At 34.0% G+C, this 114568-nt stretch overlaps 11 protein-coding genes and 1 long non-coding RNA gene across 17 annotated transcripts; 4 read left to right on the top strand and 8 right to left on the bottom strand.

Moving 5' to 3' along the window:
• Nucleotides 1-14590: 14590 nt before the first annotated feature.
• On the bottom strand, nt 14591-17050 carry LOC110706734 (desiccation-related protein PCC3-06-like). Of its 2 annotated transcripts, none has more exons than XM_021884690.1 (2): nt 16418-17050; nt 14591-15480 (listed from the first exon to the last, which is right to left on the bottom strand). In XM_021884690.1, the coding sequence occupies exons 1-2, from the start codon at nt 16547-16549 to the stop codon at nt 14797-14799; spliced, it is 816 nt and encodes a 271-aa protein (XP_021740382.1). In that variant the 5' UTR covers nt 16550-17050; the 3' UTR covers nt 14591-14796. The 2 variants fall into 2 exon arrangements, with proteins under 2 accessions (XP_021740382.1, XP_021740381.1); XM_021884689.1 differs by having other exon boundaries at nt 14591-15483; nt 16418-16901.
• Nucleotides 17051-18854: 1804 nt separating this feature from the next.
• LOC110706733 (late embryogenesis abundant protein D-29-like) lies at nt 18855-20188 on the bottom strand. The gene is made up of 2 exons (XM_021884688.1): nt 19955-20188; nt 18855-19431 (listed from the first exon to the last, which is right to left on the bottom strand). Exons 1-2 carry the CDS (start codon nt 20087-20089, stop codon nt 19051-19053), a joined length of 516 nt encoding a protein of 171 aa, XP_021740380.1. The 5' UTR covers nt 20090-20188; the 3' UTR covers nt 18855-19050.
• Nucleotides 20189-33687: 13499 nt separating this feature from the next.
• LOC110706929 (putative B3 domain-containing protein Os03g0621600) lies at nt 33688-35707 on the top strand. Its single transcript, XM_021884927.1, has 4 exons — nt 33688-33962; nt 34692-34810; nt 34902-35376; nt 35469-35707. Exons 2-4 carry the CDS (start codon nt 34694-34696, stop codon nt 35666-35668), a joined length of 792 nt encoding a protein of 263 aa, XP_021740619.1. The 5' UTR covers nt 33688-33962; nt 34692-34693; the 3' UTR covers nt 35669-35707.
• Nucleotides 35708-38810: 3103 nt separating this feature from the next.
• On the bottom strand, nt 38811-39934 carry LOC110706732. The gene is made up of 3 exons (XR_002508390.1): nt 39793-39934; nt 38943-39709; nt 38811-38865 (listed from the first exon to the last, which is right to left on the bottom strand). It is a non-coding gene; the product is annotated as an uncharacterized LOC110706732 (long non-coding RNA).
• Nucleotides 39935-51490: 11556 nt separating this feature from the next.
• On the top strand, nt 51491-54563 carry LOC110706928 (transcription initiation factor IIA subunit 2). Of its 2 annotated transcripts, none has more exons than XM_021884925.1 (4): nt 51491-51593; nt 52028-52170; nt 52294-52344; nt 54228-54563. In XM_021884925.1, the coding sequence occupies exons 1-4, from the start codon at nt 51503-51505 to the stop codon at nt 54366-54368; spliced, it is 426 nt and encodes a 141-aa protein (XP_021740617.1). In that variant the 5' UTR covers nt 51491-51502; the 3' UTR covers nt 54369-54563. The 2 variants fall into 2 exon arrangements, with proteins under 2 accessions (XP_021740617.1, XP_021740618.1); XM_021884926.1 differs by lacking the exon at nt 51491-51593 and adding an exon at nt 51622-51758.
• A 307-nt stretch (nt 54564-54870) lies between these two features.
• Nucleotides 54871-56195, bottom strand: LOC110706927 (egg cell-secreted protein 1.4-like). The gene has a single exon (XM_021884923.1). The coding sequence runs from the start codon at nt 55912-55914 to the stop codon at nt 55483-55485; it is 432 nt and encodes a 143-aa protein (XP_021740615.1). The 5' UTR covers nt 55915-56195; the 3' UTR covers nt 54871-55482.
• Nucleotides 56196-66974: 10779 nt separating this feature from the next.
• LOC110706926 (30S ribosomal protein S5, chloroplastic-like) lies at nt 66975-70115 on the top strand. The gene is made up of 3 exons (XM_021884922.1): nt 66975-67560; nt 68114-68316; nt 69629-70115. The coding sequence occupies exons 1-3, from the start codon at nt 67084-67086 to the stop codon at nt 69876-69878; spliced, it is 930 nt and encodes a 309-aa protein (XP_021740614.1). The 5' UTR covers nt 66975-67083; the 3' UTR covers nt 69879-70115.
• An 8416-nt stretch (nt 70116-78531) lies between these two features.
• LOC110706777 (23.6 kDa heat shock protein, mitochondrial-like) lies at nt 78532-80049 on the bottom strand. The gene is made up of 2 exons (XM_021884728.1): nt 79878-80049; nt 78532-78983 (listed from the first exon to the last, which is right to left on the bottom strand). The coding sequence occupies exons 1-2, from the start codon at nt 80047-80049 to the stop codon at nt 78532-78534; spliced, it is 624 nt and encodes a 207-aa protein (XP_021740420.1).
• A 1537-nt stretch (nt 80050-81586) lies between these two features.
• LOC110706776 (ADP,ATP carrier protein 1, mitochondrial-like) lies at nt 81587-82732 on the bottom strand. The gene is made up of 3 exons (XM_021884727.1): nt 82698-82732; nt 82012-82243; nt 81587-81889 (listed from the first exon to the last, which is right to left on the bottom strand). The coding sequence occupies exons 1-3, from the start codon at nt 82730-82732 to the stop codon at nt 81587-81589; spliced, it is 570 nt and encodes a 189-aa protein (XP_021740419.1).
• Nucleotides 82733-84215: 1483 nt separating this feature from the next.
• On the bottom strand, nt 84216-88165 carry LOC110706731 (ADP,ATP carrier protein 1, mitochondrial-like). Its single transcript, XM_021884687.1, has 4 exons — nt 87959-88165; nt 85639-86112; nt 84976-85353; nt 84216-84829 (listed from the first exon to the last, which is right to left on the bottom strand). The coding sequence occupies exons 1-4, from the start codon at nt 87980-87982 to the stop codon at nt 84545-84547; spliced, it is 1161 nt and encodes a 386-aa protein (XP_021740379.1). The 5' UTR covers nt 87983-88165; the 3' UTR covers nt 84216-84544.
• Nucleotides 88166-93012: 4847 nt separating this feature from the next.
• LOC110706924 (transcriptional corepressor LEUNIG_HOMOLOG-like) lies at nt 93013-106763 on the bottom strand. Of its 4 annotated transcripts, none has more exons than XR_002508408.1 (18): nt 106062-106763; nt 105798-105868; nt 105595-105692; nt 104706-104821; nt 104382-104623; nt 104157-104199; nt 104004-104076; nt 103027-103076; nt 102119-102340; nt 101432-101573; nt 100871-100980; nt 100619-100768; nt 99642-99797; nt 98362-98478; nt 98031-98231; nt 96551-97311; nt 93825-94642; nt 93013-93422 (listed from the first exon to the last, which is right to left on the bottom strand). XR_002508408.1 is itself a non-coding variant. In XM_021884921.1 (16 exons), exons 2-16 carry the CDS (start codon nt 105833-105835, stop codon nt 97165-97167), a joined length of 1905 nt encoding a protein of 634 aa, XP_021740613.1. In that variant the 5' UTR covers nt 105836-105868; nt 106062-106763; the 3' UTR covers nt 95220-97164. The 4 variants fall into 4 exon arrangements, 1 of the variants encoding a protein (XP_021740613.1); XR_002508410.1 differs by having other exon boundaries at nt 104706-104815; XR_002508409.1 differs by lacking the exon at nt 106062-106763 and having other exon boundaries at nt 105798-106045.
• A 3032-nt stretch (nt 106764-109795) lies between these two features.
• LOC110706775 (zinc finger MYM-type protein 1-like) lies at nt 109796-111616 on the top strand. Its single transcript, XM_021884726.1, has 3 exons — nt 109796-109907; nt 110022-111462; nt 111559-111616. Exons 1-3 carry the CDS (start codon nt 109796-109798, stop codon nt 111614-111616), a joined length of 1611 nt encoding a protein of 536 aa, XP_021740418.1.
• The last annotated feature ends 2952 nt before the right edge of the window (nt 111617-114568 follow it).

The following is a 114568-nucleotide window of genomic DNA, read 5'->3' as shown; positions in this document are numbered from 1 at the left end:
AAGTATTTTACCAAACTAAAATTATTTTTACTGATTTAAACTTATTTTTACTGATTCTCTAATGTTTTTTTTAAATAAATTAAATAACAATGGATTTTGTATGCGGCTAGCCATACCATCTGATCAGACAAAGTAACCCCTATAAAACTGACTGGGTAATCCCTGTAATACTAAGTGAGTAACCTCTAACACTGACTAAGTAACCCCTATCTATAACACTGATTGAGTAACCACTATAACACTAACCAAGTATCCCCAATAGCACTAACGAAGTAACTTTTGTAATATTTGGTGACACGATTTGGCCAACTACCTATAAAAGTTTGTGATTAAATATATTATAAATGAATCTTATTTTAAAGAACTTTTTAAAACGAATTTGATGATGGAAATAGAAATGAGTTATAGGATATTTATTAAAAGTTATGATTAAATTTGTATATATGAAATATTAAAATTCTATCGATAATAAAACTCTATATAACAATTTTATCTACAAAAATCTATCTAAATTAAAAATCGCTTACTTAGCATAATATGTGTCACAATAATACCTATTTGTCGCCTACGTGGCTCGACACTTGGCGAAAAACTGGAATGTCAAGTGTCGCTGTCTTGTGGCCTGGCTGCGAGACCGGCTTTATTTATTAGTGATATGATATTAGATTTTTTTTAATCTAACATTTAAAAAAATATAAATACTGATAATAATAATAATTATTGTTGTTATAATTATAATTATAATAATAACACTCGTACAAAACATGCCCACAAATAAGTACACTCTCTAAATGGGTATCTAGGGTAATGTCCGGAGCATATACTAGTGTGTGTGTGTATATGTGTGTGTGTATATATATATATATATTAGTAAATGAATTTTGAAATCCCACTTGTTAATGCTTACATACTCCACACTACCATGCAATGCAAGTCAAGGATATAAGAAGAGACTATAATTGTCATTCAATTATATTAATTTATATCTTTCTAGTTATTTTATTAGGAGATATTCTAATTCATAATTCTAAATATTGCCCTAAATTTATATGGAGTACCCTCTATCGTCCATAAATTATTATGAATTTATGATGTTAAAACATTTTATTTTTCAAAAAAGTTATGTTGAAGAACACCCTATAGTGTTTTATTAAGTCATTTGTTTTTTAAATGAATTATTTGGTCAGTTTTGACACTCCTCAATAATTTATTAATTAAAGAAGAAAATGGTCGAAGTTGTATAATAACAAGTGTGAAAGTCAAAGTTCTTATTATGGAATAATAATAATAATAATAATTATTATTATTATTATTATTATTATTATTATTATTATTAATATTTAATGCTTGTAGTAAATAAGACAATTAATAAAACTACAAAGAACAAATAATGTAAAAAAAATTATATAACAACCATATTATTTTCTCTAGAAAGATGTATATACATTAAGTAATTTTACATTGATGTTTGACTGTGCAAACAAATCCATACCCAAAATGTTTATCTAAATAGTTCACATAATATTTACTAATATATAAACCTTTATAAGGACATTATAAAACATAATTTTATATTTATTTAATTGTCCGACAATATTGTCACAATAATCCCATCATCATTCTTCCTCCTTGATATACAACATGTGGTTCATCATCCTATCACCATGTACCTATATTTATAAAACAAACAACTAAATTACATTAGAGACTAAAATCATTTATTCATATCACTCTACATTAAAAAAATTAAAAAAAAATTAGTTTAATTTCTTATTAGATAAAACTGCTAAAGAAGGTAATAATTCATATTTGTCATAATACAATAATATGTTGATACTAAGCAAGCCTATATATAATTAATCTAAATATCAAAAAATTAAATTAAGCCACAAACCAAATATAACACTTAAATTTAGAAACACCCATAAATATTAATCTAAGAAAATAGATGAGCAAATGAAACAAAATCCCCAAGAGAAAAATAATCTAAAAACATAATTGAAAGAAATAGAATAATTGAATGATTTGATAAGGACTTGAAAAGAACTATAGCATGACCAACGCTAGTTATAAAATCTTCAATACAACAAGGCATTAGTTAAATATTCATTGATTTGTCATAGCTAATTATAAACAAAATTAGCATGTCAATAATTATAAACAAAAATTAAGTAAATTTGTAATAGACACATTAATACTTCATATACGAAAATATTAAAGAAATAAAATTCACATAACAAAAACATACAAAAAGATGATAATTGAAAGTATTTGAAGCTTGATGTTGGAACTTGAAGAGAGAGAGACAAGATAGATATAGACAGAGAAAGAGAGTAGAGGATAAACATCAAGAGTATGTACATGGTAAGAATTTATTTCAGAAAATAATGATGTCCCGCCAAATAACAATTTCAAATTTTCAGAAAAAATGGGAGCGGGAAATAAAGCACGTTTTTGCATTTTCACATTTTAACACCTAATGCAACGGTCATTTTTAGATCGTTGCAGTAGCCTAAATTTCCGTTGCATTTGATTGGCTGATGCAACGGTTATGTTAGGACCGTTGCAATAGCCTTATTCGTTGCATTGAACCATTGCCTTAGATATTACCGTTGCATCAGACCGTTACATTAGCTTTAACCGTTGCTTTTGCTCGTTTATTTTGTAGTGTCTCTATCTCAACGTCGTGCTCCGCTCATTCAATTCGAGGGTTTTTACTGGGGATATTTTCGGTGATCACACAGTGACACGTACTGGTATTGTGGGTATAAAATATCGGCATAATGTTGATCAGGTTACCCTTGTTGATGTTTGCGATCGGTCTGGGATTTCAGCAAGAAAGGAGGTTGACATTAGGTTGTTTAGAGGGAACGACGGGGCCCTCAGACCTGTAGATCAGATGTGTTACTTTATTCATAGGATCGTGGTTGCGATTATGTGCTGACTTGACAGAGTCTTCTCCTTTGACACAATTTGGACTATCTGACTTTGTTCTTGGACGGAGTGTATCTGATGCGGCTCATCGAAAGTGGGTCAAGTATATGAATCTAGTGATTTAGAAATTGAATATGCTTTCCTTCCCTTCTCCTTTTCTTCACTTGGGAAATTAGAGAAGGAGGTTATTGCATTGCTGAAGTGGGTTTAGAAATTCTCGACGACACAGGATATTGGGGCATGTACTGCTGATCATATTTTTACTGTGATAGGCTTTGCTATAGCTAGAAGAGTGGGGCCTAGATTGTATCTCGGCTTCCCATTAATTTTCTCTAAGTTGTATGACTTTGTCTATTTTTTATTTATAATAATAATAATAATAATATAATAATAATAATAATAATATAATAATAATAATAATAATAATAATATAATAATAATAATAATAATAATAATAATAATATAATAATAATAATAATAATAATAATAATATAATAATAATAATAATAATAATAATAATAATAATAATAATAATAATAATTGTTCTCCCATGCTCATAATATCGGGGCTCGTGCAGCAGCCCACATATTTGTTAGAATTAGTTTTGCTATAGCTAAATGAGTAAGGGCTCAGATTGTTTCTCATAGCCACTAATTTTTTGTAAATCTTTTGAGTTTTTTATAATAATAATAATAATAATAATAATAATAATAATAATATTATTATTATTATTATTATTATTATTATTATTATTATTATTATTATTATCATCATCATCATCATCATCTCAAAAACAGACAAAGTCATACAACCTACAATAAATTAGTGGGAAGCCGAGATACAATATGGGCCCCCACTCCTCTAGCTATAGCAAAGCCTTATTATTATTATTATTATTATTATTATTATTATTATTATTATTATTATTATTATTATTATTATTATTATTATTATTATTGTTGTTGTTGTTGTTGTTGTTGTTATTATTGTTATTATTGTTATTATTGTTATTATTATTATTATTATTATTATTATTATTATTATTATTATTATCTCAAAAACAGACAAAGTCATACAACCTACAATAAATTAGTAGGAAGCCGAGATATAATCTGGGCCCCCACTCCTCTAGCTATAGCAAAGCCTACCCTAGTGAAGATATGAGCTGCAGCACGAGCCCCAATGTCTTGTGTCGTCGAGAACCTCTGAACCTGCTTCAGCAACGCAACAACCTCCTTCTCTAACTCCCCAAGCGAAAAAAAGGAGAAGGGAATGAAACCATATCCAATCAGCTGGCAACTAGCTGCATACTTGACCCGCTTCTAATGAGTCGCATCAGCCACAACCCGTCCAGAAACAAAGTCAGATAGTCCCGTTTGAGTCAAAGGAGAAGACCCTGTTAAGTCCACACACATCGCGACCACGATCTCAGGAATAAAGTAACACATCAGCAGGTCTGAGGGCCCCGTCACCCGAATTTTCCAACAAAATCGCTTTATTGAAACTCATTCCCTCCAAACAACCCTATGTCAACCTCCTTTCTTGCTGAAATCCCAGATCTGTAGCAGATATCAACAAAGGTATCCCGTACAACATTTTGCCGATGTTTTATACCCACAATACCAGCACACGACACCGCGTGATCACCGAAAAGATCCCAGTAAAAACTCGAGAACAAGCAGAGCACGGCGTCGAGACATAGACAATTGGAACACCCATCCGGTAGCGCAACACACATCGGTAAGTCTTTGCGTTCATTGTCTGCCCCAACCCCGAAATAGGAACCGCCCGAAGCCAAGCAAAGGTGTGATCTCCCTGTTGCGATTTCCACAATGCTGATTGGCGAGGAAATAAAGAGATGGTGGATTCTGCAGAATCGGTAACCTTTGTGAAATATATATTTGCCAATTTCTTCATGAGTTTAGGGGCAGCGACCTCACTAGGATTACTCAAAATGTCAGACTCCACCGTTCTATTGAACAGGCTCAACGCATCCTCAAAGGCTCGACCAAGGCCAACAACGCCAGCACGCCGTAGAAGCTTTGTTTGCAACCCAACAGACTGCAACCGCGAAGCAAGAAAAGCATAATGACGAACATCACCTGCGGAATAAATACCAAGCCCATCATACGCAAAAGGTAAGGTGGCAAGCCGCTACTGCCACTCGCCAAACCCAGGCCCTGAAGCAGCAACGATACGCTCCAAAGAAGATCGAAGAGCCTCGTCGAATGTGCGCTGAGCCGCCTCAAAAGTATTAGGTGAACAAGTACGCAAAGCAAAGTAGAGTTTAGAAACTCCGGTACAAGCCCTAAGCAACAACAGCTCGCACTGTGGATCATCAAATTTAGCAACCCTATACATAAGAGCAATGGTCTTGGTAACCCTTTGCATCACAAGCTCACCTCCAAACCCAGAATCAGAACTAGCCGGACCACCAAGCAACTTAACACCATGCAAGGGTCGAGCAATATTAGGTGGAAAGACACCCAGTAGTGGGTGTTGCTCTAGAACTAAAAGACCATTGCATTAGGTCTATTGTAACGGTCCGTATGATTTCTAAAGAACCGTTGCATTAGGCCCTGATGCAACGGTCCATGGTTGATGGCATAGGACCGTTGCATTAGGTTAAATGAACCGTTGCATTAAAACTAATGCAACGATCCTTTAGCCGTTGCAATAGATCTATAGCAATGGTTTTGGCCTATTGTAACGGTTTTTAGGGGTTGCATTTGCTCGTTTATGTAGTAGTGAGAACAATGGAACACACAGCCGGTATGTAGCACAACACACATCGGTAAGTCTTTGCGTTCATTGTCTGACCCAACCCCGAAATACGGACTGCCTGAAGCCGAGCCAAGGTGTGATCGCCCTGCTATGACTTCCACAAAGCTGATTGTCGATGAGATAAAGAAAATGAAAGAAAAAGTGGACTCTACAAAAGCAGTAACCTTTATGAAATACATAACCGTCAATTTCTTCATGAGTTTAGGGCAGCGACCTCATTATTATTATTATTTTAATGAACTATAAAGATAATCAATAACATAATATAATACTAACACAGACAACGGGAATGACACGTGTCACTTCCTGGTACGGTTTTTTCCCTCCAAAACTCCCCCTCCCTTTTTAGGAAAAATCTTTTATTTTTGAAATATTTGTATAATACAACTATAATAGTATATTATTCCTAATCTTATATATTATCTTTAAAATAATTGTATTCCTTTTTATTTCGTGTTTTATTAACTTAAAATAGTTACACAAGATTTTGAGACCTTTTAATTAAGGGAGAATAAGCTATAATTTAGAAGGTTGAAATAAAGTGGAGAGTATAAACTTCCGGAGCCAAAAATACAATATTAACATTTAAATTACCATTATATAGTTGTACAACAGTGGGGTTCAATGGAGAAGGAAAAAAAAAAAAAAAAGACAATTCTATTCATGGTGTTGATTAGAAATCTTATGAAATAATAATAATTTTTTTTGGTGTTCCACCCGATTCACCCTTTGGGCTAATCCGGATTCGGGGCTCAGTTCTGAGTGGTTAGGTTCCAGCCCCCTCCCAATTGTTGTTGCGGGGGATCGAACACGCAATCCTCCATACTAAGTGCAGCCTCAATCACCACTATGCCAACAACCAATTGGTAGGTTTCTGTAATAATTTTTACCAACTTATAAGTTTTTTCCCTCATAAAATCTATTAACTATTATTAAAAGAGGCCATGCTTACATTGATCATTTTGGACCCCCTATGTCAAGCTATCATTAAAAAAATTTCCGCCAATATAATATATGGTGTTAGCTTTATACATTGTAGAGGTTTGGTTTTTTTTTTTTTTTTTTTTTTTTTTTTTTTTAACTAAACTAATTCATTAATATAAAGTCATACGACATCAACATTGATAGTTTTATTGGGAATAACATGCATCATTAATGTAATATGATGTATACTATTTTTAAATCTTTTCAACACAACTAATCAAAAATAATTTTTTTTTTCTCAATTGTAGTTTTAAAAGAAATTTGCCTTAATATTTCATCTTTCTTATATGCATTGCATTTGTTTAATCTACATGAGTTGCCTTATTTTTATATTATATCACAAATTAATTATGAAAAAAAAAATTATTACTATTATGCATTGCACGGACACTAATCTAGTTTGACTATTATTTTTGAGTCAATATAAATTATGGTTTTGGATTGAAAAATAAAAAGTCATGTTGTTTGATAAGTGACTCCGGCATAATTGAAGGGTGACAAAGTATAATAATCACAACCCAAATAGAGGGGTGAACGTAAAGCATAGTCCTCATAGGTATCGGTCAATAGTTCATTATGTATGTGAGCATTATTCGTTAGTCAAGCTTTGTTTTCCATTCTTGATCATTGAGTGCAAATCTTAACTTGCTACAAATTGTAGATGCTGACTACACTTGGCGTGGTTAATTGTTCTCCGTACTATTTTTAGCCACTAAGCTTAGAATTCAAGCTAACCCCACTTTATCCATTTTAGTCCTAAAATAAATACAGAATTTGATGTATATGCACGTTTGGATGTAGTTCCTTTCATTTAAAAAATTTTCAAACTATATTATTGATTAAAAGAGATATTCAGATAAGTCTAATTAATATGCATGTCATGTCAAAGATAATAAGGTTAATAATTTCACGTCCCTATAATCTAATATCATATCATATCACACTATATATCACTAATAAATAAAGCTGGTCTCGTAGCCAGACCACGAGACAGCGACACTTGGCATTCCAGTTTTTCGCCAAGTGTCAAACCACGTAGGCGACAAATAGATTTTATTGTGACACATATAATGCTAAGTAAGTGAATTTTGGATAGAATTATTCAAGATAAATGTATAGAATTTTATTATTGATATACTTCTAAAGTTTTAATATTTCATATATACAAAATTAATCATAATTTTTAATAAATATCCTATAACTTGATTCTATTTCCATCTCAAAATTCATTTAAAAAAGTTATTTAAAATAAGATCCATTTACAATATACATATATAATTTATTTAAAAAATATGGAGCAATATAAAATCAATAAAAATAAGTGTTAACCAATAAAAATAATTTTAGTTTAGTAGAAAATAATTTAAGTTCATAAAAATAATATCAAGTTAATAATAATATGAGTAGATATCTATTTACAAACAAAACTACAAAAAGTACAATATTACATAAATAAGCGATATGTTATCATATGCCTATTTTTTTTTTTTTTTAAAAAAAAAGGGATTATATGACCATATTTAACATTCAAGCCAAAAATTTTATTCTAAAATTTTATCAACAATATGGGCATCGCCCAGGCACGAAGCTAGTCACTAATAAATATAGCCGGTCTCGCAGCCAGGCCACGAAACAACGACACTTGACATTCCAGTTTTTCGTCAAGTGTCGAGCTACTTAGGCGATAAATAGATATTACTGTGATTAGATTAGATGTCACGTTAGATTAAATTGGATAGATTTGTTTAGGATAAAAAAAGTATACATAAAATAATTTATAATTCTGTTGAAAAAAAATTATCTTTTTATAGACAAAAGAATTTTACTTATAACAAAACACCACATATTACAATTAATATGAATATCCAATTAACAATAGGATTTTACTCCTATATGAATAACCACGTAATTATAATTATAAATATGGCTATGTATCATTAATTTTTTATAGACTACCTTTGATTTACCATCAAACCTTTTGAATCATGTATTCTTCATATTCGGTTGTAATATTTTTTTTCACTTAAAAAACATTTTAATAATTTTTTTTTTCTTTAAAAGGTGCGTTCTATTCACCTGATTTTTACTTATCTGATCTTATCTGAATTTATTAGCCCTTATTAGAACTGATTTTGGTTATAAATTGAACTTGGGTAGCCCTGATTAAGGGTGCGTTCTATTCACCTGATTTTTACTTATCTGAACTTATTAGCCCTTATTAGAACTTATTTTAGTTATAAATTGAACCCGGGTAGCCTTGATTAAGGGTGCGTTCTATTCACCTAATTTTTACACATCTGAACTTATCTAAACTTATTAGCCCTTATTAGAATTTATTTTAGTTATAAATTGAACTTGGGTAGCCCTGATTAACCCTTATCACAACTTATCTGAACTTATTTTTCCTGAAATAAGTGAAAATTAGGTGAACATAACAGGGCCTAACCCTTATCACAACTTATCTGAACTTATTTTCCCTGAATTTATCTTATCTGAACTTATTAACCTTTAACTGAACTTATTTTTCGAGAAATAAGTGAAAATAAGGTGAACAGAACAGGGCCTAAGGGTGCGTTCTACTCACCTGATTTTTACTTATCTGAACTTATTATTTGAATTTATCTGAACTTATTAGCCCTTATTAGAACTTATTTTAGTTATAAATTGAATTTATGTAGTCCTGATTAACCCTTATCACAACTTATCTAAACTTATCTTATCTGAACTTATTTTTTCTGAAATAAGTGAAAATAAGGTGAACAAAACAGAGCCTAAATTTAATGCTACAATTATTATTATTATTATTATTATTATTATTATTATTATTATTATTATTATTATTATTATTATTATTATTATTATTATTATTATTATTATTATTATTATTATTATTATTATTATTATTAAACATGTCAAAAATAAGTACACTCTCTAAAATGGATATCCGGGGCAACGCCCGGGGGCACCTACTATTTCCATCATAGTACATAGGCGATAAATAGGTATTATTGTGACACGTATAAGTAAGCGACTTTTGGATATATTTTTTAAGATAAAAATGTTGTATAGAGGTTTATTATCGATATACTTCTAATATTTTATATATACAAAATTAATCATAAGTTTTAATAAATATCCTATAACTCGATTTTATTTCCATCATAAAAATTCATTTCAAAATGTTCTTTAATATAAGATCCATTTATAAAATATTTAATTTAGTTACAAAAATGATAGAGATTCAGTAAGAATAAGTTTTAATCAGTAAAAATAATTTTGTTTTGGTAAGAATACTTTCAGTTCAGTAAAAATAATTTAAATTCAATAACAATAATTTCAAGTCAATAATAACATAGATATCTAAACAAAAAGTACAAACAATACACTATTTTATAAATAAGCGATAGGATATCGTAGGTCTAGAAATATCGTGCATTATCAAAAAGGATTACATGACCGTATTAATGAAAATTCAAGCAAAAAAGTTTATCGTAAAATTTATCAACAATTCGGGCATCGCCCGGGCACAAAACTAGTGTATATATATATATAAAGAGGAGTTTTTTCCCGAGATTTTAGAGTGCCGCGTAGGATTTTAATTTTCAAAAAATTATTAGAGCGCCACATAGAATTAGTATTTTTAAAACGCTACAATAGGATTATGCCACGTAAGATTAGTTTTTTTAAAGCGCTACATAGGATTTTAATAAATAAAAAAAAGCACCACGTAGGATTAATATTTTAAAATACTACAATATGATTATGCCACGTAAACAAGTTTTTTTAAAACGCTACGTAAGATTATAATAATAAATTAAAAAATTATGAGCGACACATAAAATTATTATTTTTAAAAAATTTATCATGAATAAAATGAAATAAATTATTTGGGTGATTAATGGAACCATTATGATAAAATTTTACAAATATATTAAATAAAGGAGAGTTTTTCAAGATATTTTAGAGCATCACATAGAAAAATATTATATTTTGGCCAATGAAAAAAAAATTGCAATTTATTTTAGATCTAAAATTTATATTAATTATAATAATAAAATCAGCACATTTTTCGTGTGGCTAGTCATATCGTGCGTCCGGCTGAGATATACCAAAACACTGACCGGGTAACCCCTTACTGTCAGAGTAACCCCTGATCGATCAAGTAATCCTTGACCAACCGAGTAACACCTGACCAGGTAATCCTGACCACACGATGTGACCAGCCACATATGAAACTTTGTGAAATAAAATAAAAAAATTCAAGTATTAAGCAAACGAATATCACAAAGTTTAGGAGATAAATATATATTTAGTAGAATATTTTATTTGAAAATATACAAACAAACCGTGAATCGCACGGGTTTCACCTAGTATCATATATCATATCACTAATAAATAAAGTCGGTCTCGCAGCCAGGCCACGAGACAACGACACTTGACATTCCAGTTTTTCGCCAAGTGTCGCGCCACGTAGCAGATAAATAAGTATTATTGCGACACATATGAGCTAAGTAAGCGATTTTTGGATAGATTTTTAAGATAAAATTATTGTATAGAGTTTTAGTATCGATAGAATTCTAATATCTCATATATACAAAATTAATCATAACTTTTAATAAATATTCTATAACCCAATTATATTTCCATCATCAAATTCGTTTTAAAAAGTTCTTTAAAATAAGATACATTTGTAATATATTTAATCACAAACTTTTATACGTAGCTGGTCAAACTGTGTCACCAACTATTACAAGAGTTATTTCGTTAGTGCTATAGGGGTTACTTGGTCACTGTTATAGTGGTTACTTAATCAGTGTTATAGATAGGGGTTACTTAGTCAGTGTTAGAAGTTGCTTAGTTAGTTTCACAGGGGTTATAGGGGTTACTTTGTTCGGCCAGATGGTGTGGCTAGCCGCATACAAAATGCATTGTTATTTTATTTATTTAAAATAATATTAGAGAATCAGTAAAAATAAGTTTTAATTAGTAAACAACTTTAGTTTGGTAAAAATACTTTTAGTTAAGTGAAAATAATTTAACTTTAGTAAAAATAATTTCAAGTCAATAATACCATAGATTTCTATTTACAAACAAAACTACAAAAAGTAAAGTCCATATGATATTGTATGTCTAAATATCTTACATTATCAGAACGAATTATTTGACCATATTTAACATTTAAGTAAAAATGTTATCTTAAAATTTTATCAACTATCTAGGTATCGCCTGGGCACAAAACTTTTAATAAATATCCTATAAATCGGTTCTATTTATATTATAAAATTCATTTTGAAAAGTTCTTTAAAATAAGATCCATTTATAATATATTTAAAAAAAAATTAGAGAATTAGTAAAAAATAATTTTTAATTAATAAAAATAATTTTAATTTGGTAAAAATACTTTCACTTTAGTAAAAATAATATTAATTTAAATTTAATAAAAATAATTTACAATAACATAAATATCTATTTACAAACAAAACTACAAAAAGTACACTATTATATAAATAAGCGATATGATATCGTAAGTTTAAATATAATGCATTATCAAAAGGAATGATAAGATCGTATTTATTTAAGCCAAAAAGTTTATTCTAAAATTTTATCAACAATCTAGGCATTGCCCGGGCACAAAACTAGTCATATCACTAATAAATAAAACCGGTCTCGCAGCCAGGCTACGAGACAGCGACACTTGGCATTTCAGTTTTTCGCCAAGTGTCGTGCCACGTAGGAGATAAATAGTATTATTTAATCGATTTTTGGATAGATTTTTTAAGATAAAATTGTTGTATAGAGTTTTATTATTGATAGAATTCTAATATTCATGTATACAAAATTAATCATAACTTTTAATAAATATCCTATAACTCGAATCTATTTTCATCATCAAATTCGTTTTAAAAAGTTATTTAAAATAAGATCCATTTATAATATATTTAAAATAATAGAGAATTAGTAAAAATAAGTTTTAATCGGTAAAAATACTTTTAAATTTAAGTATGATATCGCATGTCTAAATATCTTTCAATATCAAAAGTGATTATAATGACCGTATTTAACATTCAAGCCAAAAAGTTTATCCAAAATTCAATAAACAACCTGGGGATCGCGCGGGGCACAAAAGTAGTATATATATTAAATGGAGTTTTTTCCCGAGTTTTTAGAGAGCCACATAGGATAGAAAGCCAATCAAATAAGAGATAAAATTGTTTTAAAAAAAATACAAACAAACCGTGCATCGCATGGGTTTTATCTAGTTATAAGTATAATACGAATTAAAAAGAGTTTTTCTCAAAAAAAAAAAAAAAAAAAATCTCAATGTACAATCGTGAATTGGTTTCTTGATAAGAAAGATTGGACACAAATTCTTGATTATTTTAAATTTTTATTTTGTTTATTTGTAAAGGGAGTCACAAAGAGAAAATAATGTATACAAAATATTATATCTTAGGATTATCATACACTACATCTACACAGGTCAACTTTTAGTATTCTCAAACTTCAAATAAACTACACCATTCATTTTTAATTTGTAGGGGGTAGGTTCAACCGTTTTACAAATATTGAAGTCAATGAATTGGATATCAATTTATTTAGACTTTTGTCAACGTAATATGCACAAGGGATTATGGGCCCATAAAGTCATAGGTCAACCGTCAATCATAAAGAGTTATAATCAACTGTTGACTTTTGGACTTATATCAACACACCTTATATAGTTTTAGGATGTGAATTATACCCCCCAGTAATTAGAGGCCGGCCTAGCGCCAGCCGCTAAACTACCTAAGGGCTCAAAGCTCTGAAAATAATGAAATTAGATTAAACGCAGTATTTCATTGTACATAATACGCAATACTTTCTATATTCGGTATTAAATGACATACTTTATTTTTTCATCTGTTTTTGTATAATTGACACACTCTTAAAAATAACAAAGTATTTTTCGTCTCCCTCTATTTTTTTAATACTACACTTTGACCAACCCTATAAAGCAAAGTCACTATGTTGTCTATGCATATATATTTGATGGACAAAGGCAGAAAGTACTACTCCACATAAAGCTTAGAAATCAGAACCAGTTTAGTCCATAAAAGAGATACAAAAAAAATGCTACTTGTAAGTATACATACTTAGTTTAAAAAACACTGCTAGATATAGCAGGGCAGCAGTAGTATTATCAAGGTCAATCATCTTATTACAATGAAATAAAACATATTTAGAAGATGAGTTTTTTTCATGTTAACAAAACATAATCTCGATGTATTAATTTTCTTCTTAAGGAAGACTATACACTACTAATATGGTCACGTGTAATAATTACTATACCATTCGTTATATTTTTTAAGGGGTTGGTTCAACGGTTTCACAAGTTAGAAGTCAATGAAATTCAATTTGCCCTTATGTCAACGTAACACATCCATAAGGATTAAGCCATTACGGACCATAGAGTCATAGACTCATAGGTCATTAGGTCAAGCATAAAAAAGTCAACTGCTAAACTGTTTGACAAATGTCAACACACTCTATATAAGATATGAAATTACATTTTATTTTCCTTGCCATATTCAGTCCAATACACCCCTAATAGTTAAAGCCCTTTGGCCTTTCTACCTTAGGGATAAAATTAAAGCCTAAAAATCAAAATATAATCTATCGATCATATTGCATTAATTGTTTATTAGTTTAGCTCAGGCACCCTGCAATGAGATCAAGGAAGGAGAAAACTTCTAAACACAAGGCTCACCCTCCCTTATTCAGCCATTTTAAGCCAAAATTATTGTAGCCATTGTACAATTATAAATTATCTTTTCCGATCATTTATCCAATATCAATCTATATTATTCATCAATTTAAAACATAATTATATTGTATAGTATTAAAGCAATAAAGAAAATTGTAATGGGACATATTTTAATACAAGCTAAGGTACAAAATACATTGATCAAAGGTCCCAAATTATTGATCATATCCAAAGTTATACTTGGACCAATGTCACATAGCATGGGCCATTTTTTTCCCTATCTAGACAAGTGCAACACAAAGCACAAAAGCATTTTAGATCAACACAAGCCATCAACACATACAATTAATTTAAGGACGATCACCACGTATTTTTTCGTCACGCCAAACATCCTCGGGACGCTTAGGCAAATGATCATCCAAATATTCATCCACCCTTTTGCTCTCCTCATCTTTCCCTACCACCGTCTCCTTAACCTTTTGTGTAGCATCCTTCGCTGTCTCCCACGCCCCCTTCGCCGTCTCCTTAACCTTCTCATTCACATTATGGACCGCCTCTCCCACCTTCCCGGCCCCTTCCTTCGCCTTATCGGCTGTCCAACCCGCCGTATCCTCGGTCATTTCTTTTGCATCTTGCATTGCCTCCTTGGTCTTGTGTTTTGCATGTTGCATAGTGTCTCCGACTCTATTGGCTCCTTCCTTTGCCTTGTCGGCAGTCCAGTCTGCCGTATCCTTGGTCCTTTCTTTTGCATTGTACATTGTGTCGCTTGCACGATTCTTGCCTTCTTCGGCCTTTTGTTTTGCTGCCTCCGCGCCCTGTTTTGCTCTGTCCTTGGCTTCCTGCCATGCTTCGCCGGCTTGTCGGCTACTCTCCTTGGCCTTCTCTTTCACATCGTTGGCAGTGTCATTTGCTTTTTGCTTCATTTCGGAGTATTTCCTCTCTACCTCCTTGGCTTCTTCGTCGCTCTCGTAAACTTGTCGCGCTTGCCTGATTCTGTCAGCAGATTTTTCGTCTTCATTATCTCGAGCATATTGCTTCTAAAGCACAAATTATAACAAATTAATTAAGTTGTCATATACCATCAAAAATAGTAATGAACATTTCAGCTTAAAAATAATCTACACGTATCACACAAGAATAATTATTCATGAGATTTTATGTACCCTTCTTATTTTAAGGAGGGATATATTTTGACTTTTTTCACTATTATATTCACATAAAAATTTTGACTTGATTGATTTTCTAATTTTTTTTTAAAGAAACTAAATTTTATTGTATAAAACATTATTGGATTTGATATAATATATACTTCATAATGTCAATTTTTCTGAAATTTTAATAACATATTTAGATAAATAAATGGTCAAAGTAGTGTCTCGAAAAAAATCTCCGCGTTTTTGAGAAGTGCTAAATTCATTTCCCATCCTAACCTTTCTAAATTCATTTCCCATCCTAACCTTTCTAGCTATGAATATTAGGGAGTAGTACATGCTAAGCTCGATCGATCTTAACTTCTTAAGTTTTGACAAATAGCTTGTAAGTAACTCCGGACGTCAAAACCTTACCAACTAAATTAGCTAACATCATTAAATATGACTAATTCACATCAACCTTAATATGATAATTACATACTTTCTCCGTTTCTATTTAGTTGACGCGTTCAATTTAAACACATATTAAGTAGATGAGAGAGAATGATAAAGCAAGCGAGGTACACTAAAAAAACAAGGTATAAAACTTGCTTAAAAAGAAACGTGTCAACTAAAAATAAACTTTTTAAAAAAGAATACTTGTCAACTTAAAAAAATAGAGGTAAGTATTTGAAACTACAACAAAAAATCTCGTGATAACACCACATCACCCATGATAATTAGCGGTGGTAAGGCGTTACCACCGCACGCATAAGAAATTCATACACAAAAAACATTATACAACAAGTGCATATTAAATAAAAATGCATGAATTACATACCTCGTTAAATCTAGAGGCAGAAGTGAAGCAAACCCGTGAAACTTTACGAGGGTAAAGATTAGCAACTTGTGTAGGTAAACCAACTTTCGTAACCTTCAAAAAGGTGTTCTTCACTATAAACATAGACGCCATTACAAAAACTAAAGCTAATTAATATTTGATTTTTCTTCCAACAAAAAAATAAGATAAGATTTCAACTTATTTTTTTCGATCGGTGTAACACTAATTGTAAATAATTGGTTGAAGAAATTGAAGATGATGTTATGTTAACTATAAAGGGTTTGAGGTTGTAAGAGGAAAGAAAAGGTGGCAAGTTATTCGTATGCCACGTAAAGCTGGAATTTGGCACGTGTTGGATTGTTGAGGTTAGGGAGCTTAAGCAGTCAACACATATGAACGAAATGGTTTATTTTATTTTTGCATGGTTTTAATTTCTTTTTCTTGAGGTTGGAGCCTGTTGAATCTCTAGGCCCAACAATGTAGGTTAGAAGATAAGGATGGTTTGGCCCAACAAGAAAATACAATTGTGTTGTACTCTCCCTCCGTATTTTATTACAACCTCCATTTTTCTTTTACGGCTGTATTTTTACTTGTCTTATTTTATATTATGGAAACTTTTAACTATGTTTTACTATTTTTCTTCTCACTAATAGTCCCCTCGTATAATATTTTAATTTTTTTTTCATACTCTCTCTCCTTCCACTTATACTCCATAGAGTTCGAAGAAATGGAGCAAGTATTAAAATACGAAGGGAGTACATGAAAATAAATACTACTTGTATATTAATTCGCGAATATGAAAATATAAAGGTAGACAGTTGGGCTTGGTACCTGACTAACAATGTAGATAGTATGACTCATATGTGTTTGATTAATAATATTTCATCGTCGACATATGAAAATTAATACGGAGTACTAATACGACGTATAAAACAATATCAAATTTACTAATATTTAGTCATAACTTAAGTTGATTATTTATGAGAAATGACTTTGATTGTATAAATTAAGTAATTGATTGTACTCCCTCGATTCCTAAATAATTGACACAGTCAAACTTAGCACATATGCCAATGCGCTAGTTTGAGTTTGATCTAGAATATATATGATTAAATATTAGTAAATATTTTTAAAAATATTGATATTATGAAACTTATATTAATACTTATTTAACAATTCAACATATTTCACGATAAAATTTGTTTTTTAAATGTTACTAAAAAAAACTATAGTCAAAGCTAGTATATGAAAAGCGAAAAAAGTCAAACGAGTCAATTATTTTGGAATGAAGAGAGTATTAATTGATTGATTGTATAGACATAAAACAGATAATGTAATTTATTTATTTATTTTCACTAAATTCAAGTAATTGATTTTTATCTAATTTAATTCTTTGTTGATTGATTAATTTTTCTTGTATTTGCTGATTGATTAATCTTTTCTTTCTCTTTGCTGATTGATTAATCTTTCCTTTTTATTTGTTGATTGATTAATCTTTTCTTTTTTATTTGCTAATCGATTAATCTTTCCTTTTTATTTGCTGATGATTAATCTTCCTTTTTTATTTGTTAATTTATTAATCTTTCCTTTTTATTTGTTGATTGATTAATCTTTCCTTTTTTATTTGCTAATTGATTAATCTTTCCTTTTTATTTGTTGATTGATTAATCTTTCTTTTTATTGTTGATTGATTAATCTTTCCTTTTTATTGTTGATTGATTAATCTTTCCTTTTTTATTTGTTGATTGATTAATTTTCCTTTTTATTTGTTGATTGATTAATTTTTCATTTTTATTTGTTGATTGATTAATCTTTCCTTTTTTTATTTGCTAATTGATTAATATTTCCTTTTAATTTGCCGATTGATTAATATTTCCTTTTTTTTGTTTCCTTTATTTTAATTATCTTTTCCAATTTTAAAGGAAAAGGAGTGTTGTACGTTGCCATTTTAGGTGGACATCACAACCTGCCCCCTTCACTTATATAATAGAGATAATCCTAGTCGTACACTTGTATAGTCTCTTAAATTTTTGTCAAAAAAAAAAGTCTCTTAAATTTGGGTTACCAATGTGTTTGGGAAGATATACCTTTAGATAGATGATCACTTCATCTAACCCTTAAAGATTGCTTAGCTTCACATCACCTTTTCTAATTTCTAAGACGTGTCTTAAATCATATATTTATCCATTTTTATATGCATATGAACTTTAAAAAGTTAATTGCTAATAAAAATATGTGCTGAAACGAATTAAACTTATTTAACAATGCCCCTCATATTATTTTATGGAATATTTCTTATGGATTGATGGAAATTCATGGTTAAGTTGTCCCTGAATACAAAATACAATGGAGCAATCTTTTTAAACTAAACTAACGTAGTAATAATAATATATTCATAAACAAGATTTTTTTATTCCCAGTACCCTGCCTTACTAAGTAGTGTGGTGCAAAAGTGTTTAAAGAGTCCAAATCTTTGACAATATTCTATCATACATAATTGAGTAGTGAAAATTTTTGGATTAACATCCTACATTGAAATCGAATTCCTTCTTGTCAAAAGAGTCTTCTTATTGTTGCTTTAGAACAATTAAGATCTTCCCTAGCTAGAAGTATTACATGTAACGTAGTATAGTTTAATTTTTGTCTAATGCATCTTGCAAAGCTTCCTTGGTCTTTGCTTCCGCATCTTTGAGGTTGTCTCCGACTTGCTCAAACCCTTCCTTGGCCTTATCGGCTATCCATTCCGCCGATTCGTCGTTCTTTGCTTTAGCTTCTTTCAAGGTGTCTCCGATGCTATCGGCCCCTTCTTTCGCCTTGTCGGATGCCCATTCTGCCGCACCCTCGGTCTTTTCCTTAACGTCGGCCACTCCTTTACTTGCCCAATCCTTGGCTTCTTCGGCATTTTGCTTGGTGCCCTCTATCACGTTGTCGATGGTTTCTTTGGCTTGTTGCTTTATTTCTGTGTACTTCTTGATCTCTTCGTCTCCCCCAGCACATGCTCTAGGAAATTGGTTCTAAAAGCACAAAATGTAGTGTTAGTTTACATGTCTCTAGAAAGATAGTGTGCATATTTTAAGCTCAAAAATAAAAAATGAATGTCATTAGCACAATAAGAACTTAGCTCGACTTTTATCTAGTATTCTAGTCCCAATTTAGCCTAACATTCAAAATCAACAAAATTGAAAGCAAGAACCACACTGAAAAAAAAAATAATAATAAATCATTCAAAATCAAAAACTAGAAATACAAGTAACCTATTATTGTGATGGGTTGTTGTCCTTGTTGATATACATACTTTATTTCAAGTAATACTGTAACACTTATCTACACATATTTTTAGTAATAAATTTTAAAAGTCAAAAAATGGTTTATTAAAAAACGAAGTATACAAAATTGACTTTTAGTCCAGTAACATATGAGTGTCCAAGACTTTCTAATAGTTTCATGGTAAAATTGTTTGTCTATCCAATTTGTAATTAAGTAATATAATACATATACAATACTTCTTATAAGTATTGGTAAATAAACATGAATTACCGTGTTAAATCGAGAGACGGAAGGGAAGCAAACTCGTGAAACTTTGTTAGGGCACAGACTAGAAACTTGAGGAGGTAAACCCACACTTGAGACCTTAGAAAAGCTGTTATTCAACACAAACATAGACGAAGCCATTGTTATAATTTAGCTTCACTATATTTTCTATGTATAAACTAAGATTTTAATTCAAATAATTTTACAAGAGAGGTAAATAATTGGTTGGTAAAGTTGACGATCGAAGGTGTTGGCTATAAATAATAGAGGATTTGTAGTTGCACGTAGTCACGTAGAAATAAGTTGCAATAGGCAAGTCGGCAAGCCAATTGCGTGCCACAGAAATTGGGTTAGTGCCACGTGTTAGATAGTTGAGGCTGAGGGCCTGAGCATTAGACAAATGTGATTATGTGAATGGTTGATTTTTATTTACTCTAATTATTTATTTTTGTATTGTTTTCTTTCTTTTATCTTGAGGTTGGATGGAGGCCATGGAGCCTATAGAGTGGCTGCAACGTTGTGTAATATCTCTAGCCCATCATGTGTCGATTAATAAGGTTAAGCTCAAGATAATGAGAAATACATCCTCTATTTTTGTTATTTTCTATTTGGGATTTTTTTTTGAAAAACTAAGAAAAATATCAATTAACAATAAAAACGGGTAACCCTTGGTGTGTCGTCTTGCTTGTAAAAAGCTTGTATTTATGAATTAATTTAAGTTTTAAGTGACTAAATTTAATATTATCTGAATTCACTCGCAGATTCGCTAAACTCAGACATGCCTACTTGCTTGTTTTTGCCCTAAGACAATATCAAAAATATGTTTGTGTGTAAAAACGATGCCCAATTAACTTTCTAGTAGGGTTAGGTTAAGATGACCAACTTTTGAATTAATAACAAAGTAGAGGTGATCATGGGTGTATCTTAGAGATGACTGTGAATGAACTCACTCGTTATGTGTTAAGTTGAAATTTTTAAAAGGACGGCCTAGACATGGCCTAATTAAGCCCACATGACACTATCTGATCATACTTGCATACCTAAGCTAAGCCTTACTATATGGTTTGTCCTATCCTGCAGTGGCATGTCTTGTTGTGCTTATTTATATTGTGTAGTTTGTCCTATCCTGCAATGTTATGTCTTGTTGTGTTTACTTATTCAATAATAAACACGTGTTTAATAGCCCATTAAGTATTGAAGTGTGTCGTACATTATCTACCCTAATTTGTGCCATGTAATGTTATTTTTAAATTGTGGAAGTCTTCAAAATGGGGGTAAGAATTATTTGAGCTTGAAGATATATTTTAATCCCAAATATTTTAGCCGATGCCATAAATCTCATTAATCTTGTTAATTAGTATTATGACTTGTTAGTAAATGCTAAAAATTGTGAGATAGAACCTTAGATTTCTTATCATTAGAACAAATGCAAGTGTGGTACACTACCAAATTATATGAATTTGGCTTACAAGAACTGGACGTTGTTACATAACTGGAGGCACCGCATGGGCGTGTGGTGAGTGAAGAGGCAAAATATCTATTGTATAGCTCCAAAAGTAGTCCTTAACCTATATCTATAGTTCTATACCCTTCCTTTTTAATTTTGGAATCATATCAAGGTCCTCATTTCAATATCTATTTGTTCTTCATACAATTCTTGTGGGTACAATAATAGTGATGAGATACTTTATTTTTTTCGTCTCTAGTACATTGTCTGATTTTTATATTACTCCGTCCCTACAAGAAAATCCATTATTATTATTATTATTATTATTATTATTATTATTATTATTATTATCTCTTTATATTTACTATCTTATATTATAAATGATGTGTTTGGAAGATAGCTTATTGGGCAAATTAGCTTATTTGATTAATATTAGATTATTATTGAGTACTAAATAAGCTCATTTAGAGTATTTGATGGAGAATTGTCGAGCTGATCATTCAAAGAGCTTATACCACTAGATAAACTTTTTTCAAAAATCATCTTTTAGGAGCTATTTTATTAGCTTACTTAATATTTTATGGTCAAATTACACTTATACCTCCATTTAATCTAAAGCCCTATCTCAAATACCTACCCCACAATTAGCTTGTTATTAATCATTTCGCATACTCAAATAACTTTAAGCAATCAACTACTCCCTCTGTCCCTTATTTACAAGTCTATTTTCCATTTTTCACGGGAATTAAGGAACTTAGAGATTCCTTAAAACCCATAATTGGGAAGTACAAATAAATATGTTAAAGAGAGATAGAGAGAAAGAAAAGGTAGTTGGTAATTATTGAAGAGGTGGAGAGAAAAAAAGCGTTGGTAAATGATGTCAAAAGTACAAAAAAAAAATGATGACAACTCGTTGAAAGAGAGAATATTGTCAAAAAGTACATTCTTTAAATAGAAATATGCTGCTCGAAATGAAATATAGGCTTATAACTAAGGGACGAAGGGAGTATTTATTAAACACTTTTAAATACAATCAGTTAGTCGAAACAATTAATACAATCATCTAGTCAAAATAAACCAATACAATCAACTACAACTTTTAGCTTTTCACCAAACACGGCCAAACTATATACCAACTTATAATTTTCTTGTTTAAAGTTAATCACCTCATTTGGACACACCTTATTTGGAAAATGACCCACTATTAAAAAAAAGGAAAAAAAAAATTAATTCTCACCTATATATTTACCCAAATTACATATTTCAATTCTCTCTCCATAGTTCCACTAACTTCACTTAGGCCCCTAATAACGGTTCATCTTATATCCACCTAATTAGAAAAATTAATTTTACATAAATTTAGATATAATAAATTTAGGGAAAAGAATGTCATATTAATTTGAAAAGATTAATAAGGGTTAACAAAGTTCAATTTACAACTAAAATAAACTCTACTAAAGTGTAATAAGTTTAAATTAGTTATAGTAAGTTCATATTAGTTTTAATAAGATCTGACAAGCTCAAGTAGGTAAATATATGTGAAAACGTGCCGTTGAACTAATTTTTCATTATTACTCTTTGAAAATAACATTTAAATTTGCATTGGTAAACTATACTTTATGTTATTTAAATTAATCTTTTATTTGATCCCTCTATATATTATTTCTTAATATATGTTTGTCCACTTCATACATTGCGACGTTTTGCTTAAAATGGAGGGATTAATAAATTGAATGACTAAAATAAATTAATTTTAGGCTTTTTTTTGTAGAGTGGATTTGGTGGAGGGAATTGAAGAAGAAGAAATTACTCTACTCATGTTCTCATATTTGGTTTGAAAAATGGTATCAAAGTTGATACAAAAGGAAGAGAAGTTATAAGAAAATCTCTCTATAAAACTTTTTTTCTTCCACTAATTGGTCTCCCCCTAAACTCCCAGGGCGACTTGTAGAGGAATTTGAATAATAAGGAAAATTAAAAATTGTCAATCAAAAGCATCTCTTCCCGTTGAAATTCATTGTAAACCCACTTGTGAATGTCTCACATTAGAGATTGAGGAGAGATAATTCCACTTTATAAGGTATAAGAGTTACTCCTACTATAACCTATTGGTTTTAGTATGGAATCTCCTTAGCCTTGTTTTTGGACAAAACTCTTCTCCTCCTTGTTTGGGTTGCCCAGTCCCATTTCATATTATCTCAAAATTTAACATGGTATCAGAAATCGGGTTGCGGGTCTTTTCTAAATTGGGTATTTAATCGCTACTAGATAATGATTTACCTCGACAGGATGTCCATCCCCTAAGAGGATTATTGATCTGGCCTTTTTAGTTAGCTAAGGTCACTCACATGTAGGGATGAGCAAAAAATCAAGGTACACTAAATCAGAACCGGGACCTATTAGGAACCGCAAGTTCTTGAACCGGAACCGGTACAAGACGATTCGATTTCGGGTAGTAAAATAGAGAACATGTTGCATCAGGTTTTAGTTTAGGTTCTCAATTTGTTGGAACCAGAACCTGTAAGATACCTTATAATCTAGTAAAAGTATCACTTAAGCGCAAATCATACATCAATTCAAGCCAAATTTTTAATCAATAAAAATAAAAACAATAGTTATAAATATATGTATTAAATTTGCTAAACAAGTATTTTTTGTTTAATTTGTTGTATTTGCAAGTTGTAAAAGCTGTAAATTTATAACTGTAGACACCTGATTGTGTCTCCCCAAAAACCAAACTCAGTGATGAGTATCTTTCACGTCTTTGATTATCGAGTTAGGTGAAGAGTTGAAGAGTCTCGTGATTTCTCTTTAGCCTTGACCATTTCTAACCTTTCCAAAAATGTTTTAGACTAAAATCATTCATTTTGTGTCTTTAAACCCAAAATCATTCATTTTGTGTCTTCCAAAATCATTCATTTCGTGTCCTTTTTATAAAAATGTCCAAACCAGTTTAATTTGGTCCATAATACTGATCCAATTATTGTTTATTTGGATGGGGTTTGAAAAGATTTTTCTAACGATATATTATAAGCCCAAATCTGACTTAAAACGAAGGAGTTATGACCAAAATACTAAACCAATCCCAAATCGGACCTAGGTCCACCTTACCTACGACCCAATGTTCATGTGGAGAGTCCACATACCTTAATCCCAAACCTAAACCAATTATGATTCATTAGGAACTTCTATAAATCTCTAGAAGGTTTTAATCTATCTTTTTCGAAAGATAAAGATCAAAGAGTTTGAAATTGAATAATACAGTACAACTCCTCTTTTTGAAAATCCTTGTTCTATTTGAATTTAAAGATGCTCAGATATGATTTTCTTGCCTCATAATTTTTATCCAGATATTAAATGGTTGGATAGCCTTTGAAATTATTTTTCCAATGATATATCATAGTCCTAATTCTGAGCTATAACGAAAAAGATATGAATGAAATATCAAACTCTATCTAAAATTGACACTGTTCCACTATTTCAATCATATCTTTTATTCTATCAACCTGATTCTAATTGGATTGGAAAGTAAGCTTCTAGATATTTTAACGATATATTATTTATCTTATTCCGATTTCTAGATCAAAAGTTATGATAAAAACAAAAACCGCAAAATTGCAGGATCATCGCGCTGCAACAAGCTTGTCGCGCCGTGGCAAGGTTGTCATGCCGCGATGGAACCTGTTTTACTTTGATTTGATTTTTGACTATTTTCTAATCATTTGACCCTCTTCTTTCCTTATTAATAGAGGTCGTTTTACCCCGTTTTCAATTATTAACAAGCTTGATCACCAACAATCATCATCTAATTCCTTCTCTAATACTTTCTCTTTGATGATTCTTTTCTTACTTTAACCTAAACACGTCCTAATACATCCTTGAAATATACTTTTCCCAATCATACACCATACCTCCTTCACGATCTTTGAATACCCCTAGCCAATCTCGAAATTGCTTTAACGTGTGTATTGTTTTGATAGAAAGAGGTACGAGACATTAAAGTGAGTAATTTGATCTCCCTAATATATATTCCTTTGATATAGAGATCATGTTAAGGATATTATTGTTAGAATGTTTTTATTATTTCTAATATCATGTTGCTTTATAGTATCATGTTAGGGCTAAAGCTTTGATCTTCTTTGTTAGTGACATGCTAAGACTTGTTATTAGTCAGTTTAGTATCATGCTTATAATCTTGCTATTAATGATAATTTGATGATATTATTATAATGATGATTGTTGTGTCAATTTATTATACATTGCTTGATGATTTATTGTTATTGCTTGATCACGCCCCTTCTTGCAGGTTTAAAGGGAATCTGTACTTGAAATCATGCCTAATAAGGTAATTAATAATATGATTTTAGGCTAAATATGATTTTAATTCAAGTGATCACCAATAGTAGATTTAATTGTGCATTAATAATCAACCAACGTAGATTAAAAGGATTAACTTGATGTATGTATGTTGATCGGAAAGCGCACATGAATATCATAAGAATTGAGTAGAGGCCGATTTAGGGCGGGTTCAATGTCTTTTAGGTTGGATTCGTACCATCATCCCTAAATATACAGTCATGGTTCCGGACCACTATGGAGTCAGCGATCTCTGTGATCGTGAATGGGATGTAACCTTCACACCCGTGAATGGTTTACATGTTCCTAAAACTTGTTGGCGACTCTTTTATCTCTAGCTTCCTTCCCTTTGGATGCCACCATGCTTAAAAGCATGATCATAGTGGGGCTCAAGGTTGAGTTTGAAAAAGTCTCTACATCAACCTTTCAAAAAAAAATTATATAATTTTGCAAAAAATTACGAAATAAATTAAAAGACAGGGTACCCTAAGTAGGAATCGGAACCTGAAGGTTCTGGTTCTGGTCCTATTATCCATGAACCTGTTCAACAGGTTCTGATTTCGATTCTTATTGTGAGGAACCTATTGCAACATGTTCCAATTCCGGTTTCAAAAATTATAACAGGGTACCCTGTTATGCTCACCCCTACTTACAAGTGAGGGGGAGTGTTAAAAAACCAATGTAAACCCACTTGTGAGTATGTCACATTGGAGAAAGAGGAGAGATAGTTCCACTTTATAAGGTATAGGAGTTACTTCTATTATAGCCAATTAGTTTTAGTATAGAATCTCTTTAACCTTTTTTTGTGGACTAAACTCTTCTCCTTCTTCTTTGGGTTGCCCGATGATGAGGTAAGCTTTCATTGCCATTTGGTTCGGGTTTAGTATCGGAATAAAGGGGTACTTAATTTTATTTTTAAATTCATTTAATTTAACTTTTCTATCCCACATTTATTTTAATCTTGAGCCCAATTCATTTGTTTTAATCTTTTTTTTTATGTTCCAAATTAATTTCTAAAAATTATCTAAGTCACGAGGTAATTTGAGTTTGAAACAAACTTCTAAAGGTTTAAACGCGTTCAAAAACCGTATTAAAATAGATAATTTTTTATAACCAAGACATGCAAAAGACTAATTTTAATAAAACTCGAATACTGAAATTTGGCGCGTGGCGATGATTTTGTCACGTGGCGCCAGATTATGTCGCGCAATGATGTTCTTGTCGCCACACGATGATTGTTGAGCTGGCGTGATAGAATGTCTGATTTAGACTGTATGATTTTTTTTATCTTTTTTCCGTTTATTTTATTATAAATACTGTGGCCTATTGTGGGTTACGAACATCATTTTTTGCTCGCATATTCTCTCAATGTCTCATACATAATCTTTCACAATTCCTCCTTCAAATGCTCCTCGACATCAATACTTCACCCGAAGCTCTACGACGGTCCACGGCGTGAAAGATTGATTATAAACCCTAAGGGTTTCAATCTAAACTTAATTTAATTTTTTTTCTTTGATTTAATTTAGTTTATTTCGATTTATATATTTTTATTGAAGTTTACTAACCATTTATTCATGATATAGTTGCAAGGTTTCGCAATCGGAATAAATAGATTTAGGTATTCATTTCATTTAATTAATTCTACGATATTTATTCTTGCTAGTATCATTTTAGGATCGTTATTTTTTATAATTAGTATCATATTTAGGCGTTATATTAATCTTTTATCATGCCTAGGATTTTATTAATAATTATTTAGTATCATGTTTAGGGCTTTTAATTCGTTTCCCTAATTATTATCAAGTTGCTTCCAATATTTCTATGCATGCTTATTTAAATTATTCTATTTGTTTTGATCACCAATATTTCATGTTTAATATGGAATATGTAATTGAAAATCACGACTAATAAGATAGTTTGGACAACCGGTTTAGGTTCCCATTAATCTTGTTGCTTAATTCAAGTGATCTGATCACAATTATTAGATTTATGTGTGCATTAAATATTCAACCAACTTAGATTAATTAGTTTGGAGCGAATTGAATCTTGTTTGTATGTCTCTTGGGTTGCAATTAATGCATGTCGCTCTAAGAATCGAGTAGAGGCCAATACGGACGGAATTGGGTTCATGATTCAATCCGTACCCATCATCCCCGAATATCCAGTTATGGTTCGGGACCACTATGGAGTTAGTAATCTCATGGATTATGAATGGGTTATAACCTTCATGGATCAAATCGTTGTTGCCTTCGGTTTTGTCCCTTTTCGTGGTTGCCTTAATAATCCATGAATGGTATACAAGTTCCTTAAAAACTTGTTGGCGACTCCCTACTTTTTTTGTCCCTATCATTATTTGTTAAATCCAACTTCCTATGATTGTCAAGCTGTAGGCGTCATTTGAAGCGCGCCTACGTAAAGCATGTTGTGAATATGCTTGACACTCATAGGAAGTGGGAATTGACATATACGATTAGGGAAAACAATTAGGGACAAACAAATTAGGGAGTCGCCAACAAGTATTTAAGGAACTTGTAAACCGTTCACAGATCATTAAAAGGCAACCACAAAAAGGGACAACGATAGGCAACAACGAATGACCCGTGAAGGTTACACCCCATTCATAATCCATGAGATTACTAACTCCATATGGTTCGGAACCACGAAAAGAGGATCGGGGATGATGGTACGAAGTGAGTCATGGAGTCACATTCGCCCGTATTGGCCTCTACTCGATTCTTATTGTGAAAATTAATCCTACAATCTCAAAGGCACACAAACAAAGATTCAATTTGCTACAAACTAATATTAGGCTAAATTGGTTGAATGTTAATGCACCATATAATTCTAAAATATTGTTAAACAACAAGATTAAAAAGGAACCTAAACCGGTCGTCCAAATTATCTTATTAGGAGTTATATTCAATTACATATTCCCTTTAAACATGCAATGTGGTGATCATTACAATAATAAAATAACATTAACATTGGAAGCAATTTAACCATAATAACGTTAGTCAAATCAAAGCATAATAATCCGAATCATGATACTAGCAATATAAAATAAAATAAGTAATTAAATTAGTTAATTACTCACGTTCCGCGCTCTTCTTTAAATTGCTACATCATGAATAAATTGTTAGTAACTTCAAAGAATAATAAATCAAAATTGAAATTAAATTAAATAAAAGTAGAGTTGATTTAGTCCAAACCCTCAATCGGTTCTACCTTTCACGCCTTGGCTTAAGTATGGAACTTTAATTTGGGTGTTGTATGGACTCCGGGGAGTGCTTAGGGGATTTATTATTGAAGAATAGGCAAGGCTAGTGTTTAGGCTAAAGCATAAGAGAGAATGATTTGGTGTATAAGAAGGAATGAGAGAATTGTTTGGTTCCGCGAAACTCAGAAATCAACCTCGTATTTATACAGAAAATATGAGGGGTGAAGCACGGAACCCTAGAATTAAAGCTCCGCGAAAAAATTAAAGCTAAAAATTGCCGTGTCACGGCGCAAATTGTCGTGACACGGTACAGTTTGCCATGACGCGACGCAATTTGCCGTGACGCGGCAAAACTTGTCGTGACACGACATTTTTGCTGTGGCGCGGCAAATCAGTTTTCCTGAATTCGGTCTAAATTCATTTTATCTCTTTCTTAAGCATTAAGCACGTGATAATTAGGCACCGTTTTAGCTATTCCGGACTTATTTTAGGCTTAGGGTTTTATTATTTACTAATCAGGCTTAATTAATAAATAAAACGAAATGAATTAAAAATGGTTTGGGCTGAAATGTGAGTTGGACTGAGTTTGAATAAATTCTTTGGACTGATTTGTAGATTGAATATATTTGACTGAATATGGGTTTTAAGCACTCCCGAGGTTAAATACTCGACCCGACCAATAATTGCGGTGAAAGGTTGTTCATCATCGGGTTTGGTTTTGGGGAGACATGTTTAGGTGTCTACACAAGCATATTCACGTATGCTCCACGTAGGCGCACTTCGTGCGGCGCTTACATAAGGTAACCTGGTAGTGTAGGTTACTTGCCGAAAAAGTAGATTTAGGCAGGTCATAGAACCCAATTTGCCACTGTTGAAACTTGATCGAGAACCCAATTTGCAACAAAGCCCAAAGTTCAGTACCCAAATTTTATGTTAACTCCAAAAAAACGATGCCAAATAAGCCCGATGTAATTTCATATATAAATAGTGCAAAGGTTATACAAATTTTTACCTACACCTATGTGTAGGCAAAACTCCCTACACCCCTCACACCAATCAAAACGACACGTATTGCACTACTGCACCCCTATTTCTTGCTTCACGATAAATCAATGATATCTTTCACCCATATCTTGTTTAATTTGAAAACTAACATTTTTTCTTGAGCAGCTAGAATTTAATTTATTATTCATCATATACTATTGCAAGTTGATTCAATGATTTGAGTTATGTAAAAATTATTGTATAAAATAAAGAGTGTGAAGAGATTTCCATGGTATCGATTATAATAAAGCAATTGATGATCCTTTGTTTCAAAAAACAAAAAAGCAATTGATGATCCTAACTCACAAGCAATCAGCTCAATAAACAAATTGCAAGCCTAATCAAAGCAATTACAAACAAATTGCAATGTTGTTGTGGTAGCGGTGGTGGCGAGATGATGGTGGTTGTTGTGGTAGCGGCGGCAGTGAGACAACAGTGGTCGTGGTGGCAGTGGGGGCAATGACACAACATTGGTTATTGCGGCTTAATTAGTTGAGTGGGTTAGAGGGGGAAAATGCAAAGGATTAAGAAGCAGAGAAAATAATAAAGAAGCTCAAATCACCATTGATGAAGTTTGTGGTTTTACCAAGGAGAATAATTTTTTTTATAAATGAGCATATAACAATTAGTTAATGAACATTAAATTATTTTAAAATGGAACATTTAATTATGGGGTATTATAGATGAAAATGCATAGAATTTATATTTTTGTACTTACTATATGTTGAAAAAAAGAAAGGGTAGTGACAAATGATTTTGGAAAAAAAATGGATTTAGTACATTTCAAAAAAATAGATTAATAAAAACAAATATACAACAACAACAACAACAACAACAAAGCCTTAGTTTTCAGCTAACATAAATCGTTATAAAGAATCGTACTATATAACGAAATTAAATAAAAAAAATAAATAAAACATCTTAATTTTCAATCCACCACACAATAATCCTGTCAAAACAAATTCTATTGCATATAATTGGATTGTTGTTTGAATCATGAAAATGAATATATGTAGCTTTACAAATGTACATATTTGACTTTTGAAATGAACATGTATTTGTTGTTTGAATTATGAAAAATTAACAGATATAATTAATACAAAAATGAAAATATATGAGGCCACAGTTCGAGCTCCACCAAGCATGCTTGTTGGTTATGAGCATATTAATGTGATTTATCATGTATGAATAATATATCTATTACAATGAAATGATCATTTTTTATATTAAAATTAAAATGAACGTTTATCAATATGAATATGTACATAAATAAAAGTATGGATATTGCTATGTTCATTATTACATAATAGAATAAAATTTAATAAAAATAACTATTTCATTATGATATAATGGGTGCTTTAGTATAAAAATGAACTTTTAAGTATATGTATATGTTCATTTTAAAATTTATGCATTTACTTGTTAAAAATGAAATGATCATGAATAAGAATGAAAATGAGCATTTATCAATACGTAAATGAACATTTATATATAAAAAAATTTGATTTATCTTTTGAAATTAATAAGCATATAACATGTATACTATGTAAAGAGGGGGGCTTTTGATATATGTTAATTATCATTTTACATATTCAATGGGTAAGATGTGTGATAATTAATAATATACATATATTTTTTTTTCTATAAAGGCTTTTGGTAAAAGCACTATTGTAGACACCTAATTGTGTCTCCCCAAAAACCAAACCTAGTGATGAGTATCTATCACGTCTTTAATTAACGAGTTCGGTAAAGAGTTGAAGAGTCTCGTGAAATTTCCTTAAGCCTTGACCATATTTCTAACCTTATCTAAAATGTTTTAATCCAAAATCATTCATTTTGTGTCTTTAAACCCAAAATCATTTATTTTGTGTCCTTAAAATCATTCATTTCGTGTCGAATCATAAAAACGTCCAAACCTGATTATTTTGGTCCATAATCTCGTTCCAATTATTGTTTAATTAGATGGGATTTGAAAAGTGCTTGTCAACGATATTTATATGCTCAAATCAGACTTAAAACGAATAAGTTATAGCCAAAATACTATACACTAGGCGAAAAACCCCAATCCCCACCGGTTCAAACCACACATTCCCCACCAATTTTGAACCGGTCTTGATTTGGGGGGTGCTAAATCCCCAAATATTTCCCACCGGTTCAAAACCGGCGGCAAAAATAACTTTTCGCACCGGTTTGGAGTGAACCGATGGCAAAAACATGTGATTTAGCTTATAGCTGGAGAACTTTTCCTACCGGTTTTCAAGTGAACCGGTGGCAAAACTATAACATTTCCCACCGGTTTTCACATTGAACCGGTACCAAAAGTCAGTGCGCCAGTTTTCAAAATTGTTTTGGGCACCGGTTCATTGGAAAAACCGATGGGAAAAACCTGTTTTTTTAAAAAAAAAAATTATTCATAATTAAAAATAATTAAAAACTTGCACATCCTGTATTAATTCTGCCATTAATATATATTATAATAACAGTAATAATAATAATAATTATTACCCGTATTATTATTATTATTATTATTATTATTATTATTATAATATTATTATTATTAAAAATACTAAAAATATAATAATTTTTACATTGGAATAATAACAACAATACATAAATATTAATTAATAACCATAAATGCGATACAATGAAATGTCATATAGCTTTTACAACTCATTAATTAAAAGGTGTTAAATTTACAAACTATACAAATAATTAATGTATAAGTTAACAAGTTCAAATTAAATTATATGTGATGAAAGACGCTAACATGTCTCAAACTTCATTCAGCTCTTTGCTCGTCAATGGACCTCCTTTCTGTACCTTGAAAAACTTGGTTAAACAAAAATGATGTTAGCTAGAATTAATTACTTAGGTTATTTATGTAAAAATACATTTACAATTTAAGTTAGGCAAAAATTTAATACATAGGCCAATATGACTACTACTTCACCTATTTTCTACATTTATTGCCAAATCAACTCATTCTTACTCGTAACATGTCAATATTACTTATTTATAGGCGGCTAAGGCTTGAAACTACATTAAAAGAACAATTCAATGGTTTTAAGACGCATTTTCAACCAAAATGGCCCGAATAAGGCCTATATCAATACTTGTATCCCTATTTTCTACACTTCTTATTAAATCAACTCATTCTTTCTTTTAACATGTCATTATTACCTATTGAGAGGCAGCTAAGGCTTGAAATCACTTTAAAAGAGCAATTGAATGGTTTTAGGACGCAATTTCATTAAAAATGGTCGAAATAAGGCCTATATCACTACTTGTATGCCCAATTTCTACATTTTTAATCAAATTAGCTCATTCTTCCTCATAACATGTCATTATTACCTAGTTAGAGGCATCTAAGGCTTGAAACCACATTAAAAGAGCAAGTCTAGTGTTTTAAGACGCATTTTCAACCTAAATGGCCCGAATAAGGCCTATATCACTACTTGTAGGGGTGTACAAAAATTGGACCGGACCTGAAACCGGACCTGAACCGACCTGATCCGGACCGGACCTGAAACCGGACCTGAACCGACCTGATCCGGACCGGACCTGACCCGGACCTGTTGATTCAGGTCCGGTCCCGGTCCTTAAAAATCAAGGTTCCCGGTTCCGGTCCGGACCCGGTCTAAACCCGGGGTTTTCAGGTCCGGACCTGAAACCCGGAAAAATTGTATTTTAAAAAAAAAAAAAAAAAAAAATTTCAAAAATCAAAATAACGCTGTTGCTTGAGTGACGCTTCAGTTCTCTTTCATTTCATTCTAACCCTAACAAACAGGCTGTCTCCCCCTCTCCCTCACGCTCACTGTCTCCAGTCTCAGCCTAACGCGGCAACGCCCACCGCCGACACCTCCTGCCTTCCTCACTCTCTCAGGCGAAGCCCAGGCGCCCACCGACCACCGCATGAGACAGCTACTGCGCGATTTTCCATTTCTCCGGTAAGTTATTTTTTTTTAATGTAAATCTAAATTATCTAATTATGTTTGGGTATTTCGTATTCGAAATAATGAATTAAGTGTTAGAATTTATATGTTTATTCATGTTTCAATTGCTTATAATTATTATTTGATGTTTGCATGTTGAATTTCTTTTTTTTACTTCAATGTTTTCGAATTTATGTTTTTCTTTTTTGGTTTATTTTCGAATTTCTTTCGAATTTATGTTTTTTTTTTGGTTTTTTTTAGTTTAAAGTTTAGGGTTTTAGGGTTTAATGTTTAGAATTGATAACAAGTATGGTTTATCTTCGAATTTATGTTTTTTTTTTTGGTTTTTTTTAGTTTAAAGTTTAGGGTTTTAGGGTTTAATAAAATCAGAAGAGCAGAGAAAGTAGTGATTAGATTGTAAACATCTAGTAGTCTAGTGTTTATCTAGTACTTTGCATTGACCTTTGGCATGGCTTCAAATTGAATAGTTGATTTTATGCATTCGGATGCATAAATTCTATGTTATTAGTCATTATATAAGCGTTGTTGCATAAACTTATCATTGCAGAAAAATGCACTGGTTGAGAAATAGCAGATCTATAAATATTGGTCTGAATTCCTTACAATTTAGCACCAATTCTTCAGGAGTTTGAGTAAATTCTGACATATAATATGGGAACATGAATAATGTCTGAATTTCTATGTTATTTCTATGTTCGGTGTCACCTAAATTTATCACTGCAGTTATGGGGAAGAAATGCGAAGGCTGTAAAATTGCGGAGAATTATAATTATTGGTCTGAACTTCCTGCAACAAAACACCAATTCTTCAAGGTCATGTATGGCGATTTTGAGCACCAAATGGTAGGAAAATATGTTATGAAAGCAACTGCACTTATATTATTAATATATATTAGCTCACTTGATTGAATTTTTTGGTGAACATTTCTTGCAGAATATTCCTCAGAAGTTCATGGAGTGTTTCAAGGAGAAACTCTCCCCGTGGTGTACACTTATAGCGCCAAGTAAACACAAATGGAAAATCAGACTCTCGAGTACATATGATGAAAGGCCATTGGTGTTTACAGATGGATGGAAACAGTTTGTTCGTGACAATGGAGTGGAAACAAATGACTTCTTAGTGTTCCGTTTTGTTGGAGACTCCTCGTTTGAGGTGTCAGTGTTTGACAAGAGTGGTTGCGAGAAAGAGGGTTGTCACTTTTCCATTAATTCCAATTCAATCTCAAGAAGATTCTCTTGTACAAGTAATCTCCACATCAACCATGGTAGTGTGGCTAAAGAAGAAATTGAGATTTGTGACTCATCATCAGAGGATTATTCTTTGTGGAAGGAAGACGAAGAAGAGACTGAGGATGTAAGTCATGTAATAACGGAAGAAAAGAGGGAGAGAAGAGGAAGCTCAAGTGAAGGTAATACAAACTAGTCATTCCTCATTAGAGTTTGTCTATAATTTGAATTCATATATGTATTACTGTATTATAATTTGATGGCCATGATGCAGGAAAATTTCCTCAAAGCCAAAAGTACTTCATATCGAATAGGCGGGATCTTAAACCTGGAGAAAAGAAAAGGGCTTCCAAGATGGCAGAGTGTTATAGGCGCAGCATGAAGGATAATAAGAGAGTGTTTCCTGTGTTTCAGATAGCCAAAAGTACTTCATATCGAATTTATGTTTTTTTTTTTGGTATTTTTGGTGTTTGAGAATTGGGACTTTATACTTTTATAGACTTTATGTAGTTTTGTACTTTTGTGATTAATAATTTTGGTTTGTATGTAATTATTTAATTATGCAACAGGTCTAAAAATCACAAAACAGGTCCATACGCAGGTCCATATGCAGGTCCAACAAGTTTTTTATTAAAAAAAATAAAAAAAAACGAAAAAATCACAAAACAGGTCCATTCAGGTCCAAACCTGGACCGGACCTGATTTTTCAGGTCTAGCCCGGAACCGGACCTGTTAATTCAGGTCCGGTCCCCGGTCCTCATAATTACCCAATTCAGGTCCCCGGTCCAAACAGGTCCGGTCCAGGTCCGGTCCGGTTTTGGACCGGTGTACACCCCTAACTACTTGTATGCCTATTTTCTACACTTCTTATCAAATCAACTCATTATTTCTTTTAACATGTCAATATTACCTATTTAGAGGTAGCTAAGGCTTGAAATCACATTAAAATATCATTTGAATGGTTTTTGGACGCAATTTCATTCAAAATGGCCGAAATAAGGCCTATATCACTACTTGTATGCCCAATTTCTACATTTTTAATCAAACTAGCTCATTCTTCCTCATAACATGTCATTATTACCTATTTAGAGGCAGCTAAGGCTTGAAACCACATTAAAAGAGCAAGTCTAGTGTTTTAAGACGCATTTTCAACCTAAATGGCCCGAATAAGGCCTATATCACTACTTGTATGCGTATTTTCTACACTTCTTATCAAATCAACTCATTCTTTCTTTTAATATGTCAATATTACCTAGTGAGAGACATCTAAGGCTTAAAATCACATTAAAAGAGCATTTGAATGGTTTTTGGACGCAATTTCATTCAAAATGGCCGAAATAAGGCCTATATCACTACTTGTATGCCCAATTTCTACATTTTTAATCAAATTAGCTCATTCTTCCTCATAACATGTCATTATTACCTAGTTAGAGGTAGATAAAGCTTGAAATCACATTAAAAGAGCAAGTCAAGTGTTTTAAGACGCATTTTCAACCTAAATGGCCCGAATAAGGCCTATATCACTACTTGTATGCCTATTTTCTACACTTCTTATCAAATCAACTCATTCTTTCTTTTAACATGTCATTATTACCTAGTGAGAGGCAGCTAAGGCTTGAAATCACATTAAAAGAGCAAGTCAAGTGTTTTAAAACGCATTTTCAACCTAAATGGCCCGAATAAGGCCTCTATCACTACTTGTATGCCTATTTTCTACACTTCTTATCAAATCAACTCATTCTTTCTCTTAACATGTCATTATTACCTAGTTACAGGCGGCTAAGGTTTGAAATCATATTAAAAGAACAATTCAAGGGTTTTAAGACGCAATTCAAGGGTTTACTTTTATCAAAACACACCACAAAAGCAAATTAACTAAGTCAATGGCATACCTCATCAAGTTGTTGTAAGTCTGTACAATGACTCAGTATGTCCAACATGAATCTCATCACGTATAGTCCGCAATCAACTCCGTTATCTTGTTGTGCGCACTAGCATAGGAACACAGTAAATGAATCAAACATGCATAACAAATTAGCAACATCTTACGCATTGTTTATTATAAAAATCACAAAATCATGTAGCATTACCATCGTTGATTTCCATGTAGGACCTTGAGGAGCTCGGCAATTTATCTTCTTCATAGCACTATAGAAAAGTAAGTTCAAACTTGATTAGTATGACTAATATAATAAATGAGTTAAGTAAGGATAATCAACACTAGATAGCTATATTTACTTTCTCAGTATAGACTTCACGATGAGCTTTTTCGGATGAGGCAATCGAGCTGAATCAAAAAGGAAGAGGTGTTACTGGGAACACAAATCACCAGCAGGGTCCAATGTGCACTACAGAAATGGACAATACACAAACAAGTCAATAATTAGTCGTGTACAACATATAATTAGGGGAAACAAATGAATTTGACATGGTCAAACGTACTCCTCAAAACATGGGGCGAATATGAACTTTTCACCCGCACGCAATGATTCCTTGATACCCCGTTCAACATAGTACAACACGTCAGGGTAGTTGCCTAAGATTCTAGTAGTGGAGATTTGCTCGGGGCATAACCACCCTACTTGACACGGAGAATCAATCTCAAGTAAGTGCTCCTGTAGTGCTCTGCATGCATGGTAACAAAATATTAATGGGAAATTAAATGACAAGCAATCACCACTAATCTGAATAACATAATAGTGTCTGGCATTAAATTACCTCATGAATGTTTGAACGAGGGAGATGTTAAGCATTGAACCACTTAGAAATTCTTTCACATCTTCTTTGCTTAGCCATGCAACTGCATCCTCATCAAAGTGGAACATTGCCTTAGGTAGTGGAACTTGAATGGGAGTGTCACTAGACAACATACTAACACGGTTGTGTAGAAATGTTAAATCTTTAGACAGCGTTTGAAGGACCGTGTCAGCAACAAGTGGAGTAGCTTGCAAAGCTGAACCTCTCGAAGAGTTCTTCTTCGACCCTTTTTCACTCTCCGACCTTTGTTCACTCCTCTTCTTTGGCACCGGTTGATCAACGCTTATTGGTTGTTCCACCCTCCTCTTTGAAGTTTGTCTTTTTTGCGAAATCTAATACAACAAATCACGCAATTGGTTAGAAAAGACAAATCCATCTAACTCTTGTGAAGACAACAGGGCAAAAGTAAAGAACGAACCCAAAATCTTAATTACCTGGTTCATCAACCTTACCCAAGCACATGGCCACTGCACAAAGCTACCTTTTGCCGCCCAAAGTGTTGTTATCTCATCCTCCTCTATGGGCACCGGTATTAGGATGTCCTCGAACCCGGTAATAACAGAATTGATCCCAACCGAGTAATGTTGTGGCCTAAGCGGTCGCAAATGGACCGTACCTTGTTCGGCCGGTTGTGCACTACCATATGCAACCACATGCAAAGCTCCAAATTCGTCCGGGTGTAGAAGTGAACAACGGGTCTCTTCCTACACCAATTTGAAAGATCAGTTATTAGAACCAAACATATCACAAGGGGTCGTTTCCTACACAATTGATAATGTGCCCATATTCACTAATATTGATAATGTGCCCATAATCACTAAAATAGAACTAAACAAAATCACCAGTAAATCTAGAAAATGATGAGGTGCTGGATTATCGAGCTCCCTCGAGTCCGCATGTGTAGGCGTACCACCCTGCAACAAGAAATTAATGACTGCCACCTTAGATCCTACATAACTCAATGTGCCAAAACTAAAAGTTTTGAAAGTACCTCATTTGCATCATCGTCTCCATGTATATCATCTTCCCCTTGTCCTTTTGGGTGACTACATGAGTCGACGGGTGTATTCGAGGGGAAAGGCAAGCTCGGTAGGTTCATTTGCTTCGCCCAAGCGTTAAATTCACTTACGAGCTCGTTGCGGACTTGTTCCTTAATCGATGCCACCGTGGAAACCAAGTCATGAGGTGAGTTCACACTTGCTCGGGGTCTTCCTGATTTGTTATACTCTGGACCTATCACCTTTTCCCACCCTAGCAATGACCCTCCTGCACCTACTACCCGTCCTGGATGGTAGGGCTTTCCCAAAGCCAAGGTGAAAGGGTCTACACTTGGGACGAGCTTGCCTTCAACCAGTTCTTCGGTGTGTTCAATCTGTAGCAAAAAAAAAAACAGAAATAATAGCCGACCACCAACACATACAAGATAGCTAAACGCAACAAAACAAAAACCAATAGCATAGAGTTCTCAAGTTCGTAGTTGCTTACGAGCTTATCAGCCATTTCTTTGGTTTCCGGAGCCTTGATGGCCCATTTTCCGGTCTCCTCGTCACGCGCATGCAGTGAACAGAAGAAATCACCAGCACGACTCACCAGCGTAGTGATCGTGGAAGAAGAGGGTCCTTTGGACGACCCTAGTAGCGAAGTGGGGTATACTCATTCGTTGACCCACGTTTCCCTCCATTCACCAAATGTCTTACACCCCATACGTTGGGTGTATTGCTTCATCTTTGCATTTTTGGAATTTTGCTCCCTCAGTTCCTACGTAATTAGAATTGTTTGTATTATTACTTCAAAAAGAGATAATATATTATACAATTGTAATCAAATTTACTTAAACTTACAATTGCTTCCTTTGTACTTTGTTGAATAACAAAAGCTTCCCAATCATCCTTCGATATGTTTGGCCATTTTTGCCATGGGAGTAGCTCTTCATTGATGACTTCATCATCATTGCCTTTCTTCTTCTTTGGTTTTTTCACAACAGTCTTTGTGATCCAACCACGAACTAATTCGCTCTTGAAGCCTCTGAATATTTCCGCTATCAAAGATTCAAACACCCTTCGCTTGGCGGCATCATTAGAAATATTAAACAGACTCTGCAAACACAAATAAAGTCGATTATTAGTTTCCCCTTTTACATAACATTAAAGTAAAGGTATTTATAATTGTATAAATATGCAAATAAAACACTTGCCCTTGTATCATTCCAAAATGTGTCAATCAAGCCTGGAGATACTTCCCGCATACGAAGTGTAATCGGGATTTTACGCGCACAAATGCCAACGTGAATAGCATATGGACGACAGAATTTGCCTACAGGTTTGCCCTCCTTGTCGTACTCCAGGACCATGGGACCGGCGGGTTTCTTGAAACTTGTCGTCGGACCCCTCACCTTTTTCTTAGCCGGTGCCCTCACCCCTCCTCCACTTTGTCCTTGGCTGTGATTGTGGGAAGTAGCGTTCTCACCAACCGTCTCAGAAACTGCATTTTCAATAGGAGGCGCTTGTTCAGCCTCCATTTCAAATTCATCCAGCCTACACTCCAACTCATCCTGAGCCTGATCTTCTGCCTCACCCAAATCAGGCTCCTTGTTCACATCATACAACTCATCACCATCCTCAGAGAAATCATCATCATCATCCTCTACATCCTCGACACAAATACAGTCCTGATCGTCCGCCATGAGATGTAATCACCTGCCATAACAATCATAACACGTTAGTAGTTGTATTATAAATACATTTGTAAGGTACAGTTATAAAATCAAATATAAATTGCCTAATTATAATACTTATGACAATTAATTAATTCATTTTTGGCTAACCTGTCATTTGATAATACTTTCAACACCTAAAATTGCAAAATTGCTGAAAAATAGTACCTCATTCTAATATTCCTTCGTTGTGGTCTAATCGCACATAATTGGTTTGGTCGTCTACGTCATTTGGTACAACAGGTCTAGGAACAGTGACAGGTGCCGAGTCATCAAACGCATCATATTCTTCCTCATCCTCGACTTCTCCAATGCCTAGGATTCTTCTTTTGCCGGATAGCACAATAGACCATTTCATATCTACTGGGTCAGTTACGTAAAACACTTTCTTAGCTTAAGATGTAAGGATGAATGGTTTCGCACTATCATTTAGGTGGCTAAGATCTACAAGAGTAAAGTCATCATATTTGACGTTACGCCTGATATTATCAACCCATTTACACCGGAAAAGAGCAATCGTGAAGCTACAATAATCAAGCTCCCATATTTCTTGAATTCGACCATAGTATGATAACTCTGCATCAACGGGTGATTTATCCTTAGCACTTGCAAACTCCCTTGACGATGCCACAAGCGTTACACCACTGTTTTGGGTCGAGGAATATTTCAAATCCTGACGCTCAGTCCAAAAAGTGTACCCATGTATGTCATATCCCTCAAATGAGCGAACATCATCCCTAGGACCATAAGCAAGCCACCTTACTGTATCAGTGACACTCTCATCCATTCTACCCATCACTTGATCACGAAACCAACTCACAAACCTCTTATTATGCAACTGCATCAATGCCCTTTCACCTTTCGATGGAAATTCATCACGCAAACTAGCCATGTGCTCATCTAAGTATGGGTGAACATCTGCAACATGGTGCAACACATATAGGTGTGCTTGTAAAAACTTATCTCGGTCAGGTGACATTTGTTTCGACCCGATTGTGCCATGACCATCAAGTCTCCCTTCATGTCGAGAAGTAGGAAGACCAATAGGTTCAGCAACAGCTATATAGTCGGCCACAAAATTAGCAATATCCTCACCCACGATCCCTTGAAACATACTTCCTTCCGGGTGAGCCTGATTTCTTACCTTGTTTTGCAATGTACCCAAGTGTCTTTCAAAAGGATAGCACTACCTCATGAACACTGGACCACACAACTTAATTTCACGCACCAAATGAAGAATAAGATGCACCATTATGTCAAAGAATGAGGGTGGGAAGTACATCTCAAATTTACACAAAGTCACAACCACATCCGCCTGCAAAGCATCAAGTGCACAAGGATCAAGCACTTTGCTGCATATTGTATTGAAAAAAGAACAGAGGCTTGTAATAGCTTCCCTCACGTGCTTCGGTAAAATACCACGTATTGCAATTGGTAGGAATACTTGCATAAGAACATGACAATCATGGGATTTCATACTTGTCAGCTTCAATTCTCCGTTTAAGGATACAAATCTTTTCATGTTAGATCCATACCCTGATGGAACCTTAATGTTGTACAGACATGCACAAAACATCCGTTTTTCTACCCTTGACAATGTGTAGCAAGCCGGAGGTAAATAAGCCTTGGCATCCTTTGCTTTTCCATCATAATTCTTCTTCAACGCATCTGTGGACTTTCCTTTTCCCTTGCTCTTCCCCTTTCCTTGTTTCAAACTCGTTTCATCTCTCTTTTCCTGTTCCTTTCCCTTTCTAACCTTTTCCTGAGCCCATAATTCTGGACGAACCCCCATCTTTTCCAAATTTAATCGTGCACCCTTTCCATCCTTTGTTTTGCTTTAAATATTCATCAGTGTTCCCACAAGAGAATCACACACATTCTTCTCTATATGCATTACATCAAGACAGTGCCTAACATCATGTTCTTTCCAGTACGGAAGCTTCCAAAAGATTGATTCTTTTTTAAAGAGAGCAGTTGAGTCCGCAGCTTTTTCTGTTTCCCAAATACTGTTCGTATACCCTTAACTCGATCATAAACCTCCTCACCAGTCAATGTCCTAGGCGCAGTCCCCTCTTCCGTTTTCCCATCGAAAGCCTTTTTCTGCCTCTTCGAGTCCGCAGATACACCTCTTTGTGACAATTGTCAAGGTGTATGCTTGGAGTGTCATCAATACAAATGGGGCATGCTTTTTTTCCTTTGTTCTTGTACCCAGACAAGTTTCCATATGCAGGAAAATCATTAACGGTCCACATAAGAGCTGCACGCAAGGTGAACATCTCATTCTTATGAGCATCAAACACGGAAACCCCTTCGTCCCACATCTTTCTCAAATCGTCAACAAGTGGTGCAAGATAAACATCTATGTCGTTTCCAGGTTGCCTTGGCCCAGTTATTAGTAGTGAAAGCATTACATACTTACGTTTCATGCACAACCAAGGAGGCAAATTGTAGATCACTAAAAGACCATCCATGTGTTGTGCTGGGTACTAAGAGTGCCAAATGGATTCATCCCGTCCGTGCACAACCCAAGCCTTAAATTTCTGACTTCATCACCAAATTCACCAAACTTCATATCAATGTTCTTCCATTGCATGGAGTCGGCTGGATGCTTCAGCATTCTGTTTTTCTTTCTTCCCTCTGCATGCCACCTCAAGTTTTTTGCGTCTTTTGGTGTTGAGAAAAGACGCTTAAACCTTGGAATGATGGGAAGATACCACAACACCTTCGCAGGAGGTCCCTTCGTACCAGCATTGCAACTCATGCGCTTGTAGCGCGACTTCTTGCATCGTGGACACTCCTCTAATTGTTCATATTCATTTCGATAAAAAATACAATCATTAGGACATGCATGTATCTTCTTATACTCCAAACCAAATGGACACATGAGCTTCTTTGCATAATAGTATGACTTAGGAATTTCATTCCCGTCAGGCAACATCTCACTTAACACGGTCAACAAAGACGTAAAACTGTTGTCCGTCCACCCATGCTTCGACTTAATGTTAAACAGTGTTAGCACAGCTGATAGTTTGAAGTATTTTTTGCACCTAGGATACAAAAGGCTTTTTAGAAGCCTCCAATAACGACTCAAACACGTCACCTTCAACACCACGCATCATTTCATTCACCCCTTCATCCTCCACCTCATCCACCTGATCATCATCAAATCCATCCTCATCACCATTATCAGCAATAAATTCATCATTCTTGTATTCCTCGTCCACACGAATATCATTGCTTCTATCATCATGCACATCATTCCCAATAACATCCCCACTGTACTCTCCTTCTTCACCGTGCCAAATCCACACATGGTATTTAAGCTTAAACCCACGACAAACTACATGATCTCTAATGATATCAACACTATTAACCACCTTCACATTATTACAATCAACACAAGGACAATAGAGGCAATCGAAACCCATTCTGCGCTGATAAGATGAAGCCCTCTCACAAAACTCTTGAACCCCATCAAAGAATTTCAATGTATCACGTCTATCATACATCCAGCCATGATCCTTCTCCATTAAGTAAATTGCCTCTAAACATGGCAACATATTATGAATAATGTATAATTGCTACATCTGTTATATATGTAAATCAAATTTAAACACACACCATGCATATAACATTCATATAGATACAATAATGCATATATGCTTCCAAAGGGTCCTTATCACTCCAACCTAACCCATCCTTGAACGTTTACTCTCACTAGTGAATGTATGTTGACTTTCCAATTTTAAGGAAAATCCGGCAGCAATTCCCCCCAGTTCTCCAAGTACACGATGTAGGTAATAACTTACCCACATATGTACCTAGAGAACATGGTGATCGAGGAAATGCTAAGCCAATATGTTCCTTAAAATAGAAAAAAGAAGACATACATTCACCACCTAAGTGAGAGTAAATGTTCAAGAACAGTCCCAACCGGGGACTATTCAAGACTTTCTCCTAATGAGAAAGCCTTGAACAGGTATTTAGGCATATGATGATGCAAGAATTTATATATTGTTGTATTAATTTGTCATTAAACAATACACAAGTTGTAATAGCATGAGAAAACTTTCATCATGAATCAAGAAAAAGAAACATAGACTAAGTTTATAATTCATACCACAATTGAGCTAAATTTGTAGGGTTCAAGCTAAACTTGTGCTTCAATTCACATATGAATCTATAAAAAAATTAAAAAGGAAAAACAAAAGTTAGTAAGTAATTAATACCTACATACATTGCTAAAGAATAACGCATCATTAATCAAACTAACAGATGCACATGGAAGCCTCAATAGCCGTTACAGTCATTTACCTTGGCGGCCTGAAAGAGAGACACTTTCCGCAAGATACAAGCTTCAGCAATGAATGGGGTCTTCGTGCCCGAATCTTTAAGCTTGATAACTGCAGACATTAATGAAATGGTAATCTATTAGTATAGTCAGAAACAATTCTAAAAACATCCTAGTTTAGGAAACTGAACAAGGAGTGTAACACACCAATGATATAATGTTCCATTAATTATGGATACTTTTTTCACAAACAGAGGTATCACTCTGAACAATTGTAAACAATCGAACTACATTTAACTAAGTCCATCAAATTTTAATAAGAAGTGAGTCCATGAATTTAGTAGCTAATAATACATATACTTGTATATCAATTGTAAATGAAAATTCAAAGCGAAAGATATCCCAATTGAAGAAAACTCTCTCAACAAGTGTTATTATGCATTCAAGTTTTAACTAATCGAAACCTTGATTTATTTAGAATACAATTCCTATCCTTACCAACCAAGACCTTGATTAATCTAGAACACAACTCCTTACTAAGCTAGCCGATGCAAGCACGTACTTGATGTTTCTATATTTTGATATCTACACATCAAACCATGGCTTCTATTGAATCTTCAAAGAACCAAAATAGAATAATAAAACAAAAACAAAAGCAAAGAAAAGGCATTGCCCTTCTTGAGATAGAAAGGAAAGAAGAGAGAATATGCTAAATAAAAGTATAAAGTTGACAAAGCCCTAGATATATAGGTACATAATTTATAGAAAATTTCAAAAACAATTTTTTTAAAAAAAATAAATTATTAAAAAAATTTAAAAAAATGATTTTCATAGATTGATGTGGCTTGGGTGTGATTATATTCAATGTGTCTCACTTTAGGCCACATCCATCTGTAATTTCATATGGCTTTTTCAATTTTTCTACTAGTGAAAGGAGGGCAAGCCCTCAAAAAGTAAAAAGGCCAAACACCCAAAACGCACAAAAACAAGCCGCAGCAAAACACCAACCCAACCGCCTACACAAACGACCTAACAACTAGGCCAGCAACAACAACACAACAAGCCAAAAAACAACCAGCAGCCAACCCAAAAACAAAGCACCTACACACCAATCTGCAAGAAAGAACGCCCTGAACCAGAGCAATTGTTCTGCCAGAATACACTGAAACCCGTAATCAGAAAAAAAAAAAAAAAAAAAAAAAAAAAAAAAACAGGCACCCAGCAGCACCCAAAACCAGCAGCCCTGCAAACCCAGAACCAGCAGCCATGTAAACCTAGACCGGAATAAAAAACAGGCCCACACAGCCATGCAAACCCAGACCACAACAAAAAACAGGCCCACACAGCCACACACCCTCTACACCCCTGCTTCAATTCAATCCCTGCCACCATCAACAGCCACCAACAGCAGCCACCATCAACAGCCACCATCACAAATAATAATAATAATAATAATAATAATAATAATAATAATAATAATAATAATAATAATAATAATAATAACTAAAATATAAAAACGAAAATCAAACGTCAATTGAAGAAGCGAAGGATTCAAATATGAAATTGAAAAATAAATCAACGAATAACCCTAGAATCGAAGGATTCAAATAGATTAAGAACAAACATTACCTCGACGCTGCTTCAGTGGAGGTGAGAAAGCTCAAATTCGGCTTCAATGGAGGCGAGAAAGCTCAGATTCGGCTTCAATGGAGGCGGAGATGCTGCTTCAATGGAGTGCGAAGGCGGAGGTGTTACATGCTTCAATGGAGTGAGAAGGCGGAGGTGCTGCTTCAATGGTGTGAGAAAGCTAGGGCAACAAGGTTTCTTCTTTCGGGTTTTTAGATACAAGTTGAAGGTGAAAAGGAGAGGGAAAATTAGAATAGAACAGGGAAAAGACGAAAGAAAGAAAGAAAGAAAGAAAGAAAGAAGAAGGAATACATTGCCCGGTTTTTTTTATTAAAATTTGCCACCGGTTTGAACCGGTTCGAAAAACGCAGTTCCCACCGGTTTGGTCTGAAACCGGTGCGAAATCCCTACCACCGCTTTTTTTTTTTTTATAATTCCGTAATTGGCACCGGTTTGAACCGGTGTGAAAAATGTGATTTGGCAACGGTTCAATAGGAACCGATGGGAAAAGTATTTTCCCCAATCCCACCCATAACTTTTCCCACCGATTTTCAAGAACCGATGCGAAAAGTGCGCTACGGAATTCATTTTTTCTACTAGTGTAAACCAAGCCCAAACCGAACCTAGGTCCACCTTACCTACGACCCAATGATCATGTGAAGGTCCAATTACCATATTCCCAATCCTAAACCAATTAGGATGTTTTAGGAACTTCTAGAGTCCTCTAGAAGGCTCTAATCTATCCTTTTCGAAAAGATAAAGATCAAATAGTTTGATATTGAATAAATCTTCTCTTTCAATAATCCGAAACTGAAACTGTTCTACTATTTTGATCATATCTCAAATTCTACAAAAGATATCAATCTGATTTTAATTGGGTTGGAAAGTAGACTTCCAGATCTTTCCAACTATATATTATTTATCTTATTCCAATTTCTGGATCAAAAGTTATGATAAAAACAAAAACCTCAAAACTGCAGACCATCGCGGCGCGCCAGCTCCATCGCGCTGTTTTATTCCGATTTAAATTCTAATTTTTTATGATCGCTTCGACTCTCTTTTTTTCCTTATTAATAGAGGTCGTTTCTCCTCATTTTTTATCATGGACAATAGCCATCAACAACCATCATAATTTTCATCTTAACCTAAAGTTCATAATACCTGAAATTCTCAATTCCAATGTTCTTAGCTTTAGCCTAAACACATCCTTGATACATCTAAATCATCTACAATACCTTCTTCGCGAGATTTGAATACTCATAGCCATACTCGACATTGCCTTCGACCTCGACATGAAAGGTTAATAATTCTGAGGGTTTGGTCCCAAATCTATATTTCAATCCACATTTGATTTATTTACTTTATTGATTTCACTTTCTTGAAGTTTACTAACGTGTGTATTGTTTTAATAGCAAGAAGAATGAGGCATCAAAGTAAGAAATTCTATTAAATTATGTTTATAATGTTATTTTGATTTATAGTATCATGATTAGGATGTTGATTTTGATTTCTAGTATCATGATTAGGATGTTGATTATGATTCCTAGTATCATGTTTAGGATATGTTGATTATAATTTCTAGTATCATGTTTAGGATAACGTTTTTGATTTGATTATTAGTAACATGGTAGGATTTGTAATTAATTTGTTTAGTATCATGCCTAGGATCTTACTATTAACGATATTTTGATGTTGTTATTATGATGATAATTGTTGTATTAATCATATGTTGCTTGATTATTCATGATTTATTGTTATTGCTTAATCACGCCCCTTTTAGCAGGTTTAAAGGGAATTTGTATTTGAAATCACGCCTAATAAGATAATTAATAATTTAATTTAGGCCAAATAATTTTAATTGAAGTGATCACCGATATTAGATTTAATTATGCACTTATTATCAACCAGCATATATTAAACAGGTTTAGGATTAACTTGATGTATGTATGTTGATCGAAAGCGCACATGAATATCATATGAATTAAGTAGAGGTCGATTTAGGGCGGATTCAATCTCTTTTGGTTGGATTTGTACCATCATCCCCGAACATCCAGTCATGGTTTCGGACCACTATGGAGTTAGTGATCTCCGTGATCGTGAATGGGGTGTAACCTTCACACCCGTGAACGGTTTACAAGTTCCCAAAACTTGTTAGCGACTCTTTTATCTCTAGCTTCTTTTCCTTGGAACGCCGTCATGTCTAAAAGCATGAACACTGTGGAGCTCAAAAGATGAGTTGAAAAATTCCCTACAACTATCAGATCCAACATATCACATGATGAAGATATTCATTTTATTTCTAAGGTTTTTTCTTTACTAATTTATTAAAATTTTTGTAAATGAACATCTGTTATGCTAATAATTATTAATAAACAATATCTACCATTGTATGAATTATGACATACGGAGTATAACTTAGTTTGTTTATCAAATACTTAGTGAAGATACAAATTTGACAGTTGTTAATGCAAAATGTCAATTCATGTTGTTATGAATATTTAGTTTTTTGTTTATGAACATGTTGTTCCTAATATGAACATTATATATATATATTATCTAAATGTTTGCTTTTGAAGGATGTGATTTATATATAGTAGTATACTAAGGGCAAAAGAAAAAGTTTATTTCCTTCTTAATAAAATCAAAATAAAATTGTATATCACCAAAAATTAAAATATTAAATATTAAAATGTACAATACAATTCCACACATATAACCAAACAAAATAAACTTCTCAATCCAAATTCGAAGAATTCAAGCACGTGTTATTATTGGTTCATATTGCTTGGTGACTCCATGCCTTCTTGATTTCTTTATTTTTGCCGTTTTTCTTTTTTCTTTGCTATTGTGTGGTTTAAATCATTATATCCACAAATTTTTGTTTAACTAATAGACAAAAAAACATATAAATTACTTTATTAGATTTGAGCAAGAATAAGTGTTAGAATGAACCAATTTTCAAATGAATACGAACATGGATGAGTGTAACAATTGACATGATCGATATGGAAATGAGCATCTATCAATATAAATGAACATGTATTAATATATAAATGAATTGAACATATATTACTGTGGAAATGACCATATATTAATATGGAAATGAACAACTATTAATACATAAATGAACATATTTATGTAATTTAATATGAAATGAATATCTATTAATATATAATTGAACATTTATTATTTTGAAAATGACCATGAAAGATAACGATCGATAAACATGAAATATATATGTGAATTAACTCTTGAAGTTATCAATGTTTGATTTACCAAATATCTATATAAGAAAAGACATATATTGAAATTCAAAATTGAAATGAACTGAGATATTTGAAGAAAATGACTAAAATATGAATATTTATCAAAATTCTAATAATCGTATATTAATATGTGAAATTGTGAATGATCATATACTTGTATATAACTGAACATCTGCCAAAATAAATATGAACATTCATCAAAATAATTTTCCAATTCAAACTATGAAAAAGAATGAACATTATTACATAAACTATGTACTAATATATGAATAAACATGTATATTAATCATTTATTAAAATGTGAATGACAACATACTAATATATAAATGAACATTTAACAAAATGAAAATGAACATTTATAAAATTAAAAAAAAAAAAAAAAAAAAAAAAAAAAAAAAAAAAACTACGAACTATATTTATTAATGCTTACATTTCTTCAAAATCTTGTTTTTTTTTCTCTGAAACTGTTTCCTTCACTCTGCAAAAATGTATTGATTTAATTTACTAGTTTTTCAATAAAAATTACTAAAACTATAGTATAATACTTACGTTGATATACAATTTTCATGGTTGATGTTTCAATTGTGTTTTCGAAACACATCACAACAAAAAATTAGTAAAATCTAAGGTTTATGCTCTTTTTCGTTCCAAATTTAAACAAAATAACTTACTCATTTGGATTTTGGGCCTTGTTTTGTTGAATTTCATAGTGATTGAACACTTTTTTGTGATGATTTTGAAACAACTTTGCAATTAAAGCTTTTAATGGGAGAGAAAATGGCAGAGAAATGGGTGTAGAGAGAGAAAATGTAGAGATGAGTGGGGAGAGAGAAAATGATTTGATTTTTTTTTTTTAATTTTTAATTTTTATGTATATATATGTGGGGTAGGGGCGGTTAAACAATTTGTTGTGGTTAATGAAGGTTAGAGATTAGTGGTTAGTGGAGGAGTGGGATCAAACGACGTAGTTTTACATGGGGTGTAGGTAGAAGACCCTACACTAGGGTGTAGGGCTCAACTATTACAAAGGTTAAAGTAGCGCACATACTAAAAACGAGGGGAATACCAAACAGTGTTAGGCCTTGTTCTTTTGAGTTGTTTTGCTCTGCTGAAATCTACTCTACTATGCTTAAATATGTTCTGCTTAAAAATAAATAAATAAATAATAATAATAATTATTATTAAATAATAAGAATAATTAGTATTTAATTATCATCATAATAATAATAATAAATATGTAATAATTAATATTTCATAATAATAATAATTAATAACTAAAGATAATTGTTTAAAAAAAAACTATAGATAATAATATTAATAATTAATATTTAATAACAATAGTAATAATACATAACAATAATAATAACCTGATTTACTCTGTCCAAAAGTTCAAAAGAATAGGACCTTATAGAGTTAGAGACAAAGAATATCAATCAAAGTTCCAAAAATGGTTTAAGGGCTAAGAACAACAAAAAGGAAAGAAGAAAAAAGCATTGTGGCCCAATAAAGAACGAGGTTATATCTTAAATGGATTGACATAAATTGATCCAAACGATGTACCGTGTCAAAACAGTAAATACTTTGAGCCCATGAAGGGTATTATTGTCCAGTAATTACAAAGTCGGTCAGCGCTATATAAACACCAAATCCAGAAAATGCTAGGGTATAAAAACACCCAAATTTCTCCAATTTTCGTACCAACATCACCAAACTACTTCAGAGCAAGTTGCCTTATCTCATTAAATTGTACTTTTCTACTTCTCAATTTTCGAATTTCTGCCTTTTTTTAGTACTTAATTTCATCATTTTGATGAATTTTGAGTAGTTTTTCTCATATGTTAAGATCAATTTTCGAATGATTCCGAATTTGTGAATGATTAATTCGTTTGAAATCGTTGGAATCAGATGAATGTAATTTCGAATTTTTCATGAATTTTTCTCGTATTTTTCTCTTATTTGAGCTCAATTTTTGTAAGATTCCGATTAATTTGTTTGAAGTTGTTAAAATCTCTTAAATTAGATTTCGAAATAATTTTACTTTATTGTACCGAAATTCGTCTCACTGATCTTTTTCGCAGTTTTCTCATAATCTGAGCTTAACATGATTGGGCAATAATTTGTTTGAAAATGTTGAATTTGTTAGTGATTGAAAGTTGATTAATTGGAGAATTTGACCGCAGATCTTCGTATAAAAATGGCGACATTCGAGCTGTATCGAAGGTCGACAATTGGAATGTGTTTGACGGAGACGTTAGATGAGATGGTTCAGAGTGGTACTCTTAGTCCTGAGCTTGCTATCCAAGTTCTTGTTCAATTTGATAAGGTAGTGAATTAAACGTTTTTGTCTTTACTTTTCTTTTTATTTCTGTTTATGTTTTTTCTGTTTGTAAGAAGTTTTATTTTTCCCTCGTAATATTAATGTTTAATTGTGTTTGTGTGATTGTAGTCAATGACCGAAGCTCTCGAAGCTCAAGTGAAGTCCAAAGTAACAATCAAGGTATTGGATTTGATCAAATTATATCAAGCATTACCATTTGATTAGAAATATTAATAGTTTGTTTATGAGAATGATTTGCCTTCCAATTAATGAATAGAAAAAGAATGGCAACATTGTATATTGGATATGGAATTCAGTTGTTTTGTATTCAACAAGTATGGTTAAATCTGTGTGGTTTTGGAGACGCATAGTTTAGGATTAACTTTAGCTGAATACTGAATGTTAGTGTATGGCGGAGTTGACTTGTAAATTTTTAATGAACTTACTTACTAAGGTAATATTGGAAATCAGATGATGGGTGATGTTAATATGAGGCGATGAAGGTATAAATACATAATAAAATCAATTAATCATCCTCTGTGTATTATGCTTGTGTGCTAGGGTTTGTGGAGGTTAAAATCATACAAAATAGGAGTAGTCTTTTAGGAAATAGGGGGAATAGTGTTGAGATATGTACTCTCATGTTTGTAAAGAAGTAGAGATGAGATGGTTGTAGGATAATGCTACCTCAAATCCGACAGTATGATAATCTATTGCTTTGGTTTTTCCTTATTATTATTTTGGATACATATTAACTTAATTATCTTTCCTTATTCTACCAAAACAATTTTTATTAAGTAACTAGTATCTGCAAGAAATTTGATGACATTTTTGGTAGAATTGAGGGAGTATCGTAGCAAGCATATGACTTGCAGAATGTATAAAAATGCCTGAAAGTTGTACTCTTTTTACTCTCTCATAGTGGGAGTGCAATAAGTTTTTTTGGAGATTAAATATTACGGAATGGAAAGGATTTAAATGAATAGGGGATAGGGCAATGATAAACGTTACCTTTACTATATGTTTGGTATCCTAATAGAATGAAAACAATTTGAGTATGTTGTGATTGAGTAAGAAACATATTTTGTTTCCACTAATTTGTCAAGGGTAATAAATTGGGGGATTTTGTTACCCTTTACCCTCCAGAAACGGTATTTGTTACTTTCAACTCATACCAAACAACTAGAAATGGAAATACTTATTTGAATCTGTTTCCTGCATTTAAAATTACTCTACCAAACGCCCCCTAAGTCCTAAGGTTTTTTGAATGGTGATTTTCAGACTATATAGCTTTTATAGAGGTGTGACTGATTTATTTGTGTACAATTTGTACAAGGAAAGTACTGCTAAATTTTGATCTACATGTTTTGCACAAGGGAATGGGTTAGTGGTATACTGAGAATTGATCATATACCATTTGGAGAATAATCTAGTTGATCCCATGTCGGGATTTTCTGAGTAATGTTGAAATTGAGTGGTTAAGTTTACCCCTAATTGAAGTAGATCCCAGGGTTTGAGATATTTAATCTTCAAATACTTCTTCTGTAAAGATTAATCTCTCAAAATGCAGATGTGGATCTGTTGGTATGATTTATTCGATCTCTGGACGAGATAATGCTCATTTGTAGATTAATCTAGCAAAATACAGATGTGGTTTTGTTGAGTACTGCACTAACCCAGGTCTTCTTAGCTTTTGACTGGACATTGACTGCAGCTCTGTACAATATTTTGATTGATCTTAATGTTAATGTATCATTAATATTTAATGTATATGTCAATTTGTTAATAAATCAATAATATGAACTCACCTGCAAATTTGATAGAGCTAAAATGGAGCAGTACATTTTAATCTCAACTGATCCTGTGAGTTTGGCTTTAATGTATTGATAAAGGCTTTTCTTTATATGTCAAGAAGATGATGCGAAACTTTTGGGGTCCCTTCTTCATGGTTGTGGACTAATGATCAATTGACTGATACAAACCAAATAAGAATACTTGTCTAGATTTCTGTTGCTGAAAGTGCCAGTATATATGTCTTATATTTTCTGAAACATATTTTGCAGGGACATTTGCATACCTACAGATTCTGCGACAATGTCTGGACGTTCATCTTACAGGACGCTCTGTTCAAAAGTGAGGAGTTACAGGAGAATGTCAGCCGAGTTAAAATAGTAGCATGTGACTCTAAGCTTCTTACTCAGTAGAGTGGCAGATCGCAATAACCGTATGATAAGATCTTCAAATTATTGTGTTGTAGAGTAGTTTGTAGTACTTCTAATTTACTGTGTGTGTGTGAGCTATTGAGAATACTGATACTTGGAGCTTCATCATCCATATAACTGACTTAATGAGTTGTTGCATGTTTCAATTTATACCAGTTTATGTGTATTAATCCTTCACTTTCAAAGATCTTCCAGTACAGCTGCAACGTGCCCCCATAATGTTTATTGTTTCATTTTATTTCAGCTTCCACCATGACTATTATACCTATAAGCACTTTGTTGCACAGAAACTTGCATAAAAAGTTGCATATTAGAAACTTAAAAACTCAAAGGAAACATTAAATTGAAGAATCAACAAGTTAAGTCTTTAAGGATCTTGATTCACAGAATGATACTGTATATTCTTTTTTACTCTGTAATCTTTTACGAAACCATACTCTTCTTTTTTAATATTTAATATTTTTAGTCAATAATAAACCGAACAGTTCTAACATTAGATTTCAAAGTACATTATTGGTCTATTTCTTTAGTTTGTGTGCTTCCTAATTCCTAGGGTATGAATTTGAAGTTAAAATCTTTTTTTTTTCTTTCTCTCTTCCCCTATTGATCCATTGTTTACTCAAAATCATTATGCTTTGCTTTAGAGTTATATGAATCATCATGGTAGTTATATGGATATTTCATATTGCATTTCTCAGTTTGTAAGCAAATTTGTTGACATATTTAGTTTTTGAGATTCGACTACCCTGCAACTTGTAAGATGCAGATTTTTGTTGTAATCCAAAGCTGATAAAGTGTTAGAAAGGTCAGATCCCTGATGTCATCCTCTGAAGTAGTACTGAAACTTTGGGTTGCAATAATTATATAAATGTACTTAGAAATTGGGGTTGGGGGTGTTGAAGTTCTTGTAAAATAAGGAGTATCAAAACAAGTAGTCTGACAGTCTGTTTTATTTAGAGCTAGTGTTGCTCATACTTAAACATCTGATTGAAGTAACATGGATCTTACCAAAAGAAAAAGAAAAAAAAAAAAAAAAAACTAACAGAAATGAAAGGCTCCAGACAAAAAACAGGAAATTACAGCAAGAAGTGGGAGACTAAAAGTGACTGCCAGTAGTATTTTTAGTTACAGGTGGTGCACCAGCAGGTGTTACAGTGCCTGCAGTAGAGTTGTTGCTGCAGTAGGCTGCTAGCAAGTTGCCTTCTTCAGTAGTAAACCCGAGAACACCAAGCATTGAAGGCCAGCAATGGTTGATGATGACTTCAATGGCTTGGCAGCATGGGGCATCGATGTCGGTGTATCCATTGAGGAAGAAGCCGATGATCTCATTTGAGCATGTTCTGAGCTCTGACAGGGAACCCCAACAATCAGTAGTATTAGTACCGTCAGCACTTAGTTGTAATCTTGCTGCGAGGTCTATGATTTTTGGATTGACAGCAGCAAGAGGGAAGTCTCTTGCTGATGTTGCATTCAGCATCAGGAATAATGCAACTGTTAAAAGAACGAAAACGCTGCTTTTGATGCCCATGCTGAAGTTGATTTTGTGAGATTGGTGATGGTAAAAGGATTGCAGTCAGGTTGGCTTATATAAGGGGGTGTTGGGAGATGAGAGGTCGATGGTTTATTGTGAGAAGAGGAATGGTTTTCCTTTATTAGTTTTTCAGTTGAAGAATTTCAAAGTACTGATAATTACGGTTTTTAATGAATATTTAGGAATGCTTATTGATTAACCACTAATTCAGCTAATTGATTCATCTAATCAAATATTAATAATTAGACTGGACTGTGATGCTTCAGTAGTTCAGTTATTTTGCACGGTCTGATTATCACAAAATGCACTTGATGTGATGGAATAATCGGTCAACAATTTTTTTCTAATAGGAGTACAGTATAAATCATGTTTTTTTGATACAAGTAAAATATTTCACGTTTCTAAAGTCTGAAAAAGAAATTGCATATGACTACAAATTGAGTCTATGGGAGATATGTAGAAAACCACAATTTCAAATTAGTTTTTGTATATTTATTTCTTACAAGAAAAGTTATAGAGAAATTAAAAAGGATAGAAAAGTTGAGGATAGACGAGAGCAAAAACAATAAAGGGTAAGAAGAGGGAGGAAAAAATGGTTTCCGTTCTTAAAGGAATATATTATGTATTTTACCATATAGAGTGTAATTTTCTACCATTGAGAAAAATTGTTGTTTTCCACCCATTCACAAACCAAACAAAGAACCAATTGACTATTGATGCATTGGTGACTGGAACTGCACTTGATAGGGAGGACCGCATGTTCGATCCCCCACAACAACAATTAGGAAGGGACTGAAAGCTAACCACCCAGAACTGATCTCCGAATTCGAATTAGCCCTAAAGGATGAAGCGGGTGGAACACCAAAAAAAAATAAAAAAATAAAAAACCAAACAAAGAAATTACATGCATGTAAACTCAAGAGTAAATACTCCCTCCATTTTTTAATAGAAGGTATTGGGTACGACAAGCCGCACCAAAGAATTTTTGTGCGGCAAGTATATGAGATAATGTAGTATATGGTGGAGGATATGTATTATTTGATGGAGGATATGTACAACTTGTTGAAGGATATGTGTTATTTGATAGAGGATACGTACAGTTTGTTGGAGGATATATATTATTTGTTGGAGGATATGTACAGTTTTTTAGAGGATATGTAGTACTTTGTATTTGATAAAGGATATGTACAATTTATCTTTGATAGATAATACGTACAGTTTGTTAGAGGATATGGTGTACTATTTGATGGAGGATATGTACAGTTTGTTAGAGGATATGTAATATTTGATAGTGGATATGTACAATTTATTTTTGATAGAGGATATGTACAGTTTGTTAGAGGATATGATCTAGTATTTGGTGGAGGATATGTGTTATTTGATAGTGGATATTTATAGTTTATTAGAGGATATGTATTATTTGATAGAGGATATGTACAGTTTGCTAATATGTTTATTTTATCGGCTTTTGTTTGCTAATTTCATCCTTTTGGTGGCTGATATGCTTCATTTGTTGGCTAATATGTTCAATTTGTTGGCTGATATCTATCTTTTGTTAGCTGATATGTTTCTTTTGTTGGCTGATATGTTTCATTTGTTGGTTGATGTGTTCCTTTTGTTGGCTGATATAAATAAAAATAATTAAAATGTCAACAATGACAAAACTTCCATTAAAGGTCTCATACTAAGCTCATGGGTATAATATAACTTGCTCATTTCTCAACCAAAATACATGCATTTGTTATCAAAACCAGTGTCGGGGCTAAAATTGCAAATTATTTATGGGGCCCTGTTCAACTTTTCAAAATGGGGCCTTCTACTCGATAAATTTAATACCCAATTTTTTTTTGATAAAAAAATTCATTACATCATAAAATTCGTCAAAATTAAATTAAAATCCTAGAAATCACTTAAAAAGAGTAGCTCTTTTTGCATGTTTTGTAGCATAATCATCGATGACATTCTCTATATCGACTTCATCTAAAAGATCAGATTCAATTGCCATCAAAGCGAGTCCATTTAATCTTTCTTGTGACATGGTCGTCCTTAAGTACAATTTCAGGAACTTTAACTTTGAAAAACTCCATTCTGCAGAAGCAACGGTTACAGAAATTGTTAATAATATCCTATATGCAATTGTTGCATTTGAGAAGCAAGTATATCGTTTTTAAAAATTTAATAAATCAATTGCTCCCATTTTCTCCTTGGGTAAAAACTCTCTAAACCATGTTAACTCAACAAATAAATTCTCTCCATCAACATCAGAAACCTCACCTTTCTTAAGAGCATTTTCAAAATTAAAACAACAAGATGAAAGTTTCTCATCATCCATTGAATGCAATTTATCAGAATTGAACAAAAAGCCAAAGATATTCTCATACGATTCATATTGTTCAAACCTTTTTTACAATGATGCAATAGTTTGATCCATAATGTATATAAAATATTGGATTCTAAATGATTCCTTAGGAGATAATAGTGTTTCATCACCATCTATTTCATCAAATTGTCTTTTTCTACGTATTATATGTCTTTGAGGAAATATAGGATCGATTCCAATTTCAACAGCTAATTTTTTTGCAATATCCATGGCCTTTGAAAAACCATTCTCTCTTTATTTTTTTAAAAAGGAAATCAGTCCTTTAATCTCACTAATGGCAATATCAATCAGCATATCCTGGGATTGTAATTGTTTACTAACAAAGTTTACAAAACATAAAATTTCATACCAAATGATTGTAGCAAGCAAAAATTCAAAACTACCAAGCTCATTATTTGCTAATTAAAGATCTAGCTTCACTTTGAAGTTTATGGTCATTGTCAGCATCAGCTACTTCAAGTAATGCTTCACGTATCTCAGTTATTTGAAATCTAATTGCTTTGATACTTTCAACACGACTTTCCCATCGAGTGGCAGATAATGATTTAAGAGTTAAACCTTTAACATTTTCTTTTAAAATATGCCATCTCTTGGTAGAACTAACAAATATAGTATAAATGCGTTGGACTATTCCAAAGAATTCCCTTGCTTTAGGTAAAACATTTGCAATGTCACACAAAACTAAATTAAGACTATGACAGCCACATGGAGAATAAAAAGCTCTAGGATTCAAATCTAATAATCTCTTTTGCACACCTTGATGTTTACCTTTCATGTTAGAACCATTATCATATCCTTGTCCCCTGATATTATCTATGTCAAGATCATGAGCTATTAACACATTTTCTTACACTTTAAACAGTCCTAGACCAGTAGTATCATTAACTTGTAAGAACTCAATGAAAAATTCTTTAACTTTATAAGAATTTGAACATTTATCAACACACCTTAAAATTAAAGTCATTTGTTCTTGATGACTAGCATCAGGTGTACAATCCAACATCACAGAAAAATATTTTGCTTCTTTTATTTTTTTCATAATAGCATCATTGATTTTAGAAGCAAGTAAGAGTACCAATTCATTCTGAATATCATGGCTAAGATAATGATGATGAATAGTTCCATTCTCAATACGATGAACATGCTCAATAATCACATGATCAAACTCAGCCAACATTTCAATCAAACCTAAAAAAATTTTATTGCTACTTTGATATAACCTTTCGTGTTTCCCACGAAATGCAAGATTATTTTTACCAAGAAACTTCACAATAGCAATTATTCTAATAATGACACCTTTCCAATACTCTTTTTCTCTTTGAAATTGGCCTTGGGCAACTTTGTCTATTGTTTCATTATTTTTCAATCTATTTCTTAGTTCACACCAAGCAGCCATGTTCAAAACGTGATCAACACTTGTTTCATGTTCTTTAAGTCTATGACTAATATGTGACCAATCATTATATCCTTCATTAACCAAATTGTCTTTTCAATGACCCTTTTGGAAGATTTTACAGCAAAAACAAAATACTTTGTCAATTTCTTTAAAATAAACAAGTCAATCTCTATCACAAGTTTCACCATTAGGCAAATATCTAGTATACAAATTTGAAGTAAATCTCCTAGATACTTTGTCTTTAGGGCCTTTCACTATGGTTAAGTCTCTTTTAGGGCCATTGATAGCCAAAATATCAATCGACTTTTGATCAAGAGCTCCCCATATCCTTGGATCTTATATATCATGAGAAACAAAATCATTTTCTTCAACATTGTGAATATTATGGTCTAAATTTTCTTCCACATTTTGTTCAAAATCATCTACATTATTCAGATTCACATCTTCTTGCTCAACATTAATATTATTATTATCAACATTAACATTGGCATTATTAGCATCTACATTATCATTATCAACATTAACATTAACATTATCACCACCAACATTATTATCATCTAGAAACTTTGAGTCAATAGGGTTTTCACTTGATTGTGGCACTTTTAAAAAAAAACCTTATCTAAAGCACCTTTTTGTGATTGAATGAATTGATCTTCCTTCTTTTATTTAATTGCGTTTTTCATGTCCAGATGGATACTTTCGAAACATATTAAACACAATTGCACAAAATATTTGATAGAGAGGAAAAATATCACCAGAAATAGCTTGTAATAAGCCAAAGATTGAATTCGACAGATCTGATATCGCTAATTGTTATGTATAATCCAATATTCCATCATCAATCTCGGTAATCTGTGTAAAAAAAAAAAAAAACTATCAGTAATTAAAAATAAAATTAAATGAGCAAATGAAAAAATAAACAACAAATTCCACAGTAAACTACACCAACTATTTCAATTTCAACAAAATTCAATGGAATTATTAACCTCAAATTCAACAACAATGCACTAAAAATTCCCCAGAAAAAAAAGTAAATAAAAACAAAAAAATTAAACCTGTTAACCTGTTTTAAATTGCAGAAGCCTTCATACACAGCAAGCGCAGTATCAAAAGTCTTCACCAATGACAAAAGCGTCGATTGATCAACTTCTACTCCCACCCACAAAATTCAACAAAAAAAAAGTTAATAAAAATCAGAAAAATGCACTTAAATTAAACAACAGGAAATAATTCAACATACCTAGATATTAAAATTTAACAAAAAGTCGTATCCGGTGTTGAATCCGAAGAGGTTTGTGATGAGTTTTTTTTTCCGATTACTAGCTATAGCCTATACTCACAATACTTGCAAAGAATTTTGGAATTAAGATTATCTTAAAGATTTCTTTTTTATTTGTAAAATTGAAAGAGTGAATAAAATGCATATATAAGAAAATTTGGGAGATTAACAACGGTTTAATAATTAATTTCATCTTAAAATTGAAGATTTAACCGTTGAAATTATGAATTAATATGGGAAAAATAATTTTGGGAGATGAAAAAATTTGAATATTAATTGAATAACTGAAGAAAATGAAGATAATAATAGAAAGTAAATAAGAAAATATAGAGTTTTGGAAGATGTAGAGTTCTTTTTGGGAATTAGAATGGTAGGTTGAAAAAATTTTGGGAAGAAAGATATCTAAATTTTTGGGAAATTTTTTTGGGAATTAAAATGGGTTTGCTGGTTTGGGTGGAGGTTTCTAGAGGAAGGATACATTCAATGTATTTGGAGGTTTTAGTGGATGGTACATTCAATGCCAGGTTGCCAGCTGTCCAGCTCCCAAAAAAATTAAAGAATTGTATCATGCATGGTTCAAACCCAAGATCTTGTATACACGGTATACTTGCTCTAACCACTACTCCAACTGCAATTTCATGATATTATACCAAACTTAATTACATATATCTAGATTTTGGGGCCCCTCAAATATAGGGGCCCTGTTCCGTCGACCACCTTGCTCCGGCCCAGAACCGCCCCTGATCAAAACGCTCACAATTCAACATACAATCACATGGGACAATAAATTTCAACAATTATACATCACACAAGAAAGCCCCTATTCGATTTTTTTGGGCATATTTCGAAAAATCCAAGAATCTCAAGCAATTATCAAGCATAAATCATGAACAAATATAATCAACAATTTTTATTTTTTCTCTCCTCTCCATCCTCTTCAATTCTCTTTAACTTTCTCTCTCTTCCGCCCTGGATGACGTCTTTGATCCCGACGAGTTTTTACTCGTCGACGATACCACCGCCAATAACAACGCCACCGATGGGAGCGACAATTGGTATATCAATTTTTCTGCCATGGGAGGTGTTAGTGGAAGAAAATGGTGTTTGAATGAAATGCAAGACATTGAGGAAGATAAGAAGTTTGGGGTAGTTATTAGGAACGCCGTACGAATAACTTGCTGCACCCAATAGCTTGTGTTTTTAATATTCGGCACATTTGTCGAGACATAGCTTTGATCTATATTTAATTGTCTATTAGTAAAAATTGTGTAAAAAAAACCCTTAAATCATGAAAATAAACATTACTAATGATATACAAAAAAAAAACATTTTTACTTTTATAATAGTAAAAAATTTAAGTCAAAGTGATTATGTGAATAGTGCATACAACCTAAATCAAAGTGACGTTATTAAAAAAACCGAGGGAGTATTTAGGAGTTGAGAAAGTACTCATATCACTTAATTTTTCTTCAATTCTTTCTTCTCTTCGGGCTTGTTTAGTTCACCTTATTTTTGCTTATCTGATCTAATCTGGTTTGATTTGATTTGGTATGATCTAATCTGATTGTAAGATTTGACCAAGCTTTTACGTTAAGTGTACGATAATCTATAAAGAAAAATTATATCAAGTGGGGTCTTGTTAGATTCGTAATAATGTGTATTTTATTAATCTGTAATTTTCATAATTTTTTTCGTTACGAAATTAAAGATTTTTAGCGATAAAAGCCTGCACATAAAACAATGATCTGATCATAACTTTATATTTCTGATCTAATCTAATTTGAACTTTTTTATTTTTTCTGATATAATTTTATCTAAACTTATTTTTCCTGAAATAAGTAAAAATGAATTAAACAAGACCTTCTTTAAAAACTTTATCCTTCCAATCTTTTTTATTCTTTACATTTTGACTTTTATGGTCGAACTTTTAAAACTTTGATTAAAAAAATTCACTACTCTGTAATTTATAAACTCCTAAGTCATACGGAGTATTATATGTAACTAGCTTTCTGGCGCGTGCAATGCATGGGTTGTTTATAGGTATATAATATAAAAATTTATTTTATAAAATGTTTTTATTAGAAAATGAATGGTTTATAAAGGAGAAGAAGGGGTGAAAATTGAATGTAATTGTAGAAGATATTAAATTGGGGGAAAGTGAACCAAAAAACATTCAAACATGTATTGAATTAAAGCTAGTGTTTTATTTATTTATTTATTTTTTAATATGAGATGGAGGATTAAAAAAAATTAAATGAGGTGACATGTGACATTGGTGAATAATAAAGTTTACATGTGGCATGATAGACATGATGATTTGTGTTTTTCAATACTAAGTATAGGTGTTTGTGGTAAAAAAAATGTACATTGAAAACCGTATAATTCAAAGAGAAAAGAGTTAAAAGGTTGAGAGACATTTTTTTTTTTTGGAAAAATGAAAACTAATAATACCACTTTTGGCTTTTCTACTCAAAACAATCTCGCCTTTCTAAAATTTGGAAATAATCCCATCTTTAACCCCGATCTGCTCAAAACGAGCCTTTTAACCTACAACCAGTTTAACCGATTAATTTTTTTTTTTTATTTTATTATTTTTTTTTTTAATCTCTCGTCTGCCAACTTAGCACACTCTACCATGGCTACCTACCATAACCACCACCCTTCCATAAGCACCACCATATCACCATCTAACCCCTACCCCCACCACCTTCTTTCTCTCCCCTATCCTCGACCACCCCAACAACCCTGAATCCCGATCACCCGCATCCACCCACAAAACCCCCTAACACTAACCACCCCAGCCACCCACGAAACCCGCCCCCTAAATAAGACCAACCCAGCCACGAACCTCCCTCCCCAACCACCAGCGTACTACCCCATTCCTTAACCCCCACCCGAATCAGCCCCCTCCATAGCTACCCACCATAACCAAACACGTTTCTCCATGAAGTTGTTAAACAATTATCGAGTAGTAGCAGGTAATGGCTACAGTTTGAGTAACTTTACAAGATTAGAAAGGTGACACTTCTTTTGAAAAATCAGAGGTATGGATTTTCAACTTAGGGAAGGCAATTCAATCAAATCTCAAATTGATGAGTTTTTCTAAAATGCTACAGATCTGCAAGATACTTGACATTACTTTTACATCCTCCACTAGCAAGTTAGCCGTTTCAAGGTGGGGTTAGGATGGGGTACGTCGTTTCAGGGGTGGATGTCGCTGGGGTAGGGTGTTTCGGGGATAAGGTGGCTGGTCGTGGGTGTTTTGTGCTGGGGGTGGTCGGTTTTTAGGGAAAGAGTGGGGTGGCTGTTTGGGTTCTTGGCTGAAATCAATGGACGAAGGAGGGGAAGGGGAAAAGGATGAGGAAGGAAGAAAGGTGATGGAGTTGGCTCCGGCAAGGGGAGGGATTAGCTCCGGCAGGGGGAGGTGGGTCGGTCCGACTAGGGAAATGATCCGGTAAGTGGGAAAGGGTTTTTAATTTTTTTTAATTATCCGTTTTTTAAAAATATTATTAAAAAGACGAAAATCAATAAGTAGGTGACACGTGTCACCTTCTTAAACAGGTTACTAAATTTGCAAATCAGGAAAAAGGCTCGTTTTGAGCAGATGGAGTCAAAGATGGGATAATTTTCAAATTTCGAAAAGGTGGGATTGTTTTGAGCCCAAAATTGGGATTACTAGATGGAAGCCCGTGCGATGCACGGTTTTTTCAATCTAAGATTTTTAATTATTTGATTTATTGTATTTAATAATTTCAGACAAAATTACAAAAGTTTAATATTTATTTTTTTACTATAATTTATAATGAATTTATTAAATATAAATAAATTGTTAATATGATATTTTTTCCGTTATATAATCTTTGATGTGAAATGATAAATTTTTAATAATTTAAATCCTAAATCATTATTCGATGTTTTACCATATCTTTTATTTCGATAGATTCACCAACCTCGTCCACAACCAACCTACTACATCAATGGATAAATTGAACTGTGAAACGTTAGCCAAACTGAAATTGATATAAATTAAATCTTTACATTTATATAAAATAAATCAATATATTTACCAATAAATGAAAAATTGTTGCGATATAAAATCAAATCTATGCATTGGAATTTTTTCATCATCTCCAAAAATAACCAAAGTCATCCATACATTAAGTATACAACATCTAATCGTATGCCATTACATAACAAATAATCGTTAAGTATCCTAAACAAATACATTGTAACGAAGAATTAAAAATATAAATTTAAATATAAGATTTTAAAAATTATTCGGACATTGATGACCTAAAACTAAAACAAAATTACTAACACAAAATTCGCTTGATGTGGTTTTGTATTGATACGAAATTTTATTTGTGTCGTATGATGTGTTAGATTTGCATGTAAAAAACACATTTTGTAAATAAAACATAAACATATAATCGTTGAGTATCCCAAATTAATACAATGTAAGTAATAATTAGAAATACTAATTTAAACATAGGATTTTAAAAATTAAGCTAAAAATTACCGGCCATTGATGACCAAAAATTAACACAAAATTACTAACACAAATTCGCTAGATGGAAGCCCGTGCGATGCACGGTTTTTTTATTATTTGATTTATTGTATTTAATAATTTCAGACAAAATTACAAAAGTTTAATATTTTTTACTATAATTTATAATGAATTTATTAAATATAAATAAATTGTAAATATGATATTTTTTCCGTTATATAAAATCTTTGATGTGAAATGATAAATTTTTAATAATTTAAATCCTAAATCATTATTCGATGTTTTACCATATCTTTTATTTCGATAGATTCACCAACCTCGTCCACAACCAACCTACTACATCAATGGATAATTTGAACCGTGAAACGTTAGCCAAACTGAAATTGATATAAATTAAATCTTTACATTTATATAAAATAAATCAATATATTTACCAATAAATGAAAAATTATTGCGATATAAAATCAAATCTATGCATTGGAATTTTTTCATCATCTCCAAAAATATCCAAAGCCATCCATATATTAAGTATACAATTTTAATTGTATGCCATTACATAAACAAATAATTGTTAAGTATCCTAAATAAATACAATGTAACTAATAATTACAAAAATAATTTTAAATATAAGATTTTAAAAATTACCCGGATATTGATGACCTACAACTAACACAAAATTACTAACACAAAATTCGCTTGATGGAGTTTTGTATTGATACGAAATTTTATTTGTGTCGTATAATGTGTTAGACCTGCATGTAAAAAAACATTTAGTAAATAAAACATAAACATATAATCGTTGAGTATCCCAAATTAATACAATGTAAGTAATGATTAGAAATACTAATTTAAACATAGGATTTTAAAAATTAAGCTAAAAATTACCCGACCATTGATAACCAAAAATTAACACCAAATTACTAACAAAAAATTCGCTTGATGGGGTTTTTTATTGATACGAAATTTTGTTTCTGTCGTATGATGTGTCAATTTATAATGGTAGGTATCACAAATTTTAATTTAATTATAATTAACGAACAATTTGTATTTCTTATCATAAATACTATCAAAATTTATCTTACAATGATAGGTATCAAACTTTATTATAAGCGTTTATCATTTAAATATTTTTTAGTATACTTTTTTTGGATTTCTTATACTCGTAGTATTGAATTGATAAATTTATCTTTTCCTATATTTTTACTTTACTTTTTTTCATTAAAATAATTTAATTCGGTGATTATAATCTACGTGGCATTAAAATTTTAGATATATCAAATCTAATTCGTTACCTTTATCTAGGTGGCGACATAATTTTTTAATTCAAAAATAAAATACAATTTTTTTTTCTTATTGGTCGAAATAAGTATATTTCTTACGTGGCGCTCCGAATGCTCTCCAAAAATGTCTACTTTATTTATATAATATATATATTAGATTAGATTAGTTTCAATTTTTTATTTAATATTTTTTTTTTGTTTTTGATAGAGCACTTGAAAAGTATAGATAAGCCTCCATTCCTTAAGCTTACCCATTGAAGACCAGGAAATACTTCCCTCAACCTCCCATTCCTGCTAGAGCTCAAACCTCCCTTTCTCTCTCCAATGGCGACTTCTGCAACTCCCTTCTCCGCCGCAACAACCACCACCCTTTTCTCTCTCTTCCCGAAACCCACTTCAACCACAACAACCACACTCTTCTCCTTCTCCGACACCTCTAAACCCCTCTTCCTTTCTCTCTCCTCAACTCGCTCATTCCCAACTCACCTCTCTTGCACCAAGAAAGACGGAATTGACATCACTTTCTTCGAACAGGAGAACCCTGATGAACAAATTACCTTCGACCCCCCTGAAAAGCCCGAGGGTTTCATCCCTCCTCGCGCCATTGATGAACCCCCATTTGAGTCGGAGGAGGATATTGCTCGAGCTTATGAGGAGCTCTATGGTCCTGCTTACAGTGGTGAGACTTTTCTTGGGAATGACATTTATGCTATGGATTCCAAGGTTAAGAAGTCTACTGGGTTTGGGTCCAAGAGTAAGAAAGAGAAGATTCGAGATGGCTTTGATGAGAATGTAGTTCAGGTATATTCTTACATTTTTGTTTGATTGATTGTATATGAACTGAATTGTATTCCAATTTTTGGGTATTGTTGAATGTTTAATTTGGTTTTACTGTACTTGGGTATTGTTGCCTTTTCAATTGAATTGATTTTTTTGGGTTATTGGGTTAGTGATTTGATGTGTATTTGTATTGAATTTGCATTTTTGGGAGGTGGGTTATTGGAACAGCATGGCAATTGGTCCTATTTTAAGTTTATATTCAATCCATATTGAGGATACACTGTATAAAAACCCTTTGTTTAAAAAGAGTATTCGAATTTCAGTATGTTGAAATTGGGTTTTGACTTGTGAATTCGAATTAAATTTACATTTTGGAAGTGGGTTTTGTTGATTTAGGTTTATATTTGGTGGTTTGGATAAGGAATTGATAAGTTTTTAGGTGATTAAGTGATGCTTCTTTGCTCAATTTTGAAATTTTGTGTATGAATTTGAAGGAGGGATGCAATTAGAAATCGACAGTCTTTCGTGAATTATATGTTTCAGCTGAAGTGGTTATGGTTTCTGTACAATGCAGGTTAGAAGAGTGACTAAGGTGGTTAAGGGAGGGAAGCACATGAGGTTCAGGGCAGTTGTGGTGGTGGGTGACAAGAAGGGCCAAGTTGGCGTTGGAGTTGGTAAAGCTAAGGAGGTGATTGCTGCTGTCCAGAAGGCAGCAACAGATGCTCGTCGGAACATTATAACTGTGCCCATGACCAAGTATCTCACTTTCCCTCACAGGTACTGAAGTTTAAACCTTTCCTTTTATGTGATTTTAGTGCTTTGATGTGTGTAGTTGTAGAGCAATCAATTGTCCACCTTTTGTGGTATGATCCAAAAGCGTTGTGCACATTGACTGTTTTTCGGTTTTTCCCCTTTCTTGTTATTTGTATCTTTGAAAATTTGAGGCTTTATTATTAGCTTTATAAAAAACACAACATGCCGACTTTTGAGCTGATCTAAGTGGTGCTCTTCAACCTAAGTTATGCCAAGCTACGGGCAACGAGCTTCTAACCTAAGTGGTAGAGGTAGATTCATTATAATGTAGGATACGAGACTTCTGAATTAAACCTACTGAAGCTGCAAGGGACTGTTTAGTTGCTAGTGCAATATATCCTATTAAGAAGTTAAAGTCATTTGGTAATAGAATTGATTGTATGTGTGCCACAGGCAGCAAATTTGATGGAAGAAAGGGGACGCACACTATTATCATGTTTGTTAAAATTTAAGGTTTCAATTAACAAGCCTGTGCACTTGAAGCAGGTAATTTGTGACAAGTCTATCTCAACACCATATTTCAAGTGAAACTTTTGTCCCAGAACACTTTTAAATCCCAAAATCTAGTTGCAAAGATGAAAAGAGCACCAAGATGATATGAAGTTCATAAATTTGGGAATCTAAATTTGGAGAATGCTTAGGAAAGTACAGTTTTGGGAATGCTTGCCAAAAGATGTGCTCGTATATGGGATTCGGGAATGCCTACAAAAACAACATTGTATTCTAGTAACATATTTAGTTTTGTTCAAGGGTGGTTCCTCAAAAGAGCTAGGATATGGGCTTTCAGCATCTGATTTACAGCTGATAATTGAAGTACAGTAAAACTAGAAAAGTCATTATGATACTAGCTACTAAGCTTCAACTTTTCCTGTCCTGGTATATTTGAAATTCAAGAAGCAAAATGGGACCAAGTTGAGAGGGTGGAGCATTACTGCTGTGACACCAAAGATTGTATAGAATATTTCCTCCAATTCTTAGCTTTCACGCCTCCACATTGCCCGTAGGATTTTGGAGTTCATATACATTTAACCTTTGTTTGGGCGGTACTGGTTCTTACTTTTCTCTTAGTGCAAGGGATTAATATAGGCTTGAAGAAATTTACACTGTGGAGTGACTTTTGCACCTTGCATGATATGTTCCTGACTTCCTTTGATTCTCACTTGTTTTTGTATGCTAGTTTTGGAGAGGTTTCTTTTAAATTTATTTAATGATGCCACATCTATGTTGCAACAATTGTTTGTTCCTGGTGTACTTATGATATTCAATATCTTGCCAGAAATGAAGCTGACTATGGAGCAGCAAGGGTGATGCTTCGACCAGCAGCTCCTGGTACAGGAGTTATTGCAGGTGGTGCTGTCAGAACTGTGTTGGAGATGGCAGGTGTTGAGAATGCATTAGGCAAGCAATTGGGAAGTAACAACGCACTTAACAACGCTAGAGCCACAATTTTGGCAGTGCAAACTATGAGGCAGTTTAGTGAAGTGGCCCGTGACCGTGGGATCCCCATGGAGGAACTCTGGAAGTGACGTGCAGTCTAATGTATGCATCTTTGTTGATTCCTTTCTTACCCATTCTGTTGTTACATCTAATTGTAAATTTATTACATTGTCAATGCGTTGTTCAAGTAAGCTGATAGATAACTTTGCTGAACTCCCAAGTATAGCCAGCCATTATAAATTTTGAGCTAAAAGTCTTGAGAGCCACCAATGAATCAATGATGCCTCAGAATTTTTTTTAAATCAAAGTTTGCTTTTCGTTTTGAAGGAATGTGAATGAGAGCAATTGTATATGAAGGAACATTTTACATTTTCCGTGCATAATGAGTTCTAGTCTTGGGAACTGGGTTCTTAAGTACAGTAAAACACGGTAGTAGAAAACAGTCTCTCAATCAATAACCTCGATATCATACATATTGTGGTATTTTAATATGTTCAATTTAGACTCTAATCTGTCTGATAATAACTGGCATTTTTTTTATGATGTGTTAACTTGGACCATTAATTTCGCAAATGTTATGTTGATATACAATGTAGAAATATCATAGATTAGTGTAACTAATGCTCCTCACAAGAATGGTCACTCTGAGAGTCTGAGGTCATGTAATGAAATTATATAAAACCATTTGGGTCAAATGCAATTGGAAAAAGCTGAATTGTGATAACCATTATTGTCAAAAACATATTGTGGAGTGCTCAAAATAAAAATGGCAACGAATGTTTGGACTAGTATCATTCAAGTATTGGGGTTGAGCAATGGGTGTGATGCAGGAGCTATGGTTGTGAACTGAGGGTGAATACTAGTGTGCTAGGAGGAAGCTAACTGCTATGGAGCAGCAAAGGTGTGCGACTATACCTGATCACTTCTAGTAGTTTCCTATGTCCACTTTGCTATAGCTATCCTGTGACTCCATTACTCTAAACTTCGATTTCCCATAACTCATCCGTGACTGCTAAAAGTCACCGCGAGATGTTTGCCAGGGGATCCGAGCAACAAGTCCTGTGGATGCCATCCATGAGGCTGTCATGGATTGTTGAGCATGTCTGGTGGCTAGTCTCTTCCTAAGTAGCGTTAAGCGGGCCTTGTAAAAATCAGGGAGTGGATCTTCTTGCTGTATGAACGAGATCAACTAGCAAAGTAGCAATGGTGTCAGATCTGAAAATTAAGATTGGTGTAGTCGGTAGAGTTGTAGACTTTATACTACTCCGTAAGTTCAGCTACATAACCTTTGAATAACCAGAGATTGCCAACTTCTGTAAATGAGCATTGGATAACTAATTAACTATAATAGTATTGAGAATTCCAGACTCTGAATTCCAGGGTAAATTGCAGAGTATAAATATCTTGATTGAGAAATCATTAGATTGGGGATTTCAATTGGCTAGAGCAGGGGAGACTTCCAGGATGGTTAGAAAAACATCTTAAGAGACTGTGCCTAAAAATATACATGTATTACCTCCGTTCTGTAATGTTCTTGGTCTAATTATGTGGGATTGAATCACCCAATAGAAAAACCAAAACCATGATAATATATTTGTAACAAAATCAAATAAGACCATTAGTATGCAATGAAAAGTACAGAGTACTTTCTATACCTTGACTTTCGAACTAATCCAAATTCACAAGCTCATAAATGTAGCTAGCACACACAACTTTGTCAGCAACAATGCATATCTAAAATCCATATTCACAACCACAAGAGAAACACTACAGCCAAAGACCTAAAATTTTCCAGCAAAATTATAAGGTAATCACTACTTGAGATTTAGAATGTACTCCTTCCTATCATTACCAGAAAAGACTAATTAGTTCTCTCCATAAAGCCTGTATAACCAAAATGCTTCAGCAAATCTCATCAGCTTGTCTGAATGCACGACACATCCCTGACTTTAGGTACTATAACTTTGAGAACTCCATGCTTCAGCCCAGCCTTAATCCCATCAAGATTGTACTTATGCCTTTCGAGTAAGGTGACCTTAACAACATAGGTATTCAGACAGTTCTCCTCATCTCTAAAGTGAGGGTCCAATTTCCTCACTCCCTTCTGTCAGAGTGCTGCCCTCCCCAGTAATCTTGGCGTCCTTTTTTTCTCACCCAGGCATATCCATCTTGAAGTACAGTGCATCATCATCTTGCTTGAAATACCATGGCTTCCGCGTCATTGCTTGAGCCACCAGAAGATGGCAGCTGCATCACCGTTCTTTCACTAGCTGTGAGTGGCGAGATTTCATACTTCTCTGTGAATTATTCAACGAAGATAAAATTCAATTCATAAAAGTGATCCAAGCAAATGCTGTATATGCAACCTATATAAGGGTTGAAAAAACTTGCTATAATAACTTGAAGAAAGAAAGCAATAAGTAATTGCAACATGGGTAAGACAAGCAACATGGGTAGTATATTCATGTAATTCGTGTTGTGCTTGAAACTAAATACAAGCTCGACTAATTTCTTCAATTCTTACAATTTCCATAAGACAGTGTTATTACCCCAAGTGAGACATCAACTATTCATTTGCAAATTGTTTGATAACAAGCTGCAATTCTAACAAAAGAAAATGGAATTAAGTAATCACAACTAAAACTGTGCTTGATTTCTATAGCTAAACAAATTAAACACTTTCTTTCCTCTTACTCCATACATTGAAAACAATAATCAACTTCGACATTAGCAAGCTAGTACATTAGTAGACATGATCGATCCATTTAACCCGTCGATTTATCACCTCAAACTAGATTATTGGAGTATTCTGGAATTGCCTAAGTTACAATAACAATGTGTACGTGAAAACAAGCCTGTTATGGCGGAATATATCTGCTCCTTTTCACCAAAAAAAAAAAAAAAAAAATGTGTACGTGAAAACACTTCAAATGTCTACAACTCTACATACAAAACTATCAAATTAAAATCAAAATTCCAAATAAATAATGGATAAATTGCTGAGTTTCTTTTCATTCTGCCAAATAAATTACAAGTAACAAAACTTGTACAGCATTCTGGCTAAACAAATCAAAAACTTCAAAACACAAACCCAACTTACAATTCTTAATGATTGAATCAATCAAACAATATAGTTTCATCCAATATTTCATTTTTTTTTTTTGTTTTTTAATGAAGTATGGAAATTACCAGAACTCGAAACCGGGTGATCCAAAATACACGAACTTGAACCCGAATTCGCCACAGCCAAATCATCAAAACTGCAAAGAAATTAAAAATCACACAAGTATCAAACTTTAATTTACACCTTACTATTTCTACGTACTACGAAATAATAATATGGTATACTATCCAAACCTTGAAATCGGGTGGGGCAAAGTTTCAGAATCGGGTCGACCCATAATCTCCGACATCTTCTTCCTCATTTCCTTCACTTCCCGGTTTCTGTAGAAATTGGAGTGAATTTGGGTAGAGAAAGTCGGGCTGCGAACGGGCCTATACTCGGGCAGAAGGTGGCCCATTCTAAGATAGCTTAACCCACAAGCATTGCAAAGCGTCAATGGTCCCTTGGGTCCTAACCGCCATTGTGGTGTCTCTTGGGCTCCACTGTGAGTGCACCTTTTCCGGGTCAAGGGCCCACTTTTCTTGCTCTTCTTCTTGGATGGGCCAGTTTCTGGGCTTGGCGTTAAAGGGTCAATGATGACGTCGTCATCATCATCGCCGCCGCAGTTGCTGTCGTCACAGGTGTAAGTAGGGTCAGTTGATACAAATGACGGCGGTGTATGGCTGAGGAGGTGGTAGTGGTTTGCATAACCTAACATTATTACACGGTTTTTCTTTCTCTTTAAGATAAGCGGAGAATAATTTGGAGAAATACTTGAAAAGAAATGAAATGTTTATAAGCGGAGAATAATTTGGAGAAATAGTTGAAAAGAAATGAAATGTTTAATACGAGTAGAAATTAAACCATAGTTATTATAAAATGAATACGAGTAATAATAATGATAATACGAGTAACCAAGTTAATTTGGAATTTGACTGGAGTATGTCAGTACGTATGTAGATGATAATTTTGATATGTAGCATTACTGTATTGGTTACTACGGAGTATTTTGAAGGTTTTGCGGAGATGGGTGCAACGTATCAAAGATAGAGTTGGACCTATCTTCATGCAAATCCCTTTGATTTGGACGGATATGATGTGGCAGTTGGAGGAATCATGAATGTCTATTTTTTATTACTCTACTAATTTTCATGTTTAATTTTGTTGAGAGATAATTTCATATTTACCGAGGCAAGGTTTAAAATTCTACTCGTACATATGTTCAAAATTTATGTAGTCGATACTAAACCTGGGCACGGGCCGGGTTGGCCCGCGTGCCGCCCGGCACGGCCCGCCGTTCGGCGCAGCCCAAATTCAAGCACGGCACGGCACGAAGTTCAACTCCCGTGCCACGGACAGGGTTGAGAATTCCCAGGCACGACCCGGCACGAGCACGGGCATGGCCCGTCGTGCCGGCCCGCAGGCCAATGGTAATGTTACCGTTTATTCTAGCTCTTTAATAAGCCAAAAAAACGGCTAAAAAACGGCTAGTTTTTTGCCAATTTGCTCCCCAAAAATTCTATAAATACTCACCTCCATTTCATTCCCAAATCACAAAATCACAATCTCTTCTTCTTATCTCTTATATTCTCTAAATCTCTAATAATCCTTATTTTCTTAAATTCTCTAATTATTCTCTTAAATTCTCTAATTATTTTCCTAATATCGGAAAAAATTAAAAAGTTCGTAATCGTAATTAGTGGAGCGTTGAAGCACGGTTGTAAGATCTAAACTAATCTTAAATTTATTATTGTTTTATTGTTATTATTAGAATAATCTTGTTTAATTATTATTGTTGTTAATTGTTATTGTTGTTGTTATAATTGTTGTTATTAATTATTATTATTGTTACAATTGTTGTTATTATTTATTTTTGTTGTTATTGTTATTGTTATAGTTGTTGTTATTAATTAATATTATTGATATTTTTATTGTTAAAATTGTTGTTATTAATTATTATTATTATAGTTAACCACTTTTTATTAAAAAATTAATTGTTAATTATGGCATCGAACAACCCATCATCTAGGTCTAGGGGGAAAGGCCGACTTATCCGTAGTAGTAGTTCAAGGGAACCACCAAATACAACGAGCCCCCAAATTACGAGTCAAACCAATGACCCCATTTACTTCCCCCCGGGCTATGAGCCATATAATACGTCGGGATTTCCAGCACCACCACTAAACCAATTTCCACTATCACCATACCAATTTCCACCTAATTATATCGGTGATCAACAAAACTATTGTTCTAGCCAAGGTAGCCAAGAAAGTACCCGAATTCCCTCCGGTTCTACCCCTTCTACTGCCACTCCCACTAGTCCCACTACTAACCATCACACACATCATGAATGGTTAACCGAAACTGAGATGCTACTTTTGAAAAACCGAAGGAGTGAGGTATGGCGTTATTTTGTCCTAAGTAAAGATGGTGAACAATGGGAAAAATGTAAAACATGTAATAGTGTATTCACGGCAGTTACCAAAAACGGGACGGGACACTTATCTAGACACATGAAAGCTTGTGCAAAACCAGCTAGTGATCCAACCCAGCCCAAAATTTCCCAATTCCATCCATATGGCTTTACATACAACTATGAGAGGGATAGGGATGAACTAGGAAAAATGATAGTACACGCCGAACAACCTTTTCTTTTCTCGGAAAGTGACGCATTCAACACCTACATTAACAAAGCACTACAACCCCAACATAAAAGAATCTCTAGGAAAACCGTTTGTTCCGCCGCAATGAAAAATTTCCTAGAGTACAAAGTTCGGTTACAAGCCGAATTGAGTAACCTTAACTGTAGAGTATCTTTAACAGCCGATTCTTGGGATAGTGGTTATAAATATCACTATTTATGTGTGACTTGCCATTGGGTAGATGATCAATGGATGTTACAAAAAAGAATAATACATTTCAAAATGCTGGAATACCCACACACCGGCATTAACATTGCTCACCATTTAATGCAAGCAATAGACGAATACAATCTTCGAGATAAAATGATGTCTATGACTTTTGATAATGCAACCTCTATGACATACATAGCTAATCTTATCAAACAAAACTTAACCGATGTACTATTAGACGGTGAAGCTCTTCATACTAGATGTGTTTGCCATGTACTTAACTTATGTGTACAGGATGGAGTTCGGGCAATTGGCCCATACTACAGCAAAATCAGAGATGCTATTATGTCTATTAATAGCTCTAACATGAGATACCAAGAATGGAAGAGTTTTCTAAAACAACAAAAGATAAGGGTAATAAAAATTAGAACCGATTGCCCAACTAGGTGGAATTCCACCTATGACATGTTAACAAAGGCAATTGAGTACAAGGGCCCGTTAACATTATTTTACAACCAAAAATTTCCACAAAATGCTTTGTATGATGATGATTGGAATAACTGTGAAAGATATATGCAATTTTTACAGTTATTATATAACATGACGTATTGTTTTTCTACTGTTTACAATCCTTGTGCTCAAAACTTTCTTTCTAATGCATGCTTACTCGCCCAACTTTTCGCTGATCATCGCCATCAAAGTGATTATGATCAGTATCTTCCAGCAATGGAAAAAAAGTGGCGTAAATATTATAGTGAGATTCCTTTGATTTATATTTTTGCTTCCATATTAGATCCTAGGCAAAAGTATGAAAACACATTTATGTTAGTTGACATTTACTTTCAATGCATGTTTCTTGACGATGATGTAGAAAACTATAAGACTAATGTGAAGGATCAGTTTTTTGCTTTATATAGAGTCTATGAAGCCAAATATGGCACCGTTCCTCGCTCAGGGCCTTCCCAACCATCCAAAAACGTAAGTAAGAAGGCCAAACATTTATTTTCACAAGCTACTAACTTGATTTCAAGGTTTTCAGGTGATTCATCAATCAGGAGAACGCAAAGCGACGTCTCGGAGTTGCAGATGTACCTGAGTTACGACTTCACCAAAGGCATGGACGACGATGAGATAAACAGCCTCGACCTCCTTGCATGGTGGAAACAACAAAGCTCGAAGCATCCAACTTTGGCGGCAATGGCACGAGACATTCTTGCTATCCAAGTTTCCTCCGTCGCCTCCGAACGAGCTTTCAGCGCATCCGGAAGGGTTTTAGACTATAGAAGAACAAGTCTAAAACCCGAAACACTAGAAATGTGTGTGTGTTTCAAAGATTGGTTGGATGCGGAAAATCGCTCACAAGACCGTTCTTACGACCACAACGACAACGAAGAAGGAACCTCCGCTTCCGGTTCGGGTTCGGCTAGTTCCCAATCTATGCAACTAGCCGATGACCTTGAAGGCGAAGGCGAAGACGAAGACGAGCAAGAAGAAGGAGAAGAAGAATAGACAATTATTGTATATTGTACGATTTTAAAAATATCAATTTTATCATTTTCAAATTTTTGTTTAATACCATCATTGTATGATTTTTATCATTGTTATCATTGTACAATTTTCTCAACTCAAGTAATAATAATATAAAGTACGCATTATTCACATCCAAAGTCCAATTTGCCTTTTTTCCCCGTTTTGTTACAATTTGTAAATTCATATTAAAAAAAAATAAAATTATACCAATTACTAGTAAATCATAAACATTAAATTTTAAAGTAATAGTATAAAGTAAATATATAAATATAAATATTGAATATACAAATTATAAAACATAAATATTCAACTTATAATTATATAATTCATAACTTAATAACTTATAAGTTATAAACTTATAAGTTATAACCTTATAAAACTTATAATTATAATTTTATAACTTATATACATTATAAACTTATTAATTTATAATGTTGTCAAATAAAAAAAAAAAAAAAAAATTGAAAACTGCACCAGCCCGCAGGCCGGCACGGCACGAGCCCGCCAGGCACGAGGGCCGTGCCGTGGGCTGGCCTGTGAAAATGGCCGGCACGGCACGAAATCCTGGGCCCGCCGGCACGACGGGCACGGCTCAAACCAGCCCGTGGCCCGCCAGGCCCGGCCCGCGGCGGTCCGGCCCGTCACGGTGCCCAGGTTACTCGATACAAAAGAAAATTTTAACGTACGAGTTCATAAATTATCCAACTTTTCGAGTCTAATTCTTACGAAAGGAGTACAATGCATGCATACTGTCTGTATTCATCCTAGGAGCAATTTTCAATCCTTCAAGTAAAATGATCTGATCCTCCTTCACCAACATCAGATTCAATGTTTTGACAAAATTCATAAAGCCTACAGTAAATAAGAGGCTATGATTTGCAAAAGGACTGGATTAACAGAGGAAATCATAGACAATTTTATGCATGTTATGCACAACTTTTAGAGAAAACTAGTGTGATCGAATCATCAAATCACCTTATCAAATCATGAAATAAAATAGACGACCATGTATAGCATGAATAGGAAGTAGATCTTTAAGTCTAAAATTTGATTCTTTTTCATTCTCGACACCATAGCTAGCACATAACTTTGTTGAGCAAATCCGCAAATTCAGAACCATAATGAAAAGAGAAAACAACCCAAGTTTTTCTAGTAAAAGCAAAAGATAGGTACAACTGCAACACTAGAATTATTGTACTCATCACCAAAAAGAGTCCTCCATAGAGCCTGTGAACCCGAAACAATCCACAAATTGATTCAATCGACCTGAACGTGCAACATGTCCGTCCTCTCCTCATCCTTGACCTTCGGCACTGTAACCTTGAGCACACCATCCTTTACCTCAGCCTTAATCTTATCAACCTTGTATTCACTGAGTGACATTAAACCGACCTCATAAAGAAAGGGTTTAGGACCGGTCTCAGCATTATCCCCGAACTCAGGGTCCAACTTTCTGATTCCCTTCACCTTCAGCATATGAGAGCTGCCAACCACATAGACCTTCACATCTTCTTTGCCCACTCCTGGCACATCCATCCTTAAGTAGACTGCATCATCGTCTTGCTTGAAACGCCATGTGTTGGGCAGGTCCTGATCAGAATCCGAGTAATTATCGGAGCTTGAGTCATCATCATCTGTGTCACTATAAAACGAACTATTCTTCCTTAGTCCTCCAACAGGTTGGAACTGCGAGGCTCCATACTTATAAGCTGATCATGATAGCATTTCAATAAAATTAGAATTGCGAAACTCATCCACTAATCCATACAGCAAACTAAATATACAAGTATATGTGACAAGTAATAAGGCTAAGCTAAGACGTTTCTCACGTTATGAGTCTTATTTCTTCCATTTCAGGTTTCCCTAGAACTCAGATTCAAATTCGCCAATTCGGTATGTAATTATATGCCAATAAGTGAATCATAAACTCATTGATTAAGGACCCTAAGTTTATAGTATAAAAAATTAATGTATGTATCATCATAAACTAACAAAATATACCATAGCAAATAAATTCAATGACCCATTTAACTCGTTAAGTTGATGGCATGATTTATCCTCTCAAACCAAATCGACCGCAACATAAATATCCAATCTATCCACAAAAGCAAGTAATAAATCTAAAATTAGACTATTGATAGAGTTAAAACCGGTCATAACATTATTTTAGTGGGCTAATAATACATTGAATAACTTACATTAGTCACATACGCGCAAAATCAATCACAGCTTAACATGAAATTCAAAATAACATCACTTGGTTTATCACTATATAATCAGTTTATTACATTAAATTATATACAATTAGTAAAAGCTTAGATGATCAAAATTCCAGATAAAAATCTTGTATGAATAGCGTGTACAAGAAGCAAAATATTTAAGGGTTTAAGAAATGGGTTTTTTTTTTTCTCACAAAAACAAAATACAAACAACAAAACCCAGAAAATGCAATGGTTTTCAGAATCAGATAAAACACACAAATCTTCCATTAATAATGTGATATAGACCTCAAACTCTACATTTAAACAAGTATAAAAGTAAAAACAGCTGCGAAAGAAAATACAAGTATGATACATTTCAGAAAAATAAAGTGTAGATATTACCTCGGAGTAGACAGTGAGGAGGGAGGCCGTCAAAATCAGGGATGTTTCCAGAACGAGCAAGTTTGCAGTTAGCAAGGAGGCGACAAGGAATTCCGGCAGCCGTAGGCGGTGGCGCACTGCTAAAACGGCGGTGGCTGAGGAGGTTGTTACGGCAGAGGGAGACTCTTGCCATAGACGTGGCAATTTTCTGAGCTTGAAGAACACGGTAACTCATTCTCTCTCCTCTTTTTGAAGGTGTGATAATGGAGTAGTGAGAAAAAGTGAAAATTGGGTGAATGAGAAGAAGAGGTATAAATAGAGCAGAGAAAATGAAATAAAACCATGGTTAAAGAGCTGGGGTTAATGATTTGACTAGAGTTAGGAGGATGAGTTAAGGCATGGTTTAGTGAGGTGGCGCCATTGAATTGGTTAGTGAATACTGATACTTTGGACGTTGCAGAGAGAGGGAGGGGGGCGGAACTTGGATGTTGGTAGGGGTGTGTAGTGCAGGAGATCATAAAATAGCTTTTTTCATGCAAATCTTCTTTTTTGGACGGATGTGAATTGTGATGTGGGTGAGAGGGGATTTGACAATTGATGAATGCAACTTTCGGTTGCTTGGACAATGTTTCGGGTTGTTGCGTGTAATGCGATAATATGTATGGATTACTTGGTGAAAGTTTTTGGATAAATGATAATAGGTAGAATATGCATATGTATATGATATGACTATTATTCGTATTTTTTTTTTTTTTTTAATTTTTGCATAGCTTAATTCGCATTTATCAACAATATACGATTATGAAATTGCGTAAGATCATACAAACTTGTGTTGTTCACTTAGAGCTCGAATTATGTAATTAATAAATTATTCAATTATAGTTGTGAGATAAAAATTGCATACAATTTTTTTTTAAAGTGAATCTCATACATGTTGTCAATAAAATGTAACACGACAAGAAATTTGGCAAAAATGTAACCTTTTGATTATGTTATGCCACCCAAATGTAACAATTTTAATTTTAATTTTTCAAATGCCAAAGTGTCTTTAAATACCAAAATGGCTAATTACCTTTTCTAGAAAATCAAAATATTATGAATAAACAGAAGCTACATATGATCAAACTTCTTTTTCCTCAAGAAAAAATGTCTCAATTACAGAGTAAGGTTCAAGAAAACTCAAGTGCTCAAAATGTAAACATTGATCTCATAGTATCACTTTTTAAAGTCATCAACGACCACATATTTAGAAGCCTTAGGGCGACTAACAAGCAAGTTTCAAGTCCATCGCTCTAGCAACAAGCAAAATATGATACCACCAGAAAAACTATTATAAGGACAATTTATCTCATCTTCAAGAAACAGACTAGTCCACAGATCAGGTGAAGTGCTGACTGATTCACAAAAGCATGAAGTGCTCGAACATGGATCATTCTACTATTCGAATTTATAATGAAGTAAATGTAGTACGAGTTTGTATGATGCCTTGATTGAGAGTATCCTCGCGAAGCATAAGGTCATTCCTGCAGTTACACCCTTGTACAAAGAACAAAAACCTTCGTGTTTCACAATCTCACGAAAAGCATGTTTTGAGTTCTTGTATTTGGTTGTTGCTTCCCCTGAATTCATCATCATCCTTCTACTTATACTAGTCATTGGATACAGAGCTACCGGAACACTACATACCATGGCTACAGGTATGTATCTGGCCAGGAAAGTTTTTGACAGCTCTAGTTGTATCCTCTGTAGAGTCCAAGCATGCCCTCCGTTTTAATAGTCTGTTTGTATACATCAAACATACTAGTGTACTTCCTAGTTCCAAAATCCTTAATAAGATTTTTTTGAGCAGAGTCCAAGGAAAATTGAAGTCCTCTGGCAGCTTTGACATCATTGGCAAGACGTGTATGAGCGTAATCCAGTGGATACTGAATCAATGTTGCAGATACAACAGCAGCATGAAACTTAAAATTACCATAATCATCATTCTTAGCCACCCTGTACCAAGAGTTCTTATAGATGGCAAAAACTAAAGCCTGAATGAAAATTGACAAGTTAAGAACTGCTCTACATGTTATATGCAGAATATAGGCAGAACATGAGCTTAATCCACTCAATTAAAAAGATTTACATATCACAAAAGCGGGTTTAATTTTACCTGAGAAGTAAAGACTTTGAGAATGTTCACACTATTCCCTCGCCACAGGGAAGTGATGCCTTCCTGTTTGATTGTTCGGCAAAAGCAGTCCCTCATGCCCTTGTAAGGAGTAGATAGGTGGCCCAATTTTATCAACTCATTCTGATTTTGAATCAGGAGATGGACTCGCTCAATAGGCGCCACAGCTGTGCTAACAGCAACAGCGACGAGGCCATGCAGGGCTGTTATGTATCTGATTGTTCAAGGTCGACGCACAGCTATCGGTACAATCTGCGGAGGTAGAGGCAGTGGATGTGAAAACTGGCTGTCATAGTGACTTGCAATCACAACAGTCGTGGTGCCTTTGTTCATAGACATGTCAACACCAATTCTTCCTTAAGCCTACCAAATGAAATAAAAATGAATAAATGTCATATTTAGCAGTTAGTTTCATACTAATCAGTTACTTACATACACTACTTATTGGCAAGTCATCAGTGTTACCAGTGAGCAATTGATGGATTACTTGCATACCAAATGAGTTATGAAAGTCCAATTCTATGATTTTGTTTTTATTTCCAAGCAATTACCGGTGTTGAATACTTTGACACTCGGACATGGATATGACACAATGACACTTAAATGGCTGCACTTCAAGCAAATCTTTCATAAATTGGTTGCACCTACTCTCAAATACGTACGCTTACTTGTCGGACACTGCTTGCCAAGAATCAGGTACCATAGCAGATGGTTGGATTTCGAAAATCCAGTTTCAAATAAACTAACATAGGGTGATTTGCCTTTAGAAGGGTGGAAGACCCAACCATGCAAATTTATTACTAGCAAACACAATTACACAATGAGCGCATTTAATTTCATTGTACCTCACAGGAAACATGAGCAACATGATTCTCAATCTTTAAGCCAACATATTCCAAAAATCCAATATACGTAGTTGGATTTCCACAATTTTCTTGTAAACTCTGTTTTTAATTTTTCTAAAAAAATGAATCATTAAAATCACAAATGGGTTTATATCTTCTTAATACTATCTGGAAGACCCAAATGGATAAAACCCAGATTCCTGATTCAAATAAATTTTCATATGGAATAAAAATAAAGAACAATTTTAACAAAATGTGTAAAAACAAATCAGAGGAAATTAGATATTTACTTGGTCAGCAAGCTAAGAGACTGGAAACACCCTCTTCGATTAAACAAAACAAAAGAAGCTTAAATGGCTGAAATGGTGTAAAAATGGCTAACAATTGTTGTCTACCACCTTTATATTAACCCCATCATGAACATGAACAATGCTTATAAAATTAAGTGAATGATGGACAAACATAATAATAAAAAAAAAATAAATGGGTATTTTGATTTATGAAATTACGAGCATGATTTATTGCAGAGATGAGTTTACGCAAGTGTAGGGAAAGGGGAAGAAATTGAGAGAGAAATTTGTTGACTTACCGGAAGAGTGAGAAGCTGACGGATAGAAGACCCAAGAGAGTCAGAAACGTTTGGTTGTACGTATACAAAGAGCAGATGTTTTGACACTCCTAACTTCCTGGCTGCCTTTCACGCACCTATTTGGTGCTTTTGGTTTACGAACTGGTATGGATGTACGGGTTTTTGACCGTATTACTATTATTATTGCTATACACAGTGTTGTTATTAATTTATTACGAGTTTTATTATAGATAGAGAATCGGTTTATTTCAGTTATGTCACAATTAATAAGTCAATCTACCACTTAATTCCGTTCTCTAATTCAAAACATTAATTTACCACCACTTCTGATTTTCCGAATCTTGCTAGTTAATCAAATAACCATAGAAATTGAAGAATGAACACTCTCTTCAACCCAATCTATATCCTTCTATAGAGTGTGAGCACAAGTAAGTTGTCTATTTGAATTATTCATTGATTTCTCAATTTTGTAACTTCTTTGGGTAGCTCAAGCACCATAACCTCAGCTCTAATATGTCAAAAAGCAGTACAACAGCCAAAATTTTCCAGCAAGATGGACATTATGCCTCTGCTGTTACTGATGATACTACCGCCACCTGCAGGTCCAAGTGAACCTTCTTCAGCTCTCTGAGTTCAGTACATATCAATCAGTGCCAGAGTAGCATGCCACCTTACAGGAAAAACATACGTATTCAGCCAGGATTGCACCTATAAGTATTAAATCAAGCGCTAAGATATGTAGGCCAAAAGAACTTTGACAAACTCTATTATAGAGCTACTACAACAAAGAATTTTAGAGTGCAGGGCAAAATATTCATGGTTCCATCAGCAAACAAAGTGAGAGGAATGATAACTAAATTGCTTTAATTGATTAAGACCAACATTTTTTCATCATACTCAGCTCCTTTAATCAACTGATTAATTTATTTTGAAAAACAACTCATGAATAAGGTTAGTAAAATTGCTAGTACATGGATGAAAATTATCCTAAGGGTTAACAATCTAGCCAAGTAACAACTGGAAAAACAAGCTAATGCTTAAACAAAAAACTACTGGGCACATTCTAGAGTTTAGCTCGACATCATTTTCTAAGGTTATCAATTCTAGAGTACGCCAAGTAAATGAAAGCAAGAACAATGGCATCTTTAGCACAGCAATAGACCACATATGCACTCAAACCCTTAAACAAGGAAGAAGCTCCTTCGCGTTTGACAATTTGACAAACCGCGTCCACAGCACCCTTGTACTTGGTTACTTCGCCAGAGGTCATCATCATTCTATGGCGGATAGTAAGCATAGGGTAAAATATCACAGGAAGACCCATGAAAATGATAGGTGCAATCCTGGCTGAATACGTATGTTTTTCCTGTATATAAGTGACAGTCATTCGAGGTAAGTCAAAAGGGCAGCAGATTATAGAATAAATATATAGAAAGCTTATGTAAAATTTACAGTGGCCAACTCTAAAATAAAAAGAACAATCAATGAGAAATATATAGAAATGCATTGAACCTTTGTTAGTTTTTCTCTGTAGTGAGATTTAAACACAGTTGAGGCCTGGTATGCAAAAACACCAACGCATGCAGCAGTGTATCCACGGTAAAAACCAACTATGCCTTCCAATTGCATTGTCTTCTTAAAAACGTCAAAAACACCATTGAAATTCCAATTGCCAATGGCATTGCTGATGTTTTTGCCAGAAGAATCCAAAGAAAAATGTACTTGAGCAGCTTTGACATCATTTGCAAGGCGGATTCGGGTAAAATCCAATGGATAACAAAGCAGTAGTACCAACATTCCACCAAGAGATAGAAACCACAAAGGTGGTTCATGAACCTCCTTGAATAAGGTACTATTACGCCTTAAATGGACAAAAGCAAACATGGAGGCCTGAATAACAAGCAAAAACATGGTTATGATAAAATCAAATTTTATTTATCTGTGAATTTTCTAAGATGCTAATCATATACAACAATAACAAGATCCTCCCTAGTCTACTCAAACTTTATTGAAGAACATTGAATAACTCTGTTAAATTGGAAATTGGCTTATTATATACTTATACATTGTTACCAGTTTACCACAGACAATTTTTTTTTTTTTTTTTTTTGGGGGGGGGGGGGGGGGGGGGAATCAGTATCAACAAAAAATAGATAGTGAAAATTGGAGAATCACCTCAATTGTCAAGGGTGTGATCACATTCATACTGTTACCCCGCCAAAGAGAAAGGACACCTTCATTTTTTATTGTTCTGCTAAAGCAATCCATCATTCCTTTGTAAGGAGTCGAAAGACGACCATATTTTAGCATCTCATTCTGACATTGCATCAGGCTATAGACCCGTTCAATAGGAGCCACAGCTGAGGCTGAAATAAGCTGAGACATTCCTTGCAGGATAGCATACGACCCAGGATTTTGTTCCCTTGGGTGTACTTGCTTCTTTGGAGTAATCACAGAAGAGGAAGATATGTTTGGGGATGGTTGTAATAAATTTCTATGTACCAACAGGGCGGGATCTCTGAGAAAATTTTGAGCTACAATGGTGCTGCCAAGAATGTGAGAAGATCTAGGAGAGTGATACAACCAATGCAAATCTGGGAACATAGAAGTATGTTCACACCTATCTGCCATTTCAGATGAAAGTGTTGCCTGCAAGAATGATGTAGAATAGTAAGACAATGTTATCTGAGTGATGCTGTAGATAAGAGCAAATTTATTAATTTGGATTTCCAAAAGGAGATGGCTTTGGGTATGAGTGTATGACAGAAGCCAAGTGCTCCTTATTTTGTACAGGTATAAATCATATAATCCTCCTTTTGGCAAGGCTCTTCGAATAAGGGGTATTTTTTTCCAGCAAGGCCTTTCCTCTTATAGTTGCCTTAATTGAATATCTCAATGAGAATATCATAGTAATCATCTCGGAAGTCATCATAACAAGGGTGACTGGATACTCACAGTCAAGGTACTCAAGGTAATTTCAAAAAGCTACATACCAATGTGTTCAATCAACAAAAATGACAAGATGACACACCTACAGTTGAGAATATGACAAAGATACAAGATTTCAGCTATTTAACTACAAAGAGATCTCAGAGAGGAACTTCCATGAACAGCTAGCTAACAATAAAATTGTATCTAGATAGTAGGGTTTGAAGAAAGGAGAAAGAGGGTGTTAACACCATTTTCCTTTACTTAGATACCATTTGGTAAAAGAAAAGCAGAGAGAACCAAAAGGTCCAACACTTTAAACCAAATTATTTTGATTTTGAGAAAAAAACACAAATAAACTTCTCCCTACCCTTCCTTACCCTCTAGGCCTCTATCATTGTTACCCAAACACACTTACACACTGTAATGCTCTCACCAAACAACCAAGTTCATATGAAGTAGATGTGCCCTCAAACTGATACACATTCCAGTATGCAGTATCCATCCTTACATATACTTCACACTATACTTTAGACCTTTACAGGATGTCCTAAAATATTACTCACACTTCAATTTCAAGTAATCTGTATAATTCATATGATACTTCAGTATTTCTTTCTCCATCCCACCAATCATTTTTGGTCTCCTTTGCAATACTATCAAACATATTTCTGTCCTTACTGAATTATAAACAATTTATTCACATTTACCAAATATTATAAAAGCACGCACCAAATCGAATTATAGAGTTTATTTCTTGGGAGCAATACTATTCGTTTGCTTCCTAGGAATATAAACAACATCGTCAATAATGTATGTCCAGGTATGACCCTTATACATGATTGTGCCCTATAGTGTCAATCAACAAACTTTAACCCCAATAACTCTTAAGATTAAGGGCACCCTACTACAGTGCTACCCTAGATATAAAATTTTGGTAAGGCACCTAAATCAAATTATGGTGTGATGTTGAAACAATGAAAGGATCATTTTTTTATGATGATATCAAAAATTAACAAATTTAAGCTAAAGGGTATAAATAAATTCATAAAGAAAACACAAATAATGTAGGAATTCAGGAATAGACCCTCCCCCCCCCCCCCCACCCCACCCCACCCAAAAGAAAAAAAAATAAAAAAAAAATCATTTCAATGGCAGAGTATAATGTGGGAATTAAATGGTTACACTAACAATAATTTTCCAAAAGCAATATATTCTTTCATTTCCTACACCCAAAATTTTAATTTGCTCCTGCAAAACAAGCATGATTATTGATTTACAGTATGTTGCTAAACAAACCCCTGGAGTAGTGGATTATCACATTCATCAAAACCCAAAATTTAAACCCAAAAACCGGTGAATTCCCACTTTCAAATCCCTAATGAGTTAGATTATAAGCCAATGCACTTAAATACAGGAGTAGATAGCATAAATTGAGTTATATATAACGTGAACTGTAATTATTTCACAAACTCTTAGTATAATGAAATTGCAGAGTGCAAGAAATCGAGAGAAAGAGCGATACTAATAAGCAAAAATTGATGATGGAAAATTAAGGGAAAAGTACCTGTTTTAAGTCTGATCTTGACATTTAGAAGGATCAAGAAGAGGAGTGGAGTCTCACAAAAATGGAGTATGAGACTATGAGTAGAGCAGTACCATTGTGCGAGCATAGTTTGCTTTAGAAAGTTGGCAACCCTTTTCTTTCTTTCTATGGCAAATTGGTATAGGGCTGGTAGGGGTGTTCATAAATCGGTTTAGACCAGAAAAATGGACCACCACTCTAGTCATCCAAAACTATTTTTCTTTTGGAGCGGAGACTCTCATGGGTCAACCCAACTTGAGTATGAATTTTTCAAAATTAGGGGTAGGATAAGGAAATTCAGGCATTTATGACTCTATGAGATAATTATTCACATAATAATTCTTATCACTAGTCTAAATACGACTTGGTGATGCAAAACCCTTTAAATTCAATCTTGGATCAATTTTTAATTTGTATCATACATTATGGACTATGGAGTACTCCTTGATATAAATGTCAGTGTTCTTTATTTTATTTTTATTTATTTTTTTCATATTGTTAAAAAAAAATTAAAAAAAAGAAAAAGAAAAAGAACAAAGTCTTAAGTCCATTCAAATCAATTCTGTTTGTCTTTCAAGAATATATATATATATATCAGTTCAGTTTTTGGTCGGATTATATTTGTTCGGTCCAATTCACCAGTTTTGATCCTTATAACGATAAACAACTATTATGTTCCATAAAGAGTTAAAGACACTTTACCACTTTCCTAGTCTTTTGGAAGAGAGGCTTACAGCATATTTTTGTTTTTGAGGATACAGTGTAACAACCAAAGATCATTACTCCACACAAAGTACAAATTGAGCCAGCAAGTTCTACAACTAAAACATTTTGCACAGCCAAAAGCCGATATGAGAAACGATCAGTTAGACATATCATATAACAGACAGAATGAAAGATAGTGAGTGCATATATTCTATAGGCAGCATAAAACCTTGTTACAATTAAGGAAAATAAACCCCTCACGGTTTCACTTTCACTACAGAGATAAATACCTCGAATTTCATCTCAATACACACGGAAAATATTGTAGGAGTAAAAACGCCATGTAAATATGTAATGAGCTCTAACATCATTTTTGCATTTTACGCTCATAGCATATTATTGCGTACAAGCAAAGAATTGAGCAATTAATTGTGGAGTAAAGCCCTTATATAAGGAAGAGACTCCTTCATATTTAACTATTTGTCAAACTGCATCCACCGCACCATTGTACTTAGTTTTTTCGCCGGTGGTCATCATCATTCTTCGACTTACTGTAAAAAATGGGTAGCGTAAGAGAATAGCACCACAGACTGTCATAAAACTGTACTGTATAATGAAAATCGTGTTCTCCTGCAATGGCTGAAATTGCCAAACAGTCATATGTAAGTATATCATACAAAGTAAAGAATGGATAAAATGAACAAATCTATCTTCAAAGACACTAGTCATGTTAATTTTGGACTACCAAAAAAAAAACAACCTTGTTCTGCTTCAATACAGATTGAGCCCATTCCAAAGACAGATATTGTCCAACAACCGCGAGGAATGCAGGGAGGTATCCTCTATACAAACCAAACATGCCTTCCGATCTGATTGTTTTGTAGAGAACATCAGAAACACCACTGAACTTCCTACTGCCAACACCATCATTGCTGAAACTACTTTTAGTTGAGTCCACAGAAAAGTGAAATTTTTGAGCAACTTTGACATCATTAGCAAGACGAACTCGGGCATAAAAGAGTGGATAAAGAAACTGAGAATTCAACATCAAAAGTGGCAAATGCCAAAAACGTGGTGTAATTGGGAAAAGCACCTCGTGAATCAAGGTTGATGTCAAGCTTCCTATCACAGTTACGTTGCTGCCACGCCAAAGGGAAAGGAAGCCTTCATGTTTGATGGTTCTCTTAAAGCAGTCTTTCATTCCCTTGTAGGGACTAGAAAGATGACCGTATTTTATCATCTCATTCTGACATTGCATCAGGATACAGACCCGTTCAATAGGAGCTGTAGCTATCACTTCAGCAACCTGGGGAACACAGCGGAATAATCCAACAGGCAGGATACATGATTCTGTTTACGAGCATTGGAGTTTGTATTTTGAACAACCACAGAGGAGGCAGGGGGTGAGTTTGGGGATTGGTGGAAGGAGAATTTGTGTGCAACAAGGGCAGGATTTCTTTGTATATTCCAAGGCAAATTGTGGTATGGTATCGAAGAATGGTTAAGTAGCCTATGCAAATCCGGTAACATGGAGGTATGCTTTGATCTTTCACTCATCTTCACAAGAACATTTGTTGCCTACTTCCCTGTAAGAGTGTAAGCTTACCTGCTTCTGAGAAATTATATAATGGAGCTGAAGAATTGAAGAAAAGAAGCAGTTTACATGATTATATACTCTGAAAAGAAAGAGAGCAAAGTGATTGCACTTTCATACAATCAAGATCATATCACAGTTTACATCTAGTCTTTTTTGGTTAAATAGAAGTTGTAAAGAGTCTAACATAAGATATGCATGATTCAACTACTACACAGTACAAGTCAGAGCAATAACAGCAAAACAGAAAATACAATTCAAGTGCTAATGCAGTAATATTGTAACAGAATAATGAGAAGGAATGAAATCACAGTATATAAGTTACAGGTAGAGTTTCTATATGCCTATGTTCATGATATTTTGTTTCATTATTATCTAATAACACTTACTAAACCATATAAAAATAATATCCATCTACGGCTTAATAGTAGTATTAAAATTAATTAAGACAATTAGATGTGGTGTTGTAAAGATGCATAACTAAAGATAACTTATTGCCAAATGGTAAAAGTCTATGCTCTTACGAAATCCAAACAATCATAGGAAATATTCATATCCAAATTCAAAAAAGCTGCATAACAATCATAGGAAATATTCATATCCAAATTCAAAAAAGCTGCATAACAATCATATCCATTACTTCAGTTGTTTAACGATCATTAATCCCCAATGCAGTGGTGATTAAACGGGGCAACCAGAAAACACATTCCTTCTATATTAATGCCGTAGTTGTACAAGAAAAATTAATGCACATAAGCAATTCATATATGCATTACTATCATCGTTTTAATATTTTAAAGAACCAAGTTCATTATATGCCAGTCAAATGGAAGAAAAAGCACAAATTTCATTATATCTGATCCAGGTTCACTATTTGGGAGAAATTCAGAGATCCAAAAAGATTAAAAACCCTTAACAAAAAAGACCCTCCAATATGCATACATGAACATCGTCACACTATCCTTTTTGGGATGTCTCGAAATAATCTTTACAGTTCACACTAATAATTCAAGTAATCGTTAAATTTAAAATACTATTTGCATTTCTTTCTCCATTCAACAATCACATAGTATAATCAATCCACGAAGGGATGTCAATGGGGCGGGGCGGGGCGGATGTTGGCCTTCCCATCCCCATCTCCATCTAAAATTTTCATCCACATCCCCATCCCCATCTCCATCCCCGCGGCGGGTCTAAAATTCATCCCCACCCTCGCCCCGGCGGGTACAATTCCAAAACCATCCCCGCCCCAACCTCCACTTAGATATCCACCCCCACCTAATCCCCAACTGAGACTCGCCTCCCAAATACACAATCCTTCATAATTAATAAAGATTGCAAAAAGAAAAAAAAATTATTATTAATATTACACATTTTTTTGTTTATAATATAAATTTATTACAAAGTATTACATTTACTATTTTATTTTACATAAATTTTTTTAGGAAAAATTGCGAGGATGGTCCTTTTAAGGAGTCGACCTTGTGAGGAAGGTTCTTTTAAGGAGTCGACCTTGTGAGGAAAATCACACGAAAAAATAAGGAATGCGAAAATATTGAATTGTGAACAATTTAGTGCGAATTTTATGCAATTTGGTTGAAAAAAATAATAGGTTCCCATTTCTGAGCTTGCCCTCTACGGCCTCCCATGGAGTTCCCTCCATTGTTGTCTTCTTGAATCTTGGCATGTGTGTGACTAGTCTATGTTATGTAGTTATGAAAAATATAAAATTGTGTTAGTCAATTTGCATGATTTCTAAGCTTCCCAAGTGAGGGAAATTGAAAGGAAATAAGGGAGGGAAATTGAAAGGGAAAAGGGGAAATCGTGGAAGAAGAGGGAAAGGGAAGGAAAAGGGAAAAAAAGAAAAAAAAAAAAAAAAAAAAAATCAGATTTAAGAGGTCACGTGCACAGCACGTGACTTTTTTTGGCCGGAAAACGGAAGTCAACGTCAAAGTTTGGTCAAAGGACCTTCCACGCAACCCAAACGTCATAAAAGGACCTTCCTCACCACTTTGTTCATAAAAGGACTTTCCTCACAAGGTCGACTCTTTCAAAGGACCTTCCTCGCAATTTTTCCATTTTTTTTTATAAAATAGTATAAAAGTATATAATTTTGTTTTTAAAAATATATGGATGTGGGAATGGGTGGGTACGAAGTGGGGTAGGTGGGAATGGGGCGGGTACGATGTGGGGCGGGTGGGGCGGGGCGGGTACAACCTAAATTCCACCCCCTCCCCATCACCCATGGCGGGTATGGTTTTTATCCCCATCCCCGCCCCATCACCCGCCAAACCAAGACCCATCCGTTCTCCTATTTGACCCGCCCTACTAACATCCCTAAATCCACGTACCAAATCAAAGCATGAACTTTATTTATGGGCAGAGGGGGTAAATTAAAATAATTCGATCACTTTTCTTCCTAGGAATGTAAGGAGCATTGTCAATGAGGTCTATTAAGGGTTTAAGATTCATGTATGACCCAGTTACATAATTGTGCCCTGAAGTCCCAATCAACAAACATTACCCCTAAAACCCTTAAAGAGGGCTCCTAAACAAGGCTTCATCTAAGATTTAGGGTACCCTTGGTGATATTATGCATTTATGAAATGCTTATGCCACCATTTGATATTTCTGCCACAAAAAAACTACTTCGTATTTCAAGATGAAGTAGTTCTCAAATTAAAAAGGCTATTAACACGCAAACAATAAAAATAAATATAATTTGAATTTTCTCCAACAAATTCAGTACCAGTAATAAAATAATAAAAACCTTCACAGTTTGACTTTCACTAATGAGATAAATACCTTGAATTTCATCTCAATACATGCGGAAAATATTGTATGAGTAAATGCACCATGTAATGAGCTCTAACATCATTTTTGCATTTTACGCGCAAGAAAACTTATTGTGTATAAGTAAGTGAGCGAAATAGTTGAGAGATAGATTAGGTATGGAGTAAAGCCCTTATACAAGGAAGAGACTCCTTCATATTTAATTATTTGTCGAACTGCATCCACTGCACCATTGTACTTAGTATTTTCGCCGGTGGTCATCATCATTCTTCGACTTACTGTAACAAATGGGTAACGTAAGACAGGAATACCAATGACCGTCATTAAAACGGGTATAATGCCAATCTTTTTCTCCTGCAAATGCCAAACAGTCATATGTAAGTATATCATATCAAAGCTAAGAATGGTTAATGAACAAAGCTATCTTCTAAAGACACTAGTCATGCAAAATTTTGAAGTGTAACTGAAAACTACTTTTGCAAGTTTTCGAACAATGTAAGGTCTTGAAAGCCATTTTGCAGACTTATCTTCAAACACTATAAACACTATCCATGGAAGAAAATTGCAACATATATTTTCCCTATGTCAATATCCTATGAAAGTGTCAATTCGATTACCAACCAACTGAACCAAGGACTAGAATGAAAAACCCGTGCAGCATGGATTTGACAACAGTAAAGAGAATTGATAGATAATCCTCAAAATTTCAAGCATAGCAACTAAAATGAAAGAATGCTTAATGAGGTAAAAAAAAACCTTGTTCTGCATCCCCAAAGAATTGACCCGTTCAGCACACAGATAATATCCAACAGACCAAAGGCATGCAGGGAGGTATCCTCGATAGAGACCAACTATGCCTTCCGATTTAAGTGTCTTGTAGAGAACATCAGAAGCACCACTGAACTTCCTACTGCCAACACCGTCATTGCTGAAACTACTTTTAGTGGAGTCCATAGAAAAGTAAAATTTTTGAGCAACTTTGACATCATTAACAAGACGAACTCGGGCATAAAAGAGTGGATAAAGAAACTGACAATTCAACATCACAAGTGGCAAATGCCAAAAACGTGGTGTAATTGGGAAAAGCACCTCGCAAGTCATGGATGATGTCAAGTTTCCTATCACATTTATGCTGCTGCCACGCCATAGGGAAAGGAAGCCTTCATATTTGATGGTTCTTATAAAGCAGTCTTTCATTCCCTTGTAGGGTCTAGAGAGATGACCATATTTTATCATCTCATTCTCACATTGCAGAAGGATCCAGACCCGTTCAATAGGAGCGCCCAGAATCAATGCAGCACCATGGGAGGCACAGCGAACAGGCATGGATACATGATTCTGTTTACGAGGGTTGGAGTGTGTATTTGGAGCAACCACAGAGGAGGCAGGCGGTGAGTTTGGGGATTGTTGGAAGGAGATTTTGTGTGCAATAAGGGCAGGATTTCTTGGTAAGTTCCAAGACAAATTTTGGTATGGTATAGAAGAATAGTTAAGTAGCCTATGCAAATCCGGTAACATGGAGGTATGTTTTGATCTTTCACCCATTTTCACAAGAATACTTATTGCCTGCTTCCCTGTAAGAGTACAGACTGTAAGCTTACCTGCTACTGTGAGAGAGTATATAATGGTGCTGAAGAAAAGTAACAGTTTACATAATTATATACCATGGAAAAGGAGAGAACAGAGTGGTTAAACATTCATACAATCAAGATAATATCACAGTTTATATCTAGTCATTTTTGGGTGAATAGATGTTGTAAAGAGTCTAACATAAGGACATACAGCATAAGCACAATAACATCAAAACAGTAAATACAATTCAAGTGCTAATTTTTTCAGCCATAGTGTTTTTTACATTTGATGGTTCATTCGGCAAATGCAGTACTATTGCAAAAGAATAATGATAATGGAATTACAGTATACACTACATAATATATAATTTTACATGTTGAACTTCCACAAGTCCAAGATGATTTTTGGCTTCATCATTATCTAATACGAAGTAAAACTTACTAAACCATATCCATATGATAATATGATATCCATCTACGGTTTAATAGTAGTATTAAAATTAATAAAGACAAATGCAAGTTGTGTCGTAAAGACGCATTATTAAGGATATTGACATAAATTTATCTTAATTTGGTTAATAATTTATTGCAATATGTTAAATGTCCACGGTCTTATAAACTCCAAACAGTCATAGGAGATACTCATATCCAAATTCAAAGCTGCATAACAATTCTATTCAATACACCAGTTGTTAATAATCAATAATTCCCAATGCTGTGGTGATTGAACAGGGCAACCAGAAAACAATTTCCCTTCTAGATTGACACCGTAGTTGTACAAGAAAAATAAATGAATATAAGCAATTCGTATATGCATTACTTTCATCATTTTGACGTATGCTAGTCATGTGGAAGAGAATCAAAATCTTCAATGAACCTTCATGATCCAGGTTATGTAATGGGGAGAAGTCGAAAAAGAATAAAAACATACAATAAAAAAAGGGAGAAACCCCCTAGATATCAACTCACTGCAATGGAAAAGTACAATGTTTCAATGCAAGACTGTCACCAAACAACAAATAAAATAGATATGCGATTACACAGATAGACCCTCCAATATCGATACATTAACATTGTCACACTGTCCTTATTGGGATGTTCTAAGATAATCTTAACATTAATAATTCACCTAGTCAAGTACTAGCATTTCTTTCTCAATCCCACCATTCCTTTTTTTGTTTCCATCCTAATACTTTCACACAATTATCACTACCTGCTCATTTCTAATCTTTTCAGTAACATTTAACACCCGCGTAGTATATAATTAATCAACGTGCCAAATCAAAGCACGAACTTTATTTATTGGCAGAGGGAGTAAAACAACTCGATCATTTTTCTTACGGATTGTCAATTCTGTAAGGAGCATTGTCAATTCTGTTACGGATTCAAGATATGATCCTGTTACATAATTGTGCCCTGAAGTCCCAATCAACAAACATTACTTACTCCTAAAGCCAAAAGAGGACTCTTAAACAAGGCTTCATCTAAGATTTAGGGTACGCTACATAAATAAATAAGAAACCTAAAGTTCAATAATGGTGACATTATGCAATTATGAAATGCTTATATATGATACTTAAGCGAAAAAACTATTGCAAGATTCAAAAAGTCCCAAATTAAAAAGGGTATTGGCACAAACAAAAATAAATAAACCTAACAAATTCAGTACCAAAAAAAAAAAATAACAACAATAAACTAAAAAAAAAAAAAAGAACCTAAATTTCATATAAAATGTGGGAATCGTTCTACACTAATCCATAAAATAATTATATATATTATATAATTAGTAAAAGGCACTGTACTTGAAAAGAAGCAAAGAATGGAGAACAAACAAAGCAGAATTCGAGTAATATTGAAAAGAACTGTAAATGTAACAGAAATGGCAGTAATCAAAAAAATAAAGGAATGTACCTGAAATTGAATAATTGGTTGAATGTGTCACATTAATGGAGTATACTGCAGGAATGTAGCAGTATCAAGAAATTATATAGTGTGCATTAGTTGCTTTGGCGAATTGGCGACGGCCTATTATATTGTTTGGAATGTTCCGATTTTGGAGGCGTGAATTGATCAAACATTCATATACTCCGTTTTACGAAAACAGAAAAACAAGGAATATGAATATTTTAAAGATGGTCCTCATTGCCAAAAATTAAATAAAGTTGTTCTCTTCCTACTTTTTTACGAAGATGCCCAATGGCTTGTGAAATTTGTACATTTAGAGATTCTAGACTAAAGAGTCCACCGTTAGGTGCATCATTCATTTGATAATTTTTGCATATTTTTGCAAATTAATTAGCTTTCAGTTAACTTACATTCAAAAAGATTTTGTATATCCATCCTTAAGCCTCCGAATTCCACGGCAAGTTGTGAGTCTCCAAAAGCACAACTCAACCTCCCCGTTACTCGACTTACTTCAACAAAAACTTTAGTCTGTCATTCTAATTAGTAATCACCATGCTACGAGCCCTTGTTATTTACAGTAGACCACCCAAAAAAAACTCCAAAGTGGCGATGTCTGCTCTTTATCTCCATAATTTAACACTCTGGTCATGACTAGCTGAGGCTATCAATCCTATCGTTGGCGAGCTTGCCAATGCAGAAATGAGGCCGCTGTGTGCCTGAATTGTGTTGATTGTGCTGCTTTGTGTAGGATTCCACAAACCAAGGAACTGCAACCAAAAAGCAGCAATCAGTATTACAGAGAAATTTGTCAATACATCGCAAGAGTGCTTATGCTTAGCGCTCATTTAAGTATTGCATTCCCTTGATTGAGCACAGACAATTTATAGTCTTGGCTCATATTCTGCAACCAAGCCCCCGAAATTCACTTTTCAGCTACAGCCTATATAGGATTGGCAATATATACTACGTACGAGAATAAACATGAGCATATTTTCATCAAATAGCAGATTCATGCACTAAGGTCAACGAGACATTGGACTCTTGATTACGCAGAACATGACATCCAAAAGCAAAAACTATTCATCTCATTATTTTTAACTAGTTTCTTGCATATCCATAAAAAAATAATTAGTCAACACATCTGCAAATGATTTAACAAGAGTAACCTGACTCCCATCCTCCAGTTCATTTATTAATCGATGTAACAATAAGAATTTCCTCAAGACTTTATTCCTTGTGACACAATGCTACATGGGTGTAAGACCGAGATTGTGAATGGACATTTCACATCAGAATTTGGATAAATAGCAATTGAATTTAACTGGGTGCTTCCATTAAAAATTCATTCTTTCTTATTTTTTTAACCACTGGTATATTTTGTTCCATCAAGGATCATTGTGTAACAATACAATAAAAATACCTTCCATTAAAAAAAATCCCTCCGAACCTGCCTAGCAAAATTTACAACAATAATTTGTAACAATACCTGGTAACTTCCTATAATCAACAACATTGGATCTCCTGGGTGAAAGGTGCATGACTGAAAGCTGTGGCCCTTTGAAAGCAATTCATAGATGCATCTACCACCAGACACTATTGACCACAGCCGCACACTTTCTTCACTAACAGAGGCCAAGTAATTTCCAGTCACATCCCAGCAAATAGAGCGCACTTCACATTGATGTCCCTTGATTGACAAAAAAAGGTTAGAAACATCATTACCAAGTATAGCAAGGCTGAACGTATGTGAAGAAGCAAGCCAGAAAAGGAGAGAACGATGAGAAACATCAGTGTGACAGATTATATTCAAGTTATACCTTCAAGTCAAACTCAAAAGCACCAGTCTCAACATTGAATATGTTGACAGCATTTCCAGAAGCTGTGGCCAAAAGTCTTCCCAACTGAGGTTGGAATCTAACCTGTCTGATCGCTCCCTACACCATGCCATGGAGAAAAGAAGTTAAGCATCTAAGTCGATGAGTAGGTAACTGAAATCCAAAACCAAGCATAATAGTTTAAAGAGATAAATCGTTGTTGGGTAATCTTTAGTTGTATTAATTAAAATAAAAAGTAAATGTGATGAGTGAGTTGTTATTTTCATGGAAAGGACTACGTAAGGATGAACATAGAGAGTGGTTCCAAGAGGAGGAAATATGAAATAATAAAAATAAATGGTGACATTTCAGAAAAAAAATAAAAAATAAAAAAAAAATAGAAAAGTGTTCAATTGAATGAAGAACAAAGGAGAAGATATGCACAGATTAGAAAAGTGTTCAATTGAATCAAGGACAAAGGAGTAGATATGAATAGACATGGATTAATAAAGAGCCTACTCAAATTGCAAAAAGAACTACAATCTCCCTTAAGTGTTGGGGGAATGAATCCCATTTCAATGGAGGCAAGTTGAAACTCAACAAAGAATGACAATGCTAGATCTTAATACGATTCAGCCCTCTCCCCTCCAAACATGATTCAGCCTTCCCCCCTCCCATTCGCCTGCATTGGCTACGCAATAAGATAATCTTCTACAACTGACAAAGATGATTTATGATGTTGCACTCTTCAATATTTTTATCATCTAACCATACAAGATTTTACCATTCAGGCTTCATTACTTGTTTAATTGTCCCCTCTTGTAAACCTAACAATGTGAATCAAAACAATTGAGAACCCTCGATTCCAAGCTCGCATATTTTCTCTCAACACTTTTCCCAACCGAAAGCTTGGTAGTATTTGGGATATTCATCTCTCTCCCATAACAATTATGAAATTCCTAAAAGAGGTGAGCCTGAGAGCAGGTTATCAGTTGACTTACAATGTGGAGGAAGTCGTACAAATTTTAGCCCATGATAATCAAGACTATTAGAGAACCATGGTGAAAAAGATTTCAAAGAAGTACCAAGTAATGAAGCAAAAGTCGACAGATACCAAAACTAGAGACATTAAACAAAGGCTAAGTTAATTTTAGATTCTCTGATTCTCCCAGAGGTCAAGATAAGTGCACTTGGAATAACAAGGATCAAGATATTTGACTGGATATTTGACTGTTGGAGTAACTTCCCACACTATTGAACCTACATAGACAGTAAAGAATTACCTTGGATACTCGCAAACAAGCATATGCCTTAATATCCCAAAACCGAATCTCATCATTGCTGTCACTTGAGCACAAAAGGTCCATCTTTCTTGGGTGAAAATCCAGTGACATCACATGATCACTATGCCCAGCTAGTGCAAATAATGATTTGCTTGGCTACAACAAAGACATTTAAAAATAAGCAATCATATTTCAGTTCATGGAGTACAATCAAAGCAAGTGAATGGTAAGAAAGAATTCATTTCCAACATTTGTGAGAAATTTTCTGATTTGGATTGTAATAAACTAAATTATTGTTAAGCAATTGAATTTAGCTGAATAGCCTCTACATCTTCAAATAGCATCCATAAAATAAGAATCGAGGCCTGAAAGAAGGGCTAACCATACACAGTTAACTGAAGGGCACAGACCTTACACAGGAGAAGTAAGAAGAGCTTAATGAATTCAAGATAAATGCTTTTCATATTTATTGTTGTTCAACCAAGGAACCACAAATAGCCCTTATATGAAACAGCAACAGGAGCCTTGAAGAGAGTAGCTTATTAATGCAAACAGATGCAGAAAAGTTTTTCAAAATTATAAAAATAAATAAAAATTAAAAAAAAAGAAAGAAAGAGCCTTTTTGATTCATTCTAGTACTCGATTAATGAAGACACTCATGTGAATGGAATTGGCTCCCATTCATATTAGACCTTAATGTCAGCTTAGAAAGCCGATAACTCTAGTTCCTACATATAGTTAGTCCAGCACTTCACATTGAGTATTTACCATTTAGTGCAACAGTCATGTAAAGCAGAAAATAATCAGTAAACAAGACAACATTAGAACTGAATCAAGACATGACATCGACGAAAAACAGAAAATTAGCCACCAATTACAGGGTAAAACAAAATTGGTGAAGCTGAAATGCATTATATGCATCACAAACACTTTAGAAGAGCACAATTGGTGACTCGTCATCGGTTATAAGCACTTACTCCAGCTACATCCCATATCTGCACTGTTTTGTCAAAAGAAGAAGTAGCAAAAAACTCAGAGCTTGGATGAAACCGAACATCAGTTATCAGATGAGCATGGGTTTCCAAAGAACTGGTGTATTCTAAAGTATCCATATTCCAGATCAAAGCCTGCAAAAAATCTAACTTTATTAGTACAGGCAATCAAGAAAACCAAAATCACAAAAACAAGTCTTCTAATGCTTTATGCACAAACCATAAACAGCACCTCACCTTCTTATCATATCCAGCACAAACAAGCAACTTTCCATTCGGAGAAAAATTGCAAGAGAATAATTTTGCTTTACTTGCATGGAGACTTCCAACTTCCGTCAAAGAAATACCTGTCCAACATGCACACAATAAATTTATAAATCAATTTGAGCCAAGGATACCCTATTATTAATACTTAAAATAAATGAATGACTTTAACATCTTTCAAGTTATATAGAGTACTAGAGAGGTATTATTGGCATCTAAGGATTAATTATACATTGCCAAAAAGTCCCCAAACCTTCTAAAATTCATGATACCAAACAGGTATAGAATTAATTATACATAGCAATCTACGAAACAGGTATAGAATTGATTTCAGTCTGTATTGGTGAGAATATGGCTCCATTATGAAAGTGACACAATAACCTGACCTTAGCTCATAAGATCTTTGTTTTGATTATTTAAGGATGATGATATTGTAGCAATGGTGAGACACTATCTGATTTTCATAGCAAAAAAAATATCAAATGATTTGATAATAATTTTAAAAAATTAAAAGGTGGCAACCATAGCATTTACCTGTATGCCCTTTTTTTACATAAGACGCAGACAAATGATGGGGAGTGCATGGACCATAAGTGTAATCACCATGCTCATCATATTGTGAAAAGAACATGTCAACACTTTCATTTATTTCGCTAGCTTCTTTATCTCGGCCATCCTATACAAGTACACAAAACGATATAGCACACAAGCAAATCTTCAACAAAAGCAATATACAGAGCACAAAAATTCAAGGAAAAATAACCTAAATACAAAATTTATTAGCGAATATCATGTCTCTGGTCATCATAAACAACAGCTCCACATGTTTGAATCTGTTATTAATTAGAAATAAAGTCCCCAACATCTTAAGACAGCTGAAAAATACCAAAACCACCCATTGTTTTAGAGTTGAAGTAGTAGTACCAAAGTCTTTCCTCCGCTTAAGTCCAATATGGCATTTCACTTCTCTTAGCAAGCACAAGGTATAAATAAGCATTCTGATAGAAAAGAAGCAGCTATTGGCGAAATTTTACACCCAAATACTGTACTTTGAATTGTCATTGCTACTATAACAAAGTTCTTAAGCCTTCATCTTCTAACATTTTGAATTCACACTTCATAATGATCATTGATTTGCTATTTAGTAATTTGGATGTGAAGACAAAATAAATCAAAACAGACGTTCCTCACTCATAAATCAAAACTTCCTCAATGACTAACCTGGCCATATGTCCTGTCTATCCCGTTTTTCAAAAGCATATCTAAATCAGAAGTCAGTGGAAAAGATGGCAATGTTTTTGCTGATGTACTAGCCAGAAACTGAGCAAAGATCTCTTGTTGACTCTGGGACAGGGGCATGTCAACCTGTGACTGGTTGTGGGCTGACTGCAGATATGAATTTAACACCTGATGCCCCAGACGAGGAGAAACCTGATTAGTGCCCTGCAAAATATATCAAAACAAATGAGATTAAAGATAATTATTCAGGGACGCTTGGGGAGGGCTTGTCCTTGTATTCTGATTTTGGTTCAATAATTTACTACTACCTGAAGCTGCTAGTCTTCTCCTGATCTAAACAAATTAATATGAAACAGAATCCCATGATGAAGACAAAGCATTTCAATTGGCAAGGAAATGAAAGTTCATATATATTACAAATGACCAAGAAATAGAAAAATCAATACAATCAAAGCGAATACATAAAGACTGCTTAACATTTGAAAACATCAAACTATGCCAACAGCATAAAAAAAAAAAGATCCAGGTTGGCAGTGCTCTGGGAGGTCTAGAATAAAACAAACTTGCTCCTAGCTGGTCCAAACTAGTATAGAGGCAAAGCATCAAAGGCCACTATGTTTTTTAAACATTGCGATGGGATGGTAGCAAGTGAAGGCATGTCTTGTGTAGGATTTTCAGTGTAGAACCAAAATTTTGTTGACCCTGTTTTGCACTCCTAAATCAACTGTACCTCAGATATTAATTAGTGAGACCAAGGAACGTCACTAATACCAAAAAAATGATAAAGAGGTGCTGCGGAATTCAGGATTTTCCAATGCAATCACACCAGGTCAATCTAGTTACCATAAGAGGTGATATTCCAAACAGAAAAGAGCTAATAAGGCACTCACAATCAGCGGCCATCCTTTCAGCGGTGCAGAGTTGAGCACACTGTCTGACCCTGCAAGAGTTATCATTGATAGTGATTAGTGAAAATTAAATTTTGCAAAAACAAGCTACCAGAATATAACTTATTAACATACTTTGACACCATTAATAACTATATGTTTTAATCAATTTAGTTTCACTAACATTCTCCTGCTCCATCTTGGGTCATAATATATAGGCAGTTCAAAGTTTACTCATCTTCAGTATCATAATTTACCATCCCAATTATCTCAAATACAATGCTTAAACTCATAATTTATGATTTAAAGGTGTAAACTTCTTGTATATGTTTTATTTTCAATTTATGACTGAAACCAAATAAAATATTGGATAATTTGTAAATTACCACCCAAAAAATAGACCAATTTTGATATAACCACCCAAAAAATATTTTATTTTAAATTACCACCCATTAAATTAAAAAAAGGCGCAGATTACCACCCATTTAGTATTTCCGGTGGAATTTCCGTCAGTGGGCCCCACTTTTTTTTTATATTTTTCCTTTTTTTTCTTCTATTTTCTGGCTTTCTCCCTCTCTCTCCCCGATTTTTTCACTCTTCTTCTTCCTACCTTCTTCCTTTCTTCTTCCCAACCACCACCACCACCATTGCTCCACCATCAATTTTCTTCAGAAATCAACAGGTGCATTGGTGCAGTCAAAGTCACTCATGATGTCTATGTAGTCCATCATGAATATGAAGATGCAGAGTTAGTTATTATCTCAGTCTACAGCATGCCATGACATAGCAATGCTATAACATATAAGAATTCAAAACCAACTTAATGGTGGAATAACGTTTAACTTATTCTCTCTCATCACTCAAACAGACACAACAGTAAATTAGCAACAGAAATTAGTAAAGCCTGTTGCAATAATGTAGATCACTCAATAGATGCTACCTAAGAAAACACGTAAATATTAATGATATCAGCAATTAACCTATTGTTGTGGCCTCTGCATGTGTTGATGAGCTGATGGGAGTGGTTCCATGACTAGCACCACGTTTTTTATCCTGCGGCAATTACAATAATAGGAAGTTTAGCACTCTAAAATATTATATTGGCACCTCAACAACTAACTTCATATACCTACTTGCCGCTGTTGCACTTGTTTATGGGAATTTTGCTGAGAGTTACTGTGACACCATAAGAACAAGAAAATGATGTGAGCAAGCATAGCAAGTGGTAAGGGGAAATTTTATGAATGCCTAACAACAATGCAGCTCAAGCCACCAATTTCACACAACAGATTATATGTCAGAAGAGGTAGAGCTAAACATAGGGTTGTATAAATAAATCAATTGACCACAGAACTGACCTTGGACTGTTTCCAGCTAACTTGGAGCTACCCCGGGTTTCAGTATTGATCTGCGAGTTTGTATCACTTTTTCTAGTCATTCGCTTATGATTTGCTCCGTCACAGGTTTTTGGGGACAGTTGTGTTAAAATGTTATCACAATGACTACCAATTGGGAACTGCACAGAACTTTGTGGATTGATCACAAACTTTGATGCCTCTGAACATGGACTATGTGAAGTGGTTCCAGATACTTGTTTGCCCTGAAAATTGGAAGTGAATTAACTGATAAGAATAAGAAACAAAACAAAGTACAAGATTTCCTTCAAAACACTGCCAGATCACCTTGTTTGACACTGTCTCGGTAGTTTGTGCATGATGAGGATACATATAGAAATACACATCATGAAAGATTGACCACCATTCAGCTAAAAAGCCTTGAGGAGAATCAATTGCTGAAACTTGAAAAGAAAAACCAACTATTAGAGACAACAAAGAGAAATGGAACTTTAAAAGATAGGTTGAGGTTTGACAAGAAGCTAACGTCAACAAAACACGCCCAATATGTCATAACTCATAAGAAGCAGCGAAGAAGTATGATAATTAACAAAATATTACAGAGTTCAGCCCCAAAATGCATAATACTAGGAGATATGCACAAAAAAAGCCCTCACTATCTTACTGCAGTTCAGCTAACAATTGTCTCACACGGCCACACCACCACTATATTGGATGATTTCAACAATTCACATTGCTTAATCTTTTCTGGTTTTGGCATAACTCGCGTTATCAATACATCACGCCTAATACAAAGGTCAGAACAAGGATCCTTTAAAAAGGAACGAAGCATATGAACAATTTAGGTTTCCAAGAATTCCATCATAGTCATGAGCATAAGCATCAAAGGTAGCGTCCACATATGCTCTGAAAAGCCTATATCATTGCCTTTCCACTGACATAGAAACAATATATGAAAACTAAAGCAATGATCAATCAACATCAAATAGTGAGGATGTCGGTTAGCTTATTCGGCTTAAGTCTCAGGGACAGTATCCAAGACCTAAACTAAATCCCGTCTACATCACTATCCTTCGTGGCTCTCTCGACGGCAAAAACAAGCATCACAATCCATTAATTAGTCAGGAATCCATATGTTCACCCATCAATACCAAATCAATAGAAAACGTCAAAAATTGTGAAAAACCCCAAGCAAGCTATGATTAGGACCACATACCAACAGAACAAATATCAGCATTTGCCTCTTTTGCGAACACCTCAGCAGTCTTGTGCATGTTCTTCTTCACCATATAATCGTACAAATACTTATGAAAACTACAACACCAATCACAATTTCCCCAATCAAAATCAAAATTCAGAAAAAAAAATCCACAACCCCAGAAAAATCAGAACAACAAGCAACAAATTTACAAAACTCACATCTCTTCAGCATCCCAACCATTGTTAGACCCCATCATCGTCTTCTTACTCTAAACTCCAAAATCCACAATCTACAAAATTTCAGTCAAAAAAATGCAGAAATTAAAGAATTTCAACAATTTTTACACAAAAAGCAAACGATCAAAGCATAATCTCAACTGGGTACTAAAAAAAAAAAAAACAATGCAAAGAATTTCAACAATTTTCCCATAAAATAACCCATTGGACAAAACCCAGTTGAAATTAAGCCAGAGAAAACTGTACCTGATCAGAGAAAACGAAAGGGACAGTGCCATGCAAAAGAAACAATGAAAGATAAAATTTAAAAATTTGGGTTTTTGGAATTTTGCAAGAATAATTAAAGGGATAGAAGGTAATAAAACGCTACTTGCATAAATCTAGGCTACAATGCTGGGTGCTGCACATCTACTGGGCTGCTGCGCGCTGCTGCTGTGCTGCTGCAGCACTGGGTGCCATGAACGATGAGAAGAAGAAAGGATTCAAAGTGCTTTAGTTTTCAATGCAGCAGTAATTGATGTACGGAGCAACAAGTTTCTATATTTTGTGGGGTCCTTGAAATTGCTTCTATTACTAGATTTTGCTACAACTATACTTTATTTTTCTTGATTAAGACGTATAAATGTATGGATTCAATTTTTTAGGGGAATGGTGTCATTGGTTTAGTACATGGTTGCAGAGTGTGATAATTGGCATGATTTGATAATTTATTGAGGGTACATCAATAAAGGGAGTGTGTGTTTGAATAGTACTTTGTAGTAGACAACAACATGGCTTTAGTGGGGACTGGGGGTGGGTGGTGGGATGACTTGCGTCTAGTCGGAAATAATTGTCACGTATATTGGTTTATACTCCGTATAATGTTTAAAAAAGTCGTTACTAGAGATTGAATGAATATGGAAAGTATGGGGGTGGTTTAGCTATTGGCTGTCTATCATTTAAGGCTTTCATGTTTATTGTATGGTGTATTATTGTATACTTAATTATGAAGTATGAGGGGTGGGACAATGTGACTATTACATTCAGACAAATGAATTGGTATTCCTTAAGAAATTTATGAGTTGAGTTGTGTAGCTTCTTTGTTCGGATTGTCTCTATTCAATATTTATTATCAATAATAATTACACTTTTTATTCCTAAATAAAAGATTCATTTTCTTTTAAAATTGTCTCAAGATAAATGTAATACTTCGTATTTTTATAATATTTATATATATATAAATTATTTATTTTATTTATTTTATAAATTAAAATGATTCATTTCATTTTAAAAAGAAATTAATTATTGAAATATTATGTAAGTGTGCATAAAATAATATGGGTCATTAATTGAGGCAATAAAAGTGTTTTGAATTGGGTCATCTTTATTTCAATAGTTGGGTCAACTTGTTGGGGAATTAAGGACACTTAAAAGCCTAATAAGTTGGCCCAAAGGAAGAAGTCAAGGGGGAGTACGATTTAGTAATGACAATTTTGTAATTATGAGTTTTTGTTTTAAAAGGAGAGTATAAATACTTCAACACCTCAAGATTTTTCACTCTAAAATTATAATTGTCAGATTTCACAAAAAAAATTCCAAGGTTTTCTCTTTATTTTCTCTCTCCTTTTTCTCCTTATTTTTCCTCTCTTTTTCCTCTTCTTTTCCCTCTTTTCCCCACGCCTTTCTCTCCCTCTTCTTCTCCCCTCACGCCGGCAGCCACCGGCGCCGCCACCACCACCTGCGAGCCACCGGGAGCAGCGGTAGCACCAGCAGCAGCCGTGCGCCCCTCCTTCTCTCTCTCTCCTTTGGTATTTTGGTTGGTAGTGTTATGTAAAAAAATAAAAAAAAAATAAATAAATAAATAAAAAATCTATTTCTCTTCCTAATTTAATTCTATTTATTTTATTAATTTAAAGCATGATTTTGATTATGTTTTGGTATTGATTTTGGGTATTTGATGTTGTTAAATTATTTATATAATTTTCAGATTTTTATTCAATCAAAAACCACGATTTACAAACCCTAGAATTTGGGAATTTAATGTTTATGGTAAGGGTTTGATCCTAGGTTGTTGTTTTTGTTTTATTAATGATCTAAACATGTTTTTAAATAAGTTTAAAGCCCTCAAATTAATGCTGAAATTTCTCTATGCACACTACTTTTTAATTATTGAGTTAGGGTTTGATTACCCATAAAAGGGAAAAAGGTTTTAATGATTTAAATATGATTTTCTAGTCTATTCAGTGGCGAACCCACGTGTAGTCATAGTGGATCCGCGGACCACCTATTATTTTATTAAAAAAAAAAAAAAACTATCAAGAATTTTAGCTTGCAGCCCGGTGGTTTTTTTCCCATCCCACCACACACGAGATCTGGGTTCAAATCCCATTACTCACACATTTTTTCTTTTTTTGCTTTACAACCTCACTTTCAATTTTCAAGATTTAGAAATTAAAACATAATTCAGAAACTCAGAACATTTCCCCAATTCCCCCAAATTAAAACCCTAAGTTTCAAACTCGCCTAAATCGAAATCCCCCGCAGCAGCCCCGTCGCCGTTCACCGGCCGGTTTTTCATGCTCCGTCACTCCGTGTTCTCGCCGTCGCCGGTATAAGCTTCGTCCGTCAGGCGTGACTAGCTGCGTGAGGGCGTCTGTCTCCTACAGTCGTACTTTGTGGAAATTCGATTTTTTTTTAGGTTAGTTTTAATTTACATAATTACATTACAAATTTACAATAAGATTATAGATTGATTAGATTCTATATCAAATTATCAATTTAAATGTTTAATTATCAAATTATCTGTATGACTATCACTGATTCACTGTATGAGTTGGTTTTTTTTTTTTTGGGTGAAATTTCTTGATTTTATTAGAGCTTGATTATCTGTATGAGTGTATGACTTTATTAAAGTTTGAATGTTATGACTTGATTATCGTCACTTGATTATCTGTATGATTTTATTAGAGCTTGAATAGTGTGATTTGTGAATGTGAGTTGTGGCCGGATATTTAACCATTTGAGCCCTATTATAGATTTATAGTATTATTTCTATTTAATTGATAAATGATAATAGCTGTCCAACCTTCTTATTAGCTATTGAGAATGGTGATTATGTTGTTCTGGGTTTGAAATTTAGTTGGGAATCGCTAATTTGGAGATTTGGGGTTGAAGGGTAGACTAAAATTGAGGTTAATGGGCGTTGTTTTGATGATATTATTAGTTTTAATAACCTTGAGAGAACCCTTCTTGTATGATTTATCTAATTCAACCTTTAACTTCAATTTCAGAATGAAAAGAAAAACAACTCGAGATATTTCAAGTTTTTTTACTAAAAAAGTGCGTACTCTAAATCCTCCTCCTCCACAAAATGATACTCCTCCTCCACAAAATATTTTACCCTTTCAAGAAAGTGAACCAAGTTCTCCTTTACATCATGCTAGTGAACAACATTCTTCCCCATCTCTCAATTTCCCTCAAAATGAAGATGGGCAATCTTTTCCCCAAGGTGGTTCGGATCCTAGTGCTCAAATTGGTGAAGGAAGGTTAAGTGCACTTGATATTATTAATCTTCCACAAGACCCCGGGAAAAGAAGAAGGATGTGTGATTTTCATCCCGATGATAGGGATTTAGTGCGGAGAACATACATTCAAAGAAATCCATGTCAACCTAAAGATCATGTGTTTCCTCAAACACTTTTTGGGCCGAAAAAACGTCAATTTAATGTTAAATGGTTTGATACTTGGCCAACATGGCTTGAGTATAGTGTTGAGAAAGATGCTGCCTTTTGTTTCATTTGCTATCTATTTAAGGATGGTAACACAGCGGGAGTGGATGCTTTTGTTAATGGAGGTTTCAGATGTTGGAATAGAAGAGACACAATTGTAAAGCATGTTGGTGGACACAAGAGTGCTCACAATAATGCTGTGATTGCTATGAACTTTTTCATGAATCAAATGAGTAGCATTGCCACCGCTTTATCAAACAAACAGCGGAAACCATGAGTGCCTATCGTAAGAGATTAGAAGCTTTAATTGAAACCATTAAATGGCTATTGTTCCAAGGGTTTCCTTTTCGTGGTCATGATGAAAAGGAAAGTTCATTGTCTAGAGGTAACTTTCTTTTGTTATTAACTCTTCTTTCAAACCATGATCCTTAGTATTCCAAAGTTGTTTTTAAAACGGCCCCTGGTAATTGTCAACTTACTTCTCCAAGTGCCCAAAAAGATATAATCAATGCTTGTGCTAAAGAAACAACTAAAGCAATATTGGAAGAACTTGATGGTGGATTTTTTGCTATTCTTGTTGATGAATCTGCCGATGTTTCCGATAAGGAACAAATGGCACTTTGTTTGAGATTTGTTAATAAAAAGGGGGAAGTGTGTGAGCGTTTTCTTGGTATTGTGCATGTTCCTGATACTAGTTCTTTAACTCTCAAAGCTGCTATTGAGTCATTACTCATGGAACACTCTTTAACTTTCTCTCAAGTTCGAGGTCAAGGTTATGATGGGGCAAGTAATATGCAAGGTTCAATCAATGGCCTTAAAACTCTAATTTTGAATGAATGTTCTCAAGGATACTTTGTTCATTGCTTTGGTCATCAACTTCAATTGACACAAGTTGCACTTGCTAAGAAAAGCTCAGATTGTGGTTGGCTTTTTGTTGATGTACTTGCACCTCTCTTGAACTTTGTGGGAGGTTCACCTAAGAGGAAAGAATTTCTTCGAGAAAAACAACGTCAAGGGGTTGTAGAAGCATTATCTTTGGGTGAAATTGAATCGAGAACTGGTTTAAATCAAGAACGTGGCTTAAGTAGACCTTGTAATACTCGTTGGGGATCTCACTTTAAAACCATTTTGAATGTGCTTGATTCATATCCTTCAATACTTTTGTCACTTGATTCCATTGCAGAAGTATTAGATACACTTGATTCGAATAAAGCACAATCTATTACACACTTGTTGATGTCATTTGATTTTGTGTTTGTGGCACACTTGATGGTTGATATATTAGGAATTACAAATGCGTTGAATGTGGCATTGCAAAAACATGATCAAGATATTGTAAATGCAATGGTCATGGTTGATGTAACCAAGACTAATTTGCAAAAATTGAGAGATGAAGGATGGGATTCACATATGGAAAAAGTCACTTCTTTTATGGCTAAATATGACATTGAGGTTCCAAACATGGAGGGGCGATATGTGGTTCCTGGGAGAAGAATGTATAGAGGTAAAGGTCCACAAGTGACTAATCTTCATCATTTTAGAGTTGAAGTTTTTCTAAGTGTCATTGATCTTAAATTACAAGAACTTGAAAATCGATTTCCCGAGGTAAGTAAGGAATTACTTGTGTGTATGTCTTGCTTTAATCCTGTAAATCAGTTTCATTCTTTTGACAAAAGAAAGTTAGTTCAACTTGCCAAATTTTATCTCGATGAATTTTCAAGCTCTGAGTTATTATTTTTTGAACATTCACTTGAAAATTTTATTGTTGATGTTCGAAATGATGAGAGATTTTGGAATTTGAAAAGTCTAAGTGAACTTTCTACGAAACTTGTTGAGACGGGAAAGTTTGAAACTCATGATCGAGTCTACTTACTTTTGAAGTTCGTGTTGATTCTTCCTGTTGCAACGACAAGTGTAGAAAGAGTATTTTTCCGAATGAGGCAAGTGAAAGATAAATTGCGTAATAGCATGGGAGATCAAATGTTGAATGATTGTTTGATTACTTATTTAGAAAGAGATTTGTTTTTGAATGTTAGCATGGATGATATTGTAAATCGTTATCAAAATATGGAAACTCGTCGAGAGCAATTGTAATAAAATTAATAATTTTTTAGTTGTAATACGAATTTGCATTACTTTATGAAATGAACTTTTTTATGTAATTTTTTTTGTTCATTATACAAGCTTTGACTTTTTTTTATACTTTATGCGGTCGATGGACGATGATGGGACCACCTATTAATCAAATCCTGGATCCGCCACTGAGTCTAGTAGTGATGTATTATATTAAATAAGTATGCTGGAATTTTATTTAAGTCATAAAAATTAAGTCTTTTTGAAAGGGTTTGAAGTACCCACTTAAAGAAAAGGTTTTATGGCTTTTATGTCATTAAATTGGGTTAATTAGTAAGGTTTAAAGAGTATTATAGTTGCTAAATTTGTGTGAATAGTAGATTAATTATAGTTATGTATTCTTATTTCTAGGAAGCTTCAAGCTAGGTGATTTCTAGTGAGTGTGGCCGAGTTTAGGCATTATCACTACAAGAAAACAGCTGGATTCCGACGGAAAAAAATCCGTCGAAAACATAGCAAAATCCGTCGGAATAACGCCATCCGATGAAATCTGTCACAGTGGCCCTAGTCGGAAATTCAACCTTTTCCGGCGGAAATTCCGTCGGAAGGCGTTATTTTGACGGATTTTCCGACGGATCTATTTCTGTCGGCGCTGTTTTTTACTTTAATTGAAAGTCCGTCGCAAATTTTTGACGGAAATTTCCGTCGGAAGTGGATAGGTTTCCGACGGAATTTTCCGTCGGAAGAGTTATATTCCGACTGAATATTCCGTCGGAAGAGGAATATTCCGACGGAAAATTCCGTCGGAAAAGTCAGTAAAAAAAAATAAAAAAAAAACACAGCCCCCCACCACCACCCCTAACCAGACCCTCCCCACCCACCCTGTCCTGTCCAAACCTCCACCACCCCACCCACCCCTGACCAGACCCCCACCCTTCCCCATTATGTCAAGCCACCACCACCCCACCCACCCTGTCCTGTCCAAACCTCCACCACCCCATTCACCTTGTCCAAACCTTCACCACCCCACCCACCCACCCACCCTTGACTAGACCACCACCACCCCACCTAACCCACCCACCCAGAAAAACGAAAAAAAAAACCGAAACAATTACAATTACAAAAATCCAAAACAAAAATCCGAAACACAAATTCCCACAAAAACAAGATCTTATATAGTCACTGATCTAAATTTCAATAATAAAAAAAAAAAAAAAAACGAAGATCTAATAAATTTATAAAAAAAAACGAAGATCTACAAAGATCTAAAAAAACGAAAAAAAATTCGCTATTATCATTACAAAGATCTAATAAATTTATAAACTACAATTACAAAAATAATTAACTAGAATCATAAATGTTCAAAAACAAAACAAAATCTACAATTTAACCTTAACTAAAACTAGATCTACAAAAAAAACCTTGGTGTTGTGCGACGGTGGCCGTTGTTTTGCGGTGGTGGTGTTGTGGAAACCTTGAGATGCTTGCCAGTGGTGTTGTTGCGGCGGTGGTTGTTGGTTGTCGTTGGTGGTTGGTGTCGTTAGTGGTTGGTGTCGGTGCATGGTCGAAGAGGATGAACACCACAACAAAAGGAGGGGAAAGAAGATGAGAGAAGAAGGAGGCGAGAAAGACGAGAGATAAGAGGAAAGAGAAGGGGAAGGAGAAGAGAAGAGGAAAGAGAAAGAGAAGAAGAGAAAATAGAAGTAGAAGGAGGGGGAAGGAGAAAGAGAAGAGGAGAGAGAAAGAGAGGGGAAAGAGGCGGAGAAAGAGAGGGTTTGGGGTTTTTTAATTTTTTTTTTTTAAGGGTTTGGGGTTTTTTAATTTTTTTTTTAATAATCTTCCGATGGAAGTTTCTGTCGGAATCTTCCGACGGACTTTAAATTCGTCGGAAATTACAATTTCCGATGGAATATTCTGTCGGAAAGAACAAATATTCCAAGGGAAATTATATCCGTCGGAAATTTTCGACGGATTTCCTACGGAATTTTTAAATTCGTCGGAAATATCCGATGGAACAGAAATCCGTTGGAAATTATGCTTTTTCTGATGGAATTTCGTGTCCGTCGGAACAAGTCCGTCGGAATTTGCCTGTTTTCTAGTAGTGTATTCAAGGTACGTATGTGCACAAGAATATTTGTGTGTGCGTAGTATCATGCTAGGATTGTAAAGTGTGATTTAAGTGATGAATTAATAGCATGTTTGGTTGATTATATGCTTGAAATTGATGTTAGTTGAGCATGAATTATTATGCAAGCATGTGAATATGTTATTCGAGGCATGATACAAGTTGAGTATGTATGAATCGTGAAAGTATATTTTATTTTCAAGTATCAAGAAAGCATGAATTTAATAAGCAAGGCTTATATATGACTTAAAGAGCTAAAGTTAGAAATTTTGAGCATGATTCATGAATTTATTTCTTACCCATTTATTATTGGTGTTGAGTCAAGAAGTTAGGTTATTTATTTACTCACTCAAGTAAGTTGAGTTTGAGTCAAGGAAGTTTATTAATAGTGCATTCTATGCACCAAGGTAGTAATCGTGCGATTTTGTGCACAAAACTAGGCAAGGAACCTTAATTAAAATAAATAGTATGTGCTCGCTAATTAATTCAAGAATGAATTGGAAGTTTGTATTGATTGTTATTATGTTTGTTCTTGATTGATTGGTTTGAGTCATCACAAGTTAAATCGGTAAATCACGTAAAGTGTAAGAGGATACGCACCAAAACTCTTAAAACGTATATACCTTGAGTATGAACATATGGGAGGAGTTATGGGGTTTTATATTTAACCGTAGCTTCTACAGGGGTACAAGACGCTGTACTTTCTTTATTATTAATGCGTTGGAATTCCATCACAAGGTGACATAGTAAGTGCCAATAAGGGTAGCTCCCTGATTAGAAGCTCAATATTTAAATGGGCTATTTTCAAGGAAGGAAACTCATTCGATGTGTAATCCAAAATTATTATT

This window comes from Chenopodium quinoa, unplaced genomic scaffold, assembly GCF_001683475.1.
Source record: "Chenopodium quinoa cultivar QQ74 unplaced genomic scaffold, ASM168347v1, whole genome shotgun sequence".
Lineage (NCBI taxonomy): Eukaryota > Viridiplantae > Streptophyta > Magnoliopsida > Caryophyllales > Amaranthaceae > Chenopodium > Chenopodium quinoa.
This window is presented reverse-complemented; position numbering and strand designations above follow the sequence as displayed.

Excerpts from the sequence above, each read along its gene's own strand:
- LOC110706777 (XM_021884728.1), bottom strand. The coding sequence starts at position 80,049 with ATGGCAAGAGTCTCCCTCTGCCGTAACAACCTCCTCAGCCACCGCCGT. Across the intron at positions 78,984-79,877 it reads TCCTCACTGTCTACTCCGAG|CTTATAAGTATGGAGCCTCG; the intron begins GTAATATCTACA and ends TATCATGATCAG.
- LOC110706928 (XM_021884925.1), top strand. The coding sequence starts at position 51,503 with ATGCTAGGGTATAAAAACACCCAAATTTCTCCAATTTTCGTACCAACA. Across the intron at positions 52,171-52,293 it reads TTCTTGTTCAATTTGATAAG|TCAATGACCGAAGCTCTCGA; the intron begins GTAGTGAATTAA and ends GTGTGATTGTAG. Across the intron at positions 52,345-54,227 it reads AGTCCAAAGTAACAATCAAG|GGACATTTGCATACCTACAG; the intron begins GTATTGGATTTG and ends CATATTTTGCAG.
- LOC110706734 (XM_021884689.1), bottom strand. The coding sequence starts at position 16,549 with ATGGCGTCTATGTTTATAGTGAAGAACACCTTTTTGAAGGTTACGAAA. Across the intron at positions 15,484-16,417 it reads CTGCCTCTAGATTTAACGAG|AAGCAATATGCTCGAGATAA; the intron begins GTATGTAATTCA and ends TTTGTGCTTTAG.
- LOC110706733 (XM_021884688.1), bottom strand. The coding sequence starts at position 20,089 with ATGGCTTCGTCTATGTTTGTGTTGAATAACAGCTTTTCTAAGGTCTCA. Across the intron at positions 19,432-19,954 it reads CCGTCTCTCGATTTAACACG|AACCAATTTCCTAGAGCATG; the intron begins GTAATTCATGTT and ends TTGTGCTTTTAG.
- LOC110706929 (XM_021884927.1), top strand. The coding sequence starts at position 34,694 with ATGGGGAAGAAATGCGAAGGCTGTAAAATTGCGGAGAATTATAATTAT. Across the intron at positions 34,811-34,901 it reads GCGATTTTGAGCACCAAATG|AATATTCCTCAGAAGTTCAT; the intron begins GTAGGAAAATAT and ends CATTTCTTGCAG. Across the intron at positions 35,377-35,468 it reads AAGAGGAAGCTCAAGTGAAG|GAAAATTTCCTCAAAGCCAA; the intron begins GTAATACAAACT and ends GCCATGATGCAG.
- LOC110706775 (XM_021884726.1), top strand. The coding sequence starts at position 109,796 with ATGAGTGCCTATCGTAAGAGATTAGAAGCTTTAATTGAAACCATTAAA. Across the intron at positions 109,908-110,021 it reads GGAAAGTTCATTGTCTAGAG|ATATAATCAATGCTTGTGCT; the intron begins GTAACTTTCTTT and ends GTGCCCAAAAAG. Across the intron at positions 111,463-111,558 it reads AGAGTATTTTTCCGAATGAG|CATGGATGATATTGTAAATC; the intron begins GCAAGTGAAAGA and ends TTTGAATGTTAG.
- LOC110706927 (XM_021884923.1), bottom strand. The coding sequence starts at position 55,914 with ATGGGCATCAAAAGCAGCGTTTTCGTTCTTTTAACAGTTGCATTATTC.
- LOC110706731 (XM_021884687.1), bottom strand. The coding sequence starts at position 87,982 with ATGTCAAGATCAGACTTAAAACAG. Across the intron at positions 86,113-87,958 it reads CAAGATCAGACTTAAAACAG|GCAACACTTTCATCTGAAAT; the intron begins GTACTTTTCCCT and ends TCATTCTTGCAG. Across the intron at positions 85,354-85,638 it reads TCACACCCTTGACAATTGAG|GCCTCCATGTTTGCTTTTGT; the intron begins GTGATTCTCCAA and ends CTTGTTATTCAG.
- LOC110706924 (XM_021884921.1), bottom strand. The coding sequence starts at position 105,835 with ATGATGGGGTCTAACAATGGTTGGGATGCTGAAGAGAT. Across the intron at positions 104,822-105,594 it reads TGCTGATATTTGTTCTGTTG|TTTCAGCAATTGATTCTCCT; the intron begins GTATGTGGTCCT and ends TTTCTTTTCAAG. Across the intron at positions 100,769-100,870 it reads GTGCTGGATATGATAAGAAG|GCTTTGATCTGGAATATGGA; the intron begins GTGAGGTGCTGT and ends GATTTTTTGCAG.
- LOC110706776 (XM_021884727.1), bottom strand. The coding sequence starts at position 82,732 with ATGGTACCTGATTCTTGGCAAGCAGTGTCCGACAA. Across the intron at positions 82,244-82,697 it reads TGGCAAGCAGTGTCCGACAA|ATACATAACAGCCCTGCATG; the intron begins GTAAGCGTACGT and ends TTGAACAATCAG. Across the intron at positions 81,890-82,011 it reads TCAAAGTCTTTACTTCTCAG|GCTTTAGTTTTTGCCATCTA; the intron begins GTAAAATTAAAC and ends ATTTTCATTCAG.
- LOC110706926 (XM_021884922.1), top strand. The coding sequence starts at position 67,084 with ATGGCGACTTCTGCAACTCCCTTCTCCGCCGCAACAACCACCACCCTT. Across the intron at positions 67,561-68,113 it reads TTGATGAGAATGTAGTTCAG|GTTAGAAGAGTGACTAAGGT; the intron begins GTATATTCTTAC and ends TGTACAATGCAG. Across the intron at positions 68,317-69,628 it reads TATCTCACTTTCCCTCACAG|AAATGAAGCTGACTATGGAG; the intron begins GTACTGAAGTTT and ends ATATCTTGCCAG.